Source organism: Sebastes fasciatus, chromosome 10 (assembly GCF_043250625.1).
Source record: "Sebastes fasciatus isolate fSebFas1 chromosome 10, fSebFas1.pri, whole genome shotgun sequence".
Taxonomy (NCBI): domain Eukaryota; kingdom Metazoa; phylum Chordata; class Actinopteri; order Perciformes; family Sebastidae; genus Sebastes; species Sebastes fasciatus.
In genome coordinates, this window is record NC_133804.1 from 8578968 (window position 1) to 8700630 (window position 121663).

Sequence of the window (121663 nt, forward strand, 5' to 3'; positions counted from 1 at the left end):
GTCTCTGTGAGCTGCCCTTTGCACTCAGCAAATTAAAGCAAATCTGATTTAAGGGACTAATGGGTATTTTAGCTACAGTGAAAAGGAGGAGAGTAGGGCAAATGTTGCCAAGTACTTCAGCTGTGTGCAGTGAATTTAAGTGTACAAGTAAAAACACTTGAAATGAGTGGAGTCATTTAAAAGTTTAGAATTAGAGCTTTATCATTGCAGACATTTTGACATGTTATAGCAGGAAAATGTGTAATTAATTACATGTATTACTTATGTTATATACAGAGGTGAGGACTTGAGTCACTTGACTTGGACTTGAGCCAGACTTGAGTTACAAATTTGATGACTTTAGACTCGACTTGACAAAATCAAAAAAGACTTGCAACTCGACTTTAACACCAATGACTCGTGACTTCACTTGGACTTGAGCCTTTTGACTTGAAAACACCTTCCACCCCAAGCCCAAAGATTAAAAAGTATTGTATTTAAAAAGTGTGTTACAAATCAATTCTACTTATGTATGATTAAGTTCAGTCGCACTTGTTTTTACAAATATATATATATATATATATATATTTTAAAAAGCATTCATGATTTTTTAAAATGTTATGTATTATTACTCTGTTGTTAAAATAGCTTTATATTTGTTGAAGAGCACATTATGACTTGTTTAGGACTCGAAACTCAAAGTCTGGGACTTTGGTCTTGAGTGCAGAGACTTGAGACTTACTTGTGACTTGCAAAACAATGACTTGGTCCCACCTCTAGTTAAGGGGGTGGCTGTGGCTCTGGCTCAGGGGTTATAGCGGGTAGTCCTTTAGTCACAAGGTTGAAGGTTCGATCCCCTGAGCACATGTTGAAGTGCTCTCAAGCAACACACTGAACACCAGGTTGCGCCTCACAGCAGCCCACTGCTCCGAAATGCTTAACATGGGTAGACATAACACATTCTAAAATCCGAACTAAATATTCCGGAATTGTAATGTAACTCATTCTACAATCAAGACTGAACATTCCGGAATTGTAAAGTAACATGTTCTAAAATCTGAATTTAACATTCCGGAATTGTAATTCCGTAACACGTTCTGAAATCCGAACTAAACATTACAGAACTGTAACGTAACACGTTCTAAAATCCAAACTGAACATTCCGGAATTGTAACGTAACACATTCTAAAACCTGAACTGAACATTCCAGAATTTTAATGTAACACATTCTAAAATCTGAACTGAACATTCCGGAATTGTAATTCCGTAACAGGTTCTGAAATCCGAACTAAACATTCCGGAATTGTAATTCCGTAACACGTTCTGAAATCTGAACTAATCATTCCGGAATTGTAAATCCCACCTGAACATTCCGGAATTGTAACGTAACACATTCTAAAATCTGAACTTAACATTCCGGAATTGTAACGTAACACATTCTAAAACCTGAACTGAACATTCCAGAATTTCAATGTAACACATTCTAAAATCTGAACTTAACATTCCGGAATTGTAATTCCGTAACACGTTCTGAAATCCGAACTAAAAATTCCGGAATTGTAACGTAACACGTTCTAAAATCCCATCTGAACATTCCGGAATTGTAACGTAACACATTCTAAAATCCGAACTAGTCATTCCGGAATTGTAACGTATCACGTTCTTAAATCCGAACTAATCATTCCGGAATTGTAACGTATAACGTTCTAAAACCTGAACTGAACATTCCAGAATTTTAACGTAACACGTTCTAAATTCTAAACTGAACATTCCGGAATTGTAATGTAACACTTTTTAAATTCCAAACTGAACATTCCGGAATTGTAATGTAACACGTTCTAAAATCCAAACTGGACATTCCGGAATTGTTAAGTAACATGTTCTAAAATCTGAAATGAACATTCCGGAATTGTAATTCCGTAACACGTTCTGAAATATTAACTTAACATTTCGGAATTGTAATTCCATAACGCGTTCTGAAATCCGAACTAAACATTCCAGTATTATAATTCCGTAACACTTTCTGTAATCCGAACTAAACATTCCGGAATTGTAATGTAACACGTTCTAAAATCCAAACTGAATATTCCGGAATTGTAAAGTAACATGTTCTAAAATCTGAATTTAACATTCCGGAATTGTAATTCCGTACCACATTCTAAAATCTGAATTTAACATTCCAGAATTGTAATTCCGTAACACTTTCTGAAATCTGAACTAATCATTCCGGAATTGTAATGTAACACGTTCTAAAGTCCAAACTGAACATTCCGGAATTGTAATGTAACACGTTCTAAATTCCAAACTGAATATTCCGGAATTGTAATGTAACACGTTCTAAAATCCAAACTGATCATTCCGGAATTGTAACGTAACACATTCTAAAACTTGAACTGAACATTCCAGAATTTTAACGTAACAAATTCTAAAGTATGAAGTTAACATTCCGGAATTGTAATTCCGTAACACGTTCTGAAATCCGAACTTAACATTCCGGAATGGAATGGTGATGGCCATTTTCAAAGGGGTCCCTTGACCTCTGATCTCAAGATATATGAATGAAAATGGGTGCTATGGGTACCCAGGAGTCACCCCTTTACAGATATGTCCACTTTATGATAATCACATGCAGTTTGGGGCAAGTCATAGTCAAGTAAGCACACTGACACACTGACAGCTGTTGTTGCTGTTAACGTAACACGTTCTAAAATCTGAACTGAACATTCCGCAATGTTAACATAACACATTCTAAAATCCAAACTAAACATTCCGGAATTGTAAAGTGACACGTTCTAAAATCCAAACTGAACATTCCGGAATTGTAAAGTAACATGTTCTAAAATCTGAATTTAACATTCCGGAATTATAATTCCGTAACACATTCTAAAATCTGAATTTAACATTCCGGAATTGTTAATCCGTAACACGTTCCGAAATCTGAACTAAACATTCTGGAATTGTAACATAGCACATTCTAAATTCCAAACTGAAAATTCCGGAATTGTAATGTAACACGTTCTAAAATCCAAACTAAACATTCCGGAATTGTAACGTAACACGTTCTAAAACCTGAACCGAACATTCCAGAATTTTATTGAAACATATTGTAAAATCTGAACTTAACATTCCGGAATTGTAATTCCGTAACAGGTTCTGAAATCCGAACTAAACATTCCGGAATTGTAACGTAACACATTCTAAATTCCAAACTGAACATTCCGGAATTGTAACGTAACACGTTCTAAAATCCCATCTGAACATTCTGGAATTTTAACATAACACATTCTAAACTCTGAACTTAACATTCTGGAATTGTAACGTAACACATTCTAAAACCTGATCTGAACATTCCAGAATTTCAATGTAACACATTCTAAAATCTGAACTTAACATTCCGGAATTGTAATTCCGTAACACATTCGGAAATCCGAACTAAAAATTCCGGAATTGTAACATAACACGTTTTAAAATCCGAACTAATCATTCCGGAATTGTAAATCCCATCTGAACATTCCGGAATTGTAAGGTAACACATTCTAAAATCCGAACTAGTCATTCCGGAATTGCAACGTATCACGTTCTTAAATCCGAACTAATCATACCGGAATTGTAAAGTATAACGTTCTAAAACCTGAACTGAACATTCCAGAATTTTAATGTAACACATTCTAAATTCTGAATTTAACATTCCGGAATTGTAATTCCGTAACACGTTCTGAAATCTGAACTAAACATTCCGGAATTGTAAAGTAACACGTTCTAAATTCTAAACTGAACATTCCGGAATTGTAATGTAACACGTTCTAAAATCCAAACTGGACATTCCGGAATTGTTAAGTAACATGTTCTAAAATCTGAAATTAACATTCCGGAATTGTAATTCCGTAACACGTTCTGAAATCTTAACTTAACATTTCGGAATTGTAATTCCGTATCACTTTCTGTAATCCGAACTAAACATTCCGGAATTGTAATGTAACACGTCCTAAAATCCAAACTGAATATTCCGGAATTGTAATGTAACATGTTCTAAAATCTGAATTTAACATTCCGGAATTGTAATTCCGTAACACATTCTGAAATCCGAGTTTAACATTCCGGAATTGTAATTCCGTAACACTTTCTGAAATCCGAACTAATCATTCCGGAATTGTAATGTAACACGTTCTAAAGTCCAAACTGAACATTCCGGAATTGTAATGTAACACGTTCTAAAGTCCAAACTGAATATTCCAGAATTGTAATGTAACACGTTCTAAAATCCAAACTGATCATTCCGGAATTGTAATGTAACACATTCTAAAACTTGAACTGAACATTCCAGAATTTTAACGTAACAAATTCTAAAGTATGAAGTTAACATTCCAGAATTGTAATTCCGTAACACGTTCTGAAATCCGAACTTAACATTCCGGAATGGAATGGTGATGGCCATTTTCAAAGGGGTCCCTTGATCTCAAGATATATGAATGAAAATGGGTGCTATGGGTACCCAGGAGTCACCCCTTTACAGATATGTCCACTTTATGATAATCACATGCAGTTTGGGGCAAGTCATAGTCAAGTAAGCACACTGACACACTGACAACTGTTGTTGCTGTTAACGTAACACGTTCTAAAATCTGAACTGAACATTCCGCAATGTTAACATAACACATTCTAAAATCCAAACTAAACATTCCGGAATTGTAATGTGACACGTTCTAAAATCCAAACTGAACATTCTGGAATTGAAATGTAAAACGTTCTAAATCCAAACTGAACATTCCGGAATTGTAAAGTAACATGTTCTAAAATCTGAATTTAACATTCCGGAATTGTTAATCCGTAACAGGTTCTGAAATCCGAACTAAACATTCCGGAATTGTAACGTAACACATTCTAAATTCCAAACTGAACATTCCGGAATTGTAACGTAACACGTTTTAAAATCCAAACTGAATATAATATAAATATTTTTATACAATAATCCATTTCATATGTAGGAGACCTAAGAGAAAATAAAAAAACATTGTTGTGCTTTGTTCTACCTCCGCTAGGGGTATCTCAAACACTAAAGCACTTTTGGGGGTCTTCCCTCTAGCCCAGGGGTCTGCAACCTGCGGCTCTGGAGCCACATGCGGCTCTTTAGCTCCTCTCCAGTGGCTTCCTGTGGATTTTTAAAAGCGGAAATGACAGTTTATTGTTTACATTTTTATTTTTATTTATCATTGTTGTAGGTCTATGGTACGACAGTACGACGGGGTATTAGGGCCACATAGAGGAAAACAATAAATAAATCGGAGATTTAGAGAATAAAGTCATAATTTAAAGAGGAAAAGTCAAAAGTTCATGAGAAAAAAGTTGTAATATTACGAGAATAAAGTCACAAGTTTATGAGAAAAAAAGTTGTAATATAATGAGAATAAAGTCAATATTATAAAGTAGTAATTTTACGAGTTATTTTCTTTTTTTCTCGTAAAGTTATGGCTTTATTCTCGTAATATTATCACTTTTTTTCTGGTAAAGTTATGGCTTAATTCTCGTAATATTATTACTTTTTTTCTGGTAAAGTTATGGCTTTATTCTCGTAATATTACGATTTTTTTTCTCCTAAACGTCTGACTTTATTCTTGTAAACTTCTGACTTTTTTCTCGTAAAGTTATGACTTTATTCTTAAAAATCTCAGATGTTTTTTCCCCTCAATGTGGCCCTAATACTCCGTAGTACATTTGCTCTTTGGCCCTCACTGCATTAGACTTATATACTATATACTTAGACTATAAACTGTGTTACCTTCATCACAATGCTCAAACGTTTTGCGGCTCCAGACAGATTTATTTTTTGCCTAAATTGGCTCTTTTGATAGTAAAGGTTGCAGACCCCTGCACTAGCCTACAAGCCAAACCAAAGATTCTCTGGCCAAACATAGCATTGTGAGTAAAAAAAAAAGCGTATGAGTCTTGTTTGATTCTGCTTACTACCCGTAGTTCCATGCTATCAATGCGGAAGTCGCTATGAATGGCTCCAGCGCTAACTCCTATTATTGTTTTTATTGTTAATTACAGCCACAAATATATAATATAGAGGCAGTTTATTAAATACGGAGATACGCGGCTCTGTATTACGTTGTTTGACAGTGCGTCCATGTGAAATGGGATGTTATATCTACTCTTATATTATGGTAAACAGTGTAGGAAGCGTCATGTTGGCTGCTATCTAGCATGTTATCATAGTAACCTCCTCGCCTCTTAAAGAGTCCGTTCAACCAGCAACATGAAGGTCCGCTCGTCTGTGTTTGCCTCGTTCATTTTAATATGTGAAGTGTTTGGTGTTGCCCTGTTCCTGCGGGGGTTTTTCCCTGTTCCTCTGAAGTCTTCCGTCTCATCCAAGAACAAGCTGTCAGACCTGCCAGCCGAGCCGCTGACAGGTGAGCTCACACACAGCAGCGTCACACCTGAGTTACCTGTGTGTGTTCATATGCGAGTATATCTGTTAAAACTCCTGAACTATTTCCTTTCATTACAGGGAGCTCTCCCAACTCTTCTCACCTCCCTCAGCCCCTGTTTAAGAGGGTGGTCATCATGTTAGTGGACGCCCTCAGAGAGGACTTTGTGTTTGGAGCCAGTGGTCGCATGTATATGCCCTACACCAGACACCTGGTGGAGAGAGGCTCCTCACACAGCTTCGTGGCCAAGGCCAGACCTCCCACAGTCACCATGCCCAGGATCAAGGTAAGATCTCTCTGGGGTCACTCAGGTATCATGATGAGAAGATTCAAATGAGATTAAACTTGATTCATTCCAAAGGGGAATTACTGCAGCAGTTAGATAGATAGATAGATAGATAGTAACTTTATTGATCAAGAGGGAAATTCAAGTTTCCAGCATCACAGTTCCATAGTGCAAAACATGTTAGTAAAAAGGCATTAAAAAAGTTAGTAGTGCAAAGTACAAACTACAAAAAAATATACCAGATATAAAAATACAAGGAGATGTAGAAGAAAACTGTTAAAACTGAATATAGTGCAGGGTAACAGCTGTGATACAGGACTATTAAAAAAGTGAATCTAGTGCAGAAGAGACTGTTATTAGTGGGTATAGTGCATTATTATCCGTCATGCAGACCGTCCTCCTTTGTTGCTATACAAAGTGGGAATAGTATAGAGAGCGCACATATTAAAAAGTCAGGGATAACAATAAGATGCAAATAAGGGGCAAATTCAAAATATGTCCAATACCAGAATTAGATTTATTTGCCAAGTACATGTGCACATATACAGGGAATTTGACTCTGGTTTTACATATCTCTCTCAATGTGCTTACACAGAAGTAGGAATAAGATGAAACTTGATTCATCCTGAGGGGGAATTAATGCAGCAGTTGGTATACAAAGTGGGAATAGTGCAAATATAAAGAGCACAAAAAGTCTAAGATAACAATAAGATGCAAATAAGGTGCAAATTCAAAATATGTACAATACCAGAACTAGATTTATTTGCCAAGTACATGTGCACACACAGGGAATTTGACTCTGGTTTTACACATCTCTCTCAATGTGCTTACACAGAGGTTGAATGGAAAGTAAAGAATAGACAGGACAGTTATGTACACAAGTTGGTGAAAAGATAGGTGTATATATAAATATCATATAAATATATTAGGGCTGTCAATTGATTAAAATATTGAATCGTGATTGCATGCATCAGAGCATGATTGTCCATCGTTAATTGTGATTAATCGAACAAATCGATCAAAATGTACCTTAAAGGGAGATTTGTCAAGTATTTAATACTCTTATCAACATGGGAGTGGGCAGATATGTTGCTTTATGCAAATGTATGTATATATTTATTATTGGAAATCAATTCTCAACACAAAAGAATGACAAATATTGTCCAGAAACCCTCACAGGTACTGCATTTAGCATAAAAAATATGCTCAAATCATAACATGGCAAACTGCATCCCAACAGGCAACAACAGCTGTCAGTGTGTCAGTGTGCTGACTTGACTATGACTTGACCCAAACTGCATGTGATTATCATAAAGTGGGCATGTCTGTAAAGGGGAGACTCGTGGGTACCCATAGAACCCATTTTCATTCACATGAATCTTGAGGTCAGAGGTCAAGGGACGCCTTTGAAAATGGCCATGCCCGTTTTAGCGCAAGTTTGAAGTGTTATTTATCCTTGACGACAAACTTGTGTGACATGGTTTGTGCCAGTATCTTCACTCTAGCTTTAAATTGGAGCTCGCTACAACCTAAAAATTGCAAGTTGCGTAAATGCGTTAAAAAATTGGCGTTAAAGTGAATTTGCGCTAACGCGTTATTATCATGTTGACTTTGACAGCCCTAAAATATTTATACCTGTGTGTTTGTATATGCATATATATATATATATATATATATATATAAAAAGCTACAACAATAAAATAAATAAAAACGCAAGTATATATATACAAGTCAAGTGTTCTGTAAATTGTAAACAATATAAATAGTGCAAAGAAATAAATACTGAATGCATATACGTGGACTGGATGATTATGTCCAATACAATGCCAAAATCAACGCCAAACCCGCCCTTCAAGTCTGTCCACCATGTATCATCCCACTCATGGTATGAGTCAACCATTCAGATCCAAATGATCAATGTGAAAACTACGGCACTAGAATACAGTATTTTGATTTGATTCGTATTTTTAATTCTGACTTTTATGCAAAACTACATTGATTTAATACTAGCTACACCTCTGAAATTGTCTGTAGATCATATTAACCTATAACGATGATATTATTTAAAGCAGTTGTTCTCAACCAGGGGTCCGGGGACCCCCAGGGGTACTTGAGGGAGTTCAAGTGGGTCCCCAGAAAAATGGGAAATAGTTTATTTTCACTATTTAATTCACTATAGAAGTGAGCCCAATGTGAGTAATAGTCAGAAGAGAGTCTATTCTGATCAGGTTTCACTTCCTCCATGGTTATCTCCTCAACTTCTTAATTAATCGTAATCATATCTAACAACCAAAATATGTTCAGATGGAGGTCCCTTAGGCGAAATCTTATCAAATGGGGGTCCGTGACCTAATATTTATCAATTTAGGGGTCCTTGACACGAAAAGGTTGCGAAACACTGCTTCAAAAGAGTAGGCTGGTGTTATCTATATTTTCATAGTTGTCAACAAATCCCTTAAAAAGACCAAAGCCAACAATGTGTTGGTCCATCTCCAATACTTCCTGACTTCCCTCAAGGCCTATTGAAAGAGGCTGGGACACGGTTTTGAGCTACGGGGTCTAACAAATGCGCAGTGTAACTGGAGCTGCGGTCGTGCGTTGCTATTGGTTCAATTTCAGCGAGTGCAGATCAGATTTTACTGCGCATGTGTTGTACCCCAAAGATATGACACGTGACATCTCCTCCTCTCGTCTGTGGCTCTCAACCTCAAGCCCATCTATTCCTACTGAAGATGTAAATCTTTTCAAACTGGTCACAAATATGTAGTTTGTTTTTTTAAAAAGTTATTTCTAAAACAGGCATGGCACGACAGTGGTCAGGTAAACTTTGATACTCTCAGTTTCCAGTATATTAGCTCCATCTAGCTGAAGCTAATACAGTCTAATATAACAGTAAACCCTAATATTCAGGTTTTGTTGGAACTGTTTCAGAGAGCTGTTGTTTCAACTGAATGATCATTTTGGAGGCTGCAAATTGTGGTTACTGTTGAACTGCGTTGTGTTATACTGAGGGGTGTTTCTAACTCCACTCGTTAAAGAGAGGAACTTCTAGTCAATCTAAGCTGGAGGACACAGACTGCAGATATTAGTATTTAATAAGAGCACTTGGAGGCACTTTGCCAAATTCTTAACAATTCACTTACAGTATGTGCTCTTAGTTCCCCTTAGGGATACTAAAGTTATAGCTGAAGTTAATGCAAAGATTGAGCATTTTATATCTTTATTAGGTCATGAGAGGAGATGACAGGAAAGAGATGGAGAATGACAGGCAACAAAGGTCCCCACTGGAAGTGAAAAGGGAACATTGCCTTAAACCAGTCAGTAATCAGTAATGTCAGATCAGATCAATATGTGAAAATATTTATTAAATGTTTTTTATCAATTATTTGCATGTGAAAATAGTGCTGAAACGATTAGTTGATTGATCACATGACAAAATTAATCAAAATATTATATAGAACCCATTTTCTTTCAACTATCTTGAGGTCAGATGTCAAGGGACCCCTTTGAAAATGGCCATGACAGTTTTTCCTCGACAAAATTTAGCGTAAGTTTGGAGCCATATTTAGCCTCCTTCGCGACAAGCTAGTATGATGTGGTTGGTACCAATGGATTCCTTAGGTTTTTTAGTTTCATATGACGCGTTGATGCGTTAAGGAAATTTGTGGCGTTAAAACTAATTTGCGTTAACTCATTATTATCGCGTTAACTTTGAGAGCCCTACACATTGAACATCTTTGGGTTTTGGACTGTTGGTCGGACAAAAGTAGCAATTTGAAGTTGTCTCTTTGGGCTTGTAATGAGTAATGTAATGAATAAAACAGCAAATAGATTAAATTCCTTTATCACCAATATTTCATCCAGCCCATAAGAGTATTGGAGCCAGAAATGTCACAGTACTCCCGTGAGCCCAGAATAATCATGTAAAAGGACATTTTGGGAAAGGTGCTAAGTTTCCAGCCTACATCTGCAACTAGGGCAACATGGCAGAATCTGGAAAGGGTGAAAACAGGGTGCGTTGTCACATTGAGAGTATTTTGGGAGCAGATCCAGGAGGGAATTACAGTTATGTCATGTGCGCCGTATGACAGCTGGTTGTGCTGAGACACACTAAGATTGTGGGCAGACCGGGACAGAGTCAGCTTGTTGTTGTCAATGGTGCCGCAGAGATTTTGCAAAGGGAGTGATTTTCCAGGAGAAAGAGCAGCTCAGTCTGGTTGTCCGTCTGGGTGCTGGGCAGCGCTGAGGTGGTGGGAAGTTGTCAGGTGAAGCAGAATATTCAGCCTGAGTGTCAGCGGGCCGAAGAAAAGGCAGCGTTCATGCTTTAGCAGCGGCGGGAGGAACGGATATGTGCTGACAGCGTCAAGCTGTTTTAAAGATAGAAGAAGATTGGAGCCAAAACTCTGGCCGGAAGAAACTTTAAGCTTAAGATACACAGTGTGGACAGAATGCCTCCTCAGTGATGTCTGATAAATGTGGTCAGACAGGTAGGATGAGGAGCATGAAAGCGCAGACTCAGCAGTCCTCAGGTCAGCATAGAGCTTGTGCTGGTTGACAGTGTCAAAGACAGTGGACAGGATGTGCTGAAAACAAGAAACTCTGGAGGGGAGAAAACAACCTGGAGCACAGCTCACTAATAAAAACCTTTCTGAAGCCTGACCCAAGTCCTGAAGCCTTTTTATATTATTTTTTGGGGCATTTTCAAACCTTTATTTATAGGATAGTGGACAGTATAGAAAGGGGGAGAGAGAGAGGGGGCGACTTGCGGAAATGGCCGCGGATTCGAACCCAAGCCGCCGCGGTTAGGACTCAGCCTTGTTATGATAATTTTAAATCAATGAATTCATTATGTCAACACTAATGACAAATGCCTCTTAAACGTTATCAGAGCTGCTAAATTTCATTAATACTAAATGAATAAGTGTCCACCTTTCTATTAATCTGCAAAATAAGTTTTTATTATTCAACTCATTGTTTTATCTATAAAATGTCTGAAGATAATGAAAAATGTTTGTTTATGTTTATTTATTTGACACATATAAAAAGACAATAAAAAACACAATTCACATGAAAGGAATGTAAAATACATGTGAGGGTGTGGTAGAAACCTATAATGTCTTATATAAAAACCACACCCAAAGGCCATACAATAGGTACAAATATTACCATGACAAAAATTGCCAGTACATTTTAAATATTAGTGTTACAAAAATTTCACATATAAGAATAAATGAGTAAAGTTCAAACAACAAAAATGCAGAGAAACAGGAGTAATTGACGTATTTACAGTGTGAACAATTTTTTAAGAGTGATACATTTTTTACAAATCAAATGTTTTTTCTAAGTCTCTTTTTGTACACACTGCAGACAATGACACAGAAGAATCCATTAAATGTACATTTTCATTCCATAAGATAATTCCACGAAATTTAATAGAAAACTGACCACAGGATGTTTTAAACAAAGGAAGATGAAGATTCTCAGCCTGTCTGTTTGGGTAAATATAGAATTGAGAGTTGTTAACAAAATAACATCTAAAACTATTAGGTATCTAAGGTATCTAGGTAACTAGTAATGCATCTTTATATCTCGCATTAAAGACAAATGTACAGGTTTGAAGAATGTTGATGTCAAATATAGTCAACAACTATATTTTTTGGTTTAACAGCATTTGAAAAAGTTGCTAATGTAATAAACTGTTTCTGTAGCAGCAATATTTTGTTCAGATAAATTTGAAAAGTACTTGCCCATACAATATTACAGTATGCTAAAATGCCATCAAAATGCTTGTTTTCCCTCCTGACCGACACTCAGATATTTAGTTCACATAATAAGACGGGGAAGAGCAGGAAATGCTCACTACTGAGAAACTCTTCACGCTCTGCTCTATCATATGAGGTTCAAGGTAAATTTATTGTCATTGTACGAAACGCAACGAAACGAAATGCAGTTGTGGTCCCTTTATGCTACGTAAGAAAAACAAAAAAGCAAAAATATTTTTTATGCTGGAGTGTGGAGGATGAATTTAGGAGTCACAGCCTGAGGATACCTCTGTATCATTATTTGTATGATGATGTCTACAGTAGTTCTTGTTCCTGTGGAATTTTAATGCATTTTAGGTGCAAGTGTCTGCTAAACAAATGTGAGGTTAACTGTTTTCACACATATTGAGAGGTAGATGTGAGTACATTGAATTTCAAAAGACACAAGTTAACTGTCTGTAAATGGATGGAAATAGTGGAAGGCCTTCTTGAACAGAATTAACTCATGTTTCAAGGAGGAGCCGGTTGTCATGAACCGGAGCAGGTCAGTGATGATGTGGAGGAGGGATGACGGGATAAAGCTGAGCAGGATTGAGGTGGACTCGCTGGGAGACAGATGTTCCACTATAATCCAGGGGTTTAGTGAAGGATGTAGTGATGATGGAGGGAAAGGGGCTTTAGGGCAACTTGGAAAAACTGCTCTGGGTGTGACCCTTCTCAAAAGATTTGTTGCCGGTAAAAAGAGTACCTAGAAGGAAATCGATAAGAGAGGAAGTTCAAGATAAAATCTTTCTGATTTAGAAGCGCAGGCATGAAGGGTTTATGTTGCAGCAGAGATGAACAGTACCGTATATATGGACAGGGAGGAGAGTCACTTCATCAGCTGTCCAAAAAATGTGTAAGCTTGATTTACAGGCTTGCTGAGAGTACACAGGTACATCTATAGAGCCTGCAGAAGGGCCACTAAATCCCCTTTTAGGGGGCTGGGCAGTTACATAGATTTGATGCACAACACCATGTGTTTTTACTTCTTTCAAATATTCTTATTATTAGGAACCATGTGCATATCAGTAATACAGAGTTCTGTGAATTGATTATCATGCGTCATTTCAGATATGTAACAACAAAACACAAACAATACCAGGAACTAGGGATGCACCAATCTGACTTTTTCAGTCCCAATAGCAATACCTGGGCTTTAGGTATCGGCCGATACCGAGTACTGATCTGATACCAGTGTTTTATTAATAAGCTGTATGCCTCACTGTGTGGAAATGACTGGGATCATTCTTTTACGTGTAAGACAACATCAGACTTGACTTAAACATTGCTTTCCTAACTTTTTAAGACAAAATGTAACAAATAAATATAAAATTACTGAATTGTTATTTATTATTAAAGTACACCAGTAACCGGTAAGAAATCTTCAAAATTAACAAGAATTACAATTGAAGTGTAAACCTTTTTAATGCAGCAACAAATTGGTCAAAACTTAATCAGGAATTCAAATTCCAGTATATAATGTATAACATATATAAACATAAAATTGAACTGAATAGATCGGCCCAATTGTCACCGATACCCGATCCAGCTATTTGAGTCAGTATCGGCCCGATATCCAATCTGATATCGGTACAAACATATAATGTGTGTATATATATATATATATATATGCATTGCGTAACTGTCCGTCCCTTCTATAGAGGTGATCATGAGTCTCCAAATCCTTTCAAATACCTCCAGTATGTCATTAAGGATATGTCAGAGTCTTTCCAGGTGGAGGTCAGTCAGTGTTATTATCCTGGATTTAAACGAAAGGCACCTCCTTTCTTTTTCCAGAACAAGAGATTAAGTTTCTTTGCACTAAGAAGACATAGGACAGGAGAGGATGCTGTGCGCTCTATAGGTTATTAGAGCTTTCGGATACTCCCAGTATATAACCATAAGTGGATCTGGTCTTATTTGGCCTTTTAAAAATAATGAAAATATTGCAACCCTAAAATCTTTTATTTCAGGGCATAATGCACAGCTATGAAGTAAATCTGCCTCTGCTTGGTCACATTTCTCACAAACTGGTGGAATTTCTGGGAAGATTTTATGTAGCTTTACCTTCGAGTAATGCAACCTAATCAAACAGTGCCTGGCATTCAGAGAACAGATATGAACATAATTCAGGGCCTTGTCTCAGATGTCCTCAGCTATTTCCATCCATAGGTCTTTATCCCAGTCCTTTTTTATACAGCTCATATCTACTTGCTCATGGTCTTGCAATGTATTGTATATAAATGAAACTGGATGTTTTTTCACTCTACTGTCTACCATGTGTTTTTAGTCTAATACAGTGACATCACTGCTTTCTATTCTTCCTCATATATTGATAAACTTCTCCAAAATAAAATACTGGATAATTGTTCATACATTTTTGAAGTAGATATTTATTTTTGAGGGAATACTGATGAGAGCCCACTGTAATGAAATCCCAAGGTATCCATTGAATTCTTGACACACTGTCACATTGCAGCTGGTGCATCAGATCATAGCTTTGAGACAACACATCACTGTATTAAAACACAGTTTAACATTGAAGTTGTGCCATTCACAGAGCGTTAACAACATCAGAAGTATTGAGGTTAAATTGTTCCATCACACCATTAATATTTTGCGACACACCAGTAGGTGGCAGTACAGACCAACTGCCATTTGCTGCCCACTATCACTGCATTGCACCCAATTAACTGGTATGACACAGCCAACTAACCTAAATCATAATCTCTCAGTGGCACGGACATTAATTTACACACATTAGACCCAACACTCCCTCCACTGTATCTAGTACAGTTACAAGCTTCATGCTTACAAACGGGTCACCTGATTTTGAGGACTTATTCAGATACACAGTTTTAGTTTGTAGTTTCTATGTCCGGAAACAGTTGTTTTACAGAAAACTCTACCCCAGGGTCTTCCCACTAAATGTAATGTTTCCAATTTACTTGCTCTTTCTAACCATGATAGGAAGGGAAAAGAAGGTCCCCAGTCCTGTATTCACATGTGGCCAGTTGAGCCGCGCTCTCAGACTGGCACAGCAGTCAGTGGACAATACTGAGGTGGTGGATTTGGACAATGAATTCAGTTAATCATAACAGCAGCAGTGGCAATGTGGCTGTTTGAAAGGCTGGTATCTGCCTGGGTAGGATACACACAGTGGATAATTGGTCCACTGTATTGCGTCCTCAGGTATTATGTAGTAATAAGGCCTGAGAAGATTTCAAGTTATCGTTAGAAAGTCTTCCTTTCAGTAGTCAGAAGTAAGTGAAAAGGAAACTGAAAAATCTTTTGCCAGGCTCGAAGGCTGGAAGTCACAGCCTCTTCCGTCTGTTTTCTGGCACCTTTACACGTTTTCACGTCAGTGCCAGAGAGTGTCTCTATACCCCACTGATATTGTATTTGACATTTAAACAGTGGCACATCGCAAGCTTAGACACATACTGTGGGCCAGTAATTAGTATGTTGATGAGTCACTGATTCGTTTGGGCAGCTTCTCAATGTTTTTTCGGGTCATCTGGAGAAATGTGAAGATTTAGCCTTTTTAAAGAGGACCTAATATGGTAATTTTCAGGTCCATACTTGCATTTTGGGTTTCTACTAGAACATGTTTACATGCTTTAATGTTTAAAAAACGCTTTATTTTTTTATACCGGCTGCATCTCTTTTCACCCTCTGTCTGAAACGCTCGGTTTGAGCTACCGCCCGCCTCCCGAAAAGCCTAGTCTGCTCTGATTGGTCAGCTTGCCCACTCTGTTGTGATTGGTCAACCGAACAAAATTCTTCAGACTCCGCTCCGGCGTGGACTTTGTAACTTTGCAGACCTTTTACATGTGCAAAAAACTATATACAGTAACACACTAAAGGAAAGGAAAAAAGCATAATAGATATTCATTAATATCTGTGAACTTTTTTACAGAGCTTTGGTAGATCTCGAACTGATTGTGTTCTTTATAGAAGAATTTTCTCCATATGTCCCAGTGTTTATTATCGCATAACAGCAAAGTATTCTACCACTTTGGCAAAAAAAGTGCCTGTTTTTGCCTGAACCACTGGTTTCATTGGTCAGACCTTCTCTATTAGTAGACGAGGGACCTCAGTGAGAGTGAACAGGCAGAAAGAGAAGACTGCTTTTGAAGAGGAACCATCCATCTCTTCCTGAAACAAGCATCTCCACTGACAAGGAGCAAAACAATCGCTAGGAAGGAAGGAAGTGGTAAATAATTGAGCTCAGGAACAAAGCTCAGAAGATGAGGCTCCAAATCTCAGCTTCAGGTTCCAGTCAGAGCAATAACTGGGAATCAAGTCGACAACCCTGAAAGGCTTCTCACGTTACTCTGGAATGAAGTATGGTTTATTAGTTTGTCATTAAGTTGGAGACACAAAAGCTCTCTGCTTGACGGGGGAGAACTTTGCTCCCATACATCGAGACACAAATTGATAAAACATTATTGTCCTCTGTAGGTATATTGAAAATGTGTTCTAAGCTCATGACAGTTCCTGAGGTTGTTTGTGGGGGTGTGACACCTCTAGTTTATTGCTACTGTATTTGTCCCTTGCGTCTGTGAAGTAGCCACAGAGTTGCTATAGAACAGTCTAATGTGGTACTCGCACAGTAACCACGCAAACAAAACACTAATATATATATAAATATATATATATATATATTTATATATATATACACTGTATATAGGAACTGATGAGATGAACGAGATACCCAGATGTGAACTGAAAACAGGGTTATATAAGGACAAACCCCAATCAAACTGATAAAATATTGTTATAGGAAGCGATTTCAAACAGTGATTCTCAAAGTGGGGTCCGTGCAAAATAATTTGCTATAAATTATAAAATTGTGCTGTATCATTAAAAAGTGCTTATCTACAGATGGGGACCATTTGCGGCAATAAAACAAGCACACTGTGTCCATTACTCCCACCCACGTTAGCTTTGGGCCAATAGAGTGCTACAGGAATGAGTCCTAATACCTGGAAATGAGTTAGCATTTTAGCACTTTCAGTTCCCTCGTCTGGAAGTCAATGGGTTATTTGAATGGGTTTTTAGTTAGATGCCTGAAATAAGGTCTGTGGTTAACACAAGCTTAAGAGATTTTAACGTTTTGTTCTACGACATAAAATACATCAATAAATATCCCACTCATGAATTTTGATGCCTTTATGTGTCTTTTAAAAAAGGCAGTTGCTAACAAGTGATTAAATGAGACTACTAAACGGCATCACGCCGACTGGTCCGCCATTACAGTCTCGTTGTTTGTACTCACGCTTATGCGACCGTGGTGTAGTTCGTTTATTGCCTAACGTTAGCTTTTTACTTCTGGCGATTGCATTTGCGCTTCAAAAATCATAAACGTGGTGTTTGTTTGTGAAGATTAACTTGCTGAACAAAATGTGTAAGTATCATAAACGTTTGTTTGCCACAGAGCTTATTTTCTGCATTAATCCAAAACCCAATGGAAAAATCCCATTGGCTTTTTGTCGAGGGAACCCAGGGCGATGCTAACTTCCTGGTTGGCCGACAAAAATACGTCATCCCTGGAGCACTCTATAGAAACTCTGATATGATTGTGGTACTTCACGTCAATCTGTCATGAATCAGTCACTTTGCTCAGAGCGCAATGAACCGTTCCTGCTGCTGCTTAGCTTAGCTTATTAGCCAGCTAGCTAGCTGGTGAGCATGGAGAGTTAGTTCATATGGTCAAGTGACGCTAAGCCAAAACTAGCTAAATTGAGAAAATATGATCACAGTTATATTGAGTGACAGCGACGGGACACCAACATGCATCATGTGTTTTCAGTTGCTAGCGAACGAAGCCGTGAAGCCGGCCAAGCTAAAGCGACATCTGATTACAAAGCACCCAGAATATCGGGGCAAAACCAAGTGATACTAACATAATTCAAATTGAAATATGTTTCTGTTTATCACTATGAGACACGTCTGAAGTATTTAGGTTGAAAAGTTTTAGAATATAAATAGTTCCAATAGTATCTAAGAGTAAAAAAGGTGGTAAGCATTATGCTAATAATCTGTGTTACGATTATGAGGGGGTCCCCTTTAAGGGGTCTCTTGCCCCAAAAAGTTTCACAACCCTTGATTTAAAGGATGACTTTGAGCCCAGCTCCCTCGGCAGGTTCCCCTTACACCAATAAAGGCTGGTCATCTCTGATTTCAGCCTGGATTTCTGAGCTTCCCGGACGATCTCCGGCTGTGCTGCAGGCAGCTCATAGGGGGTTTGAATAACAGTGTTTCCTGCCAGCATCTGCATACTCGTGTCTCCTTCAGCGCATAAAGACAAGCGGCCTTTGTACTTCCCCCTCGACAATGCACCAGGCTCTCTCCTGACTTCCAAAATAGGCTGTGTGTTTTCCTTGTCAGTCAAATGGGGGCCAGTGTTGTTTTATCACAGATTCCATGATGAAATCAGTAGAAACTGTACTTCATAAATAAATATCATCAATCTACCTGATTCAGCTTTCAGTTTCCATTTGTGGCAGCAGATCGGTTTGAGAGATGTGGGACGCAGTTTGGTTTTCAATGTTAGATCAAAGTAGTGACCAATAAGATAGAAGGGGATTTCATTTATTTTGTTTTTGGAGATCATTGATTTATAAAAACTATATTTTTACTGAACACTGTACTGCAGCACAAATCTTAATTAGCTGGATTAATATGATGAAACTGTGAGGTTGTGTAACACCATTAAAAGGCAATTATTGTTCAAAGGACAATGACAACAACATCTCCCTCCCCAGGCTCTAACCACTGGCAGCATCCCAGGCTTCATTGATGTGGTAATGAACCTGAATTCTCCTGCACTGCTGGAAGACAACCTCATCTGGCAGGCCAAGACAGCAGGGAAGAGGATGGTCTTCTACGGAGATGACACCTGGGTGCGCCTCTTCCCCAAGCACTTCATGGAGTACGATGGCACGACCTCCTTCTTTGTATCGGACTACACCGAGGTATGTGGTAAAATATATGAGTGATGTGTTCTTCTGCTAATATCAATATCAAAGTGTTAAGCACCCAGTGGCAGATATGGTTTCTGTGTCATTAAAGGTACTATTGATAACATTCAGCCACTAGATGTCACACTCTCCCTACTCCGATCCATTGCATTCACTTCACAACAAGTGATTGCCCGTTCGTTGCACAACCTGCATATTTTATGTTCGAGTGGACTGAGACTCAGACAGACAGTCATGTCAAGTGATGAATCTTTTGTGGTAGAGTAGGGAAGTCATTTTGTAACATATAACATCCCTCCGGAGAGTGAAACACCGGAGGCTGAGCAGGAAAAGCCAGCAGTGATTCATGGAGAGACCTTCATCTGGTCAGCTAACATTACTGCCAAGCAGGTGAAATATAGAGAGATATTGTGGTTTTAGCTGACGTGTGTCGCCTCACTGTTTTGACCGATGCTCGTTCATGTCTATGTAGAGCGAGCACAAGAGCGAACCCGACGCTGACTAACGTTGACTTAACGGCCACAGGTGTCGCTGTTAACAAGCATTTCTGAAAGTTACAAATAGTCCCTTTAAGGTACATTTGTAACAGATACAAATTGTGCGATTAATTTGCGATTAAGCGCAATTTACTATGGACAATCATGCGATTAATTGCAATTCAATATTTTAATAGATTGACAGCCCTAGTAACAACACATGAGTTAAGATTGTAAGGACTATTACTGTTGGTAGGTGTTGGTTTTGTTTAAATATGCCGAATTGTAATTTTATGGGTTATTGTTGTTAGGACGATTAAGCTAAGATAGCTAATATGTGCTAACGTCAGTTGTCACTTGTTGCCACGGTGAATATTCACGTATTCTGTAGCCTGTTGGAGACACCAGTGTCAGACAGCGTCCTTTTGAGCACTTGGGATTGGTAACGGAGTGAAGCACTTACTGTCAAACGCAACCATTTATCCGTTTTTTCCACACTAACTGACAACTTCATCACTGACGACACAGAGATACCACGAGATACCAACGTCGTTATACTATTGGCTCACAAGCCTTGTTAGAGGTGGGAACCAAACGTCAGATATCTTCCACAGAGATAAACAAAATATTAATTTTGGACCCGTCAAAATTTTTTAAATGATTCATTCACAGTCATAATATTTTTTTTTGGAAAAGCCATACTTTTATTTGGCACCTTTCTGAAAGCTCTGTTGATTCTTTTTATTTAATTTTTTTATTATTCGTCTACATAAAAATGTTATCAATAAAACTTTAAGAAACATAGGAAAACCTGTATAGTTATGAAATCCTCCCATCCTCACTTTACATACAACAATATCATTTAAAGTCATTATTTTAAATCATACCATAACCCAAAACATACAGTAAAGACTGTACATAATGTATTCATGATGAATTAAGCAGTGCTTTATGTCTATATTATGTTGAATATGCTGTGTATGTCTGGAAGCGACTCAGTCACTGCATTATCTACGAGACAAAGTGATCTGCATTGAAGAGATGAAGGCAGCTGAGGCAACCAGGGAGGCACAGAGATGAGATCACACAAAAAGCTGCTCATCAATTTGCTCCGTATGCCGTAGCTAGAAATGTAGTGTAATATTTGCCTGATGATAATCAGATAATCATCAGACTCTATGGCAGCTTTGGGTAAAGCACCTCTCAGCTCACTTTGTGTTTGCTCCAGGGGCCGATTTCGAATAATATCAACCTAAATTGGTTATCAGTTGACATCCTGTTGATCAGTAAATGTGTTTTCTCTTTTATGCACCATGTCTCTGTGTAGGTTGACAACAATGTGACCCGTCACTTGGATAGCACCCTGAAAAGAGACGACTGGGACATTTTGATCCTCCACTACCTCGGCCTCGACCACATCGGTCATATCAGTGGACCCCACAGTTCTCTCATCCAGCCCAAACTGCTGGAGATGGATGACATCCTGAAGAAGATTCACAGTGCCCTCGTTTCAAAGGTAATTGCTTATCCTGATCTCTGTTTATACGCCATGTTGCATCTGGGTGTTCTGTTGTAGTAGAGGTTCAGAGTTCATTTTCTTTGAGGTTTTTTTTTTTGCAGTGTGAAATTTGCTGCAGAGTTTGTTTTGTAAAAGTGTCATGGAAGTTCTTGAAAAGTTTTTAAAGGTGCACTAATCAATATTTTTATATTAGCAATGGGTCAAATGTCTACACGTAATGTGAAGATACACCTTTCACATCATTTTGGTTTCATGACCCGACACTGCTCTCATTAACCTTGTATTAAGAAGTAGGTGTCTGTTTTCAGGAAAAACCCACTGTACACTACAGTATCTGCCCAGAACCAAACAGCAGACAGACAAAGTTAGCGACTAGCTGGTGGTGAACATAGTGGAGCGTTTAGTAGCTAAAGAGTCAGACTATTCCCCTAAGGAGGAGACCAAAACAGAGCTAAAAGAAGAGTGAATATTGGCCTCACATTTATCAGGTGGTTAGAAACACAACTTCAAGTGAATGCTAATGTTGCTCGGAGTCTGTTCGATGCTTAAAGAGGTGACTTTTTGCAAACATAATCGCCATATCAATAGATCTGAAACTATTAGACAGAAACAAGGTTACTATTTTTGATAGTTGAATAATCGTTACATTTTTTTTAAGCAAAAATGCCAAATATTTTAGGGATACACCAATCCAACTTTTTCAGTCCCGATAGCAGTAGCGATACCTGGGCTTTGGGTATCAGCCGATACAGAGTACCGTTCTGATACCAGTGTTTAATTAATAAGCTGTATGCCTCACTGTGTGGAAGTGACTGGGATCATTCTTTTATCTGTGAGGCAACATCAGGTTTGACTTAATCATTGCTTTACTAACTTTGTAAAACAAAATGTAAGAAATAAATACATAGATATAGATTTACTAAATTGTTGTTTATTATTAAAATAATAAACCAGCAACTTGGTAAAAAATAAAAAATTAACAGGAATTACAATTCAAGTGTAAACCTTTTTAATGCGGCAAAATATTTGTCAAAATGTTCACAGTAATTCAAATTCCAGTATATAATGTACAAAGTATATACATATAGAATTGAATTTAATAGATCGGCCCCATTATCACCGATACCCGATCCAGCTAATTGAGTTTGTATCGGCCCAATATTCAATCCGATATCGGTAAATCCCTAAAATATCCACTACTTCCAGTGTCTCAGTAGTGAGAGTTTGCAGCTTTTCTTTGTCTTATGGGTTAATAAACTGAATATCTTTGGGTTGTTGAGTGTTGGTCGGACAAAACAAGCAATTAGATGACGTCAGCCTGGCCTTTAGGAAATTGTGATGCGCATTTACACTATTTTCTGACTTTTAATCAGTTCATCCATTATTCAAGAAAATAATGGGCAGATCAATCTATAATGAAATTAATTGTTAGATGCAACACCAATGCATCAACTTAAAGCTGGAGTAGGCAGGTTGGAGCAAATATGATTAAAAAAGTTATTTTTATAAAATGTACACTATATCCTGACAGTAGCGCATGAGACAGGTAATCTGAACAAAATCATATTCCTCTGTGTCCTCCGGTGCTCCTAATGGCATTTACAAGATTTCACCGTGCCCGAACAAAAGCAGCCAATCAGAGCTGAGCTGTCTCTAGAGTAGCTGTCAATCACTGCTCACAAAACTCGCAAACTCGGATCAAACAATCAATCTGAAAAAAATGATGTGCCTCTGTGTCCTCCGGTGTCCTCCGGTGTCCTCCGGTGTCCTCCGGTGTCCTCCGGTGTCCTCCGGTGTTCCTAATGGCATCTCCAAGATTTCATAGACCGGAGGAAAACAACCAATCAGAGCCAATCTGGAGCTTTGCCGTCTCTGAGCAGCTGTCAATCACTCGGGAACTCCAATCAAACGGTCAAACTAGGGAGCGCTGATCAAATATGAATTAAGAATCTGTTACTGTAATGCCTGAGAAAGTTTGTGACCCGGCAGCCATGTTGAGATCTGTTGAGGAAATCCAGCAAGCCCCGCCCATCAGCCGGAGCAAACTTTCTCATTTTACAGCTAAACAGTACACTACAAGATGTTTCTGAAAACATTTGAAGCGAGATATAGGCATTACAGTAACGGAATATTAATTCACATTTAATCAGCACTGCCTAGTTTGACCGTTTGATCGCAAGTGATTGACAGCTGCCGCCGTTGAATGAACAGCCAATAGGAACACTCTCTCTCTGAAATGACCTGTGATTGGCCAAAGTCTCCCGTCACAGGCTAGAATTTCGAGAGCCTAAAAACAGAGCCAAAAGGAGGTGCGGAAGTTTAGTTTTCTCTCAGAACACTTGAATTACAATATGCTAAAAGGTTATTATGAAGTTTTTGCCTAATGATGCCAAAGACATTCTGCCTACTGCCGCTTTAATAAGGCCATAATACACTTGTTGTGGAGTTCTGCCCCCAGGTGGCCAAAGAAATGATAAATGTTTGACACTATTGTCCAATAACTGTTATATTTGATTGACTGACATGAGATATCCAAAACACAACCAGCAGGGCGCTTACTAAAACATTTCCAGAGTTGTCCTAAATGGAACCAAATCGGACGGTGGGAAATACATAAAATTCATATTACAATTGCAACTATTGTTTCTTGCGAATCTCTCTTGTTGGTCGGCAATTTGAGTCTGCCAGGGAAATGGTGGTCTCTGCCACTAACAATACAAAGTATTATATGGAGAGGTAATTACAGAATGTAAATACATTGAATGGCTGTAGCTAAAAAAAAAAAAAACTCAGTCAAAAACTGGATTTAATTTCATGAATATCTCGAGGGTTCCTTCTTTAACCTGTCTATTATTTACTCACTGCGTATTCCGAGGTACTGGCTCGGCTTCTAATTTTCAATTCATGTTAATTCCACTGATTTGCTCTCTGTGGTTCGGCTGCTGCTTAATTTAATTGTTGCTTGTCAACATCTGTTTCGCTCTATTAAAATCCATTCAACTCAACATTACACTTGAATTTTTGAATAGTAATTTAGGGGTTTTGGGGGTTATTATAATAGTAGTCAATGTCAGTAAATAAATGAAATATGCAAATATGTAGTAATGATCAGTAGTTAATATGTTAATGTGATGCTATCAGGGGATTTTTTTAGCATGACCAGTGTTTGGATGGTCATTTAATTACACACTGTTTCCAGCAGTTATTATATTATCTGTCAGAGATTTAATAAACTGTTAAGCTTTTCTGTTATCTTTAATTTTGTCTCTGATCAGTGTGCAGGTCTTGTGGCTTTGTTTACTCTGTGCGCTCTGACAGCTGTGCATGCATATTGTCTTTGCACCGTGTGTGTGCTGTTAATGGGCATTGTTTCGTTGTCATTCAGCTGTGTAGCTCGTATTTAGATTGTCAAGTCATGTCAACAGCAGCCTACAATCTCCCTCTCCTCTCATCTTTTTTTGCATCTCTGAAATGGCAGAGAGGGAACGGAGGCCAAACGCAGATCTGCTTGTAAACTTTACCTCTTTGCAAAAGATACAGAGTCTGGAAATGTTGATGCAACACCATGTCTCCAAAAAGTTGTTAATTATGTCTTGTTAAATCCTGTCTCTGCCAGCTCCTGGTGACATCTGTGTGTTTTGGGCAATGGCAGCCTCATACGTGCTCCCAGTGAGCTCTTTGAATGAAATGTGTTTGAAATTCTTCGCTTCAGTCACATTAGTGAACGCTGTAGCTGCTCTTTTCTACAGCGGCAGTGTGACCTAAATATAAACACAGCCCAGTGGGGTCCCGCAGGATACCTTAGAAGCTCCTACAAAAACAACCATGTTTTCTCTCATCAGCACGTGCTTTTAACATGTCGACTCTGACTGCTCAACTAAGCTGCCTGTTCTTTGCTGCTGCATCCGTCAGTAGTCAGAGGAACGATGGTTCCTGCTGCAGCACGGTGAAAGAGAAAAGCAGGGTAGTTTTCAAATGACAGCCCTCAAAACTTCTGCTGTAATGTGAAGCGAGTAGACTATTTCAGCGAGTTCATATTAGGGGCAGAAACATGCTCTACCTGCAGAGTGGACAGACGCAAAACTCTCCATTAAAACATGATTGGAAAGCAGGACCTGTGCTGGTCATAAAGACCTCCGTCAGACCTTTGTGGTAATGGAGATCGCATGGCCTCAATCTTCTCTTCTGGATATTTCGCATTTTAAGGTCGGGCTGCTGCTTTTTGCCGTTTGAAATGCAAAACTTCTTAAACCTGACCTGCAGAGCAGTGTGTAATCTGAGCCATGTATTTCATAAGAGAGATAAATGAGATGTGTAAATTCCTTTTTCCTGCTTTCTTATAATATGACAGAAGACCTGAATATTTTCCTGTTATTGAGTTGTAGCTGTGCAGCCTTCTTCTATACAGCGAATGTACAATTACACAGTGGTTCTTTTTTTTGTCTGATGTACCCCCACACATAAATATATACCCCCACAGCTCTACTGTATCAGAGAAGTGCCCCTTCCTTGGCACCTCCAGTCATGTTCCAAATGTGTTCTTATGAATACTTTATATTAGGGCTGTCAATCGACTAAAAGATTTAATCACAATTAATCACATGAGTGTCCATAGTTAATCGCGATTAATCGCAAATGAATTGCAAATTTTTTATCTGTTCAAAATGTACCTTTTGCACTCTGCACCTGATTGGACGAACGCTTTCCCTTGTGGGTAGCTGCTACCAGCTTTCAAACCGGAACCAACATGACAGCTTGTTTGGAAACTTTCTTCTCTTATATTATGAAAATAGTTTACCGAAATGTGTTTCTGACAACATTTGATGCAAGAAATAAGCCATGCAATCTTTATTTTAGCTCAACAACGTTTAGTTTAAAAGTTTCTAGGGAGTTTCCAGAGGCGGCGAGTTGCGCCGGTCGCCCCTAATTTGCATAATGTAGCCTAGACCTCAACTTAATGCAAATGAGGAACAGATGACATGATGCCCCGTCCCATGAATCACGCCACCACGTTACCAGAATGCATTGCATGGCTGTTTACATAGACTAACAATGGGAAGAAGGACGGAGCCGGTGGACATGTACCATAACACACTACCCTTTGGTGGCCAGGCAGGTCTATTGCACACTTTGGCGTGATACCGGGTTGCGGGGCAACTGCAAAAGTACCCCGTGGCTGGTTATCACTGATTTACCAGATGGAGTAGCATGATTTCAGAGTAAAAATGAAAACCATTTAGCTTGTTTTTGTCTGGCTTACTCATGGAGAACAAGAGCTATCATCTCATTCAACATGGTACCCTGTGCATTGGTTTAAAAAAAGTTTCTTATGAAGTGTGAAAGTCTCCCAAAAGAGGCGTACCTGGTTCTTTCATCCTGGAGAACGGGAGTAAACTTTGACTTATCCTAAACAGAGAAGAGGCTCTCTCAGTGGGGGGCTCAGTGGTGTTTTTTGAGGTCTTTGTTTTGGGGGTCCCATGTGTCCAATGCCTTTTATAACCAGCATCCAAGAGCTGAAGTCTAGAACAGAAAGAAGTCTTTTGCTCTTTCTTTGCTGAGTGAGTAACAAACAGCACAATGGCACAGTTTGGCTCCAACCTACAGTATAAGCTCAATGTATTCATCATGTTTTTATGTTACGTTCTAACAGTATCAAAAAAGTGTGATCGATTTAGCTACGGCTGAATAAACACTTGTGCTGACATTGGCCTTTTCTGTTTGGATAACGTCCTCCTCAATGAAACTAACATTTTATCTAACTTGGCTTCCAAACACAAAAGCAGAATTGATCTCAGCCTTTCAGCAATCATTGGTTTTTCTGTCTTTCAGGCTGTCTATTAAGCCAGGGCTTGATGGGATACAATTTTCAATCTTTAATAATAAATGAAGTCTCTGTTCTTTGTGTGTGATACGACACTAGTACCGAGGAGTCTATTGAGAGTATTCTAATGTGTGGTAAGATTTGGCTTTTGTTTTGTTAACATCTGTAGTCGTGTTTTTAAATCAGCCCCCACTGCCGTGACTCATAAGGCATCCTCGTCGGAGTCATCGTCAGTGGAAGGTTCTCGTGAGTCTAGTTGAAAGGGAATCACTGAGGGAGGAACCGAGCTTGATCAAAGTCAATCATCCTGTGTTTGCTTGCTGCCGTTACTGTATCTTTTCAGTCTGGAGATGACACTGAAAGTTTGCCAGGAAGTGTTTGTCATGACTTCCGTTTCTTAAGTAATTATTTAAGACCCTCCTTGTCTGCTGCCATTAAATGTCTCCAACATAATAACATCAAAAATATCTGCTGAAGCAATCTATTACCACAGCAGGTGTCATTTTATGCTCTGTTTTCCATACTGGATGGATTATTTTTTTCATTTGGTGCAAAGTTTGAATTATTCACATCTCGACTCAGAGCTTTGTGGTTTTGCTCCACCGTATCACATACAGTGGGAGTCCATTAACCTTGGTGTTTGCTTCTCTCAGGAGGCAGAGGGATCCTTGCCCTACCTGCTGGTGCTGTGTGGAGACCACGGCATGTCAGAGACCGGCAGCCACGGAGGCTCCTCGGAGCCAGAAGTCAATACGCCTCTGGTGCTCATCAGTCCGGCCTTCAAAAGAAAAGGTACACTGTCTAATGTTGCTTAAGGAAGCAGAAGAGATTCTGTTTGGCAGGGATCAGTGATCCCGTTGCAGCTACACCCTGTCATGCAGACCCATGAAGAGTGTGTAGACATGACATGATTTTGGACAATCTAGTTAAAGCTGCAGTTGGTTACTTTGAGTAAATATAATAAAAGTTATTTTTATGCAACTCTCTATATTGTGACAGTAGTACATGAGACAGGTAATCTGTGATGAAAAAATCATGTTCCTTTGTGTCCTCCTAGTGCTCCTTATGGCATTTTCAAGGTTTCACAGCCCCGAAGGAAAAAAACAGTCAGAGCCGAGGAGTCTCTGCAGCAGCTGTCAATCACTGCTCACGGAACTCACGAACTTCGATCATACTGTCAAACTCGGCAACGCTGATCAAATATGCATCAATATTCTGTTACTGTAATGCCTATTTCTCTCCTCAAATGTTTTCAGAAACATCTTGTAGTGTACTGTTTAGCTGTAAAATGAGAAAGTTTGTGACCCGGCAGCCACGTTGAAAACAGCTGCGCCAAAACCAATCACCGCCCACCGGCCGGAGCAAACTTTTTTTTTCGGTTGAATTTCGTACGAACGTCCAGTCCATTCTTGTGAACGCGATATATCTCAGGAACACCTGAGATAATTTGACACTTGAGGGAATTTCTTCAAATTTGGCACAAACGTCCACTTGGACTCAAGGATGAATTGATTAGATTTCGATGGTCAAAGGTCAAGGTCACTGTGACCTCACAAAATACATTTTTGGCCACAAGTCAAGAATGCATATGCTAATTATCACAATTTCACACAAATGTCTATTTGGATAAAATGATGAAGTGATGACATTTTGGACAGACATAGATGTAAACAACTTGACTGGTTGGCGAAGGCCTACAACACACACGGTAATAGTATTAAACATTTTTTTTTTATCATGTTTGCTCAAAGTTACCGACTGCAGCTTTAAGGCGGTGTTTCTGCTGGAGACAATGTGTTTTGTTCATGACTGAAAATTATGAATTAGTCAAACTAAACTTGTAAACAGGGTTTGTAGGTGAAGCATTTTCTTTAATGCTCACACAAAACTTTCCATTAATTTTAAGCGTTAGGAGCGGTGTAGTCTCGAGAAGAGTGTAAATAGAAACTCCTGAGCAGAACTTTGTTTTGGAGTGATGAATGTGGTTGAGTGTGAACGTGTGATTGTGATAATTGCTTCTTTCTCAGCTAAGTCTATTTTGAGATCATTTTCTTGCATAGATTTTTTTTATTTATAGACCATTCATGTTAATTAATCATTTACAGTTCACTTGAGTTGTTGCTACAGAATTGGTGGTTTAGCTTGCACCCTGTGCTTCCTGTGGTGCCAACAGCTTGAATCACTTGCCTACCAGTCAGACTTTATGCTTTCAAATTCTAAAATTTTACCAATAACAGAAGGGGTAGGAATGAAATGCCAAAATCTGTGTCCTCTTCAATGAAATAAATCCAGAGCCAGTTAAATCAATTCCTTTAGTCATTCATGAGGTGAATATCTGACATAATAATTGAATTATTTTCTGAAATAAGTAAAGTTTATGTTGTAGCACCTATTTAGAGCTGTCTTCCCAAAGTGTTTCATAATAAAAATAAATGCAACAGACATAGAATACAAGCATAATACAGCTGCTGGAAAGGCTGACTGTGTGGTGTGACAATCCACAGTCATCAGATTCTGTTTCAGGTGTTGCTTAATCTTGATTGGTGCATGGAAAGACATTACATACCTTTTTTCAAACCGAGTGCCACCCACTTTAATCCAATGAGAAGAGCACAGAGAAAGAGAAATACAGATATCTCTAATGTGAAAAAACCTAAACTGTTCTCACTTTAGCAGGAAATAGTGAGTTCAGTACACATAGAACCCATTTTCATTCACATATCTTGAGGTCAGAGGTCAAGGGACCCCTTTGAAAATGGCCATGACAGTTTTTCCTCGCCAAAATGTAAGGTAAATTTGGAGCGTTATTAAGCCTCTTTTACAACAAGCTGTATGGCATGGTTGGTACCAATAGATTCCTTAGATTTTCTAGTCATATGGTGCCACTCTAGCTTTAAAACTGAGCCCGCTACAATCTAAAAATCGCATGTTGTGATAATGCGTTAAAACAAATTTCTCCTAAACTGTTCTTACTTTAGCAGGAAATAGTGAGTTCATGTAGGATCCCGTGGCTCAAAAGAAGAAGATGGTTGAGAAAATATGTTTTTAGGGACCTTTTAAGGGACTGTTTGTAAGAATCAGAAATGCTTGTTAAATGCGACATCTGTGGCCGTTAAGTCAACGAAAGTCAGCATCGGGCTCACGCTTACTCGCTCTAAATAGACATGAACGAGCATCGCTCAAAACAGTGAGGCGACACACGTCAGCTAAAAGCACAATATCACTCTATATTTCACAAAACAAAAAAAGTACATGACAGAAACTTTATCCTTCCTATAAAGGAGAAATTCTGAAGCACCTAATTTAATGATTAGAAAGGAAATTCTTGAATCCATTATACCTTGAGTCCTTTGTAGCCTCAATGCTACAAGGAACATACTTTCTATTAATACCACCTTAGATGTACATATGTTGACAAGGAAATGTGCTCTATTTAATGCATCAGTTAGTGCAATCAGTGGCCTCATCCGTATCACTGGTTATTTTTAACATAGAGAGAATGGCGGGCCATTAGTAGAAGGCTCAACTGCCTGTTGTTTTTCATTAGAACATGCTGCAGTGGATCAGAGCTCATTACTGGCTCCGTACCTTAGCTTCACTTTTTAATCTGAATGCATCATTGAGAAAACAAAACCTCTTACTGCAGATTGGCAGAACATTTAGTCAACAGTGCTGGGAAGATCCTGAGAGGCAGCGCCACTTTAATCAGACAGTGTAGGTAAATAAGAAGCCTTAAAGTCATTGTTTACCTCAGTATCTGTGCATCCAAGCCTTTTCTTGCTTCCTTTAAGAAGCCACGATACACTGTATTGTCAGTCAAAACCAAGAAAAGCCAATAACGTAGAATGGATAAGGTGATAACATCCCAGTCTCAAAACCCACAGCAACAGTGGTGCAACCACTTCAGTAGCAGATGCAAGAATGTTTTGAGACATTGATGAACGAAATTTCAGCCTACTGATGTGGGAGAGATATTAATGAACTGAGGTATAGTACCCCTATACACATTACACACATGTGGCAGCATCAATTTAAACCCCATCATAACAAACATTAAGGGAACTGTGTTTGTTTATTTCTTTATTTACACACATAAATAATTTAAAAGTCATACAATATGTAATTTGCAAGGTGAATGTGAAGGAGAACTGCCTAAAAACCCTCCAAAGGGCTTGAAAAGTGGCATTCTTCAGGCAGCATATAACAGGAAATGACTAGAAAAATTGCACTCAATAGAGTGCAGCCCTCCGCCTGGTGTGTCTGGCAATTTTCTATCACTATGTGATAGTCAATAATGTTTTTGTTTTTTTATCTTGAATCTTGAACTGCAACGACCGCTGCTGTGATGTTTGAATATATACAAACAACAATTGCCACAAGCCTATCAGATGCGTTTTTCACTCGCACGCCTCACACATCCGATACGCTTTCATTTTAATCTATGCAGCTGTCTGCAACAATTCTCTGCCGCTAAACAGCAGTTCACAGTGTCACGCTTCATGTTGACTGTTAAACACTTCCTTTGAACAGAAACTGTCAGTCCTGCTGTGTATTTAGTTCCATTAGCTGTTAGCTCTGTTAGAAAAACACACCGCAGGACTCCCACCGGCTGCTAACAGCTAACTAGCTCTCCTCCTACCGACATAAGGTATGGAAGACGGAACCTGCCAAAGTAAAAAATAAATGAGTGACAGCCACCTCATTTGCATAATGAGGCATAAAGAAATGTATAAAGAAAAAAATACAGAAAAAAATAAGTTTGGGGAAATGCTTAGGGAAAATCGTGCATAAATAAATAATAATAGATAATTACATACATTTAAAAATAAATATAGAATAAATACAAAAATAGATGCGAGATCTCATCTCATCTTCAACCGCTTATCCGGGGTCGGGTCGCGGGGGCAACAGCTCCAGCAGGGGACCCCAAACTTCCCTTTCCTGGGCCACATTAACCAGCTCTGACTGGGGGATCCCGAGGCGTTCCCAGGCCAGTGTGGAGATATAATCTCTCCACCTAGTCCTGGGCCTTCCCCGTGGCCCCCTCCCAGCTGGTCGTGTCTGGAACACCTCTCTAGGGAGGAGCCCAGGGAGCATCCTTACTAGATCTCCGAACCACCTCAGCGGCCAAAATGGGTTTCCTCAGGAGGGTGGCTGGCGTCTCCCTCATAGATAGAGTGAGAAGCTCAGTCATCCGTGAGGGACTCGGAGTAGAGCCGCTACTCCTTTGCTTTGAAAGTAGACAGCTGAGGTGGTTCGGGCAGATGCAAGATAAATAAAATAAATGCAAAAATAAATAAATACAATTATAGATTAAAAAACATAATATTTAAATAAATAAAAGGGAAAATTAAACAAAGTAAATAAAAAAGGAAATTTGTACAAAGATAAATTAATTTGAACTGAAAACAATTCGTGAGTCTGAAATTAAGCAGTTTTTGATCACTTGCTTCCCCTACCGGCCGGTTAAGAGTAATGAGGAGTCATATGAGGGTATAAAACATGTTGATCCAGCAGGACGCGAGATTAGCTGTGGACAGACAGACACAACTGAATACTTAATGTCCTGGCGGAGATAATAATTACAGCAATGTAAATGTAATTTACACAATTTCTTCGTATCTATCAGTAATTTTAGACATAGTAAAAAACTGAGCCATAGTTTAGCATAGTACTTGACAACAATGCAAGAGTCTAAACTGAAGCAGTTGTTGATCACTTACGGCCCATACTGGCCAGTTAAGAGTAATGAGGAGTCAGCAGTCAATGACGATATAAAACAATCAATAAAATATATTGTCAACAAAATGTGTTTTCAAAAAGTGTGAATCACTGCAACCACCAGTGGTCCTTGAGCATACAGTCATAAATGAGCACAAAAGATATTAGGCTGATGGGCCCAGCAGTACGTGAGATTAGCCGTGGACAGACAGACACGACCGGATACATAATCTCCTGGCGAAGATAATAATTACAGCAATGTAAATCAGATCAGAAATACTTTATTGATCCCCGGGGGGGCGTTACACTTGCTCTTATATAAACATAAAGAAATGTAAGAAAATAGAAATAAATTATGTACATAATGCTACGATACAACACAATATATGCAAAGAAAAATAAGTTAGTACTAAAATTAGAAATAAGAAAATGAGAATATGAGAAATACGTGCAAATTTTGCATTAAGACATGCAATATATAACATATAACCACAGTGCAAAAAAAAGTAAATACAAAATGCTTAAAAGTCAATACAAAATGCTGAGAAGTGGGATATATTAAGTGTGTTAAATGTAAATGCCAGAATGGTATAAATAAGAATTAAGAAATTAATAAGAATATTTCTTGAATGTACTGTATAAATACAGTATTAATGACAATATATGTAATATACACAAATGTAAATGTAATAAACACAATTTCTATGTATCTATCAACAATTTTAGACATAGTAAAAACGGAGACATAGTTTAGCATAGTACTTGACAACAATGCATCCTAGAAAACACCCGTCTGTTACACAGCTATAATGGATCAGTCATAGTCAGAAGACACCCACACACACATCAAGAACACCCATTCATAATAAATACGCATATTTACAAACACTATCATTAACAGACAAAGAGCATTCACTTGTGTGATATGGCTTAGAGTTTTCATAAGACAAGAAAGACAAAGGAGAAAATAAACACAAATAATGAGAGGAGAAAAAAAAGGGATAATCATAATAGGTCTTTAGACTTGTATGACAAGTAAAATATTGGTTGGACCGAGCTTAACTGTGCTACAATCTGTTGAGAAAACATTGTTATGGTGCCAGCTTTGGTACAAAGTGATCTCTAAACTGAGCAAATGCGTGGCTCTGTACAGTCATATTAAGAATTCAAGAATGGCTGTGGTGGTGTTTTCGAGATAATATTAGCGAGCTACATACTTCAGTGCATATGGCTTCATCGTCAGCTGCAGTTTGCTCATCACCATGAATCAGCATTCTGTGTGTGTAACCTTTTACTGAGTTATATGACACATCTGTTCTGCCAGAATGTGAGTCGCTCTGTTCTGTGTAAGTACAGTACAAACAGAGTGGATGTCGTCAGTGGGCTGGCGAGCAGATTACTTCTTCTTGGCTCATATTCTTAGAACAATTTATAAAATAATAATTTATGATTTTGCACACAGTTAATATGGGATTAGTGTTTGATAAAACATCTCCGGGGGGTTTGAAAATATTCACTTTAAAAGGAAGGCTCTATCAACTTTGCTCATTAGTGTACTGCAACTAAAAGCATAACTTTAACATTTGAGTCATTCATTGTAAAAGATTTAAACAAGCCTTGTATACTTGGTAGATTTATGACATTATCCCGAATAGCTTTGGGCTCAATACAGCAAAGACTTTGTCTTGTTGCAAATCCGTCCCCTTTTAATATAAAATGGATAATTCCCTGTCTTATTTCATTGTGTCAATTACCAAATTAGCTCACAGCTCTGGGGTTTGTCCCAGTCTTTAGTCTGCAGCTGTCTCACTTCCCCTCACATGTGAGCTATATTGTTCATTTTTGGATATATTTCACACCAGTATTGTTCATCGTTGCAACCTGAAAACTTCAGTCAGACGCAGACACTTTGCGAAAATGACTCCCACTCTCTATTTATGCTCTCTGCAGGCAGCCAAGTGTCAACATAAAAATGTCTGTTGACTTTTGACAGGAGACGAGCTTTGAAAAATGATAATGATTTCATTCTTTTTTGTTTTTGTTTGGGATGTTTTTAAGGCTGTCAATCGATTAAAATATTTAATCCCGATTAATCACATGATTATCCAAATTAATCATATATTTTGTATCTGTTCAACATGTACCTTAAAGGGAGATTTGTCAAGTATTTAATACTCTTGTCAACATGGGAGTCTAAAAATATGCTTGCTTTGTGCAAATGTATGTATTTATTTTAAGCTGTCAAAACTGATGTGATAAAGACACATTAATGCAAATTTGTTTTAATGCCCCTAATTAATGCATTAACATGACTTGCGATGAAACTGCAGCCCAACAGGCAACAACAGCTGTCAGTGTGTCAGTGTGCTGACTTGACTATGATTTGCCCCAAACTGCATGTGATTATCATAAAGTGGGCATGTCAGTAAAGGGGAGACTCGTGGGTACCCATAGAACACATTTTCATTCACATATCTTGAGGTCAGAGGTCAAGGAACCCTTTGAAAATGGCCATGCCGGTTCTTCCTCGCCAAAATTTTGCATAACTTTGTAGCATTATTTAGCCTCCTTCACAACAAGCTAGTATGACATGGTTGGTACCAATGGATTCCTTAGGTTTTGCAGTTTCATATGATACCAGTATCTTCACTCTAGCTTTAAAACTGAGCCCGCTACAATCGTAAAATCGCAAGTTGTGTTAATGCGTTAAAGAAATTAGTGCTCTAAAACAAATTGGCGTTAATGCATTGTTATCGCGTTAACTTTTACAGCCCTAGTTGTTTTACAAGTTAAGACATGGTCATTCCCACAGTCATTGAAACAAGTGTAATTATGAGGATTGTTGGTTGTGCTGTTGCGTTCAGATTCAGATTTTCTATGTCAGAATACAAATGAAATAATGCCATGATTCTAATCATAAAAACAAGATGTCTCTACTGTGTTTTGCTTTAATAAATAAAACGAGAGTCAACTTTGGAAAACGGCTGTAGATGTTCCACCACGCTCTGCCCTCAGTTTGACTGTCCTGAGGGGGAAAGAGAAAGCAGCAGCAATGAGATGCTGTAGCTGCTATGATTAGAGTGATATGATGTCCCAGTAAAATACATTATACATAATCGCTGACTTCCAAACAACACAAAGGCGTGGGATTTCTCCCTGTTAGTGTTTGTGTAAGATTCATGACTCTAGGAGAATTACCTCCTTTTTCAAATTTATCTCGATGAGTGTTGTGAAATTCTTTCAGACAAGCTATTATTGTGTAAACGGAGGAATGTTCCACAGCAGACAGTATATGAAAATTGAGCTATTTCCTTGTGTCCATCATTTAAACAGTTTTTGTCTGTGGATTGCTTTAGAGTGATAAAATGTGACTTTTATTCTTATTAAAAAATATCCATTTTCCCGCCCGCTATCATTGATTGATGTAACACAATTTTGATTCAACATTTAGTAAGTTATTGAAGGCTTTTCTGTGTCTGACACTGCAGGTTTTTAAGGGAAAAATCCACTGGCACGCAGAGGGTGCATTTTAAATTACAACTATTTTTCTAATAAATAGAAGAAGAGCCCGATGGTTGTTATAATCAGATTCCTTGAATTTTACACAAGGTGATTGACAAGTGAAGGCTGGAAAACAACACAGCAAAACAAACATCACCAAAACATGAAAATGCTAAATAATGCACTTAATTCATGTGTTATTATTTCACCATCATGTATTGCAGGCACAGTAGATGCTCATTGTTTTGCTTGTGTGTTTTTTTGCCCCGTGGTGTCAGTGGGAATGGAGAAGCCTGGAGTGGTGGAGCAGGTTGACCTGACTCCAACCCTGGCCCTGGGACTCGGCCTGCCCATATCTCAGAACAGCGTGGGCCGCGTCATCCCGGGTGTCTTGGAAGAAACCTCACTCCGAGACCAACTGCGCTTCCTGCATCTCAATGGCCACCAGCTCAGCTGCCTGCTCAAAGACAGCACGCCCGACTATGAGAAAGGTGAGTTACAAATTCCCCGCGTCCAACCTCTGGACTCGTTAAAGCCCGCAAAGCCAGGACCTTGTCTGACAGTGAGTCTCATTATTATGCTGCATTGCTCACAGACTGCTAATAGTATTCAGTAGCTACATTTTCCCATGCACACAGTAAAGTGACTCTTGCCAATAGTAAGAAAACTGTTAAATTTAAGGAATAGTACTTTCCGAAATTCTCATTTTTTTCTCACTCTATTGAAGTTGGTAGAACCACCAAACACACATCGGGTCAGTTCCCATTACTCCATCTCCGACTTCTCCCAAACTACTGAAGTTAATGGGGCCATCTTTTTGAAACGCCAAAAAATAAAAAATGTTCAGCACATGCAGTATCAGAATACAAATGCTTTTTCCCTCACAACTTGCCTCAAATTCCAATAACTGACTCACCTAATAATCTAGTTTATGTGGGTCATTATTCAAAAATATGCATGGTAACAGAGCAACATGAGCTCTGTGACCTGCTACTCATGTTCAACTCCATCACACTTAAAGCTGCAGTAATTCATATTTTTCTATTAACTATGGGTTAAATGAATATATGGGGTCGCTTATAGTGACAAACCCATAGAGAATGATCACCTGACTCTGCTATTCCTCTTATATCTAAAGAGTGTTTTAGCATTTTTCAGCACATTGTTTTGGTTCTACCTGTGGATTACCTCTAGGTCTGAAAAGTGAAGCCAATGCAGAAGTGCCTTAAACTTGCATTCTTTCCAATAGCCAGCAGGGGGCGACTCCTCTGGTACCAAAAAGAAGTCTGATTGTATAGAAGTCTATGAGAAAATGAGCCTACTTCTCACTTGATTCATTACCTCAGTAAACATTGCAAACATGAGTTTATGGTCTAAATCGCTAGTTTCATTTCATTTCATTTCGACGGCCAAAATGTGGAACTCGAGGCTTCAAAACAGCAGTCCACAAACCAATGGGCGATGTCATGGTGACTATATCCACTTCTTATACACCGTCTCTGGGTTTTACGGACCAGAGCTTTACTGTTTTAGTTCACTCTCACAGCTCTCATCAACATCAGCTGTTGTAAGTGAAAAAGCTCAGATAAACCCACTGTACATGACATGTGCACCACCAAACAGCACACGGACAGAGTTAGCAACTATCTGGTGAAAATGTTGGAGTATTTAGCAGCTAAAGCGCCAGATTTTCCCTCAGGAGTTGGTGGAGACCAAAAACAGAGCCAAAAGGAGAGAAAATATTATGTTGTTTTGTGTCTGCTGGATGCGTATACTGTACTTTATACACAGCTGTTTGCTAACACATTAGCTATAACTAGGGATATTACAATACCAGAAATGTATTAGTCAATAGCAATACTTGATTATCAATACCAATTCAATACCACCGTAAAAAGCAAGACTAAAACAATGAATCCAATGTACTTCAACATCCACTCCTTTATTACCATTTGCATACTGTTTTTTGTTTGGAAGTTAAACAGGTCATAATTCCCTCTCTATCATTTATTTTATATTGCTGTGAAAATATCTCCTCCAAACATCTGTATTCATTCAAGTTTCTAGCCAAAAACTACATTTTACAAGATTACATGTGAACACACCATGATAACGTTAGAATATACCTTCGCCCAATGCTAATTTTTACTGACTAGCCTGAATGCATCATAATGTAAATCAATTGCCCCTTCTGTGTTGACATCGGCAGGACGAGAGCTAGTTAACGTTAGCTGTTAGCTGCGGCCGGTAAGCAGCACAGTCCTGCACTGAGCTAACAGCTAATGTTAACTTGCTGTCGTCATGCCGATTTCAACTCGGATTTGTTGTTCACAATGTAGCATTATCAGGGAAAAAATAGGATATGTCCCTCAGAAGCAGCGATGGTGAATTTACTGTGTCCAAAACACATATTCTGTCGTCCCCTGGACAACGGGAGTTAGTCTCGAGCTCTGACGTTATCGGTACCGTAGAAAAACGAGTACCGACACATTTTCAGAATTTTGGTATCGACTTGGTACCGAAGTTCTCGTATCAGTTCTCGTGACGTCCCTAGCTACAATGACTCTGCAATATTATAATATGCCAATGTGATGCTGCCCCTAAGTGGCCAAAAAAAATGGTTAATGCTGCTTTAAAGAAATGAAATGTAGGTGTATACATGCTCTGACAGGTCTCTTTTACTGCTAGTAAAATCTGAATACTCCGCATAAGTTTTTGAGATAACATATGTTAGCTCAGACTAAGAGGATCACTGTCTTATTTAGATGATTGTTTTATTTGCATTCCGCTCCCAGTTTTGTGCTCGCAGTGTTTTCACTGAAGAAACACAGATGGCGCAGACTTATATTGACTCAGAAATGGTTTGCTGTGAGTAGAATTCCATCTTGTCATTATTCACACCATGTTGTCGAATACATCAAAGCAGCGTTTAACCTGAAGCAGTCCGAATAAGACGAGGGTAGAATCATCTCACAAGTTCAAACGATTCATCAAACCAAAGCTCATCATACTGGAATCTTTTATACAAAGACACATTTTGTAAATTTCATCTTGTCTTACATGAAAATTAATCCATTGAAACGCATGATTTTATTTTGGTTAATGGTCCCTAATGGTAGTGAAAAGATTGAAAATATTAGATTATGCTCCAAATGTTTCAGTTTATGGTATGTTTGCTATTTCTCCATAGTTGCAGATGATTCAAGAAGTGCATTTACAGGAAGTAGGGTACTAACAACTGCCATTAATACTGACCGTATGATACAACAGCAGGTTTATGAATAAGAAAGACTGAATCTAGCTTTACCAGGTATCCGCATGAGAAACAGGCAGACCTGTTCCTGTCATGTCAGGTTGTAATCCGTATACTGATTTCTTTAAGTCCGTGAATAAATGACCTTACAGCTGCGAAAATTCCACATGGGAGACTCACAAACAGTCTGCGGTCTGTTCTTGAACATTAATGCTGCCCACTCTTTGTGCTAATGCATGCACATATCCTCACTGAGTCGTGCTCCCTACTTTTATCTCGGGGTCACACTGTTTGTCAGCGTTATCCATCTCGCAGCCTCTCCCCCACGTCTCCCTCTCCGTCTGTCTCTTTGTTGCCGTCCCTCATTTTCACAAACATTTGGTACACCAATGGCAGCAATTACCATTGCTAGTGTTTGATCGGTCAGAAGTAATTTGTCTTATCGTTTTAAATGAGACAGAGGGAAGGAGGCGGAAAGAAGACTCTTTGATAACTGGCTTGTTTGGCAAATAATTGGACATGTAGCATTTCATTTGAAATTTCGTTATCTTCTAAGAAGCTGTTTTGCCTAAAAAATCTTTTTTAATAAATCAGTTATATAGTGTGAACATGGAATACTATTGACATGATGACCAAATAGATAATACGTGGTGCCAAGGTTGCTTACATATAAAAGACATTTTCTGAACACAGAAAGAGGCACAAAAACAGCTAGAACAACTCTGATGACAAGAAAATATGGAAATTTCACTCCTAATGTTAGAAGTCCATAAAAAGCATTAGAGGACTGATTTAAAATCAACACCCTGGATCTGTAAGAAGATTAACGGGAAGTATTAACTGCATAGCTAGTAAGATAAGTTTCAAATGGGGTCAAGAATCCTGTAGACGAATGACTGGGATGGGAGATGGATAGATGGGTGGCCATATGGAGGACATTGGTTAGTATGAAGGAGCCTCTTCCCAACGGGAATGTATACTCATTTTTCAATCATGCTAGCGGCACTGCTGATGGCACTGTCTGTAGGTCAGTCGGTCTGTGCACCACTTTGGTCCGGTCTGAAATATCTCAACAACTACAAGATGGATTGCCACTGAATTTTGTAAATTTTGATATTAAAGAGGACCTATTATGTGTTTGCCCTTTCCTTTAGTGTGTTATATAGTTTTTTGTGCAAGTAAAAGGTCTGCAAAGTTACAAAGCCCAAAGTCCACGCCAAAGGGAGTTACTCTACCCCACAGAGACTCTGCTCCTGAACTGCCTGAAACGCCTTGCTTGAAGTCCTGCCTTTTTCTTCCGTAACATGGTGATGTCACCAAGTAACACATTTGCATAATACCTGACTAGCGTCTAGTTTGGCCCACACTCAAACAAAGTTAGTTAGAGCGGAGCTGGAGTGGAGTCCTAATGATTTTGGTTCGGTTGATCAATCACAACAGAGTGGGCCAGCTGACCAATGAGAAAAGACTGGTGGGTGTGGGGGGCGCAGGAGCTCAAACAAAGCGTGGACAAAGGTGCTACAGCACAGCTGGCATGAAAAAAATTAAGCGTTTTTTCAACGTTAAAGCACGTAAACATGTTTTAGTAGAAACCCGAAATACAAGTTTGCACCTGAAATTTAGCTGTGAGCATGTTAGCATGTCCCCCCCCCCCCCCCAAAAAAAGCCCAGTGTGCTCTGATTGGTCAGCTGGCCCATTCTGTTGTGATTGGTCAACTGAACCAAACTCCACGGACTCCACTCCACTCCAGCTCTGCTCTAACTAGCTTTGTTTGAGTGCGTGCCAGACTAGCCGCTAGGCAGGTATTATGCAAAGTATTACTTGGTGACATCACCATGTTGCAGAAGAAAAGGCGGGACTTCAAGCAAGGCCTTTCAGGCAGTTCAGGAGCAGTGTTTCTGTGGGGGAGAGGATCTCCCTTTGACGTGGACTTTGGGCTTTGTAACTTTGCAGACCTTTTACATGCCCAAAAAACTATATAACACACTAAAAGAAAAGGGGAAAATCCCAAAAGCATATTAGGTCCTCTTTAACAAATTATATTTCAGTATCAAATATAAAATAACCTGCTCTCTCAAAGTTTCTTTTAAATACATTTTGTTCCGTCTTCAGTCATACAGACATTTGTATAATGTCCCAATTTTCAGTACATTTTGTCTTGTGTGTCCTATGTTGGATTGTAAGACAAATGTTCAGTATCCTCTCTAAAAGAAAATGTGTTCAACTGCCACAAACTTGCGAGTGTGGTAATCAGCAAATATTGCATTTTCAAAACTTGATTTAAAACTAACTACTTCCTTTCACATTAAAAAACGTACCGCTCTGGCAGCACATTTTCCACTCTATTTTAGTCCCTGGTTTCCATAGTGATGGGATGAAATGGAAATTATTTCAGCAGACCTACATTTGGATGTGTTGATTTTTTTTAATCTGTCCACTTGGGTAATCATGAAGCTGTTATGCAGTAGAATGTCATAGTTGTCACTGCTGGGAAACTCGCCTGGGATGATATTTTAAGTAGCATCGCAGTCGGACACCTGTTGGGGTCAAATCTTACTGGAAGGGAAAGAAGTCGCCTGAAAGAAAGCTGCCTTCTCTCTGAAAAAGAAATGTTGCTGATTTCAGCATTCACATTTGTTTCATCAGGGAGACAAAAAGTACTTCAATCGAAACAACATTTTGAAAAGATTTATAATGCCCAGACACCCTCAGTTTGAGTGTGACGCAATCGGATATTTTAGGACTTAGTCATTATTGTGCAATCTCTGTTTGGTTTTTGCAATCTTTGTCTTAAAGTAAGAACATTTTACAAGTTCAACTCTGGTGATACAAGGTTTAAACAACCTCCACGTCTCTCTGCCACATCCTCTGTCTGTCTGCCTTGTTTCTTTTTTTATACTGTTTATTTGATGGTTTTAATCCCCTCCAGTAATCACTCTGAAATCAAGATTGCAATAACTAGATCCAAAGTAAAAGTAATTAAAGTCCGCTCACTCTCCCAAATGGATTTTCTGACTCCTAGATTCCTCTTCCACAATCCAATAAATCGGTCCAATATGTTTTTGTATTCACCATAGTGGATATTCTTATTATATGGGCTATTAATGGGTGTATCTCCTTTACTGGATTATTTAGCCCTACATTTTTTTGCCAGGTAACGTCTCATTTGTAAATTATTATAAATATGTGATTTTTTTTTTACATTGCAATCTTTTTCAAAACATTAGATCTTTTTAAAAATTGTTTGATTTTGTATTTTTTTTCCTTTTTTTTTTACCTATGGCCATTATTGTATTCTTCATGCATGTGTTTTTAAGTTCTTTCATTATCCTTAGTTGTGATTTTAACAGACTGTTAAAAACCTGTTACAATATTCCCACATTTGTTGGATTTCTTTCCACTTTGTTACTGAATCATAACATAGCCAGACAGTGATTGGTTTAATTAAAACAGCATAGTCATAACTGATTAAATTGGGAAGAGACAGTTTTCTTTCTTTTTTTTTAACCTTTATATATTCAGGGGAGATTCACTGAGAGCAATGCTCTCTCTCTTGTTCAGGAATGCCCTGATCACATTCACACAGTTACACATTCACTCCTCAGTTCCCCAAGCACTTCGGTTGTTTTGGTTGTACTAAGTTTTATACAAGGCTTTCATCCTTTCCAAATAAATGTACTAAAGATTGTTTTTTTAGGTCTATGATTAGGCATGTTTTGGACAACAAAATATTAGTCTTGGTAAGATATTTGTTTTCAAGATGTTAATTCTCTGTGTTATTGTTAAAGGTATCAATGTCCTATGTCAGTACTCCTGTCTGTTTCTCCAAATTGTGGGCGTGCCGGAAGTTTAGGTAATAAACCGACTATGAATAAGTACCTCATACAACCCCACTTCAAAACACCCGAACTGTCCCTTTAATAAGGCCCAAGTATCTTCATATTGTCTATTATCCAAGGCCCAATTAAATACATTACAAAGCAAAGGTATTAGTAAATTTGGACTGCCCTTATAAAAGTAATTTGTAAATCCATCACTGTCTGCTTTGTTTCAATCTTCATATTGTGTTTTCTTGTGCTTCTAACCTCAGGCATCTTGGAGGGCCATTAACCAATCCCTGTACTTTTAGACAGATGAAACACGGCCAGGGCCATCGATATTGTGTGATTCATGCCTGTGGCTTAAGGTTCTAATATTTCTACCAACCCCTCTGTCTGGCAAAGCCACAGTCACTATTTATCACCCCTATGCCTATGCTGCTGAGATAGGTGTTACACTACAAAATATTGTTTTTAGGAGTGTGTGTGTGTGTGTGTGTGTGTGTGTGTGTTTCTCTGACGTATACCACAAATCAATCCTCCACATTGCTTTGTCCTTGAACGTGTTCCTAAAGCACTGAAGTGAAATGAAAGCAGGCATCATTTCGTCTACTTTGAGTAAACATGTGAATGAGTCATAGCTTGTCATCATTAGGATCCTTTCAGGACTAAATGTTTTTTTTACCACAGGCATATTATTATATTTTCAATTTAAGGAACATTATCGACACAGGAAACGGAACAAGAAAATACTGAAAGTTAATAGATTTCCCGTTTAAAACATCCAACATGCATCAGAATGATTGATGAAGTCATAAATAGGAATTCTTATTCACAAGACAAGGAAACAAATAGTAAGAAAATGCCTGTATTTTCTTTATGATGAAATACAGCAGGATATGCAGCAGTCTGAAGAGAAGTGAGACAAAGCACTCCAGACTGCCTTAACTTTTCTTCACGTTTTTCATGGTAGATAATAGTAAAAAAAATATAATTTCTGCCAGTGGTTCCAACTCCATCCAGTCGTAGCTTAGCATCTAACCATGGTTGTAACGTTGCTAATAGAGTGTTGCAGGAATGAGTCCTAAAACCTGGAAATGAGTTAGCATTTAAGCACTTTGGGTTCCCTCGTCTCAAAGTCAATGAGTTTTTTGAATGGGTTTTTGGTTAGATGTCTGAAATAAGGTCTGTGGATAAAGGTAACATTTTTATGTAGATGAATATTTAAAATAAAAAAAAAATCTATATTATATTCACAGAGCTTTTAGAAAGGATAAAAAGTAAATTGTTTTCTAAAAACAAATTATTATGACTTGAATTTATCATTTTAAACATTTTGGCGGGTCCAAAATGAATGTTTTGTTTATTTCTGTTGAAGATATCTGACGTTTGGCTCCCACTTCTAACAAGGCTTGTGAGTCGATAGAATAACAGTGTTGGTATCACGTGGTATCTCTGTGTCGTCAGCGATAAAGTTGCCAGTCAGTGTGGAAAAACAACTGGATGCGTTTCCCTTTGAGTGCCTGGCAACCACTTGTTGTGAAGTGAATGCAATGGAACGGGGGAGGGAGACGGCGACATCTACGTATCTATGTAGTGGCTCAATGTTATCAATGTTATCAATAGCACCTTTAACGTTTTGTTCTACGACATAACATACATCAGTAAATACCCCACATGTGAATTTTGAAGCTTTTACGTGTCTTTAAAAAGGCGGTTGTGAACATGTGGCTAAATGAGACTACTAAACGTCATCACGCCGAACACTTGTCCGCCTTTATCTTAGTGGTGGTGATGTGAAGTCATGCGACCGTTGTGTAGTTTGTTTATAGTCAAACGTTAGCTTTTTACTTCTGGTGATTGCATTCATGCTTCAAAAATGATAAAAGTGGCGTTCATTTGTGAAGATTATCTTGCTAAACAAAATGTATAAGTATTGTAAACGTTTGTTTGCCACAGAGCTTATTTTCTGCAATAATCCAAAATTTGATGGAAAAATCCCATTGGCTTTTTGTCAAGGGAGCCAAGGTGATGCTATCTGAGTATACGTCATCCCTGGAGCACTCTATATGTCACAATACGGTGACAGATTGTTGATATAAATAATGCCACCAATTGACAACAGTGTGCTCATATGATACTGAAAATATTGCTTTCAATTTGGAGGCAGTCTGCCAACAGAGTTTGGAGTTATATAATTGAAAAACACAGATTGTTTGGCCTGGGAGATAAATTTAATTGTCCTGATGCATCAGATGGTATTAGGTGATAAATAAACAGTGCAAAATGAATGTGACGTCGCATCTGGAAACCCACAGAGGTTATAAATGAGATGCTGCAAATGTCCTCATTTTGACAAATCTATAGCTGCTAAAGTTCCAACAAGAAGTTTGACAGCATATCACAGTAATGCCAAGTCTTTGAGTACCTGACAGAAAACATCAAGTAATCCCAGATTACTGCTCACTGTAAAGCCACACTATGTAAACATGCCAGTTGTTGATACCGGTGTCCTCCTCCCCACTTCTCTCTGATTCCAGAGGCAGGCTTTGAGCAGTTCCGTGTGGCAGAAAAGGCTCATGGGAGCTGGATGAAGCTCTTCCTGGAGGGCAACACCTCTGAAGTGCTCACCAACATGGGCAACAAGGTGCTGAAGCAGTATCTGGAGGCCCTGGCTTCCATGAGCTCGGCCCTCAGCAAACAGCTGGGCAAGTACGACATGTACTCCATGATCGCAGGCATGGTGTTCGTGTTTCAGGTAAGTGCAGAAGAATTTCGTTCATCCTGAAACTTGGCATGTACTGTACGATTTTAGCCCATTTCTGGTCCAAAGTTTGAGCCGCACAACTCATAGTAGCTTCGTCGGGCATCGTTCGCCGTGCACTTTACAGCGGGGACCAAGGACCGATTAACTCCTCCAGACCGGTCGTTGGACAGTCGGATGAATTTCTGATATGTCAGAAACTTCCACAGGCTCTCGCACAGTTAAAGCAGAGCCACGAGCCGATTTGTCCTAGTATGACATGGTTGGTACCAATGGATTCCTTGGGTTCATATGATACCAGTGTCTTCACTTTACAACCTCTGAAAGATTGAATAGCGGCAGGCTGACAGATTTTTAAGAGGTTAATTAAAAATCGATAGTGTTTTGGAGAATTGATACAGTATCGCACAACATAATATTGCGATACTCATGTGTATCGATATTTTCTTACACCACTAATACAAACTGGATGTCATGCCCGTTCACATGTGGTGTGTGACAGTTGTAGTTGTCTGTTAGTGTTGTTTGTTTTTATTGTAGTAACCATTTTTGTGCTGCCCTCTTGGCCAGGTCACTCTTGGAAGAGAGATTTTAATCTCAATGAGTTTTTACCAAATAGGATATATATAAGGATATACAGTATATACTGTATATACTGTTCAAATAAACTGTAGGTTTCTGTGGTTGTAAGTGTTGAACTAAAAGTTCTTCCTCTCTCTCTCTCTCTCTCTATTCTCTCCCTCTCTCCTGGCCCCTTCAGCTCCTGTTGGTCTTACTGCTGGCTATGCCTGAAGCCCTGAGCGGTGACGCAGCAGTGGACCTGCCCATCCTCTCAGCCCTACTCTCCCTGCCTTTCTACCTCCTGTGCCTGCTGCTCGCCTCGGTGCACGTCTTGGTGTGCACATCTGCCGAGAGCTCCTGTTACTTCTGCAGCCTCTCCTGGGGTCTCGTGTTTGCCGCTGTCGCCTTCTCCTCAGCAATGTTTTGCGTTCTGGTCTCTATGGCAACGCGGCGACTCCCCCTGGGACCAATGATTCACGGGAAGGTGAGTCTGTGCACCTAAATATACCACCAAAACACAGGTACAGAGTGGAACAGATGTTTGCCTTCAAAAGGAGTGAACACGTGTGTGTGCTATGTCTGCATGTAAAACCTCAATATGCAGCCTTGTTAACCAGTTCAGCTGGTCTGTGATTGATTTATAACAAATAATATTAAAAGCAGCAAAAATATCTAAAGTTAGTTCTCCATCCAGAAACGGCTACATTTACTAACTTGTGTAATGTGTAATACCTGGCCACATGCTTGTTGTGGAAATTGCCTGTAAGCACTCAAACACACACAAAAAAAATGCACAAAACACTGATGGGTTAAAAAAATATATATATTGTATACAGTACAGTATATTGGAATACCTTCACCAAGAAGTCAGAAAGAAGTGTCTCAGCTCAACAAACAAACAAACGAACCACATGATTAGCCCCTGTGTTGCTTATGCAAGAAGACTGATTGGTCAAAAGTCATAACTGCCTTTCTGCTCTATATCTGCTACCATAATGTGAAACAAGCTCTACATTATATGTCCTACAGCTTGTGATACATTAAATACAGTTTGCCTTTCTCTAAAATGTGGATGATACTTATGCTCCAAACAAATAGAAAGCCAACTACTTACTAACAACAAGGCAAGAATACGCAAAATTCGACCAAACTGCTGAAACTGTGAGAACTATTCAAAATAACACTGCTGCTAACAACTGTCATAATCTTCACGAGTTAGCGGTTAGCAGAGTTCATTCATTCATTATCCGTAACCGCTTATCCCATTCGGGGTCTCTAGAGCCGATCCCAGCTGACATTGGGTGAAGGCGGGGTACACCCTGGACAGGTCGCCAGAGTATCACAGAGCTGTAGCAACTCAAATTCAGCCAGTGCAAACCCCAGCACCGGGGTCTGATTCCAAGCGACTGCCCCAACTCTCCGCTGAATCAGCAAACTTTCTGTTGCTGATGTTCCACAGGTTAGATCCTGCGCTCCACCAGCCAGCTGAGACTCCTGGCTCTGGGGTTTGTGCCGGCTGAATTCGAGCTAACTGCTAACTGAAGGTCCATCTCCCGGAGCCGCCGCACACTCTCCTCCCAGCATAATAGTCTCATGGTGGCTCGTTTCTGCCACTTTAGATGTAATCCATTAAACAAATTATCAAAACATACTACAACGTGATTGACAAGCCCTTGGGGCAGCTCTACTTCATCGTCCTCTCATGAGGGCAGATTGGACACTACAATGGCTCACTATCGCCTCTCGAGGTACAAGTGGTATTACAAGACAGGACGGGCCGGGGCTAGCCGGTTAGCACGCTCATTTCAGTAGATATCTCTGCAACACAATACATAGACGTCCTTGACATAACTGTAACCTCTTCACATTCTGTTGACAATGTTAGCCAGATCTTCCACATTGCACCTTTTAAAAGATAGATTTTAGCTTTTATGATTTAACTTGTCACTTCCTTTAGGTAGAGAATTACCTATTAGACTATCAAAATGTATTTGAGAGAAACTCTTCTAAATCCACTGAGGCTCAGGGGGGATGGCACTCTCTTGTCTGTTGTACCCCACTTTGTGATTTAGCTAAGTTGGCAAAGTCTTTACTAATGCAGCCTTAAGTCACTTGAATGTGCTGTGAAACAAAAGCCTGGGAAAAAGTTTTAGTAGATTTTCTTTGATCTGTGACAATTGAAAAATCACTCCCCCAAAAGGCGTCTGTAAAGAAGTGTTTCAGCGAGTGGCTCTTAATCGATTTAAGACTTTGGGCACCGTTTATATTAATTAAATGGTGCTTGGCCGTATGCACAGCTTATATATGTATTACTCCTTAATTACTTTTCCAGTGTTGTACAGGGAATTGGTACAGTAATAAGTAAGGAGTAGCTTTAATGTTGACATTTTTAATGCAGTTATGTATGTATGTGTTGACAAAAATATATTGTTTTATGTTGACACATAAAAAGTATGAGAATCTTTACGACAGTGACTGTGAGAGTTACAGAGAAGGAACTCAGACTCAGTATTTCTAAAACTCCAGAGTTGAACTGTTGAAGCCAGCAGCACAACAAAGGGAACATGATTTTGTTACAGATGCTGCTACAGTCGGTTCGGCTGCAGGTTTACTCCATGTCCCACAAGTCACAGGCTCCCATTGTTTTCAAAATCCATTAAAACCCATTCGCACACTGCCGCATTGATGAACATAATCCATCATTTTAAATAGCATATGTTTTGTATTATTTTTTAACACGACTTTATAACCCCACAATCATTGCACTCCGTATCAAAAGTGTTCCAGTCTACCAGAATTGAATCTGTGGAGATCATTGTGTGTCTCCAGCTAGATGGTGCCCTCCACTCTGCATTATATTTTGCCTTTTTGTTGCCAAAAGATGGTTACGTCAGTGTGGCATGATGGGAAAAGTTAAAATAGTCTTAAGAACTTTGACTAATAGCTGCATTATAAAGTTAGAAAAAAGTCAAGTCAAGTCAAGTCAAATTTATTTCTATAGCACATTTAAAACAACATGAGCTGACCAAAGTGTTTTACAGACATGGGCAGAATAAAAACAGAATAAACTATGTGCTGGTCAACATAAAGTATTATGTCAGTCAGTGCAGCAGTAGACCATGGATATATTAAAGGAATACTTCACCCACAGAATGACCATTTGTATATCGATTACTCACAGCGTGTTCCCTTGAATTCTTGAAGAAAACTTTGTTTTTCTCGCATGCCTCCACGGTGAACGGAGAATCCAAACACGGAGTAAATCCTTGATGCATTTTTGTGATCACATTTGTATTATTATTTGAACCGAAGAGATGTAGACATACAATCAGCAATACAGCAGTGAATAAAGGTGATCACACAAAACACTATATATAAAGGACTGGTCAGTAAGATTTAACAATAATATCACAGACCACAAAAAGCACACATATTAAGTCACTATGATGAATGCAGATGAATATACATGCATAAACATACATACGTATATGCATAACATCTACACACCACATGCACATCCTACACTAAAGAAAAAACACATATTTATGTATATATATATATATATATATATATAGTATAGTATAGTATATGTACTGTATATACATACATACATATACATACATACACATACATACATACATATATTGTATAAACGTACACATATACATACATATACACACATACAGTTTATACATACATACACATATAGATAAATATACTGTACATATACTGTACACACACACACACACATATATATATACATACATACATACATAGCAAACATGCATACTGACATATAATACATACTAACATATTTCACAATCCTTGATGAAATGAAGTAACTGGAAGCCAGGTTTAAAAACAGCAAAACTATATCAAAACTCTGTTTACAAACTCACACAACTCGTGCACTATAATCCAAGCCTCATTTATCCAGTCGTATGCTCACTACTTCCCAAACACATGCCAATTTGACCAAAATCATACTATTTAAAACTCTTCCGTCACTACCGTCTCATGCTTGTGCAGGCCAGTAGTCCTACAGTACCTTCATGACGGTTATAATGTTCGGTTTTTATTGGCGTTTTGGAGGCGGTGATTCAACTTGGATGTATTTTGTTGTTCTGTTGAACTGTATTATACTAACAGGTGTTTTGTATTATTTCATATACTGTATATATCAATGAGGGTAGGCTGAATAACAGAAACACATCTCTGTTTAATGCAATAGAGTTCAACAGCACCTTAAACTTTATCCTCCAAAATGATCATAAAGTTGACTCAACAAAATCTGAACATTAGAACCATCGTGAAGGGAGGATTTATTGCAGCACTGTTGCATTAGACAGCATTAGTTTAAGCTAGGTGAAGCTCTTCTTTGGCGGACTTCCTGCTGGTTTCCCGCATACATGAATTGCATGAAAATAATTTAATGATGCAACTCTTTGAGGCTTTTGTTGAACCCAATAGTTCAATTTTTGGAATAATGCAAAAAGTCTTGTAGAAGTTCACAGCTGTTTATTTTGTAATGATGCAATTATGGCCACTTCATCAAAATGTCAGCTGTTTTTAAAACTCTTTTGAAAACAGTGGGACCTTCTGAACTTTGAATAATAAAACAGGCTTTAATATAACAGACACAAGGAGGGTCTGACTTCACTGAAAATAAATATTAAAACAATAAATATATTGACATTGACGATATTAAGGCTGTCAATCGATTAAAATATTTAATTGCAATTAATTGCATGATTGTCCATAGTTAATCGCAAATTATTTGCACATTTTTTATCTGTACAAAATGTGCCTTTAAAGGGAGATTTGTCAAGTATTTAATACTCTTATCAACATGGGAGTGGGCAAATATGCTGCTTTATGCAAATGTATGTATATATTTATTATTGGAAATCAATTAACGACATAAAACAATGACAAATATTGTCCAGAAACCCTCACAGGTACTGCATTTAGCATACAAAATATGCTCAAATCATAACATGGCAAACTGCAGCCCAACAGGCAACAACAGCTGTCAGTGTGTCAGTGTGCTGACTTGACTATGATTCGCCCCAAACTGCATGTGATTATCATAAAGTTGGCATATCCGTAAAGGGGAGACTCGTGGGTACCCATAGAACCCATTTTCATTCACATATCTTGAGGTCAGAGGTCAAGGGACCCCTTCGAAAATAGCCATGCCAGTTTTTCCTCGCCAAAATGTAGCGCAAGTTTGGATTGTTAATTAGCCTCCATGACTTGGTTGGTACCAATGGATTCCTTGGGTTTTTTAGTTTCATATGATATCAGTATCTTAACTCTAGCTTTTAAACTGAGCCCACTACTACCTAAAAATCGCTAAAGAATCGTTAAAGAAATTAGTGGCGTTAAAACAAATTTGCATTAACACGTTATTATTAACTCTGACAGCCCTATTTGATACATTTACATGAGCTTTATCCTTTAACTGAATGGGAAAGCCAGAACTTTGTGAACGCATCATTATAAATGACTTAAATTAGTAATGTAATCACAGTTACAAAGGTAGGCCATATTATGATGAATACCAATCAGTATGTTTTAATGTAAATTGTCAAACTAATATGAGGATTAACAGAGAGAAAAGAGAACACATCATCTGTAACGCCCCACTGTTGTGTTGTGGCAGTGCTTTAGATGGTGTTTGGTAGTTCAAATTTGTTTCATAAATGTTTTATGTTATTTTGTCTTCTCCCTATAACAGCTATGTTGAAATTTACTCCCAACTAATAAAAGTAATTGCCAGCGATGTTTAGATCGCTCCTCTAAATGTGGGCAATCAATCAGATATATTGGGACTAGTTCTTCAGAAGGTGGAAGCTTTCAGTCTTTAGTGTTTGTTTAAATTGGTCTAAAAGATGAGTCCTCTTTACTGCTGCACCTCTTTGCTCATTATAATTTATCTGTAAAGGTTATATCTCATTTCCCTTCTGGGAACTTTGCGAAAGTGCTGATAGGGCAAAAAAGTCAGGAGAAATCCACTCGGGCCATTACAGTTGGGTGGAGAAATAAACTCCCAAATCTATACTCTGGAGCATGTGGAGGAAATATACTGTAGATTTTTCTGTGGCTTCCTTGAAAAGGCTGTGGAATATTTTCTTTGAGTTTGAATGTCATACAAGTGTCAAAAAAATGTGCACATAGCTCAGCTGGCAGGTAATGACTGGACTAGTAAAGAGAAGTAAGGAAGTGAGAAGTGCTTCCTCATCCAGCAGCAGATTCTTGAGAAATCACCACTTTGGCTAGAGAGGAAAAACAGTTGTGGCTCGACTCATGCAGGCGAGCAAAAAAACGAACTTAACCAATGAATGCATCGAACATGTACAATAAACTCAAAGTATTTAGAAAAATTAAGACTACACCCTTTTGTCTCTGTGAATGACGACAAAATGAAAGAGAAAATAGAATTTACTGCCCATTATTGCTGCAACTTACAATTTATTTCTTTATTGTTTAATTTGTGATCATATTTTTGTGGGGCTGTCAAAGTTAATGCAAATTTGTTTAAACAGCACTAAACACATTAACTTAACTTGCAATTTTTAGGTTGTAGCTGGCTCAGTTTTTAAGCTAGAGTTAATTTACTGACTAAAGTCCTATACATTTAGCCGCCACTGGCTGCTGATTGGTGAGAGTTGTTAAGACATGTGCTCCGAACAAACGATATACAGTTTTCCAATACTTTATAACATGGCGTTTATTTGCCCATCATTTCCATCCGTGTCCGTCACTTCTAATACGTTTTTCTCTCTTGGTTGAGACAAAACAGCACACGATGTCCTTTGATACACACAAAAGAACCTTATAGGAAACACAATAATGCAATAAACATAGGTCACGATCTCCTCAAAGCACAATAGCACACACAATGTCCTAAGCACAGTCAAAAACTGTTTGCTTCTCCTAATCAGCTGCACCTGTGGTAACTGGCATGTGGCTTATGTGAGCTACCTGAGGCCAGCCTCTGCCAACATACATCCGCCATACACCCCCTAGTGCTTGGAGGCACATTACACCTTACAAAATAAAATACCAAAAAATAAAATACATGGCTCCTAGAGTGACATCATATAAAACTAGAAAAAACCTATCCATTGGTCCCAACTGTTGATACCAACCATGGTACCAATACCACCATACTAGCTTGTTGTGAAGGAGGCTAAATAACGCTCCGAACTTGCGCAACATTTTGGCGAGGAAAAACTGGCATGGCCATTTTCAAATGGGTCCCTTGACCTCTGACCTCATGATATATGAATTAAAATGGGTTCTATCGGTACCCACGAGTACTGCTAAATGCAGTACCTGCGAGGGTTTCTGGACAATATTTGTCATTGTTTTGTGTGGGTAATTGATTTCCAATAAAAAATATATACATGCATTTGCATAAAGAAAGCATATTTACCCACTTCAATGTTGATAAGAGTATTAAATACTTGACAAATCTCCCTTTAAGGTACATTTTGTGCAGTACTTTTGACAGCCCTCATTTTTTCATTAATTGACTTATCGTTCAGTCTAAAATAATGTCAGAGAATGGTGAAAAACCCAAAAGGTCACACATCATAACACAAATATATTAAATAGACAATGATGTAAAACTGAGAAAAGTAGCAAATCATCACATTTAAGAAGCTGGAACCAGAGAATGTTTGGGCGTTTCGCTTGATAAATGACTTCATAATAATAATCGATTAATGTTTCAGCACTACTGTCTGTGTGTTTTAATGATTTATGTGAAGAAAGTAATGCAATTACACGTAAGTCCATATCTTAAATGCATATGAAAAAAGAAACATCTGCAGAAGAATCAAGTGCTGGATTCTGATTGGCAGACCGTTCCAGCCACACAATTGAAATGATACAGGCTATAAAAGCTCATAACAGTATACTTTTATGGATAATAAACTCTAGCTGTAATCTGTCTTCAGCTATAAAAGCTGTTCTTGTGTTCATTTAGTCCTGAACCTTGCTGCAGATATATTTTTAACTACAACTTCTAACTAGTCTTAGAGGGACAATATATAGTACAGTAAAACTACAGTAGCACATCAGCTTCCTTACTTTGACTTGCAGTTGATGTTGGAATCAATTTTAAAATATTATTTATTACTTTGAAAGCAAATGGGTTTGTTCCAAAAAGGTGTACAGTATATCTTGTTCCAAAAACGGTGATTAAACATTTACAGTCATGGCCTGTCTTTATGGCCAAGATCTTTATCTCTGTAATAACCTGTGTGAGGAAATACAATTAGTAGACTCTGTGTCCTCTAAGTCATGACTGACAAACTCATTTCGATATTGAGATTAGATAATAAAGCCTTTTTTACTGTTACGCTATATTAGTATTGGTAATGAATTTGCAGGAAGTCCCCTGTGACTTTTCGGGAGGTATTAAATCTGCTTTTGCCAAATATTTTGCATCTTTTTGGACAGTTTTCAGCATCCTTTCAATTTACTTAAAGGACCAGTGTGTAACAATTAGGAGAATCTATTGGCATAAATGGAATATAATATTAATAAGTATGTTTTCTTTAGTGTATAATCACCTGAAACTAAATATCATTGTGTTTTCGTTGCCTTTGAATGAGCCGTTTATATCTACATATGGAGCGGGTCCTCCTCACAGAGTCCGCCATGTTGCACCGCCATGTTTCTACAGTAGCCCAGAACAGACAAATCAAACACTGTTAACGTTTCCTGCTTGGGCCGGGGTCGATAACGTTACTCGCTGCTGCCGCTTTCTCTCTCGCTTCCCCACTCACTTCCCATGTACACACATATTCTAAACACTGGCTCTGATCCAAATGACCTACAACTGGCTCTAGTGAGGGCCCTTGCGTTTTTGTGTCGGCCAACCTAGTTCTCCAACACGCTTGGCACACGGGAGATGCCTCAGTTGGTTGCAATCTGCAACCTCACCGCTTCATACCGCCAGATCCTACACACTGCCCCTTTAAATACTTGAAAAATACAGCTCGAGTTACCATTTAAGGGGAAAAAGAAGGAAACTATTGTGCAGAAAAGTTCCAAAATGAAAGACAGAAAGGGTGAGAAAGTATCTAAAGTCAGGCTGTTGTATTATAAAATCACTTGAATCAGTTTGGGTCAAAGTGCAAAGCTGCGCCTGCTTTGGCTTGACTAATGACTGCATTATGGGCGGCATCCAAACCTTTTATTAGAGGCATCCTGATTAGTTTCTCTGCAACTGGAAGATTAAGCACTCTCACTAACTCACCACTATGACAAAAATGTGATTAGAATTCTAGTTGAATGAATTTTAATAACCGAAAGGTGAGTGTTCATTTAAAAAAGTAATGTCTATAAAGGAGGAGACAAGTGGGCCAATATTAACCCTTATTAAATCTATTAATTCTCTCACAACGTTTGTAAGGAGCCAAAAATACAGTTTAATAAGCTTTTTGCTTGAGTTAGGATATCCATATTTCACATGAGAAAGCTGGAAAGTCCTATCACAAAGGGTGTTTCCCAACTGCATGATGGAAAGTCGTGTTCAATGGCCTGCCTATATGATAAATCATATCCACATATTAGACCCAAAAATGGTTGAAGTATTTCCAGAGGTATGGCGACTCATTTGTCAGTTTCATAGTACTTCTGCCTGAAGTCATGGAAATATGATATTGACTGGCATGGATGCAAAGATGGCACCAGAGGTCCTCTAATAATTTTTACATTTTAGACCAAAAGGTCATCATCCTGTCATTTCACTGTGCTTTGTCATGATGCAGAGAAGGCCATTGACAGGGCAGAGGAGTAATATCCTTTATCCATCATCAGCACATTAGGCTTCAGTTCAGGTTTTGATTGATGGGCGTTCTATTGTACATGTTGGCCCCGAGGCTGCTTAGAAAATCTGTCTCCCTATTGTGCTCTTTAAATCAACAGATCCTAGCTCTCATTCATTGTTTCAATCGTAAAACAGTCTTTTTTGATAATTAAAGGAATAGGTCAACATTTATTCACCTTCTGGCGTAGACGTAGATGACAAGATGGATACCACTCATATCTGTCCATTAAAGGCAGGGTCGTGATCTTGAGAAATAAGCAAGTACACTACAATGATCCGACTGAAAGACCCAGCCAAGTGTTGCCAACTTTTCCAATGAAACTAGCAAGTAGCACGAGCTCCAGAAGTCCCTAAATCTAGCAAGAAAGTTTCCAAGTTGGCAACACTGACAGTTCGTCCTTTTGGGCCTCCCTCCAATGCCATTCCCCCACCATTATCATTACGAACATAAACATAGCATAATGAACGTGAACGACGAACATGGCTATTGTTAGTACTCACAGCTGTCAAGCTAGCAGCTTGAGGAAGACTCCGGTGACGCGCAATGAGTGAACGGGCAAAGTGCATGCCGATAGACAGGAAGGTACACAGGCAGGCAGGTAGCCCGTCCAATCATTACATTCGGGCCGAATTAAATGATTGGACGGGTTTATTACAGTACTGCGACAGCCACAGATACTGGATTTTTTTTCTTTTTTTTGTCAGAGCATTTGATTTATTGATTGCTGTTGGGATGTAATGAGAATGAGTAAACTAATATAACAAAATATGTTTCTAGAATCTTTACCAACCCTTCCTTTTGATATAAGGCTACAGCCAGAAGGCAGTTAGCTTAGCCTAACACAAACACTAGAAACAAGTGGGAAACAGCTAATCCATCTACCAGGACCTTTAAAGCTCACTAATTTGCATGCTATATATTTACAAGTTTGTTAAATCCATTCATAAACCGGAGTGTAAAAATGTCAATTTGCCGTTTTCCGAAAGATTATGTGTTGGAATATTTCTTCGTTGGGACCAGTACTTTCCTGGAGACGCAGCTTTAAATTTGGTGTAATACGTTCACATTTCTCTGTTTTTGGTTGGAACTCTGATAGCTACATTTGGGATAAGTTTTAGTTACCCAAGAGCTTTCCTTGGTAGACCTGAGAAAACACTTTTAAAATAGTGTAATTCATGTTTATTTCTGATTTATGACTAGAAAAACTTGACAGGTTCCCAGCTTTCAGATGATGTACACCACTTCTATGTGACATCTATTGTTGACCTGCTATCTCCCCCTAAAGACCCCCTGTATCCCCGAAAAAAAAGACAAAAACAGGTCTATTGTGGGTCTCAGAGGGTTAACATCGGTGTTTATTGATCAAACAGAAGGGGGCCAATTATTGATCCTTGTGGTACTCCGCAGGTCATGCTGACTTGCTTGGAAGTAAGATTGCCGGTGGAGATAAAATGATTCCTATCTTGGAAGTTCGACCTGAACCAGTTCCGAAGCGCCCAACACAGTTTTCAGACTAGCCCAACAATAGGTGTGATCAACTGTGTCAAAAGCAGCTGTGAGATCTAATAATACCAGAATTTGGAAGAAATTGAATCAAATATTTGTGATATATTGCTTAGGTATGCAAGTTACAAATTGCAAGTTGAAAACTAAATTGTATCAATAGTATATCAATAAGGTAATAATAATTATATATAAATGCTGATGCATTCTAATTTATTTTCAGTAATACTTCCATTACGCTTGTCTTCCATCTACTTTGAAACAACGCCATGAACACAGATGAGTATGCAGGAGACTTAGTGAAGGAAAACGTGAGGAATTGTTGCTTTTGAGATTTCACAATTTGCCGACCACTGGAGGAGAGAGAGACTCCAACAGGGAGCAGTGGAGCTGGAGAAACATATTACAGCTCCCTCTGGGCTGTGACATGTTTTATTTAAAAAACAAAGAAGTTGTTGGCATACAGGACATTAATCCTATTCTCAGTAATGCAACGGTAACTCAGATTTTGAAAAATGAATGGACAGACCCTGCTTAACCAAAGACTCAACCCTGAAATATGTGCGGGATACAGAACTATATTTTGTGATAATTAAGTAACATACAGGTTATTTAATCTGGGAGACATTCATACGGAACTTGGAAACAAAAATTGCGATTGACAGTTTCATAAAGAAACAACCTAGATACTTATAATGTATGAAAATGTATGCAGCCTAGAAGCTGTAGATCCTAAATTTGCCACAGCTGAGTGATGATGTTTTCCTTATTTTGGAACACAACTGCCAGAACTAAATATTTAATGTCACAGCATGTTGTGTATGGTAAACAGGCATATGTCTGAATGCTGGGAAAAACAAGTATGAGACAGTCCAGTCCCAGAGTGAACTGGTACTGTAGCCACCAGATAGTGTACGTACGGGCTTAGCCTCTCTTCGTCATCAAGGTGAACCCAGGCTATAATGTATGTCTTTATTTGGTAGTTGTTTGTTGGGCTAAAATATTACTGCTGAACTAAGAGGTTGGCTGAACTTCATTTGAACTTGCTTTTCATGGTGATGTACCGTCACCCCTGAACCAAAATAATTTACATACAAGTATGCGATTAGACAAACACCAATTTTAAAAATGTGATGGAAATATCCATAAGTGGCCGACATCAATTTATGAATGACAGGTCACGGTCACTGTCTGCTGCACTATGGCAAACATAAAAGAAAGTCCTCTATGCTGTACATACCGTAGAATGTGATGACTGAATCATGTATTAGTAATAGGGCTATCAATCGATTAAAATATTTAATCAAGATTAATCGCATGATTGTCCATGATTAATCACAATTAATCGCAAATTAATCACACATTTTTCATCTGTTCAAAATGTACCTTAAAGGGAGATTTGTCAAGTATTTAATATTCTTATTAACATGGAAGTGGGCAAATATGCTTGCTTTATGCAAATGTAGGTATATATTTATTATTGGAAATCAATTAGAACCCATTTGCATTCACATGTCTTGAGGTCAGAGGTCAAGGAACCTCTTTGACAATGGCCATGCCAGTTTTTCCTCGCCAAAATTTAGCGCAGGTTCGGAGTGTTATTTAGCCTCCTTCGCGACAAGCTAGTATGACATTTTAGGTACCAATGGATTCCTGTGGTTTTTTAGATTCATATGCCAGTTTATTTACTATAGCTTTAAAACTGAGCCCGTTACAACCTCCGAAAGATCGATTGCGTTAACCCGTTAAAGAAATTAGTGGCGTTAAAACAAATTCACATCAACCCGTTATTATCGCGTTACCTTTGACAGCCCTAATTAGTTAAAAAAAACATTTGGATGTGAAAGGTATACAGTATGCATCAATAGACACATTTTTCTCTTTGTGAGTTTGAAATGATGTGGGTGAGATAACAGAGCAGGTTTAAGTGCTTGCAAATTGAACTGTTATATTATGAAGTACACGGGTCATTTAATGAGTGTCACTAGATGAGGTTTTTCAATATTGAAGTAGATTGGTATGAATCACCCGAGCAGTAGTTTGGTCCAGATAATTATCCCACTGAGTTAAACCATTATAACTCCACAGTACAGACGTGGGCGAATGTCTCGTAATGCTCGTGTTGTGGTGGTTGCATCTCTTGCACCGTTTGTAAATGGTGTCAAGTTAAAATATAGTTAAATAGATTTGTTGAGGCAGCAAACGATTTGGAAAATGGAGATTTGGAATTATGTCAGTGACTATTACTGTTTTACTTTTGGCTGCAAACATGGATGATAATCTCATGTGAAGATCCTAGATCTGGATTTCAACCAAAGTTGTATCATCTGTTTTTAGGCCCAAGCAAGTGGCAACCTCCGGGTCTGAGAAGTGAAGCCAATGTGGAAGTGTCTTAAACAGTAGCATTTCCTTTAACTCCGCCTCCCAGCCCAGTCATTCACATGAATGGAGGAAGGGAAATAACTCTGGATCCAGCTATTAGTGCATTTTACAACTTTTAGGACATAATGATTTAAATAAGCACTATTCAAGTGTTCATACTGGGAAGATGATTTTCCTCAAAAAAAAATTATCCGCTGATTTACAGATGTCTCTTTCCCAATGTAAGTCTATGGGAAAAAGTCTTTTTGGGCCCAATGGCATCACATGATGGACACGGAAGTTGTAGTACCACCGTTTGGCCACTATGAAAACTTGCCTCAAATCCTGGTGCTCTTCTTGGGGGCTTGGTTCGATTATACTTAGCTCCACCCTCTCGTGTCAGTTCTGGTAGCAAAAAAACAAGATAGCGCCGGCCAAAAAGCAAGATGGCGCCAGCCAAAATGCTGAACTCAAGGCTTCAAAATAGCAGTCCACAAACCAATGGGTGACGTCACGGTGACTACGTCCAGTTCTTATATACAGTATACGGGCCCAAGACCTATCTGTCCTATCTAGTATGGATATCTTTTTTGATTAATGAGACACCCTGCTGAGACGTAGATGAACAGATAAGAGAAAAAGAATGACGACTTTGTCACATATAAATGTTGCTTGCACTCTACTGTAACCACATAAAACACATTTTGGACATTTTTTGTACTCCTTCCTCTAAACCTTCTGTTTTAATGCCCTTTTTTTTCTTTCACAGTCTCCGTTGAGGAGCAGCAGCAGTGAGTGGTCGCTGTCGGAGTTGGATGTGTTGCTGCTGACCGGCACAGTCGGACACACTCTCAGCTTGGCGGCCAGCAGCTTTGTAGAGGAAGAGCACCAAACCTGGTACTTCCTGCTCAACACCCTCTGCCTCGCCGTCTTCCAGGATGTCTGCCGCAAGTACTTCAGAGAGCAGAGGGGCTCTGGAGATGAAGAAGAGACTATCCTCCCTTCCAAAGACTACCATCCCTCTGCTCACCCCAAGGCAGAGATTTACTCAGAGAAGTGGCTAGCGTTAGCCACGCCGCCCTTCACTCTGGTCTGCTGCCGACTGATGCGCTCCCTCAACCAGACCGGGGTGCAGTGGGCTCATGTTCCCGACATGGGACATTGGCTTAACAGGTTGGTCTAACCATTCCTCTAAAATGAATACAGAGACACACAAAAACAAACCAATTATTATTTCATAAATTTAATTATGGCAATTTTTATTTAAAAATGGTACTTTTCAAAAGGCTGTTCTTGTATTTCATACCAGCATTTTTGCCAGTGACTCATCATGTGACTTCTACCACATTATTTAATTTCATCCTTTCTTTAAACAGGTAGTCTCACTGACATCAAAAGCTCTTTTTCAAGTGAGACTTATGCACAAGAAAACATACATTCACAACAAACACAAAGTTTACATACACATAACAGTGGTCACACATTAAGAAAACCCTTATAAGTAATAATCAAAATGAAGTATAATTTTTAAAGAGGACCTATTATGCTTTTGTACTTTTCCCTTTTCCTTTAGTGTATTATATAGTTTTTTCTGCATGTAAAAGGTCTGTAAAGTTACAAAACCCAAAGTCCACACCAAAGGGAGTTACTCTCCCCCAAAGAAATACTGCTCATGAACTGCTTGAAACACCTTGCTTGAAGTCCCGCCTTTTCTTCCGTAATGTGGTGATGTCACCAAGTAACACATTTGCATAATACCTGACTAGCGTCTAGTTTGGCCCACACTCAAACAAAGCTAGTTAGAGCAGAGCTGGAGTGGAGTCTGAAGAGTTTGGTTCGGTTGATCAATCACAGCAGAGTGGGCCAGCTGACCAATAAGAGCAGAGTAGGCTTTTAAGGAGGGGGGCAGGAGGTCAAACAAAGTGTTTCAGACAGAGGGTGAAAAGAGGTGCTGCAGCACAGCCGTTATGAGAAAAATAAAGCGTCTTTTTAACATTAAAGCATGTAAACATGATCTTGTAGAAAGACAAAATACAAGTATGCACCTGAAAATGAGCATAATATGTCCTCTTTAAAATCTTCAAATGCAGTGAGATATTTTCATGTCAAAACTGTAACTCGTTCCATTTTTGAGGAGCATAGTGTTAGTAGTATAATATAATGATATATATTAATAGTATTTAAAACCATTTTTTTCCAAGTTCTGTTTGAACATGTGGTATTGATAAGGTTAAAATGTCTTGTGACCTGACATTATAACTACTGGATTTAGATGTGGTCAGAGAGCAGAGATTAGCCAGCTAGCTTCTGTTAGCTAGACTCATTTAACTCAACAAGGATAACAATGCTACCTAGCTAGCCAGCTACAGTATGTTGGATATTTTTACTAGGCAGCTAAGCAAAAAAAGAGAGTGTTAACAGCAGCAGCAGCTACCTGGCTGATTCATAATTACTCTTGGCAGCATTATGATTCTTAAGAGGTTCCTCGGGGAAAAGATGCACCACTCTATGAATAGCAAAAAGATGGAGTGGTTTGTCTTTCTCTTTAGTTTCTCTGAAGTCTTTGGAGTTCCCTATTAAACAAGACAAAATAGCTGGACATATAAAGTGAGTTTAGAAGTTAATCTGGAAGTGTATTTAATACAAAATCTGTTAAATGCATGCATGCATCCATGTTTCCATGTCTTTTTCTCTTGTTACTTAACACAAATTTTACAATTTTAACTTCACTACTGGCGAGGCTCTTAGAACAGCGAAATATTCAGCAGCTTGTTTGTTCTGTATTGTGGACTGTAATGAACATGGAGCTGCTAGCAGAGCTGAGGATTATTAGCCTTTTTTAATGCAGATATGTGGGAACATGTAGGTGAGAGGACATTACAAGAGCTCATTTTCCCACAGACTTAAAGTGAATGTGCTTCTTTCATTGTTTAAGTACCGACGAACAGCAGACACACGGGAATAGATATTCATTTCAAAAAGGCAGATACCAATTAGTCCAAAGACAGTAGCCTCAGTAGTGTAGAATGCAATGCAGCGACAATCTCCATTTGTCTCTCCACGTACACATGAGAGTAACAGATCAATGTAACAAGTTCACTCCTGTTCTCTGGGGAATATATAAAGCCGGCCATTAAAATGAGAAAATATAGGAAATAGATGAGGCTGGTTGAGTGAAATGAACGGGGAAATTGCACATGATAACAAAATAAGTCCTGAATAATGTGGCCATCACAGACGTTTAAGGGTAGGTATAGGGTGTTATCATTATACGAGTCTTTCCTCCTGACACTGAAACATTTTTAAGGGTGTTTTTCTGGCTGAGAAGCTGACAGGACCCTCCACTTAGCTTTTTTTTTTTTTTTTTTTTGAAAGATTCAAGAAGGGAAAATAGCCTTCTATGATTGCTGTAGAAAAACATTGATTTCTCAGGACTGTTTCAGAGCCATTAATATTCTGTCAACAGCGCAGAGCAGGGGGATTATGGTTTGTTCTTTAACATGCATCACATTGTGGAATAGAGATGTGGATTCTGACCTTTTCCCTGTCCGGCGTTGCCCTTTCTTCCTACCTGCACTGCCTGTTGCTTGGATAATGAGATCTAGGTAGCGTTGCGCCTCATCTCGTCTCAAAAGTACCCAACTTCCACCGCTGTCTGATCCAGCGAACGCTTAAATACACGGCTTCTATTCAACTTTGATACTGTGTGTCCTTTGAGGTCTTATTACCTGTCTGTGCTCAGTGGCGGAGTAATTTCAAACTATATAGCCTTAAATCCAGCGAACAATTGAAGATCTGTGCCTCTTTAAAGTTTAAACTACTGATGGAGGATATGACTGACTTTTTTATCTCATCAAAATGTTATCTGCTGCTCAGTAAATAGTCTAGTTCAAGGTTTTCTTTTTTATTTCGTTTTTGTTCATTATATTTTATGGTAAAATAAGGACAATGTTGAGATACATACAGTATGTACTTTAAATGTGTTTTAAATTGAATCCAAAAGAACTCCTTCATAATAGAACGCAGTGTTTTCTTAACCCCATGACTGTTTGACTCTCTGCTGTGCTCTCCAGCTCCGAACACAGGACTGTGCTCTCCCTGTTGGCTGCGTTCTGTCTGGTTCTTATCTACCTCCTGGTTCAAAGACGGTGCTCGTGGGTTTCGAAGGTTGCCCTCGCCCTCGGACTTTTGGGCGTCTACAGCTACCGGGCGGCTGTCGGCAACGTCTTGTTTCCCTGGCAACACTCTGGTGGAACCACATCCAAGTAAGTTTTTGTGAACCCCGTGTTCGTGATTTCATTAATTGTAATAGCTGGCAAATTGCTGTCCCCTGTTTAGTGAGTTGATTTACAGTGAAGGAGAGCTGGGCTGCTGTGATGCAGCTGAGTGTGCAGGCTGCAGCGCTGCATGGGTCATATGTGACAAACGCTCACACCCGACCCGCATTTCTTGTCCTCTTAAACTCCCCTAGGACGCTGGTGTCGTAAAATGAAGATACTGGTATAATATGAAGCTATAAAATCTAAGGAATCCATTGGTACAAACCATGTTATACTAGCTTGTTTGGAAGGAGGTTAGATAACACTCCAAAGTTAGGCAAAATTTTGGCGAGGAAAAACTGGCATGGCCATTTTCAAAGGGGTCCCTTGACCTCTGACCTCCAGATATGTGAATGAAAATGGGTTCTATAGGTACCCACGAGTCTCCCCTCTACAGACATGCCCACTTTAAGATAATCACATGCAGTTTGGGGCAAGTCATAGTCAAGTCAGCACACTGACACACTGACAGCTGTTGTTGCCTGTTGGGCTGCAGTTTGCCATGTTATGATTTGAGCATATGTTTTATGCTACATGCAGTACCTGTGAGGATTTCTGGACAATATTTGTCATTGTTTTGTGTTGTTAATTGATTTCCAATAATAAATATATACATACATTCGCATAAAGCAGCATATTTGTCCACTCCCATGTTGATACAGTAAGAGTATTAAATACTTAAAAATATCCCTTTAAGGTACATTTTGAACAGATAAAAAATGGGTGATTAATTTGTGATTACTGGCGATCAACTATGGACAATCATGTGATTAATTGCGATTAAATATTTTAATTGATTTACAGTCCTAGTTTGAATATTTCTGCATACACGGGTCCTTAAACAGTCTTGGAATTGCATAAATTGGGTATCACAGTAAAACCGAGACTCTTGTGGATCCAATGAGCCCAATTATTTTCATGTGTGATTATGTTAGTCCCCATAGTAGCCATTTCATTGTAATGAGACAATTTTTTTTAAACTTGACCTCATTGTATAAAATGACCTGTGGTGACCTCTAGGATAATCACAGCCTCATGAAACTTTACAGCCACAAACTAGAGACCTAGAGCATTCAGAGGATGGATGGCTGTCCTAGGTAGATTGACAATAAGGGGGTTTCTGAGCAGTTTCCAGAACAGAAGTGCTTGCCATCCAACACCGAAAAATGCAATTCTTGCAGAAATCTCCAAATGTGTAAAGTTTTTGATACCAAATCACAGCATGGCTTTTTCTATGGTATTCCTCAAGGTCTTGGTGTCTTAATGTGGTAATTTGGAGGGATTATTGATCATTTTTTATCAATTCTCAAGGGGCAAAAAATGGTTAAATTTAGCACCAAATCTGTGTAACAAATGGTTACAACCCAAAAATTGCTGCAACATCTTATGAAACATAGTAGAGCATCGGAAAGGCCATCATATACTTCTATCATAATGTTCTAAGCCCTTACACACTATAAACTAACCAAAACACAATGTTTATTTCTGATTTGTGACTAGACAACTTGACAAACAGTGCTCAGCTAATCTTCAGGTTCCCAGCTTTCAGATGATGTACACCACTTCTATGTGACATCTACTGCTGACCTGTTCTCTCCTCCTAAAGACCCCCTGTACCCCCCTAAAAAAGACAAACATGGGTCTATGGTAGGGAGGGGGGTAGTGGAACTGTCACGATCAACTGCCGTACAGTTTTCTTTTCTTTACATCTACCTACAGTAAATCTCCCCAGCCCAATGTACCCTCAAATCCTCAGCAAAGTCTGACGGCGTCTTAAATTAAATTAATTACACTGAAAGGCGAGTCGCGCAATCTATGACTATTGATTTAAATTGACAGTAGTATTGACTGTTCTTTTCTCCACCAACACGAGTCTACCCACCCACCCCTCCTGTCCTCTGTAACTGATGAAAACAAAGTCACATTTTCCCAACACAAAGGAGTAAGCTAGCTAATTAGAGTACAGATTGAACAAGCGTAGTGAAAAGCTAATACATCACCATGCAGAATATTGGAATAATAGTTTTGTAAATTTGCTTTTCATTTGGCTTGAAAATGAGTTGTTTAGCTTCCATGACTGAAATACAAAACCATGCATTACTCTCCATTGTTTAGCAGTAGAGATTGGAGAGTTTGGAAGTATGTAGGAACTCCTTGAAGAGTCTCAAGATGTGCAAGATACAGTACAGGCCGTAAAGAGTGTTTTGAAATCAGAAATCTTAGCACCTGTTAGTGCTGAGCAGCAACCATTTTGCACCCTCATCTTCAATCAAAGAAGGTGTCTTTGATTATTGGAGGTCTTTCAGAGACCACATGTTTTTAGTCATACAAGCAGTGTGGCTTTAGGGATGACATTTGGGTCGGTTGGTCGGTCCACCACTTTGGTCCAGATTGAAATATCTCCACAACTATTGGATGGATTGAGTCCGAGTGGCTTTGCTGATCCCCTGAGTTTCCCTTTAGCACAACCAGCAGGTCAAAGTTTCACTTATCTAGTGAAATGTCTCAACATATGCTAGATCAGTGGTTCCCAACCTTTTTCCGTAAGGGTCCCTTTTTCTGTCATTGAGTAAACTAACGACCCCTGACTAAGTGACACATTTTATGGATATTTCATATTATATCCAATGCATAACAATAAACATACAGAATAACTAATAAACTGTACAATTAACCCAAAGAGCGAACGCAATAACTGCAGGAAGTTTGTGTAAAACAAGTGATTTGGATGAATTTTGAGCAGAATATTTACTGTGAATATTGCATCGGAGATGAGTTTTCTTGAAGTTGAGTTATTTTTAGGAACTTTTAATACAATTCTTTGTCTGTGTAATTTTGTTGCCTGAACATAACCAAGTGTTTTTGTTGCCTAACCCTAACGAAGTTGTTTCCTGTAAAAACGTAAGTTTATCTTGAAAAAAAACTGTATACATGTAACGAGCGGTCATTGGACATGTGTTGTTGGACATTTGTAGGAAAACATACGAAAAATGAGGAATAACTTTTTCGTAAGATACGTTGAATATATATCATACCTGCTGAGCATCAGCATGTTACCATTGTCATGTTAGCATCCCGACATTAGCATATAGCTCAAAGCACCACTGTGCCTAAGTACAGCCTCACAGAGCCTCTAGCACGGCTGTAGACTCTACTGTAAGTCTTGTTTATGTAAAAACAACAATATAATCATACTAAATCAAGCAGTTCATTGACAGATTTGGAGAGTAGAATTAACCCTTACCCAGAATTGGAGACAGCTGTACTGATGATTTGAAGATGCAAAAGCTTCAACATTAAGACATTTTACTAGATACTGTACTGCTTAATAATGAGGATGCTTTTCCAGCTTTTTGGGAATAAAAATGATCTTGATTCTTAAATTGCTCTTGAGTTCCTCCTGCTATCATTGAAAGATAAATCTTGAGAAGAGTTTGGATTTCTTAGCTGCACTGAAGCCCTGGTGGTATACACCTGAGGGTGAGAATATATCTCTCCCAGACCCTCAAACTTTAATCAAGCATACTAGGTTCGTAATCACATTTATTTTACACGGTTTGTGATAAAATAGTTCATGTGATGCACAACCCCTCCGTGTTCAGTGCACCTGAGACAATCCGTGAGTCCCCAGAACTTGAATAATAAAAAGTCATGTTTAATGTGTGCCTTTTTAAAAGACATCATTATTCTTGAAGACGGTTCCCTCTTTACACTGCACACGCTGAATCCTTTAGCACAATCTTTATGTAATAGCTGTTGTTAGCATTGTCCAAAAAGAGAGGAAATCGACCATCTTGCAGCTCCTTCAGTAAGTGTGGTAATTTTTCATTCTGCAGACTGTAGCTTGGCACAGAGTTATCTCCTACTAACCCCCGTCACAAAATAATGAGTGTGCCGGGCTGCACACAGTTCTCCTGTCTAGTTTTCCTGACCTCCCTTCATCTAGCACCAATACCTGGCCTTCCCTAACCTTTCCTGTTCTCCTTGGCAGTCTCTCCTACTTGCTCACCTAATTAAAAGCTCAACCTCTCGCCCTCACCCGTACAAAGACACCTGACTGGAGCCATGCAGGGACCCCAGCTCCTTTTGACGAACTGTATGATTGACAAGGTTGACGTTGACCCAGTCCTTCAGCTCTTTCTTCAGTCCTCAACAAGTTGATCATTACAGTGCTCCACCTCGAGGATGTATTTTAGACTTAGTCCACACTGTGGATTGCTTGCCAAAGTTCTTTATGTATAGCTAAGACAAACTTTAGTTTTCGCGCCTCATGACAATGACATGAAGTCCGTCTCAGGTGCTGTATTTTGATTGCCTGGCAAGGAGAGGCTATATTTGTGTAACTAGTTCGATAACCATTCAAAACATGTGTTAAGAACGGGCTGAATGCTTGGCCTGTGGTGTTGCTGGTTGCAGCTTTCTGGAGAACCACTCATACAAACAACTTCACCCTCGACACTGCGCTTTCTCGGGTCCTGAGCAATACACCTGCAATAACATAGTTGCATCACACACCCAAGTCGCGGCTACTCAGTCAGAAACACGGGGGGAAATAGGCCTTCACTCTGGTTCATGGGAAAAAACACCATGGGCAGACTTTACCGGGCAAGATAGACAACTGCCTGGGGCCCCCAAATAAAAGGGCCCCAAACAGCTATAGATGTATTATAGAGCCGTCAAAGTTAACAAGATAATAATGCGTTAACGTAAGTTTGTTTTAACCCCACTAATTTCTTAAACGCATTAACGCAACCTGCTATTTTTAGGTTACAACGTGAAGAGTGATGGTACTGACATCATATGAAACTAGAAAACATAAGGAATCCATTGGTACCAACTATGTCATACTAGCTTGTCGCGATATACACTATATTTATTATGTATATATATATATATTGTTGGGAATCAATTATCAAAACAAAACTATGACAAATATTGTCCAGAAACCCTCACAGGTACTGCATTTAGCATAAAAAATATGCTCAAATCATAACATGGCAAACCCAAGCCCAACAGGCAACAACAGCTGTCAGTGTGCTGACTTGACTATGACTTGCCCCAAACTGCCTGTAATTATCATAAAGTGGGCATGTATGTAAAGGGGAGACTTGTGGGTACCCATATAACCCATTTACATTCACATATCTTGAGGTCAGAAGTCAAGGGACCCCTTTGAAAATGGTCATGCCAGTTTTTCCTTGCCAAAATTTAGCGCACGTTTGGAGCGTTACTTAGCCTCCTTCGCCACAAGCTAGTATGACATGGCTGGTACCAATGGATTCCTTGGGTTTTTGTAGTTTCATTCGATGCCAGTATCTTCACTCTAGCTTTAAAACTGAGCCCGCTACAACCTAAAAATCGCATGTTGCCTTAAAGAAATTAGTGGCGTTAAAACAAATTTGCGTTAACTTTGACAGGCCCAATATAAATATGATCACAAGTTAAATAATAAAGAAATGAATTGTAAGTTGCAGCTATAATGGGCAGTAAATAATGCTTTCTTTTTCATTTTTAACATGTTATCATCTTGTTAACTTTGACAGCCCTAGTTTATTGTGATGTTAAGATATGAAAAGTACTGAATTATGTTACTGTTCTAACTCATTGTACCCCAAAACACTTAAAATATTATGAAAAATATATATACTGTGTACTTACTGACTTACTTACTTACTTTCTACTACAGAGGAAAACATTGTAGTACTACATTTACCTTAAAATATGATGCATTATTATTTCTTAAACTATCCAGCATCATATTAGAATTGAAAGCTCCACCTTGAACAGACGTTAAGTACATTTAAGTACATTGTGCTGATAATATCTTTCACTCTTCATTTGAAGTAAACATATGAATGCAGGACTTTTAGTTTTACCATTAATAGTTAATAGTTTTACTTCAGAAAAACAGTTTTGAGTAGCCTTCTTTTTCTACCACTGCCAAAACCAACATTCCCAGCTCGGGGGTGCAAAGTAAAGCTAGACAATGTTTGCCTGTGGCCCCCAAATCAATAAATCCACCTCTGAAAAACACACCCAGGTTGCGGCCAATCGCGGTCAGAAAACTGGTGAAATACACTTAGCGGAGGTCATTTCCAAATAGGTGTATTAGTCGCCTGTTTTGACATAACCCCACGTGGGTATAAAGTAGAGCATGGATTTAATTAGCGGAGGTATTTTGCTGGCAGTAACGTTATTAGTGTTGTAAGTTAGTATCAAGTCTGACACCAGGGAAATACAGTCTTACTCAAGGGGGGAAACACACCGGGACCGCTGCAGACGACAAGTCTCAGTCTGCAGGACCCTGAAGCCCGGCCCCTGCTGCTGCACAGAACGCTGTGTGTGTGTGTGTGTGTTTATTCAATTCAGTGTCGCATGTCCAAATTGCACCAAATTTGAAAAAGCAAGCCCTTGGGTCCCCAGCAATACACCTGCCAAGTGTGAAGCAGATTGGATGAGCAGTTCTCGAGATATGCAAAGGAAACACAGACAGACAGAGATTCATTGCTTTATAGTTAGATAGTGCTTTTATTTTAGTGTATTATAGCTTCCATCTGCTGAGAAATTTCCCATGGGTCTGATTTTTTTGGTTTGGTATTTTTGAACAACCATAGCCTATAGTCGAGCTTATAGCTATTTTAAATAGAATATCAGAGCATTTTATTTTTCTCTGTATTGAAAAAGACAAAAAAACACTGCATTTTTCACTGCTTTGTGTTGTTCCTTCTCACCATAATGTGAATGTAAAAAGGAATGACTTTGTCTAGTGACCCTTTTTAAAGTCTAGTCTTCTTTGGTTACTCTTTCTGTGTGTTTTATCAGAGTAAAGCCCCCCTGACAACTCCCCGGCTCCCTCCTCGCCTTCCCTTTGTGCCCGCTGCCTAATTGCGCTGTTGCATTTTTCAAAATGGCTAATGGGGTTGAGAACCGCCAACGCTGCTCACTTTAAATGGTTCAAAGAGTTACTTGGATTGATGTCACTGTGGATACAGTTTGTCTCACTCTTTCTGTTTTTCTCTCTCTCGTGCACACCCTTCCTTATGGCATCCTCAGAAATGAACCTAAAAATAGACAACTACTGACTGGGTAAAGATGTGTATTATTTTTATTTAACGCCTTACCATTCTGCCCTCTTTTTTTAGAGCGGTCGGGGTGGGGGACAGGGGATGTTCAGGGTTAGATAAAAAGTCAACAGTAGATGCCACATAGAAGTGCTGTACATCATTTGAAAGCTGGGAACCTGAAGATTAATTTGAGATGCACTGTGTGTCAAGTTGTTCTAGTCATTAATAAGAAATAAAAAGAATAATGAATAAATTAATTAATCAATTAAAATAAAGTGTGAACATGATGATATAAGTTTGTGATGGTCATTCCCATGCTCACTTATGTCTCATAAATTGTTGCAGCAATTTATGGGTTGATACCGTTTGCTACACAGATTTGGTGCTAAATTTAACCATTTTTTTTACCAATCGAGAATTGAATCAAAAACCTTTGACATTTGGAGATTTCTGCAAGAATTCCAATTTTCGGCGATTGGATGGCGAGCACTTCTGTTCTGGAAACTGCTCAGAAACCCCCTTATTGTCAATCTACCTAGGAAAACCATCCATCCTCTGGATGTTCTAGGCCTTTATTTTGTGGCTGTAAAGTTTCATGAGGCTGTGATTATCCTAGAGGTCACCACAGGTCATTTTCTGCAGTGAGGTCAAATTAAAAAAAAAAAATGGTCTCAATACAATGAAATGGCTACTATGGGGACTAACATCATCAAACATGAATACAGTTGGGCTCATTAGGTCCACAAGAGTCTTAGCTTTACAGTGATGCCCAATTTATGCGATTCCAAGACTGTTTAGGGACCCCAGTATGCAGAAATATTCAAATACACCATTTTTAGAATAGGCGTTAATTCCACATTTATACTAATATCTTGAGATCAGAGGTCGTGGGACCCCTTTGAAAATTGCCATGCTAGTTTTTCCTACACAAAATTGAGTGTAACATAATATTGTTATTTAGCATTCTTCCCGACAAGCTAGCATGACATGGTTTGTACCAATGGATTCCTTAGGTTTTTTAGTTTCATGTGATACCAGTAGCTTGAAAACTCAGCCCGCAACAACCTCTGAAAGACAGAAAAGCCGACGGGCTGTCGGAGTGTTAAGGGGTTAACTAGATATTGAGAGATCACCGATTACAACCCGAGTATTAACAACAATAAAACAAATCCATAAAGAAAGGTACAATCAAGGTAACATAAAGGATGAAGCAAATCAAATGTTCTGAACATGTGTTCTAAGAGAAAGCAGCTCCACGTCAAAGCAGCCGGCTGAGGGCCAAGCCTGTCTGAGCCTCTATAAATCATAGCCAAAGTTTGTCTCAGTCTCCGTCCTCCTCCTTTACATTTTCTACCAGACATAAAGCCACAAGAAGCATTTGCAATGTTTGTTTTCATCTCTGCGTTCCACACCTGCACAAAACATGACCCATTTTATCATGTACTGCTTTATCTAGAAAGGGGACTGTTTCCCAATTTAAAAATATTCATGCATACCGATCCCGCTTAAAAATGGAAATGTATTCAAACTCGTCTCAAAACACCTGTGAACCCCTGCCACAAACACACGCACACACACAAACACAGATAGATAGATAGAATTCTGTGTGAGACATACTCACACACAGAATTCAGTTTTATTACCCAAGAGGTAAACCAATTTATAACCCTGCTTCAAAGGCAATTCTGTGTTGGTACAACACATCAATGGCAACATTTAACAAATCATTATTCTCCACTGACTTTAAAGCATTGTTCATAAAAGTGCTTTTGTGTGCACGCTTTATCTTTCCAAATCATGCTACTGTTTCAAAAAAAAGCTTTTTAATCCAACATAAAGCTGAACAAAATACAGACATCAACTCACTCTGCCAGCAGAGCAAGAATTGATCTAGTGGTTTGTAGTGTAATTAGACGTTTTGTCTGTAACTATTGTTTTAAAGTGTGCCACTTTGTCCCAGTGGCATTTCAATAGTTTCGACTTTGACGCGGCCAGATTTATCCCACAGAAAGACCACTGCTCAGACAAAGTGGGCAGGCCCTCCTCATTCTCAGGCGTCTGCTTCAGAGCTTCCTCTGGCAGTGAGTTACTTGTTTTGGCTGATTTACTGTAAGTGTTAGCCCGATGCAGGTGATTGATGAAAGGGATATACCAAACATGTTGTGGGGATTGGACATAGTCTTACCTTTTCTTATATACTTGCTGGAACACCAGCGCTTGTTTCCAAGGTAACATGAAATCCAGGCAGCTCGTCTGTATTACAGCTTGACAAGCTACAGTTTTCTGTCCACTGCTTCTTACTATTAACATTATAAAATGCAGCAAATAAGATCAGATTGATTCGACTGGTCGTGTTTTCACACCAAGCAGTGTGGAGGGTTCCCCAAGGCTTTAAAGCCTCTTAAAATTTACCTCAAAATCTGACATTTTTTCCTCAATAACATTCAATATTCATGACTAAATAAGCAACAATCAAAGTTCATGGTGTGAACAAACATCCTTGTTTTATATATATGAAGAGTTTAATACTTGAAAAGTTAAAAAGCTAACTGTGTGTGTGTGGTTTGATCAGATCAGGAAGGGATTTCCGAAACAGCCCGTGACATCTACTTTTTCCAACTGAGCGCCCTGCCCACTTCAAACCAGTGAGAAGATCACATACAGATAAATGTGGAATAACCAAAACTGTTCTAACTTTGGCAGAACATTATATGTTCATGCTGGACCATAGAATGTATATAAGAAGTGGATGTAGTCACCGTGACGTCAATCATTGGTTTGTGGACTGCCGTTTTGAAGCCTCGAGTTCCTTAGTAATTAATACTCCTCACTTAGCATGCACAATCAAGCTACACCTGGTAACAGTTACAGCTAAACTAGCTGAAGGTGTTGACAAGTTATAAACCGCTTCAGGCTGCTATCTGCTGGTTAACTGAAATATCACCAAAAATATCAAATATATTCACTCAGTAGTGCAGTAGTGTTGGTAACAGTGTGAGCTGCTCATGTGATTGGAGAATGCATTATGCATGCAGAGGGTTGTAATTTTCTGATTTCCAATTTAATGGGATGCTGGCAAAAATATCTGTATATGTGATGTATGTTATTGCAATTTAATTAAATGGGCAAAACATACTACAAGACCTAGTATTGCTATTCCCCCCACCCCCAGATAAATTCACTATTAAAAGGTAGGACTTTTATATTGAAATTGTGCAAAATGTCCCAAATGCCAGAGCTTAACTTCCCTTTGCAACCCTAATCGTTTTGGACATATTTTTAGGCAGGGCCATTTTCTCTGTACCTGATTAGATATACTTTGATCCATTGATTAATGAATATGGTATTACTGTATCTTCTTTAATGAATGTTTAATGACCTGTCTCGTCTTATTAATCTGATGGTGGCAGCCTCTGGAAAGACTTTCATGTTTCAGGGCTGTAGTTCTCCGATCCAAATGTAATCTCAACAAATGATGCCAAAAATAACAAAATGCACTCTTAGCATTGTTCTTCATGATAAATGCGCTCCGCTGGAAGACACAGCTGAACACCATTACCACGACAACTTCTTTTGGCCTCTTCCTTGTTATTGTTCTGGAATCAGACCGAGCCTGCTGTGACCTTGGTGTTTGCTCGGTGGTCTGGACCACAGCACGCTAAAGGGCGACTGGAGGACTTTTACAAACTCCTCAATACAAAATGGCAACAATATATCTGAGGAGCGCTGATAGGATTGTTGTTCAATACTAATGACTTAACAATTATACTGTCTGTAGTCTGGAACAAAATCTCCCTCTAGACTGAAGTTAAAATGCTTTGCATATTTCCACACACACTTCCGACACAAATAAGAATGCAGCATTATTAACCCAGCATTCGCCAACATTACATACTGCTCCTTAAGCTTGCTTACATCTCTCTATTGGAAATCCATGATGTTATTGTTAAAGTCTATTGCAACCCCTCTTTCCGTCAGGTGGACAGGATGAGAGGGCAGGGACATGAGGGGTTGCAGGAGTCTGGTTTCGTGTTGTTGCAGTTCCTGCTGCTTGTCTGTAGAGTTGGTTGGAAATAGATTACGTAATCCCCCCCTTAGCTAAATGACTAATTTAAGTAAGGGCTGCAAAAAGTTGAGGAATGTGATTGGTGCAAAGCTGTGCTGTGTGATAATCAGGAGACACTTGAAGTTACTGCAGCCACTTTGGGGGGGAGAAATGACATAAACAGCCTTTATTGCTCAGACAAGGAGGAGGGCTTGTGCTTTCTGCATCGAAAATGTCAAAGCAATAAGATTCCTTTCAGCATTCATAATTTTGCATGCCTCTGTGTTTATTGTCTCAGATTGATGTGGATTAGCACTGCAGTTTTTCAGAGTTAAATACACAGGTTTCAGAAAAGAAGCCATCTTTTAACATCCCACATGTAAATCTCATGTGTTTCCCATCCGGCTTTCTCTGTGTAAAGCATAGTTGTAAGACAACAGCCACATTAAAGCGCCACTAGGCGGAATATTTTTGTCATTATTGGCCAAAAATTCCATAGTAACCTTTTAGCATATTGTAATTCAAGTGCCCGTGATGGGAGACTTTGGCCAATCACAGGTAATTTCAGAAAGAGAGCGTTCCTATTGGCTGTTCATTCAACGGAGGCAGCTGTCAATCACTCACAAACTCCGGTCAAACTGGGCAGCGCTGATCAAAAATGAATTATTTCTCTCCTCAAATGTTTTCAGAAACATCTGTAGTGTACTGTTTAGCTATAAAATGAGAAAGTTTGCTCCGGCTGGTGCTTGGTATTTTCTCAACTGATCTCAACGTGGCTGACGAGTCACAAACTTTCTCATTCATCAGCGCTGCCTAGTTTGATCGTTTGATCGGAGTTCGCGAGATTGACAGCTTGACAGCTGATTGACAGCTGCTCAGAGACAGCAAGGCTCCAGCTCGGCTTTTATTGGTTGTTTTCCTTCGGTCTGTGAAATCTTGCAGATGCCATTAGGAGCACCGGAGGACACAGAGGCACATGATTTTTTTCAGATTACCTGTCTCATGCACTACTGTCAGGATATAGTGACTGTTTATAAAAATAACTTTTTTTAATCGTATTTGCTCTAATTCTACCCACTGCTGTTTTAAGTGCTAGGGCTGGGATGATACACCTATCTCCCGATTTGATACTATCACGATACCTGGGTGTCAATTTGATATGTATTTGGATTTTTAAGTATTGCGATTCTACAAGTATTTTTGTTAACTTTTTTAACACTAGACCATGGGAAAAAGGTGAATCATACACTTTTGTGGACTTTTAATTTGACAAATATCAAAATTGATACAGTAACACTGTTTGATTTTCCGCATGTATGTAGTCTGAGATGTCCGGAAGTTAAATATATCAGTCATTGTCAGGCATTGTTTATAAAAAAAATGTTCCAGCAACCCAAAAATCATAGAATAATGACATTTCCCTCACAAATTAGTAGTATTTTATTTTTCATAAGGGACATGTAATGTTTTATACTACTGGTGAATATAATCCAATCAATCTTATTTCCATATATGTATTTTGTATGGTTCCCTTTGTTGACACCTTATTTAAAAAAAAAACAGATGTAGTCACACTTGTATACTTCCTGTAACTTCGCCAAGTCCGTTGCTAGCCCTCCCGTCTATCCATGATCAGCTCCATCGGGGCTGTTTGAATGCATTTAACATAAACATCAGTATATGGGTGCTCTACAGTTGTAGCGCCGGCCGATTTGACCACGGAGATGAGAGTGACGGCTGGCTTGACCTTACGTTACCACAATACAATAACGTTTCCTGTCTATAACAGAGTTAGCATGCAGCTTTAGCCGTGATGTCTAGCTCTGCTTTTCCTGCAATGTGTGAAACCCAAAGTGTTTCCATACTTTACTGGATGTTAAGCGTTTACCACTTTGGATTTAACATGTGAGGGTGCAGGTCGTATCCACGCAGACCGTCCGCCATTTTCCACTTTCTCGTTTCGTCTCGCTGCGACCGGCTGTGGTTTGTTTTGGTTGACGGATACGGAACGGATTTGACATCACGTTACTCTGACTACAACAATAAGAACTACCTTCTACCTCTGCATAGACTCAAATTAAGCAAATATATTAATTCTGGCATTAAAAAATCAATTTCAACATCACAAAAAAAAAAAAATCGAGATACATAAATGAATCATTCCCCCCCCCCCCCCCCCCACCATCCCTATTAAGTGCATAGCACAATACTTTTACACGCCGGACAGGAAGATTAGTTTGTAATTCCCTCAATTTTTCCACCCAGCACACCAGTTAACAAGTAAGCCCGGCGGCTGAAATCCATCACTGTCCTTGCATAAAATCAAATCCACGCCAGGATTTTCCACTTTTCCTTTGCATAAAATAATGATGAATACAATCTCCGCCACATTGTTAGGGGAGTAGTGAATAATAAAGAATAGTGCCGTATGGAGCGTATTACTATCCTCCTTTCCTCCGTTGGAGCAGGTTTTCACAAAACATACAGATTAATAATACATGTCCAATACTTGCTCAACTCCTTCAGGGTCAGCTATTATCCTGTAGCACTCTTTCAGATTTGACTGCATCCTGCTGCAATAGAAATGTCTCTCTACTCTACATTAGCCTTCTCATGAGAAGACACATGTCTGTAATATACTTGTGAATACAAGATTTTCTAAATGGGTAAATAGCTTTTCAGTTTGGAAATATCACCAGCAGCTACTTTAAATTAATGTAAGATATGATCTGGGGTACTGTGGTCAACAGGTAATCCAGGTATAAATAACATTGCATTCTTAATGACTGGGTTAATCTCTTCATGTTTGCTGAGAATACAATTAAACGCCTCAGTTTCCTCAGGCTGTAACGCCTTGAAAATCCAGTTCATTAGCTCTTAATGCTCTTTATTCCCCCTCCATCCATTCTGAAATAGAATAAAATCATCACCATAGCTCTAACCACTCTTTTGTTGTCTGTTGTCTGTTTTAATAGGGCTAATTTACGCATTCCTCCTTTTGAGACAAATATTAATAAAAGTCATTTAATTAAAGAGCAGATTTGAGGAGAAAAAAACATCTTTCCATTTAAGTTTCTGTGGATAAGAGCATACGCTGAATGCCTGAAATGGAAATTAGACTGAATGTAATTGCCTTCATAATCGAAAGCACTTTTCCTTTAAAGCTTCAATTTAGGACTTTTTGAGCATATAAATTATTGATAGTTGGAAAATGATTTTTGTGGAGTAAGCCTTTTAGGAGAAGAGTCTTATGGAAACTTTTTTTTTTTTTTAACCTTGTAGCAGCTACAGACTTTAAACCTGATTTACAGAAAGGGCATACATTATGGGACGTATCCATCTTTAAATCTTTTGTAAATCTTGCTGACATGAATTCAAAGCTTAATACATACAGTAGCTTACATCCGTCTAACCATTAGGGATGGAACCTCCTGTTCTCTAAACTTGTTATATTGACTGGAGAAAAAAAGGTCAAGTCCACAAGAAACAATTTTGCATCTAACCAACCAGAGTTAAATGACCGGCCACAGCCATAAAAAAAACAACAGACAAACAGTATAAATGATAAAACTGAAGACTGAACACCAAGCCAGCTGACAAAATAAGAGTGAGCCGTGCTTCTGAGTGTCTGATTTGTGTCATTCTTATTTTGGACAAATTTTACTCGGGCTGTCAATCGATTAAAATATTTAATCGTAATTAATTGTTAATAAATCACACATTTTTGTATCTGTTTAAAATGTACCTTAAAGGGAGATTTGTCAAGTATTTAATACTCTTATCAACATGGAAGTAGAATAATATGCTTGCTTTATGAAAATGTATGTATATATTTATTATTGAAAATCAATTAACAACACAAAACAATGACAAATATTGTCCAGAAACCCTCACAGGTACTGCATTTAGCATAAAAAATATGCTCAAATCATAACATGGCAAACTGCAGCCCAACAGGCAACAACAGCTGTCAGTGTGTCAGTGTGCTGAATTGACTATGACTTGCCCAAAACTGCATGTGATTATCATAAAGTGGGCATGCCTGTGGGTACCCATAGCCCCTGAAATACTCAGAATGCAGTAGAACATGTTCTATCATCCCCAACATGTGTAATCCATTCAAAAGAAGAGCATTTTGATATCAGTAGCAGCTGAAAAAAGTCCCTAAAATTGTACTAAGAATATGTTAATAACACATTTCTCAAATTATAGCGATGCAGATAGTACAACAGACAGAGGGATGACGGGTGTGAGAAAGTCTGTTTTCCTCCGGCGATTCACTCTGTCTTCCAGTCTCATACCTTTAATTATTAATGTTACATTGACACACTGCATACCGAATGAAAGAAGGGTTATGAGTTACAGAAATATAAGGAAACCTGTCTAACAAGAGACAGGGTTATGAAATTAATTAAAGTAGTGAACTTTGAAAAGCTATTATAACAAAGAGTCTGACTGAAATATGCAGGAACCTTGGGTGCAGTATGTTAGACTGTAGGTCATTGGATTGTTGTAGAAAATATTTATATTCCCTAACGTTTTCTGTAAATTAAGGTTAACAAATGAAATATTGTTTTGAACTTTTACACTCCATTTTCATTTTTGTCCATTTATCAAAGTGTTCTCTCTCCACAAGGAATTGTCGGTATCACAGAGATAATGTGTAGACTTTCTGTCTTCTTTTCAAAGCTTTCGTAGGGGCTTTCTGCTCTAGTGCATTTGATTTATAAAGATTGTTGTTTGGTTCTGTTAATTAGTTAATTAATTTTATTCTTGTCCTTTTGTCTTACAGCTTTTATTGTCACCTTTATTGGATAAGAAGCATTTTTCTTTTATCATTCAGTGAATAAAGTCTGAATAAGATTATTTTCCTCATGTTCCAAAACCAAAATCTGTGGATATTTAATTGCTAAATGCATGGACAGGTACAGCAACACTGCCAAGAATCCCCATCCCAGTCACTTACCCAAATTATTTGAATATTGAATGAGGAGTTTTGTAGAGATAAATCAATGCTGGCTTACTGCAAATGCAAAAAGTGACACAGTCTTTAATCTTTCTCTTTTAGGGGAACAGTGGAGGCGCGCTTTGTTTACGTCTTCATCTTGGGCATCCTCTTCACGGGCACCAAAGACCTGTTGCGATCCCAGATCATCACAGCAGATGCCAAGTTAAAGAGCAGGGGATTGTGGGAGATCTACAGCGGCTTGGTCTTGTTGGTTACGCTGTTGTTCCGTGCTCACAACCTGCCGGTTCTCTGTTGCTGCCTGTTGATCCAGACGCTCATGGCTCAGTTCATCTGGAAGAAGCTCCACTATGACGCAGCCCAAACCACCATCATGCATTACTGGTTTGGTCAGGCCTTCTTTTACTTTCAGGTAAGCAACCATAATGATGTCAGTGACAGCAAGGTTTAACAGCCACTTTGTCTGTTAGGTATAACTGTATGTTATGCAGTGGAAGACATAATAAGTAATGTAGAACTTTAACTCATTTCTTTCTTGTCAAGGTTTTTGATGTTTGAGTTGCCATACCTTAGAGTCCAGACTGTATATATAAGAAGTGGACGTAGCCAGCTTGACGTCACACATTAGTTTGTGGACTGCCGTTTTGAAGCCTCGAGTTGGGCTTTTGTCCGTCGCCATCTTGGTTTTTGGCCATCTCCATGTTGTTTTTTTTGCAACCAGAAGTGATCATGGCTGTATAAAGAGAACTGGATACAGCATCGGAGGCGGGGCCCCGTTCATTCCTATGAAAGTTGCTCAGTGGCGCATTAAGCAGAAAAAGCTTGACTTCCTAGTACAAAATTGCCTGGATCTTCCAGCGATCTTCCGCATCGACTGGGCCCATAGAGCAGGCCCAGTAGCGTTTTCCTTTAACCCCGCCTCCCAGCCCTTGGTCCAGCCTCGGTCTGGGGCTCATTCACATGAACGGAGGAAGGAAAATAACCCTAGGCTATTAGTACATTTCACTACTTTTAGGACCTAATTATTTAAATAAGGGCTATTCAAGTGTTCGTACTGGTGAGTTAATTTACCTCAAAAATATATATTTTTTCTGATTTACAGATGTCTCTTTCCCAATGTAAATCTATGGGAAAAAGTATTTTTGGGCCCAGTGGCATCACGTGATGGACACGAAAGTTGCAATTCCACCATTTGGCCACTATGTAAGATTTGCTTCACAGCCCGAAAACTGAATACATTTCTAATAACATTTCTAGCTGACCAAAAAGTTACAATTAATTTTCATGAGCTGAAAACACACTATGACACACACAGACAACACCCAGACCGGACAACACCGTGGCAGCATCACAAGGTAGCCACGCCCTAAAGCATCCCCTGTTTTATGGTCTATTTGACTCTAAATGGGACCATAATTTACTAAATGAACATCATGTTGTATTGAAGAAGACTTGAAACTAGCGATTGAGACCATAAACTCATGTTAACAATGTTTACTGAGGTAATACATCAAGTGAGAAGTAGGCTCATTCTCTCATAGACTTCTATACAATCAGACTTCTTTTTGCAACCAAAGTAGTCGCCCCCTGCTGGCTGTTAGAAAGAATGCAGGTTTAAGGCACTTCAGCATTGGCTTCACTTTTCAGACCCCGGAGGTTACCACCTGGGCCAGACACCCAAACTCCATAGTAATAATAGTAAATTGGGAAGTGGTGAGCTAAATGTTAGGTGTTAATTTCAGACAAGCTTCTTTGAGCCCCCATACCGACCTCTCCAAATTAGCTTTGATTGTACTCAAGACCAGTAAAATCCACCAGGCAGTAAATCTAAAATAATAGTCTTGCAGTTAAAAGACAATTATCAAACCATTACTAGTGTACAAATTATAACCATTTCACAAATTGGTGCTGACGCCAAAAGGACAGAGGTGTGAAGATGTGAATCAGAGCCAAATCCACCTCCTCCCGTATCTACAAAAGGAAGATCAGGGAACAACAAATTAGAAAGCAAGTTCTTCTTGTCTGATTGTAGGAGACATCTAATTTAACGCCCTGACACAGGGTGTAGCAACATTTAGGAAAGCTATCACCACTGATAAAGTGTTGGATGCTGTAATAGGTGCAGTTCTGGGCAGAGGAAGTGTTTGTGTGTAAATTATATTACTTTCATCCGGCACTCGCATGAAGGCCAAGTTGGTTCCTGTGGATGTGTTCTGGTGTTATGAGCTATGAATGTTCCTCAAAGGCAGATGTGACACCTGCCTCTTGATTTAACCTCCACCCAGGACAACTATTTGGTTAGCAGGTGTGCATCTTTGTCAACACTGAACTTCCACATCGCTAACAATTTAATAACCGGCATCACCCTTGGGTCATTAATACCGTGATGGGCTCGGGAATAGACCGCCACCAGACAATTTTCAGCCTCGGCGCCCAGGCATGTAATTACAGAGCCTTGAGTAATAACGTTCTCAACGAAGAAGCTGTACCCATAATGGATCTGTAAAGCGGAGACATGTGTGATTTAAATGTGCTGCTCTGAAACAAAAACTGGTGTCACGCAGAACAATCAAAATTATGTTTGAATTAAAGTCTAATCAGCGGGTACAGTTCCAGCTGATCGGTGGGCTGCAAAATGATCCAAGTTGATATTAGCGTAGAAACAGTTGCTTTTGCTTTTGTTGTTTTCAAAGTCTCCTTGTTGTTTGGCAGCCAAACCAAACGTATAATGCTAAGAAGTGAAAGCCAATTGGTCTTTCCATTGCAACATCAGCGCCCAGCAGCAGAGCTACGACTCCACCATTTTGGACTGAAAGCGACTAGTAAAACATCCGCCTACAAAGTGACGTACAAAAGTAATACGAAATCATTTCTATTCTATTTTCATACATTTTATGTCTCTACCAAAATGACCTGTGTTGAACAATATCTGTCTCTTTGCTTCTATACCCTTTCGCCAAACACACAAAAACACAAGAGGATTATGGAAAAGATTCTTGGTAACCTCAGATTCAGACATCGCTAGTGTCACAAACAAAAGTTAAATGGTGTCACATGATGAATTAACTGTCTCAGGGTGGAAGTTTTGGCTGTCGGCGTTTAGCTGTCTTGATCATTTGAAGTGATGGACGAGTCAGACTGTGCAGTGGATTTTCTGTGGATTTATCGCAGTCCCAAAAAACAGATGGTCAGTAAAGCAGAAAGGACGTGTTTATTCTTCACAAATGAGCCAGTTTGTGTTGCCACATGAGTAGGGACGAGTCACCCTGCTGGTATGAATTCAGACGCAACCTTCTGTATAAAAATGTGAATCATCACAGGGATGTTTTTAGAGCTCAGATCTGACCTGAACTTACAGTAAACATACAAGTTACAGCAGGGTTGCACGATTATGGCCAAAACGATAATACAGATTATTTAAATCAGACTGAGATCACGATTATTGATCACAATTATTCATTGATTTTGCGACCTCTAGCTTACCCGGTAGAGCGTGCGGTCTGGGGCGACCTCTAGCTCATCCGGTTGAGCATACAGTCTTGGTCAGTCTGGGGCAGTCTGGGACAGCTCATCCGCTAAAGCGTGCGGTCTGGGGCAACCTCTACCTCACCTGCTAGAGCGTGTGATCTGGGGCGACTTCTAGCTCACCCATTAGGATGTGCGGTCTGGGGAAACCTCTAGCTCACCGGGTAGAGTGTGCAGTCTGGGGCGGTCTGGGGTGACCTCTAGCTCACCCGGTAGAGCGTGCAGTCTGGGGCGACCTCTAGCTCACCCAGTAGAGCCTGTAGTCTGGGGCGACCTCTAACTCACCCAGTAGAGCGGGTAATCTGGGGCGACCTCTAGCTAATCCGGTAGAGCGTGCGATCTGTGGCGACCTCTAGCTCACCCACTAGAGCGTGCGGTCTGGGGCGACCTCTATCTCATCTGGTTGAGCATGTGCCCTATGTAGGCAGCGGCCTGGGTTCGATTCCGACCCGCGGTCCTTTGCTGCATGTCATCCCCTCTGTCTCCACCCTTTCCTGTCATTCTCTAGCTGCTTTAATAAAGGCAATAAACGCCCTAAAAAATCATCTTAAAAAAATGTATAATACTCTTCTACTCCACAACATTAAGGAACGTTTTTCATACTGCTGCTGCAGGGTGCGCGCGCAGCGGCATTACAGCTCCCCAAAAGTGAAGCCAAAATATCTTGATTGTGGCTGGCGGTTTGTTTAGGAAGCACTTGATTTGATATTCAGCTGAGTTTTCTATGAGAGGAGCACACATTTTAAAGGCCGATATCGCAGTCAATCATCTTCATTTAATTGTGAGAAGCCAAAATCGTGATCGCAATCAATATTTGATTAATTGTGCAGCCCTACGTTACAGTAGATATTTCTGTTTGGTAATACATTTTGGTGCACATAGCACTATTCAGGTATTTCACTACTCAAGCAAAGAGCTGTATTAGACCAGCCTTACACTCTGACAGTTATGAAAATCAATTTTGTCTGAATTTCAATCACATTTCTTTTCATGCCTCCACACCGGCGACAGCCGTGATTGGAGGCATTATGTTTTTAGGTTGTCCGTCTGTTCGTCCGTATGTCTGTCCATCCAATTCTTGTGAACGCAATTTCTCTGGAACACCTTGAGTGAAGTTCTTCAAATTTGCCACAAACTTCCACATGGACTCAAGGATGAACTGATTAGATTTTGGTGGTCAAAGGTCACTGTGACCTCACAAATCATGTTTAAAGCCATAACTCAAGAATTCATATACTCATTATGACAATTTCACACAAACGTCTAGGATTAAACAGGATAAAATGATGAAGTGATGACATTTTGGACAGACATGAATGCAAACTGCAACTTGACTTGTTGATGGAGGCATACAACTGGTAATTCTAGTTTTCACAAATGATGCATTTGTTGACGGTGCAGAATGACACGCCGTACATTTGAAATATCACGGCAGGATTTCAGCAAGAAAGCAAGTAGAAGATTTAGAAGATATCCATATGCAGCCTCCAGCTTGCTCACTGATATTCATTCCGTCTGTTTAAACTGGAGCCAGCTGTTAATGTTCTCCTCCTCTGTGATGAGAGACGTGTGCACAGAAGGGAAATAAAGCGTCACTCGATGTGTTGCTGCTCGTGGATCATCACTGCCGTCAAATTGAACAAGAGAGACATCCTTGTCTTTACTGGGTGTATGTGCATGTATAAGGCGTAGCATGCACAGTCGCAGTGAATTTTAAATGTAATTATCACTTGTTACGCACATGGAAATTGAATTTGCTAATTATAGAACACTTCACAAAATGAAATACTGTAAATGAGCCAATTTGAATTTAGTAGGAGAGGATGTGAGCAGGCGTGACAGCGTGTCTCAGAGGTGCAGTTCAGTGGCTCGGGTTGATTGATTGGTCTGAAGGCCGCGTCTCCGAGGAGTGAACACGACGCAGGTGATTTCAAATAACCTCAATGTGCCACCCAGAAATCAGATTTAGGCACCGGAGCCGCACAAATTTGAACATGGATTACTTTGGCCGAGCCATTTATTGTAATATAAGCTAAAAATGATTGTCCAGGGAACAATTTATACTCGGGTTCAGTGACGTGTTTGGATTCACTGGAGTTAAAGAGCCCCATTGGTAAAAAAAAATATTTTAACCTGCTTAATTTATGATCTGCCCTTTATGTATTTCTATCAGGGCTGTCAATCGATTAAAATATTTAATCGCGATTAATCGTATGATTGTCCATAGTTAATCGTGATTAATTGCAAATTAATCATACATTTTGGATCTGTTCAAAATGTACCTTAAAGGGAGATTTGTCAAGTATTTAATACTCTTATCGACATGGGAGTGAAATCAATTAACAACACAAAACAATGACAAATATTGTTCAGAAACCCTCACAGGTTCTGCATTTAGCATAAAAAATGTGCTCAAATCATAACATGGCAAACTGCAGCCCAACAGGCAACAACAGCTGTCAGTGTGCTGACTTAACTATGACTTGCCCCAAAACTGCATGTGATTTTCAGAAAGTGGGCATGTCTGTAAAGGGGAGACTCGTAGGTACCCATAGAACCCATTTTCATTCACATATCTTGAGGTCAGAGGTCAAGGGACCCCTTTGAAAATGGCCATGACAGTTTTTCCTCGCCAAAATTTAGTTTGGAGCAGCTGGCATGACATGGTACCAATGGATTTAGGTTTTTGTAGTTTCACATGATACCAGTATCTTTACTCTAGCTTTAAAACTGAGCCCGCTGCAACCTCTGAAAGATTGATTGCGTTAATGTGTTGAAAGAAATTGGTGGCGTTAAAATTAATTTGCGTCAACGCGTTACGGCGTGTTTGACAGCCTTAATTTCTATATTCTATCATTTTAAAAAAAGCTGTAATGATTCTCTCAGACGCTGGCTGAGCTTGTGATGAAACTACAAGCTCATAAAAAATCCTTAACATACTATATTATAAGGCTATGAAATGTTTCTTCATATCCGCACTGTTTTTCAACCTCTTTGTGGAGTTGCAGTGTATTATTACATTTGAACAAAGGCACATTTTCCTTTATGTAAATATATCTTACATTTACCAAAGCAAATATATTGTTGCTATAAATCCTGATTGCATTGCAGTGATAACATCCTCTAAAGCTTGAGATGAAACTTCTGACCAAGAAAAAAGAAAATAAAACAAGGTTAGAGAAGTTTCATACTTTTAGTTTACTGCAGGCATATTTGGCTCATTCCAGAGATACTGGAAACGGGTTGGAAAGTTAAACAAGCCAGAAATATACTGGGTTTTTTTACGGGTTTTTTTAAAAACAAAGCATGTGTGCTGGCACATACGCATTATGCACACTTCCACGGTAGCCTCAGTGGCTCTAACAAGAGTCCAGCTCCAGACAGAAAGCCGTGTGTGCTGCTCTGGTCAGGGACTGGAAAACACAAACAACAACCGAGCCTCTGGGAAGTCGCCAGAAGCTTCACGGTAATGATGATAAAGCAAAGGGCCGGTTTCTTTAGAGCTGTGAAGTGCTTACAAAGCTTCACCTACAGATCTTTGTGTGCTCATTTTTATCTGTATACAAGATAAGTTATTCCTGTACCCTTGGTGATGCTAAAATAAGATTTCTCTGTGCTCCTGCAGGGCAATTCCAACAACATCGCCACCGTCGACATTTCAGTCGGCTTCGTGGGACTGGAAAGCTACGTAGAAGCACCTGCCATCTTCTTAACGGCCCTCAGCACGTACGCAGGGCCCCTGCTCTGGTCGTGTCACCTCGTCTGCTTCCTCAGCTCACAGAGAGACAGGTAAGAAGTGTCACTTTACATCCATCCAGGGGTGTTTGTTCCCAGGCCCGCCCAAAGAAATGGCTTGGCCCCTGCCAGTGAATGGGTTAATTAGCTGATAGTTTAAAAACATGAATCCTACCATTTCCAGGAGAGGTTTTCATTATGAGCCAGGTTGCATTTTACCAAAGCAACAATACATGCAATGTTTATTTTACTTGTTTAATAAGTAATGGTGAATATTTTTGTTCAAAATAAAACTTGGTTGTTATTGCTTCCTGTATATTTAGGATGAACATGATTATTGCTGGCCTCCATGGGCCCTCCTGCGGTTATTTCTGCAGTTTCCAGGGGTTACGTGAAAAGCTCAACTCACTAACTCAAAAAGAGGTTGAAACCTAGTATATGGCTGGACCGTGTATGGTCAGTCAGTGGTGTCTATAATGTTTCCTAGATATTACAAGTTCACCTGTAATTTTCTGAACTGCTCCAAGTAACATTTGTTCTTAAAGTGAGCTGAAGCAGCATATCACATCAATAAATGAGGACTTTCCTCACTATAAGAAGCCTCCTGAGGACATAAGCTTTAAATGCTCGGGCGAGAAACCGAGGCTTTTATGCTCAACGCGTTACCCATTGCGGTATTCTCTGAAACACCAGGGGGCGTACAAACAAAACATTCTGTAAAGAAGTCAACAAGTGTTACCGGAAGAATGCCATAAACCAAACATGGCTGCACGTTCTGCTATACAGCTCGTTAATGCAGAGAATTTTAATTAATTGTAAACTCGTATCTATTCATGGACAAACTTTTATTGCCTTTATACATTACAATCTCTGTATTTGGAACAACCAATGTATTCTAATGAAACAAAGGTTGAATATCTTGTATACAATTTGATTCTTTTGATTGTATTTGACGTTTACTTTGACGTTTTAGTTTGGCCCATGTCCCATCCAGCCAGCCACCAGGGGGCGATCGAGATGTTTTGGCTTCACTTTTGGGGAGCTGTCATGTAGTCCATCTTTATTTACAGTCTATGGTCACTCCAATAGGTAGTAGTATGAATTTCAACTCAATCGAGACAATCCAAACACTGACAATTGACAGTTTTGTGAAAACATTATTAAACACTTTTATATAATTAATGATTTTAAATAACTTCAAGTTTATAATCCATTCAGAGGAACACATTTGGAACAGGTGGTGCCAATGCAGGGGTACTTGAGATGATCTGATAGGGCAGCCAAAATGTTGGGAACCACTGCTCCGGTATAATTCTATTTAAACATGCTACTCTCTTCTACTTTGGTTTCTACCGTCTGTGCCAGTGTTGCCACACAGCATAATAACTACTACAGCTACTTCTGAGTGTTGGTAGTATCTTTTTTATACTTGTTCGTTGTGAAATCTCTCCGTGGGTGGGACTGTACAGGTGCATAGAAATAGTTTGTTAATTGGTTGTACTCATGGCAACAAGAACACTTGCTTGCAGGGTATCATAGATGAATGTAAAGTGCTTAACCTGCATCAGACCTTAACTGGAGAGAGGCCAGTAGCTGGGTTGCTGTATGTGTGCGAATGCAGCCAATACCTCCAGCGTCCCCTCAGCATGAGGCCCCTGTACAGTGCTGAGTGATGAGGTCTGCTGCTGGCCAACAGCTGCCCTGCTGATGGAGCCAAAAGTCAAACGCTCTTTTTTAATGTCGACAAAGGATGGTATCTGTATGAAAGGAGTTAACCTGCCTCTGTTGTTTAAGTGCCAGTAACAGAGATGCATGGATCTATTGAAGGCTGCAGTCTTGTGATTAAAAAGTTACTACTTTATGTAAAAAAAAAAGTTTGAATTTTGTTAGCACAAAGGTCCCACGGAAACTAGACTGCAGCATGATTTGTATTCTTAATAATCTTTGAGCCCACATTTGAATATGATGTGTTTAACATTTCAGTAGTTCAGCCAGTTTCTGATTAAAAAGTTCTGCTCATCTCAAACTTTTTGTGCTGCTAGCTTCTGAGCCTTGAAATGGCAAAGTTGATTTTGATTTGATTTGTTCGTCGAACACTTTGGACCAGAACAGATCCTGGCTGGCTCGACATTATATTGGATGTGGACGTTACATGTCCTCAGAGAATGACTCTGTGACCTCTCAACCTTTCATTTAGCACCACAATGAGGTAAAATTGTCCCTGTGACCAAAAGTTTGATCCATGACAGGACATTGTCAAAACCTCAGCAGTCACGCTTCCAGGGTGATTATTATGACCTCCATCATCTTCCCTCTAGCGCCACACTAATAGTAGAGGCGTAACAAATGAAACATACAGCCAAACTGAGATTGAAGCTAATCTACGGCAAGCCCAGCTGAGCTGTGCCATTCATTTTCTACTAGAAGCAAGAAAGCACCTGCGAGAAGCACGACAGGATTTCACATACAATAGCAAAATCACTTTACAGTATCCAATAACAACATAACACCTGAGATGTGTTGTGTATTAAAAGTATAAGTTCAAATTGCTGCCAAAAATGTTACGTCTGAAATGGAATATAAGAAATGGATGTAGTCACCGTGACGTCACCCATTGGTTTGTGGACTGCCGTTTTGAAGCCTCGAGTTCAGCATTTTGTCCGTCGCCATCTTGTTTTTTTTGCAACCAGAAGTGACACAAGGGTGGAGCTGAGTACAACTGAACGCTGAATAGAGAGGCCTCTAAGTCCCTCCCCTTCCAGTAGACTAGCTAGCTAGCTAACTTAGCTATGTTCCTTGCACTAGTGAAACGTTATCATACCTGATGTGTTTTATCCAGCGACTCGTGATCTTTTTAGCCGGGAAGAGATAGAACGAGTCAGACCTGTTGCTGGTGTGAGTTCATCCCAGTACGAAACACACAGGCATCGTAGCTTCAGAGAGAGAGACGTCACTTGCGACTTTTGGGTGTGTAGTCTTTCTAATTACGTATTTTCACAGTTTTATACTTCAAAAGTTTTAAAACAAACTGCGACTTTCTTGACTTGCAAAATCATATGTGTGATTCATGGCACAATTCAAAGCCTCTCGCCGTTGACTACCGTTCATATTTTTTTCCGGAATAAGGTCCCATGGTGGTCCACCACAAGGGGTGGGACTTCGCCTCTTTATAAGACATTTTGTTCTTTCATGAACAGAAAACAGTGTCACACTGTGAAAGGGTTAAAGTTGTAAGACGAAAACGCGGACAACACCCAGACTGGACAACGCCGTGGTAGCGACCTGTCAATCATAAGGTAGCCACGCCCTAAAGCATACCCTGCTTTATGGTCTATTTAACTCTAAATGGGACCATAATTTACTAAATGAACATCATGCTGTATTGAAATAGACTTGAAACTAGTGATTGAGACCATAAACTCATGTTTACAATGTTTACTGAGGTAATAAATCAAGTGAGATGTAGGCTCATTTTCCCATAGACTTCTATACAATCAGACTTCTTTTTGCAACCAGAGGAGTCGCCCCCTGCTGGCTATTAGGAAGAATGCAAGTTTAAGGCACTTCAGCATTGGCTTCACTTCTCAGACCCTGGAGGTATCCCACTGGTCTGAAAAAACAACATTCAGATGCAGCTCATGCATGCATCTATTTCAATAGTGAAATACAAAAACTGCAACAACAATACCAGCAGACAGTAAATCACATTGAGATTGACGGCACGATCGATCTGCCCATAAGCGGACCATTATGGGAAGTGATGGTGGCGCCTGGCGGCCTTGCCACATTCACTGTGGTTTTACCCTCTGCATCACCAGTATGTTGTATGGTCTGCCCATCACTTTCACATTGTGTGCTGCAATGAACGCTGCAGCCTCTAGAGGCCACTGCAGTGACGTTAGCCTTGTTCTATGTATGATGCCACTCAAGTTAACATCACATTAAATCCATCTTTCCCTGTTGTTATTCATAGCGTGGTGCTTTCTACAGAAGCCCCAACTGTAATATGCACTCAGACACTCTATTGAGCCATTGTGACAAATGAAACTCTAAAATAGTCTCATATACAGCCGCTCATTAGGAACTCACTGTGCACCATCAGCAGCTCGACCACAAGGCAAGTACTGGAAATGGACTCTGATCAATAGCTTTTCAACGGGTCTCCCTTGACACAGTCAAACCCTACTTAAGGCAGAGAGAATGTTTTTCTTTGTTTCAGTGCACGTAATCGCTGTAAATCTTCAAAACCGGTCAATCAGAGGAAACCCATCAACACCACTTTACTTAATTGCTATCATTAAAACTCTCTAAAGAGTCAGATATTCTAACATAAATAAGTAAAATACAGTACTGTGTACTGAAAGACAACGTATCCTTCCATCAAACTCTCAATGCAGTGTTTTGGTGGAGGATTTCCAGCGGTAGCATCTTCTTCCTCAGTAAGTGCTTCATTTATCCTTCATTTGGCTCATTTACACTGTTCTTTTGCACATTTATGACCAGGCATTCTTTCTTAAGTTTGGTCATTTGAATACATGACATCAAGCTAAAGTTGAGCTCGATAAGCATCTTTATCACCTCATTTATTAATAAAACTGTGAGAAGATGTCATTAGGTGTTGTCAAATCCAAACAGGGGGACTCCCTGAGAGAAACTGCCCACTGGGGAGCTCCCCCGAGAACTACAAACCTTCAAGGGCTTTTTTTCTGTTTGCATTCGCACTGCCAATAGACGAGTTCCTTGTATACAAACATTACCAGGTGCGTGCACATTCAGGGGGCAAAACCGCTTTGGCAGCCGGTCACAAGATTGTAGTCAACCGCTGTAATCAACGTAGATTTCACATTGTTTGTACATTCTTGTTGACTCTGCTAGACCTCTGCAGAGTCCGACCACCAGATACCATTATTATATGACGTATTAGTATGAGATTTGTTTATTATTATCACCTGTTATGAAATGGGTAACGTTAGATCAGACAGTGTGATTTGACTTGGGGGCCTGCTTTTAAATTTTAAGGCATAGTCACTAAATATATATAAGTATTTCCGTAGAGTGTGGGTCGATCACCCTGTTGTTGATCAGTTCATTTTTATTGATCTGTGGAGCATCACAGCTCGCCTTGACCACCCGCTGTTTTGCTGGCGCTGTGTGACTAGAATGCTTTGACCCATCAGGCCTGGATCCATAATCTCCTTCTGTTTTTAGCAAAGACATGTGATCCCCTCCAGAATATTAAACATTTTCAATCCATCTTTTCTGCAGGTTGGTGCAGTTTACTGCTAAACAACTCCTTGCCGTCTCTGCTTTGCTGCTTGGCTCCGTTAGACATGCCGTGCTTTCTGCCCCCTAATTGTAACGTAAGCCGGCCTGCGCCGCTCGCACACATCTCCAGCTGAGAGGATGGCAAGCGGCTAGTTCGCTACATTTCACAAGCTCTCTTAGCTTTTTTTTTAGTAATATATAAGAATGAATAAACACAATCATTCAGATCACTGCGTGTCTCTTTAAATCTATCTGATGATCATGTGACCAGTTGTGCGTCGCTCAATCTAATGATGATGCTCCAGAATTTAATCGGTGGCTAAAATGTGATCAGAATTTTAAAAAATGATGATGTCCAACACAAGAACAAAAACAAGACTGAGTTTATAAAGTGGAAGTTTCCTTTCAGAGAGGCTCTTAGCATGCAGATGTAGTTTTGCAAGTTAAGTAATATTGTTTAATCGAATGTTATCGACTCATTTCTTTCTCCCTGACTGAGGCTCTTTCTTCTGTTTGTATTGAATTGTTGCATTCAAAAGAGCTCATTGATTATTGGTCAATGTTTGACGTGTTGTGTGTTTGTGCTGCGTGTGTGTTTTAACTGGCCCTTTGATTGAATTTCCACCTCCAAACTGGACTACTTCCCATGTCTCCTACTTCTGTTGTCTTGGGAAAAGGCTTGAAGTTCCTCCCCCTCAGCTGGGACTCTGCCTGTTTCAATGAATGTTTGAATGCACTGCGTCAGAGCGAGATGAAGTCTAGTGTACACAAGTCTTTGTGTATCCGTGTGTGTGTTTGGTTTTACATCATCATCATCTCCTAATCTCCTCACTGCACCCCCCCTCCCTCTCCCATCATGCAGGTTTTAAAGTCATTAACTTCTTTATCAGAATTTGCCAGCAATCCGAATTATTGTGAGAAGATAATTGGATCAAGCTCTTCTCCTGGGTACATGCGTAAGGTAAAAAATGTGAAAATGTGGCTTTTGCTATGAATCATCAAACAAGCAGCTTTCCTGATCACCAGTTAGAAAACATAAAGCAGCTTAGGATGACCTTGGTTCACGTAGAAACTTCTCTGTGCTGCTCGACAGGAAGTTGTTTCACAGCACAGAGTCGCCTGCTCTGCTCTCTCTCTCTCTCCCCGCAGTGCTTTCCTCCCCTCTCATGAATCCTTCTCCTCTCTGCAGGAGCCCGGTTGCAGTCGGCCATGGCTGCTACTGTTTGGCCCTGCTGAGGTCCGTGCCAGCTGCAGCCTACATTGTGCTGGTAACTGCTCTGCGGTACCATCTCTTCATATGGAGCGTCTTTTCACCCAAATTACTGTACGAGTCCATGCACCTGCTGCTTACTGCAGGAGTCTGCCTCTTCTTCAACACGATGGAGCAGAGCCACAGTTCCAGTAAGTCTTAGGGGGGCAAAAAAGCCCAGATCTTCCCTTAAGGCAAGTCAAAGGGTCAGGCGTAGTCTCTCAGTACTGTGTGTGAGACTTTCAGACTGATGCACACTCCTCTCACTCTGTAGTATACCGATCTGTTCACAATGTGTCAACAGATGCTTCACAAAGGGTCCTTCCTTTGGACTCTCTAGGTTTGGTTTGCAAAAAATACTTTGAGAATGCACTTGCAATGTATTTTTCAGCAGTCTATTTAAATATTTTATTCTTTCCAAGAATTTTTTTTTGTGGCTGAATAAAAGTGAAATGACATAAAGAAGTTTTTTGAAAGAGAATTTTTTTTTTCTTTTTTACCTATATACATACTGTGTATATTACCTCAGGGACTGCTGGACGGTGAGCTACTTAGACAACAATGCAGAGTTTAATCTTTAATGACTACATGTATAATGTATAATTGGTACATCATGTGTTTATGTTGAGCAGAGTGTAAACGTGATTGTTGGGTGCTCACTGGGATCAACTCTTTAGTTAACAGCTTAATAAACACCTGCATCCTCGCCAGTGTTTTCACTTATTCTGGTTAATTAGGCCTTTTTCACAGAAGACATTTTGACTCGTCGCAGTAGGAAAAGCACAGGTGTTAATAATAAAATGAATGATGGCTGAAATCCATTTAGCTGCTTCACTTTCAGGGTCCTGGTATAGACCCTTTTCACAGCAGCTGTTTTGACATGTCATTGCAAGGTAGACATAAGTGTAATTAATAACATTAATTATGGCCCTGTTCCATTTAAGTGAGCCAGGGCCCTGCTATCGTGCATGCCGGCAAAGAGTAAAGAAGCGAAACTCTGGGGCTTTTTTGACGACGGCCGCTAGATGGCGCTTCGGCAACGCTGCCGTCATCTAGCGTCTATAAAGAGACGTCTTTAAATCAGAGGATCATTTTGTTCGAGGTAAATCAATTTCCCAGTACGAACACTTAAATAGCCCTCATTTAAATCTTTATGTCCATAAAGTTGTAAAGGTCACTAATCCAAATCCAGAGTTATTTTACTCGCCATTATAAACATGCATCAGACCCACGGGACTGTACCGCCCTGCACGCTCATATGACATATCCGGTTCTGCCGGCTTCCTGCTAGCTGTATGTGGCTGTAATAATGGATATATTGACTGTAATTCATCACTTTTATTATCTTCTAATACACCCATGGGCTGTATGCTGTAAGCCTGTACCGTGGTGGATGTATTAACGTCTCTGTTCCCAAACAACCGGCTATCGGCCAGTAGCTAGTAGCGCTAGTAGCATAAACAGAATTTAATGTAGTTATAGGCTATTTACTAACACGCAGGGCAAAAGCACAGGACACAACCTCTTCTACATCATGGTCTGTGGTCTGTTGGACATCGATTTTGGACGTCCTTGACATGAAAACATTTGAGATTGCTCTCAAAACCTGTGTGCTGGATTTTTCTAACTTCCATTTATGTCCATCGCTCACTTTATGTTCCTCTGGGAAGCAGCTCACTGGAATGGATGTAATACACTAAACAGAATGGGACCATAATTAATTTGATCAATTACACCTGTGTGTACGCTGCTTTGACATGTCGACATGGCTGCTGGGAAAAGGGCTCACTGTCACCTTGTCATGTCTTACTGGGGCACTTGAACACAACAGAGCCGTCGTTACTGTTATTAGTAACACTGTTTTCTGACAAGTCAACATGTCTGCTGTGAATAAAAAGGCCTGTGGGCTAATTATAAAGGTTGTCCAGGTACAACAAAGCTAACAGAGGTTTGAGGGAGATCTTAATCAAGCAGCGAGTACTGTAGCTGCCCACACAGTCGGTCCTGAGAGAAGGTCTAATCAGGCTACATGAGCGAAAACACCGGTGTGGGTGAACATGGAGGTGCGGCGGGGTTAATATGAGGGTTTATTATGGGAGTTTTCAAACCTTGCACTTATTTCTCTTCAGAACATTTTAAATATGCTGGTAAAATATTACATAATCTTATTTTTTCTGTGTCAATCTCAAAAGCATTTAACCGTCCATTTACTGCTTTTTACACAAAGCTGCACTTAATATCTCGCTGTGTGTATTTGTGTACAGAATGTAAACATACAATCTGTTTCTATTGATTAAGGTGAGTGGCTTTATAGGTTCTGCACTGCTAAAGTACAAATTAAAGGCTTTTAGATATTTTCAGATCAGAGGAGCAGGTAGAACTGTGGACCTTCTTGTTCATACTCTTCAATTCAAGGTTTGTTTAGATGAATGGCTGGATAATAAACTAAATGTATCTAATTCTATTGCTGCTATTGCAATATATTAAAGGTGCAATTAATAACATTCAGCCACTTGATGTTGCATTCTCCCTCCCACTTCCATTGCATCCCCCCCTAGAAGTGGGACCTCAATGTCAGATACAGTATATTCCACAGAGATAAACAAAACATTCATTTTGGACACGCCAACATCTTGAAAATGATTAATTCACATTACTTTACGCAACTGGCCCGATTTTTGCATCGCGGCTGGTGTGATCCCATTGTTAGATGGTCTCTAGTTTTCAGATTTTTTTTCTCCGGCTCTAACTGAGATTTTATTAATTCAGTAGCAATTTCAGTGTCTAGGCAAGCATTTCTAATTCAGTGTAATGTCAACTAGAGGTCTGCAGCCCATCAAGAACACCAGACACAATGTTCTTTTTTTACATTCAACATGTTTATCTCAGTGCAGCTCAATAAAGATTTAGCTGTAGTTATGTTAGGCACAAAACCAGTGTAAGGCTGCCTGTAAGAAACACCTGTATGCCATGAAAATGTTGAATCATTGCCATTAATCCATTTTATGGCACATTTTTTACTGAATTACATACACTTTCCCATTGTTTTCTTTATTTCCCACAATGTTCAATAGGAGATATAGTTTATAGTTTTATATAGTAGGACAAAATGCAGAAATCTTCATAGTTGGATGACCTTAAAGGGGACATATTATGAAAAACTCCCTTTTTCATTGCATATGTACATACATTTGGGTATTCGGAGTGCTACCAACCATAGACTGTATATAAGAAGTGGACGTAGTTACCGTGACGTCACCCATTGGTTTGTTGACCGCCGTTTTGAAGCCTCGAGTTCGGCATTTTGCCCGTCGCCATCTTGGTTTTTGGCCGTTGACATCTTGTTTTTTTGCAACCAGAAGTGACACGAGAGGGTGGAGCTGAGTACAACCAAACGCTGACTAAGACATTTTAGGCGACCAATAAAATTACAAGTAACTTTCATGAACTGAAAACACACCGTGAAATGGTTAAAGTTCTGAACACAGACAAAACATGGATAACTCCCAGATCGGACAACGCTGTGATAGCGACCTGTCAATCACAGGGTAAATCATACCCTGATTTATGGTCTATTTGACTATCAATGGGACCATAATTTACTAAATGAACATCATGTTGTACTGAAAAAGACTTGAAACTAGAGATTGAGACCATAAACTCATGTTTACAATATTTACTGAGGTAATAAATCAAGAGAGAAGTAGGGTCATTTTCTCATAGACTTCTATACAATCAGACTTCTCTTTGCAACCAGAGGAGTCGCCCCCTGCTGGATATTAGAAAGAATGCAAGTGTAAGGCACTGAAGCATTGGTTTCACTTTTCAGACTTAGAGGTAGCCCACTGCTACCAACCCACAAACTGTGAAATAAGACAATCCAGTTTTCAGTCAGTTTTTTTGTGAGCGCTACAACGGAGTGTTTCCGACAGAGGGTACAGGTATATTCGAACAGACAGTATGAGAAAAATAATGTGTTTTTTTAACATTAAAGCATGAAAACATGTTCTAGTAGAAACCCAAAATACAAGTATGAACCTGAAAATGAGCATGATATGTCCCCTTTAAAGTTCTGCTGTTGCATGGAACACAATACCCTGTTTTACTTGCTCCCGTATGCGGCTGAATCCTTCTGTATATGCATTACAATATGGATGTCCAAGTCATATCATTTCCAGAGGCTTGCCGTGCACTGCAGACTTATAAACTTCTTTAACTTCTACACAATCTGTTCCTCCAATATCACTGAGAATACCCCTAAAGTAAAGCTGGCTATCATCCAAACCAACAGTATGGAGCCAAAAGCGCAAGCAGTGTGTTGCTGTTCCAGTGCTTACGGAGCACACTGTATTACTATAGTAGTTCAGTAAAATCAGAACATGGCATCAAGCAGCAGTTACAGTGAAAGTATGTCTAAGTCTCCCGTACGACATAAACACGCTGCTTCTGTAATGTGTTTATTCATGTAATTTGTGTCATAAATCACGTCCCCACCTCCAGCATACAGCTCTATGGTGTTTTATTGCAATGCTGCATTACAAAAAGCCTCCATTCCAGCAGTTATTTTGCTGAGTTATGTCTGTCTGTGATGTCAATGAACAGCTGGGACTACTTCAAAGCTCCTTCCTGATTATAACCTGGCCGTTCTTACATCATTACCCTTGGAAATAAAAACAGCAAGTTGAAAGACTTGGCGTTAAAGCCACAGTGTGCAACTTTTCACCGCAAGGCAGAAAAGGGAATGTAAGTTCCCGCCCCAACACTTGTCACTCACCTTGATGAGCTGTCTGCCTTGAAACGGCATCCCGCCCGGGGCTAAGATCACTGACATACCCGCAAGGTGCCACGGGCGCCGGGGAAGCAGATGCCAAACCGAGGAAGGAAGGAAAAAAAAAAGAAGCAATGCCGATGTTCGGTGTGTTTCTGAATAGATTTAGTCTGATGCAAGACGAGCTTCACACTTTGTTTTGCTGCCGTCGCAGTTGTTGCTGTGACTCACCTTGACAGGAACAACCTGAACGCCGACTATACCCACGGAAAACGGAATTTAAATGCCCCGAATTTCATTGAAAAGTCAGACAAACAAGAGGATTTACATTTGAATATACAGGGTCACCGACGGACGCACGCTGCATATGGATCACTTGCAGGTTAGCTGGTTTGCATCAGAAGCAGGACACTGTTAGATTTGAGGTGGCTCAGATCAAAGCTGAATTGACTCTTTTCCTAAATTGACAGCATACTGTTTGCAAGTGCCTTTTCCTTTTTTCAGCTGAAAAAGAAATCTGACACAGACTTTAATAAAGTCCAATGGAAATAGTTTATGAACCAGGTAATAATCTGTCAGTGTTGATCATCATGACATCTTTGAAAAACTGATATCATTAAAGAGGCCCTATTGTGCTATTGTGCTTTTGTGCATTTCCCCCTTTCCTTTAGTGTGTTATGTTTTCTGTGCATGTTAAAGGTCTGCAAAGTTACAAAGCCTAAAGTCCACGTCAAAGGGAGTTACTCTCCCCCACGAAAAACACTACTCCTGAACTGCCTGAAACGCCTTGCTTGAAGTCCCGCCTTTTCTTCTGTAACGTGGTGATGTCATCAAGAAATACATTTGCATAATACCTGCCTAGCGGCTAGTTTGGCACGCACTCAAACAAAGCTAGTTAGAGTGGAGTTGGAGCGGAGTCTGAAGAGTTTGGTTCGGTTGACCAATCACAACAGAGTTGGCCAGCTGACCAATCAGAGCAGACTGGGCTTTTTGGGGGCGGAGCTCAAACAGGGCGTTTCATACAGAGGGTGAAAAGAGGAAATGCAGCACAGCCGGTATGTAAACATTCTAGTAGAAACCCAAAATACAAGTATGCAGCTGAAAAAGAGCTTAATAGGTCCCCTTTAACCAACAAAATGTTGTCATGGTAGCCCACTATGTGGTTATGATGACGTATGATACAAAACACGTTATAAGTTATATTGTTTTTTTGTGACTATTATCTAAGTTTCTCCTATAGTTGTAATTCTTAAAGGCAATTTATGGTCATTTAAAATGAACTGCAATACATCCTCTCAGATGGAGGTATAGGTTTTCTGTTTTGAGAGGTATAAATGAGGGATGTTGGTCTTATGAGGACTCTCTGGGTTTTTACAGCGCTGAAGATGAATTATGTTTGATAGAGCAGCATCCCTCTGCATCTCATCAGCTACGTTGCACTAAAATGAAAACCTGTGACACCACTTTGCTTCTGCGGAGTTTGAGAAACTCCTGAAGTACTTTGGGACACTGAGTTTGATAATATCATTACAGTGATTGTTTTTCTTGGTGTTGGCAGCCGATTTGCCGCCAGCGGCCAGCAATGTCATTTATTATTCCTTGGGTTTTCTGCTGATGGAGTTTGAGTATCTATAAGGGGCATTTTTCAGTTCTTCTTTTTTTGTGTCCATTAATAGTTCCTGATCTATTCGTTCTAAACAAACCGGTCTTGTAAGACCTTTCTACTCAGCCTTTCATGCAATGACTATAGAGAGGCAAAGACTGTACCCTTCCGGTGTACCACATGGGACCTTATTTAGGAAAAAAATATGTGCAGTAGTCAACAGCGAGAGACAAATATTTTTTGGATCCCGTTTGAATTGCGCCATGAATCACATATTATGATGTTTGTCAATTCAAAAGATAATTTTGAAAGTCAAGAAAGTCACGGTTTGTCGTAGTATCATTTAGTTTTGTGTGAAACCGCTCAGTGAACTACATCTCTTTTCTCACACAATATACGTCACCACTAGCGCTAACTTAGCTATGACCACGCACAAATGAAACGTTGTCTTACCTGATGTGTTTTATCCAGTGACTCCTGGTCTTTTTATCAGCCGGGAAGAGAAAGAACGAGCGAGACCCGTTCTCGTGCGAGTTCATCCCAGTACGAAACACACAGGCATCGTAGCTTCAGAGAGAGAGACGTCACTTACGCGACTTTTGGATGTGTAGTCTTTCTAATTATGTATTTCCACAGTCTGATACTTCAACAGTTTTACAACATTACAACAACTTTCTTGACTTGAAAAATTATCTTTTAAATTGACAAACATCATATACTGTATGTGATTCATGGCACAATTCAAATCAAAACAATATTTGTCTCTCGCCGTTGACTACCGTTCATATATTTTTTCCAAAATAAGGTCCCATGGTGGTCCACCGGAAGGGGCGGGACTTAGTAGCAAAAAAAGTGCTTTTTATTTAGTCACAGAATATCACGTAAAGGTGCAGTGTGTGGGATTTGGCGGCAAACGTGAATTTCCACGTCTGGAGCCAGTGTTTGGTTTGTCCATTCTGGGCTACTGTAGAAACATGGCGGCCAGCTCTGTGAAGAGAGGACCCGCTCTATATGTAGATTTAAACGGCTCATTCTAGGTCTTATTTTCAGGTGATTTTACACTAAAGAAAATACTTATATTATATTCCATTTCTGCCAATAGTTCCCCCTAAATGCTACACACTGTTCCTTTAAATTGGTTTATTTGTTCTTCGTCATGGATCTGTGTGTTACTACACCAGTGCAAGAAGAAGCCTCAAAGCAGCTTCTCACAAATCTGTTGGGACGTCATTTTCTGCGTGAAATCATCCCTCTGTATCCAAATACCTACCAGCCCATGAAATGGATCAGAATAATTGTTGTGTCCACATGGTTGAAAGCTTTTTAACACGTGCTAGCAATGCAGTTATACATGTGGACTGTTTTTTGTATATTTCTTTGCAAACTCCATCTTTGTAGAAATTAGTTTACATCAGCCTTCACAGCCGTTTATTTGTTTCAAAAGATTCTTTTCCAACTTGTTAATTTATGATAACTGTGCAATTCATCCAGTTTATTCTGTATTTGTGTTTGTCCCCCTTAAGTTGAATTTTTACCTTCTTGTGATTTCTGTATCTTCTAACTGAGTTGAGTGTTTTGGGGCTTTGGGGGGGGGTTTTAGAGTTCTGTAACAAATGTAAAAGAATGAAAAGTGACAGATGAAGTCCTTACCAAAATCATTTTTTAATCAACTCGTTCTTGCATTATTTATGTTCTTAATGATGAAATAAATGATTTACTACACTGTGCAATTTTCTGTGTGATTTTTCCAGCTGCAACAACTACAAGAAGAAACTTGATTTAGGTCGAACATATTAAAACATATTTTTTAAGCAGACATTTTAATGTGAATTCATGCACAGTCCTGTAATCTACATGATTATCTGCCCATAAAATTGTCTTTGAGCTCCATGCAGCCTCGGTGGAGGCCATCTGTCTGCTCTGGAGGATGAATGACATAAGAGGCACTTTTCACTAGAGTTTTCCTGTCAAAGTTTCCCACTGACTTAGTGAAACTGGACACGAAACCATCTGTGAAAGTGCACCTAGCGTACAGTGTAGTAGTAGGAGGATGATAATTTAGTATTATCCTCCTATCTGCTATCCACCCACTAAATGATTATTTTATGCCTCCAGGAGCTGGACTTCAATGCCATCATTAAAGGAACCGCACATTTCATGCTGTGCTCACTTCAGAGTGAGAGTGGCTCTTAAAACTTCCAAAGTGATGATGCACTTACGATGTAATATTGTTACTGTCCTGAAATCAGAGATGTTGCAGACAAAAAGCTGAATGCAATTATTTTTCAACCAAAAATTTCCATGACTGTAGATATTTGTCAGCATCCATAAAATACCCCAATTGACATACAGGGTGTGTTTGTGCAGTTTCATTTTTTTTCATACATAAGAACCAGTGATACGCTAAATTATTTTGAGGAAAAACTGGCATGGTCCCTTGACCTCTGACCTCAAGATATGTGAATGAAAATAGGTTCTATGGGTACCCACGAGTCTCCCCTTTACAGACATGCCCACTTTATGATAATCACATGCAGTTTGGAGCAAGTCATAGTCAAGTCAGCACACTGACACTGACAGCTGTTGTTGCCTGTTGGGCTGCAGTTTGCCATGTTATGATTTGATCATATTTTTTTTTACTAAATGCAGTACCTGTGAGGGTTTCTGGACAATATTTGTCATTGTTTTGTGTTGTTAATTGATTTCCAGTAATAAGCATATACATATATTTGCATAAAGCAAGAATATTTGCCCTCTCCCATGTTGATAAAAATATTAAATACAAATACAAAATGCAAATCTCCCTTTAAGGTACATTTTAAACAGAAAAAAAGGTTAAAAAAACTATTTTAATCAATTGACAGGCCTAAAAGTTATTAAAATAAGCCCCACCTTTACCAGCTGCAACATTACAGTGATCAACAGATTGATGCATCAATAATTATAATCAAGTAATATCATATTAATTATTCTGAAATGAGCCTTTCTGCATAGTGATTACTTTTACTTTTGGTACTTTAAGTATATTTTGATGCTAATACTTTTGTACTTTTACTGAAGTAAAATTTTGAATACAGGAGTACACCGATCAGCCATAACATTAGGACAGCATGGGCACCCCGACCGGTCTGTGTTTTCCATCTATTTGCTCTCTTCAAAGCTGACCTTATACGTATGTGTGCGACCCTCTTCCCAGTCATGTCCTCCAGCTCTTCTGGGGGATCCTGGGGCTATAAAAGGGGATATGTGATCCCTCCTGAATGTTCTGGGTCTGCCTCCAGGGCCTTCTCACAGTCTGACGTGTCCAGGAGGCATCCAAACCACTGGTTCTTGTCCCTGCAAAGGTGCAGCCACGTGTCACCAAACAGGACACACTTCACTCTCCACAGACAAATCTGGGCAAGACCCTGCTTCCTGAGGCGTCTGACGGTTTGCCGGAGATTAACCAGAAGTAACTGTCAGTGGACTCAGCAGGCTCGTCCCACATATGAGTTTTGCTTCCATGACCACAGAGGCTGCAGTCATTTTGCTTGCCAATACCACTCAGCAGATCCAAGAGTTTATTGGGCTAAGTGAGCCCAGAAGGCCCCTCCAGCAGAGAGCTTTTGAGTTTCCATCACAACTGGCACAGATGACCTCTCAGCAATGGAGGCTTTAAACACGGCCCACTCTGGTTGTTTTTGGCCTTACTGTAGGTTTCAGGTACACCTGTAAATCCCTTTATGCTAAAACATGGTGGCTGTTATGCACACTCCATTTCTATCACTGAGGTCTAGGTGCTCCGGTTCAGATCAAGCAGTCCCACTCCTCTGAGTTGTTGCCCAAGTGGCCACTTAAGTCCACTAACAGGATGTGAAGCCCTCAGGCAGTGGTTCCCAAACTTTTTCACGTCAAGGACCGCTGAGCTGACACAAATTAGACCACAGACCCCCATTTGATAAGATTTTGTCCCAGATTACAGATTTTTGCTTTTACATGTTTCATAGAGTGGTTCAACAGCAACAAAAATAGCTCCCGCCTACCTGAACTCCCTCATCCAGGTCTACACTCCCTCCCACCTACTATGCTCGGCCAATGAAAGGCGCCTGGTTCTCCCATCACAACAAGGCCCAAAGTCGCTAGCTAGACTCTTCTCCTCCTTAGTCCCCCGGGGGTGGAATGAGTAACCGAACTCTATTCGATCCGCAGAGTCTCTTTCCACCTTTAAGAAAAAGCTAAAGACCCAGCTCTTTCATGAACACCTCCACACCTAATGACATTGATGCTATTGATGATGTTGATAACGATGATATTGAGAATACTGAGGATGTTGCTGATGATGTTTAGGATATTCATGATGATGATGACATTGATGGCGTTGTTGATAATGTTAAAGATGACGATGACAAAAACATCCGCTTCTATACACCCTGTGCATTGCCTCTGTGCACCATACCTGTCTGCACCTGTGTCCGATCAGACTTGAAGCTGTTGTTGGCACTTACTCACGTTGTTCCTTCCTATCTATAGATCCTTGATTGTGTTGTACGAACTCTCAGATGTACGTCGATTTCGGACAAAAGCGTCTGCTAAATGAAATTGTAGAATTGTGGTTCAAGAATGAGTCCTCAAACCTGGAAATGAGTTAGCATTTTAGCACTTCTGGTTCCCTCGTCTGGAAGTCAATGAGTTTTTTGAATGGGTTTTTAGTTAGATCCCTGAAATAAGGTCTGTGGTTAACACAAGCTGAAGAGATTTTAACATTTTGTTCTACGATACATAATAAGTCAGTAAATATCCCACTCGTGAATTTTTAAGCCTTCATATGTCTTAAAAAAGGCTGTTGCTAACAAGTGGCTAAATGAGACTACTAAACGTCATCACACCGACTCGTCCTCCTTTACAGCCTCTTTGTGTATACTCGCGCTCATGCGACTGTGGTGTAGTTTGTTTATAGCCTAACGTTAACCTTTTTACTTCTAACGATTGCATTCACGCTTCAAAAATCATAAAAGTGGTGTTCATTTGTGGAGATTATCTTGCTGAACAAAACGTGTAAGTATCATAAACATTGTTTTGCCAAAGAGCTTATTTTCTGATATAATCCAAAACCCAATGGAAAAATCCCATTGTCTTTTTGTCGAGGGAACCAGGGAGATGCTAACTTCCGGGTTGGCCTACAAAAATACGTCATCCCTGAAGTACTCTATACACTGACGATAGATAAGTACCTCATACAACCCCTCTTCAAAAGAAAAAAAAACAAAACCCAAACTATCCCTTTAAATCATCAGGGGCTGTTTAGTTTGTGTGCATATGAAAGGCCATATATCATATCGCCATAAATCTGTAAGCATTTTGTGCCTCCTCAGCAGGTATGCTGTTTGGAATCTAAAGCATGTTGATTTATAAGTGCACCTCATTTCTCTTTCATGTGAAGTAAGGACTAACTATGGCCGGCCGTCCAGTAGAAAATACATAAGTAATTACAGGAATAGAGCAGCTGGAGACCAGAATTTGATCCTCTGAGTTGGAGCTTTTCCCTGTGAAAGCGACCTTACCTCAACTGCACCGCTCCGCTCTTTTGATGCTCCAGGAGTCGTCTGCTAAGTGGCAGATGGCAGCGAGCCAAAGAGGTTATTGCAAGTTTGGAGCTGGCTCCCTCTGAAAACACAGCCACTGCAGGAGCTATTGATTGACGCACGGCTCACTCTGTGGCTGCAGACGCTGCCAGGGTTCCCCTTCTCCCCTCACTGACTGCATCTCTGCTTCACATTCTGTTCCAAGCCAGCGAGAGGAATCCAGCTCACTAAAACTCGGCTCAGTTGTTAAGAAGCCTGGAGGGGAACACTTTGCTGTTTGCATAAAATTACTACTGGCTTGATTTACACAGCATTGAAGCTGCTTGTTAACCCCTCGTGAACTTCATTTTACATTTTTATTGATATTAATACATTAGATTATGTGTCCAAGTCACAGCAAAAATACGGAGGTGGTGATTCTTTTTTTACTCCACCTGAAATGTCAGGATGGGTTGCGAACACTGTCTGGGACTCACATAATGACTCCATATTCCGAATAATATAGATATTCTGAATAATACAGCAGCTCTTGGAGAAGTTTTAGGTGAGAAATGTGTCACTCAGCAATTCCATTAACATTGTAATTCTCAGTGTAAAGAAGTGGATGGACAAACTTCTCAGGAGTTATAATAGAAAATACCTTTCCGTGCACATTTGTTGGCAGACAAATGGAACAATCAGACATCTGGTGCAGAGAGTTTGGTTCATGCGGACTATAAAAGATAATTAAATATCAACAGCGATGAAAAGCTTTCATTAGTTATTAAGTCAGCAGTCCACCATGTGAGATGAGTCGATTGTAATCCACAAATCCGGCTGCAGGTCGGTGACGGTGGAGCCAGTCGGTCATTAAAAGACTGTTGAGTCATCCGTGATCCTCATCGACCTCTTTTGGGCAACCAGCAGGAGGTCAATATGACTTTTTCTTCTATTCAAAGTGTTTCGTCCTTCTTAAATTACAGTAATCTGTAACTGATACGAACCATGAAGTCACATTTTTAAAAGAAATAATTAAATATTTCTGTAGGTATGTTTTTTTTTTCAAAACTACTGGATAGAAAATAACTACGTCTGTCAATCGATTAAAATATTTAATCATGATTAATCTCATGATTGTCCATAGTTAATCGCGAGTAATTGAAAATTAATCACACTTTTTTTCCATTCAAAATGTACCTTAAAGGGAGATTTGTCAAGTATTTAATACTCTTATCAACATGGGAGTGGACAAATATCCTTGCTTTTTATTAACAGCTAAAAACAATGACAAATATTGTCCAGAAACCCTCACAGGTACTGCATGTAGCATAAAAAATATGCTCAAATCATAACATGGCAAACTGCAGCCCAACAGGCAACAACAGCTGTCAGTGTGTCAGTGTACTGACTTGACTATGACTTGCCCCAAACTGCATGTGATTATCATAAAGTGGGCATGTCTGTAAAGGGGAGATTCGTGGTTACCCATAGAACCCATTTACATTCACATATCTTGAGGTCAGAGGTCAAGGGATCCCTTTGAAAATGGCCATGCCAATTTTTCCTGTTTAGCGTAAGTTGGTTGTTACCAATGGATTCCTTTAGGTTTTCTAGTTTCACATGATAGCAGTATCGTCACTGTCCGCTACAACTTAAAAATTATTGCGTTAAAGAAATTAGTGGCGTTAAAACTAATTTGCGTTTTTGGTGTTATTATCGCGTTAACTCTGACAGCCCTTTTTGAAACATTATGAACTTAAATGCTGCTGCTGATTATCAGTGTACATGTTTACTACGGGCTGTGTAGCTTTGCGGTGAATAATATGCTGAGAGCACACAGCCAGCTTCAGTGAACCCAACTTCACACTGAGCTGTACGACAGCTATCGCACGCTGGGATACAGTGTCAGTGTGATCCGTGGCTTTTGAATGTGATTCCAGCTTGTCAAGTTATAAATCCATAATATATAAAATGCAAATAATGTGAATACACAGTACACCGATTCTAAACAGAATCAAAGCTCCTGCAATGGTGCATCTTTGTATTTTTTTTCTATTTTTTGCTGTGTTGCTCATTGTGCATTCAGTCATAACGAGAGCCCTAACACTGTTGCTCCTGCAGAGGAAAAGTGAAAATCAGAATCTTCGAAACTCTTCAAAGAGAGTACAAAGGGGAATCAAGCTTTTCAGAAATTGGCACAAGCAAGTCTAATGGCTTGGAAGCTCACACATAGGTAATGAACCACATTTTTGTCAGGAAAGGCCCAGTGTTGGCTTTTAAAAGCCACTGGAGCATTTCCAGACACAACTCCTCCCTGGCAGCTCCACACAGACAAATGGATATGTGTCTAATGAAAGGCTTTTAGGGGGTATTGATTTTTTTTTCCATAAGTACGGCCGGCAGCTTCGTCCTTGACATACATTCGGACAAGTGTGCATATGGAGAAAAACAACATAATGCAAGATATGTTTGTGTAAGTCTGTGTTTCTCTCAGCAGCACGACTATTATTTTCTCCGCATGAGCAGCTTAAACATTTAAAAAGTTATTACACTTGTTAATGAGCCAATTGTGTAACTAAGTCTCAAGAAGCGCCAAAGACATTTTTTGATCTCCCTTCCCTCGCCTCGGGGTTCCGTCAGCTCACCCCGGCTTTACGCTCCTGTCCACGTACATCATTCATCCAAATATCTGCAGTGTAATCGCTTGTGCAGAAACCCTCCCTTATAGTCCTCAGAGTGAGAAACTTAAAAAGATGCAAGTCAGCGTTTTTTTACTTTGTGTGACCAGAGCCAGAGGCTGTCATTACACTAATGCAGCACTGCTATCCAACAAAGGATCAGCCACAAGGAAAAAAAAGACCGTAGAAACACAGATCTTAAGATAATCGACTGCCCTACATAACAATCTGACATGTATTTGCCTTTTTTAAACGTGCAATTACTGATAATTATACCTCTGACGCAGCAGGATTTTTTTCATACGGTATAAAGGATATCATGAGCTATCTTCAAAGGCACAGGTCCTACATTAGTGGAGGGAATCACTTACAAATACACATTGTCAGTGGCATTTTAAAGCAGTTTTGACATCGCATTAGTGTTTTTGTAAGTTCGATTTTCTCATAGAAGTAGGCATGTGACCAGAGAGGTCAGCACGTCGATTCCCATGAAAAGGTGCCACGATAAGCAAGGCATTTAAAGGTACAGTGTGTAGGATTTGGTGGCATTGAGTGGAGTGGATGCAGATTACAACCAACTGAGTACCCCTCCGCTCACTCCTCCTTTTCCAAAACTGCGGTAACGTGAGCCGCCGAGTGCAAAACTGTGGTAACGCCGTTCACCTCGCTCAGAGGCCATCCTTACCATAATAACACTACTTTAGGAAGTCAGACGGCTGCTGGCGGTACAACGGTTTTACACTCTGCGGCTCCCGTTACCGCAGTTTCACAAGCGTGTCGGAGAACTACGGTGGCCTTCAGGTAGCATAAGGAACATGAAAGGCTCTCTCTAGAGCCAGTGTTTGATTTGTCTGTTCTAGGCTACTGTAGAAACATGGCGGAGCAACATTGAGGACTCCGTGAAGAGGACCTGCTCCCTATGTAGATATGAAGGGCTCATTCTAAGCTAACGAAAACACAACGATTCTTAGTTTCAGGTGATTATACACTAATGAAAACATAGTTCTGAATATTGTATTCCATTTCTGCTAATATATCCCCCGAAATGCTACACACTGTTCCTTTAAGAAAATATTCATGATCAGAGTCATTAATATATGTAAAGTGTTTGTTTAAAAAGTACTTTTAAGTAATCTTTTATCAAATATGAATCAGTTGGAAAATAAGAGTTTTTCTCAAAAAACGCAGTTTCACAAGTGTGTGAGAACTACGTTGGCCTTCAGGTAGCATAAGAACGCCAAAGACTCCTTGAAGAGGACCCACTCCCTATGTAGATATGAAGGGCGGCTCATTTTAAACTAACGAAAGCACAATGAGTCTTAGTTTCAGATGATTACACACTAATGAAAACATAGGTATGAATATTATATTCCATTTCTGCTAATAGATCCACTGAAATTTTGAACACTACCTTAAAACTAGGGTTGGTGATCTTCTTCAAAAAGATGTTTTGTTATATTTGTTGAAATTCTCTTTACATCCCAACAGCAATCAATAAATTAACAAAACAAATAAAAAAATCTGATATCTGTGGCTGTTGCAGGACTGTATTAAGCCCGTCCATGATCGGGTTACCTGCCTGTCTACCTACCTACCTGCTAGCTTGACGTGAATACTAACAATAGCCATGTTCGTTGTTTATGTTCATAATGATGATTATGGGGGAGTGGCTTTGGAGGGAGTCATGAAGGGACGGGCTGTCAGTGTTGCCGACTTGGCAACGTTCTTGCTAGATTTAGGGACGTTTGGAGCTAGTGCTGCTCGCTACTATCATTGGAAAACAGTTGGCAACACTTTTGGTTTGAATATTTTTTTTAATCTAGCATACTCTTGCTAGTTTCTCAACATTACCAACCCTAGCTTTAAGCCCGATCTCCTCTCATTTAGTGACCTGATGGCCATCAGATGGAGACACTGACTGAACTGTGTGAACTTGAATCAGTCTCAGTCAACTTCCCTGGATAAATACAGATTAGATTTATTGTGCAATCTTTTTCTTTCCAGTGAACAGGCAGGTGACATTTGTTAATGACCACAGAGCAGAGATACATTAGTCATGATAGACTGCAGGTTATAAACTGCTCCCACAGTGGTGACTTTTAGAAAGTTAATCTCTCTCTCTCTTTTACGCGTAGCCTACGGTTGAATGCACTTTGTCATTTCATAATTCTGTCTGATGGAGCTGATATTTAAACACAGCAACACCGTGAATCATGAACTGAAAGTTCTTTAGTTGGATGTATTCTTAGGTTTTTGGTGTGACGTGAAAGATAGAAAAATAGACTGCAACCTTAGCCTCCCATTGTGTCCCTTGTCCCAGTAGGGGGTCATCTCTATGTCCCCAGTGTCCTCATTGTAAGAGACTGGTAAGGGCTATCTTTGCAGTTAAAATTGCAAAATAATGATGAACATGGGCGTTTCAAATGCAGTTAGAATAGTAAAAATCCATTCTGCCGCTGTGGAGATATCAATGTCTAAAATGTAAAAAAAAAAAGGAAATGTTAGGGCATAGGTTTCAAGGAGTATAACATCAGTAGTCTATAAACTGTAGGTGGGTGATTTCAACATACCTGACCCAGGGAAGCATACACTGAACATTTGACTGAGGAAAAAAACATTGCGGAGAACATAAAACCCTTTGAAACGTTTCCATAATGTGTCATATTAAGCGGATATTGAGCTGGGAAACATAGGACCCTGAGAACATAGAACCCTGAGAACATAGAACCCTGGGGACATAGAACCCTAGGGACATAGAACCCTGAGAACATAGAACCCTGAGGACATAGAACCCTGGGGACATAGAACCCTGAGAACATAGAACCCTGGGGACATAGAACCTTGGGGACATAGAACCCAGGGGACATAGAACCCTGGGGACATAGAACCCTGAGAACATAGAACCCTGGGGACATAGAACCCTAGGGACATAGAACCCTAGGGACATAGAACCCTGGGGACATAGAACCCTGGGGACATAGAACCCTGGGGACATAGAACCCTAGGGACATAGAACCCTGGGGACATAGAATCCTAGGGACATAGAACCCTGGGGACATAGAACCCTAGGGACATAGAACCCAGGGGACGTAGAATCCTAGGGACATAGAACCCAGAGGATATAGAACCCTGGGGACATAGAACCCAGGGGACATAGAACCCAGGGGACATAGAACCCAGGGGACATAGAACCCAGGGGACATAGAACCCAGGGGACATAGAGCCATGTGGACATAGATAGCAGCAGGTTAGCTAACTAAGTTGGCTAATGCAGAAGTGCCTGGCTAGCTATGTATATCAACGTTACTGGTGGTCCTTTTACTCAAGTTAAAATAGCAATACCACAATATAAAATACTCTGTTACAGTAAAAATGCATAAGTATTATTAGTAGGGCTGTCAATCGATTAAAATATTTACATATATATATATTAATATACATTTATTGAATGATTGTCCATAGTTTATCGTGATTAATTGCAAATTATTTGCAAATTTTTTATCTGTTCAAAATGTACCTTAAAGGGAGATTTGCCAAGTATTTAATACTTTTATCAACATGGGAGTGGACAAATATGCTTGCTTTATGCAAATGTATGTATATATTTAGTATTGCAAAACAATCACACAAAACAATTAAAAATGTTGTCCAGAAACCCTCACAGGTACTGCGTTTGGCATTAAAAATACAACAGGCAACAACAGCTGTCAGTGTGTCAGTGTGCTGACTTGACTATGACTTGCCCCAAACTGCATGTGATTATCATAAAGTGGGCATGTCTGTATAATTTAGCATAAGTTTGGAGGCGTTTTTTAGCCTTCTTCGTGACAAGCCAGTATGACATGGTTGGTACCAATGGATTCCTTAGGTTCTCTAGTTTCATATGATACCAGTATCTTCACTCTAGCTTTAAAAGCCCGCTACAACTTCAGAAACATGAAGTGCGTTAATGCGTTCAAGAAATTAGTGGCGTTAAAATGAATTTGCGTTAATGAGTTGTTATCACATTAACTTTGGCAGCCCTAATTATTAGCAAAACAAAACAAAATAAAGTATCTAAATTAAAAGTACTCTTATAGTAAGTAGAATAGAATATTATAATAATATATATATATAATATTATTGTATATATACCATTTTCTGACATTATAGACCAAACAACTAATTGATTAATCGAGAAAATAATCAATAATGAAAATAATTGTTAGTTGCAGCCATAGTCTGTATGTGTATATACTGTATATATGAGTATGCTGGTAAATCGTACTGCTGTTCCTATAAGGTCAACCTAATTTACCGCATAGTTTGACTTTGTAGTCTGTGAACATGATTTGTTATTTGTTCTTTTAAAGACCCTTCTAGGGACGGGTATTGGAAATTAACAGTAGCAATAAATACTGTGATACATTGCATTGGATAATTATTGTGCAATTCTCTATGTATACTGTATTTGTCCCTATCAAATAAACATTAAATAAATAAATCACTATCATTATCAATTCTCTTAAAATGAGGTGTAGCACACTCCGTCCAACAAAATCATATCTGATTATTGAATACTGAATAGATTTTTGTTAACTCAAATTTAACCGTACGTCTTGTGATAAGAATTTCTCTGCAATATATGATTGATGTGTTTACAAATGTCCCACACAAATCAAATGTCCCAGAAAACTGGATTGTTGTTTAAGATAGATGGGTTCCAAACGATGTGACCCAGTCTGTTGTGATGGCAGTAACTACAGTCTGGTGTTAAAAGTGGCATAATTGGCATAATTAAACGTTACACTGCTGTGAAATTAAATGTTACAGTGCTGTGAACAGTGAGCCTAATAGGAGCATGATCGCTGCTCGCTCAGCCTTCACTAAATCATTCAGTGTCTTTGGAGTAAAGTCTGGCAAAGAACCTCCTCGTGTTGTCAATGCAATAGATTTTAGCTGTAAATGTCAGAAAATGTTACTCTGGACATCTGCATGAGTCTCCTGAAGATATAATCAGCAATTTAACAACATCTTGTGAAGATGCTTGTGCACAGTTTGACTTCTACAGTATATGTTCTTTTCAATTATTTCATAAATAAATAGACCTTGTGTATCCTGAAAATATATTCTATACTTAAATTAACCAGGCACTTATTCAGGCCAGCCAATTTCAATCAACTGGAAAATGGAAATGGAAAACATCTGTCAGTCCAATAACTCCCAATGCAAACAAAGCCAGTACTAAAGTTCCACTGATTTAAACCTGCAGTACGTAGAATATGTGTGGCATCATTGGGCAAACATTCCATAATAACATTTCAGCATATTGTAATTCAAGTGTTCTGAGAGAAAACTAGACTTCTGCACCTCCTCATGGAGGAGCCAGAGATGGGAGACTTTGGCCAATCACAGGTCATTTCAGAGAGAGAGCGTTCCTATTGGCTGTCCATTCAACGGAGGCAGCTGTCAATCACTTGCAAACTCCGATCAAATGGTCAAACTAGGCAGCGCTGATCAAATATGAATCAATATTCTGTTACTGTAATGCCTATTTCTCTCCTCAAATGTTTTCAGAAACATTTTGTAGTGTACTTTTTAACTGTTGAATGAGAAAGCTCCGTCTGGTGGGCGGTGCTTGGTATTTCCTCGACTGATCTCAACATGGCTGCTGGATGCCAGCAAGATGTTTCTGAAAACATTTGAGGCGAGAAATAGGCATTACAGTAACAGAATATTGATTCATATCTGATCAGCGCTGCCTAGTTTGACCGTTTGATCAGAGTTTGCAAGTGATTGAAAGCTGCTCAGAGACGGCAAGGCTCCAGCTCGGCTCTGACTGGTTGTTTTCCTCCGGTCTGTGAAATCTTGCAGATGCCATTAGGAGCACCGGAGGACACAAAGGCACATGATTTTTTCCAGATTACCTGTCTCATGCACTACTGTCAGGATATAGTGACCGTTTTATAAAAATAACTTTTTTTTAAGCATATTTGCTCCAATTCTACCAACTGCTGCTTTAATGATGGGGATCACAGTACCATCACAGACTGGAGTTTCATATACTTTATACCATCGTCTTAAATTTTGGGTTATTTATACCCCATTAAGTCTCCTAAAGATCCCATTCACAGGCAGTCAAGTAAAACCAAATGTTGCCTATTTACCTTAACTACTCGCCATCTCATTTTGTACTTCAGTTGTTAAATGTCAGACCATTTTTGGTAGATATAGGACCGTGCATGCTAAAAAAATGTAATAGAAGCAGCATTCTTTCATTGCACCGATGATATTTACAAAACCTTTATTTCAAGGTGTTAAGAGAAGGCAGAAAACATTTTCAGATACTTTCTCTAAAGGTTAAAGTAAATCTATCTATTGTCCCACTGAAAAATGTCGTTTTCGCAAGCAGATTAAAAAGAAACATATCCAGGCCAGCTAACTCATTAAGCCTGGTGTGATACTGCTGACCTCGGCGTCTGTGCTGCAGGGTGAAGAGTTGCTGCTGGCAAGGGCACACACCTTATTTGTTTGAAAGGGTCTGAACCTAAAGTCCTGTTTTTTGTTCTGGTTTGCTGTCAGTGAACTAAGCTCTTACCATCAGCTTTGTTTGCATCTTTCTTTGGACACCCCTCCATAAAACTTCTAGCTCCCTGAAGGCCTCTTTTGTTCTGTTGTCGGTTGCTGGCTTAATCTCAGGTCATAGCCGTATTTTTTACTGGCATGAAATTTTAGAAGAAAGAGAAGAGCAGTTTTTTTCTCTATCTTGTATTCAGCTCTGGCACTCAAAGCCCAACTTAAGTAGAATGAGAGTGGAAAGCGTCATCTCGCGGTTTGAAAAGGATAAGAGGGGGATTATTACACTGAGCCAGTACCGTACTTCTTCAAGTGTCTCCCTCAAAGTGCCCCTGAACAGATATTTGGCCACGGATGCTCATTTGAGGGCTTTAATTCGAGGGGAAAATGGACCATTTCAATTTGATTTACCACATAGTAGTGTTGTCGAAAGGTGGCCACATAATGGTGACAGGCACATCTACCTTCTTTTTCCTGTCACTGTTCTAGCTGTTAAGTGAAATTAGTAACAGTGAGGTTGAAAATGTTTTGATGGTCCCGGGAGGATCCATGCTGAGAGCAGATGTGGTTATTTGTGGTGCGGTGGAGTTAATAAATTATTTCAAGTCACATCAAATGGAACAATATGGGAAGCAGTGCTGCACAGTTTCAGTCTTTTAAATTGGAAGCGGTGCAGGACCACCTTCAGTCTGTATCATATCCGGACAGCCTGCTACATCTGGGGGTGCATTAAAGGACACCCACAATGAGGGATTTTGTATCATTACCCCTCCTGCTACTTTAAAGCAAATGAGTTACGGTGCATTCAGGCTCAGACTGTTCCCTTGCTTCCTCCCACATACTCATTATCATTGACAGCAGCTTTATCAATCTTACCAGTGACGTGCCTGTCTTTGATCTGTTGTGTAATTTCGACAAAACTGAACCTTAAAGGTGCACTCCACCAATTTTACACTTTTTAGAGTTTACTCATCATGAGTAGTACAAGTGCTAGTGCTGACGCTGGGAAAACCGGTGGGCCTACATGTCTTCTGTGGCCAGGCAATATAGGCAGTCGCCTAGGGCGCCACCTTCTGGGGGGTGCTGGTTGCCCTCTAAAAATAAATAAATAAATATATGGATACGTTTTTTTAAAAATGGCGGTGGGCGCTCTTCCTCATTTTCTGCATTGAGGTAACACATGAACAAAGAAAGAAAGAAAGAAATACACTTTTCACCCCTGTAACTTTCTTTCTCACACTTTTTCCCGCCACACTTATTAGTTAATAAAAGTGTAAATTGTAGTGAAACTGACTAAACACTTTTAAGCCAACAATACCAGGGACCATTTGTTTATTTATATTATAATAAATGCAGTTATTTATGGAAATAATAATATAAATTTTTCATGTCATAGTGATGTCATTGGAGTTATCTCAGTTTTAGCTTGGAAACTACAAATTTATAACAGAGATCCTGTGATCTCCCAGCCAGACAAGGATGGTCTAATAAAATGTTTTAACCTGTTGCATTATAGGAAATGTAGGAACCAGTGTTTTTCAGAGATTGACCCAAAAGTCAGGCTGTTTTGCCCTTTGCTACTTCGATTTGTAATGCTTTTTAAAAGATACAATGTATCTTTTTTATTTATTTATTTTCTTTTTTATGAAAAGAAAAATAATTCATCACCAAATAATAAATCACTGCAGTGTGCCTTTAGAGTGACCTTTAAAGTTGGAGTACTTTCTGTCAACATGATGATTATGTGTTCCAGGTATTTTCGCAAATGACGCTGATTAGAAAACAACTGCTTATATAATATGGCTCTTTCTTTTTTATTATAAAATAGAATTTGATTAACAGCCCCCATAAAAATCAGAAGAAGTTGTTGGAAACCTCAACAGGACTTCCAAAAGCTATTCTGGCAGCAGCTTCATGACAGTCAGATGAGGTTAAATACACTTTTTATTTATTCACAAGTAGAAATGTTTAACAGCAAACATTCAAAACACAAAAACTCTGCTTTTTGTTATACTATAGCAAGCTGTTGCGTTTTATGGGCCTTGATTTGATTTTGCCTGCGCTGTCTGGGGCCTGAATCATCACTTTGATCATCTGTTCATCTCTATAGTCTGACTGGTGATGTTGGGCACAATAAACCAGGCAGATGTATAAGAAAATACCAGAATGAGAATGAATTAAAACCCTCTGCTGCTGTCCTCCTGTCTGTGTAACTTACTGCTTTTTGTTGTTGGGTGCTGGAAGCTGAAGGGTGAGTGTTGTTTAAGCACAAAGTCATTGATTGTCACAGCAGAGAGGAGAAGCGCAGCTCCAGAGCGGCGGCGGCTATGTGTTGCATGCCTCAGCCGGGAATATGTCCTCGTACGCGGGCGGCAGCTCGCTGGGCAGCGGGTAGGAGAACGGGAAGCAGAGGTTGAGCTCCGGGTCCGTGGGCGAGTATCCGGGCAGCTCGATGGACGGGTGTCCTCCGCACTGCACTTCTGCACCTGTCTCGTCAAAAACATTAAAAACACCCAGATTGATGTAAGACACCGGCTGTAAATCCTGTGCCGAGCAGTCTCGCTCCTCCTCGCCGAAGATGATCGCTCCGTCTCGGTCCCTCTGAGACCTGCGGCTCCTGGAGGAACCGGAGTACCGCGCCGCTTTGTACCCCTTGATGACCAGCAGGTTGATGAGCCCCAGCAGGCACTCCAAGGTGCTGAGCACAGTGGAGACCACCAGACTCCGCTGGTAGTCCCTCAGCTGCTCGCAGGCAGCAGGGTTCACAGTAATGGACAAGCAGTAGTGGATGTATTTCCTCTCCACCAGAGACGCCGTGTCTCCGTCCACCACGGCGCCGGAGAAGGCGGTGAGGACTCCCAACAAGAAGACAACAACACCGAGGAGGAAGAGGTTCCTGCAGCCGGGTTTGTCCATACAGCAGAGCAGCGCGGTGCCCAGCAGCACCTGACCGACTCCAACAAGTAGCCCCGAGTAGAAAGCTCCGGCCGCGGCGCCGAGGTGGAAGTGAGCTCTCACCGTAGATCCCAACGAGACGCATCGTAATCCAACCACAACTTCGCTGAGGGCGCACACGAAGAGGAGGGTGCTGGAGAAGACGGTGCACAGTCCTTTTCCACTCAACTTCATTATATTCCACCTCTGCCTCTGCTACCGCTCTCGATCCCTCTTCTCCTCCAGCCGTCTTCATCCTCCTGCGTCTCCTCTGGAAGCAGCGCTCTCACATCGGGACATCATCTGATCATCTGCCGGTGACTCTCCTCTCCTCCAGGGTTCAGAGCTGGAGATCCTCTGAGGCGACACTAACTGTGGCAGCGTCTCTCTCGCATCCTCCTTCATATATATATATAAATAACTAATGGCAAAAGAACAAGCTCCTTTTTTTGCATGCACTTATCGATAATCCATATACACAAGCAATGATCACTTTACCCTATAGATCACCTCACAGTGAGCCCATCAGCAGCCACTCTCCTGACCAAAAGTTTTTCCTTTTTTTTTCTCCCTCCTCCTGGAGAGAGAGAGAGAGAGAGAGAAAGTCTCATCTGCAGTCGTCCAAGTCGTTGTGTGTGAGTGCGTGTGTGGTGTTTTTGTGTGGCAGAGAAGAAGGAGGGAGGCTGCTTGAGATGCTCCAGGCTCAAATGTGGACCAGTAGTGATGTCATTGGGGTTATCTCAGTTTTAGCTTGGAAACTACAAATTTATACACATGAACATATAAATGAAGATATAAAGAAAGAAAGAAAAAAATACACTTTTCACCCCTGTTACTCTCTTTCTCACACTTTTTCCCGCCACACTTGGTTAATAAAAGTGTAAATTGTAGTGAAACTGACTTAACACTTTTAAGCCAACAATATCAGGGACCAATTGTTTATTTATATTATAATAAAAACAGTTATTTATGGAAATAAAAATCTTAATTTTTGATGTCATAGTGATGTCATTGGGGTTATCTCAGTTTTAGCTTGGAAACTACAAATGTATAACAGAGATCCTGTGATCTCCCAGCCAGACAAAGATGGTCTAATAAAAACTTTTAACCTGTTGCATTATAGGAAATGTAGGAATCCAGTGTTTTCGGAGATTGACCCAAAAGTCAGGATGTTTTGGCCTTTGCTACTTCGATTTCTAATGCTTTTTAAAAGATACAATGTATCTTTTTTATTTATTTATGTACTTTTTGTCAATATGATGATTATGTGTTCCAGGTAATTTCCACAATGACGAGGATTAGAAAACAATTGCTTATATAGTAGACTATGGCTCTTTCTTTTTTATGATAAAATATAATTTGATTAACAGCCCCCATAACAATCAGAAGAAGTTGTTTGAACCCTCAAAAATTAGGTTTTATCAACAGGACTCCTAAAAAAGCTATTCTGGCAGCAGCTTCATGACGTCAGATAAGGTTAAATACACTTTTTATTCACAAGTAAAAATGTTTAACAGCAAACATTCAAACATTCAAAACACAAAAACTCTGCTTTTGTTATACTAGCAAGCTGTTGCGTTTATGGGCCTTGATTTTGCCTGCGCTGTCTGGGGCCTAAATCATCAATGTTGACCGATGACCTGCTGGCCTTCAACACTTTCAATGTGTCTAAGGTGCCCCCTTAGTGACTTTATGGTGTTAAATGAAAAAAGGTGCGTAAACGACTTTTGGGTTGGCGATGGAGAAAATAAACAGCAGCAGGAACAGAAATCATTGGCTTTCAGGAACATTAATTTCTTCACACCCCCTTTAAAGCCCCCTATCCTTGTCGTAAAATCACTTTGGTATAGCTGTGAGTCAATGAATTTAATTAGTACTTGTGCTAAACTGTATCCCTGCTAAATAAAAAGGTGGATAAGCTGAGTGTTAGTTAATGCTGAAGGAATTGGAGCAAATTTGAATTAAAAAAAAGTTGTTTTTATAAAACGGGCACTATATCCTGACAGTATAGTGCATGAGACAGGTAATCTGAAAAAAAAAAATATCATGTGCCTCTGTGTCCTCCGGTGCTCCTAATGGCATCTGCAAGATTTCACAGACCGGATGAAAACAACCAATCAGAGCCGAGCTGGAGCCTTGCCGTCTCTGAGCAGCTGTCAATCACTTGCGAACTCCAATCAAATGGTCAAACTAGGCGGTGCTTTTCAAATATGAATCAATATTCTGTTACTGTAATGCCTGTTTCTCGCATCAAATGTTTTCAGAAACATTTTGTAGTGTACTGTCTAGCTGTAAAATAATAATAATAAATGTTGAGATCAGTTGAGGAAATACCAGCGGAGCAAACTTTCTCATTTTACAGCTAAACAGTGCACTACAAGATGTTTCTGACAACATTTGAGGTGAGAATTAAGCATTATAGTAACAGAATATTAATTCATATTCGATCAGCACTGCCTAGTTTGACCGTTTGATCGGAGTTTGCGAGTGATTGACAGCTGCCTTGGTTGAATGAACGGCCAATAGGAACGCTCCTTCTCTGAAATGATCTGTGATTGGCCAAAGTCTCCCATCACGTGCTAGATTTTCTAAAACCTGAAAACAGAGCCATGAGGAGGTGCAGAAGTAGTCTAGTTTTACAATATGCTGAAAGGTTATTATGGAATTTTTGCCCAATGATGCCAAAAATATTCCCAGGTTTAATTATCATTTCAACAATGACTATTCAACTCATTCCATGCTACATACATACTGTGATATGTTTACATCATCCTTGCATAAGTCTCA

At 39.5% G+C, this 121663-nt stretch overlaps 2 protein-coding genes across 2 annotated transcripts; one reads left to right on the top strand and one right to left on the bottom strand.

Annotated features, from left to right (window-relative positions):
• Positions 1 to 5930: 5930 nt before the first annotated feature.
• pigg (phosphatidylinositol glycan anchor biosynthesis class G (EMM blood group)) lies at positions 5931 to 95256 on the top strand. Its single transcript, XM_074647925.1, has 13 exons — positions 5931 to 6389; positions 6488 to 6693; positions 19268 to 19477; positions 21287 to 21475; positions 27953 to 28091; positions 36800 to 37012; positions 46134 to 46351; positions 47118 to 47402; positions 61400 to 61803; positions 64704 to 64895; positions 81127 to 81436; positions 88175 to 88338; positions 94739 to 95256. Exons 1-13 carry the CDS (start codon positions 6236 to 6238, stop codon positions 94959 to 94961), a joined length of 2907 nt encoding a protein of 968 aa, XP_074504026.1. The 5' UTR covers positions 5931 to 6235; the 3' UTR covers positions 94962 to 95256.
• Positions 95257 to 115701: 20445 nt separating this feature from the next.
• Positions 115702 to 119784, bottom strand: tmem271 (transmembrane protein 271). Its single transcript, XM_074647912.1, has one exon. The coding sequence runs from the start codon at positions 119069 to 119071 to the stop codon at positions 118268 to 118270; it is 804 nt and encodes a 267-aa protein (XP_074504013.1). The 5' UTR covers positions 119072 to 119784; the 3' UTR covers positions 115702 to 118267.
• Between the last annotated feature and the right edge of the window lie 1879 nt (positions 119785 to 121663).

Excerpts from the sequence above, each read along its gene's own strand:
- pigg (XM_074647925.1), top strand. The coding sequence starts at position 6,236 with ATGAAGGTCCGCTCGTCTGTGTTTGCCTCGTTCATTTTAATATGTGAA. Across the intron at positions 21,476-27,952 it reads ACAGTGCCCTCGTTTCAAAG|GAGGCAGAGGGATCCTTGCC; the intron begins GTAATTGCTTAT and ends TGCTTCTCTCAG. Across the intron at positions 88,339-94,738 it reads CTCAGCTCACAGAGAGACAG|GAGCCCGGTTGCAGTCGGCC; the intron begins GTAAGAAGTGTC and ends TCCTCTCTGCAG.
- tmem271 (XM_074647912.1), bottom strand. The coding sequence starts at position 119,071 with ATGAAGTTGAGTGGAAAAGGACTGTGCACCGTCTTCTCCAGCACCCTC.